The 135293-nt window shown below is 39.5% G+C and overlaps 1 protein-coding gene and 1 long non-coding RNA gene across 2 annotated transcripts; one reads left to right on the top strand and one right to left on the bottom strand.

Moving 5' to 3' along the window:
• Nucleotides 1-23094: 23094 nt before the first annotated feature.
• Nucleotides 23095-120717, bottom strand: slx4ip (SLX4 interacting protein). The gene is made up of 8 exons (XM_062957719.1): nt 120557-120717; nt 117728-117781; nt 73748-73837; nt 71614-71737; nt 55002-55079; nt 53490-53557; nt 29135-29244; nt 23095-24887 (listed from the first exon to the last, which is right to left on the bottom strand). Exons 2-8 carry the CDS (start codon nt 117752-117754, stop codon nt 24785-24787), a joined length of 600 nt encoding a protein of 199 aa, XP_062813789.1. The 5' UTR covers nt 117755-117781; nt 120557-120717; the 3' UTR covers nt 23095-24784.
• On the top strand, nt 79889-96744 carry LOC134292518 (uncharacterized). The gene is made up of 2 exons (XR_009999761.1): nt 79889-79986; nt 95422-96744. It is a non-coding gene; the product is annotated as an uncharacterized LOC134292518 (long non-coding RNA).
• Nucleotides 120718-135293: the final 14576 nt, after the last annotated feature.

The following is a 135293-nucleotide window of genomic DNA, read 5'->3' as shown; positions in this document are numbered from 1 at the left end:
GAACACTATATTACCCACGACCACAGGGAACCGCCAAAAGGCTAAACGGAGGGCTGCACAAACACAGCAAGGACCAAGTACAGAGAGCACAATAATCCCAAATAAACAGCTCAAGGAGAGGTCACAGGGGCTTACATGTCTTTACACTAATGCTCAGAGCATGGGAAATAAGCAAGACGAACTCCAACTCCTAGCGCAGCACCACACATACGATGTCATAGGCATCACTGAAACCTGGTGGGATGACTCCCATCACTGGAATTTAACCATTGAGGGCTATAACCTCTTTCATAGAAATAGAACAAAGGGGAGAGGAGGGGGAGTAGCTTTATATGTCAAAAACAGTTACGTTGCAGAAGAAATGCAAGACTATAATCCAGGAAACCAGCTTGAAAGCATCTGGATAAGAATCAAGGGAACCGGGACTCAAAAAGATCTTGTCGTGGGTGTCTACTACAGACCTCCGAGTCAGGATGAAGGACTTGATGAAGCCTTCTGTCAACAGCTGACCAAACAGGCACAAAGAAGAGATATAGTAGTCATGGGCGATTTCAATTATCCCGATATCTGCTGGAAAACAAACTCAGCCAAGAGTACAAAGTCCAACAAATTCCTCACTTGCCTTGCAGATAATTTTATGGTCCAGAAGGTAGAAGAGGCAACAAGAGGATCAGCAACTCTTGATCTAATCTTAACAAATGTGGAAGACCTGATCAATACAGTTGAAGTGGTTGGATCCTTAGGGGCAAGTGACCATGTGCTCCTGCAGTTTGCAATACAAAGGAATGCTGAAACTAAGACAAGTCAAACACGCATTCTGGACTTTAAGAGAGCTGACTTCCAAAAAATGAAGGAATTACTGAGTGGCATTCCATGGATGCCGATATTAAAAAACAAGGGCGTTAAGGATGGATGGGAGTTTTTCAAAAGTGAAATACTCAAGGCGCAAATGCAAACAGTGCCAACAAAGAAGAAAAATAAGACAAGTGCAAAGAAGCCAGAATGGATGTCCAAAGAACTTCTAACTGAGCTAAAGCTCAAATGTGACATGCACAAGAAGTGGAAAAGGGGAGAAATCACCAAAGAAGAATTCAAACGTATAGCCAACACCTGTAGGGAAAAGGTTCGCAAGGCTAAAGCGCAAAATGAGCTCAGGCTTGCCAGGGACATAAAAAACAACAAAAAGGGCTTTTTTGCTTACGTTGGTAGAAAAAGGAAGAAAAAGGAGGCGATAGGGCCATTGCAAGGAGAAGATGGGGTGATGGCGACAGGGGACAGGGAAAAGGCAGAACTACTTAATGCCTTCTTTGCCTCGGTCTTCTCACAAAAAGAAAGCCATCTTCAACCTCAGCAACATGGAATGGACGAAGGATTGGGGGAAATCCAACCCCAAATAGGGAAACAAGTTGTCCAGGAACACCTGGCCACTCTAAACGAATTCAAGTCCCCAGGGCCAGATCAGCTACATCCAAGAGTACTGAAGGAACTAGCGGAAGTTATTTCAGAACCACTGGCAATTATCTTCGAGAGTTCTTGGAGAACGGGAGAAGTCCCAGCAGATTGGAGGAGGGCGAATGTGGTCCCTATCTTCAAGAAGGGAAAAAAGAACGACCCAAACAATTACCGTCCGGTCAGCCTCACATCAATACCAGGCAAAATTCTGGAAAAGATCATTAAGGAAGTGGTCTGCGAACACTTAGAAACAAATGTGGTCATTGCTAATAGTCAACACGGATTTACCAAAGGCAAGTCAGGCCAGACTAATCTGATCTCTTTTTTCGATAGAGTTACGAGTTGGGTCGATACAGGGAATGCTGTGGATGTAGCGTACCTGGATTTCAGTAAGGCCTTCGACAAAGTCCCCCACGACCTTCTGGCAAACAAACTAGTAAAATGTGGGCTACACAAAACTACGGTTAGGTGGATCTGTAATTGGCTAAGTGAATGAACCCAAAGGGTGCTCACCAATGCGTCGTCTTCATCATGGAAAGAAGTGACAAGTGGAGTGCCGCAGGGCTCTGTCCTGGGCCCGGTTCTGTTCAACATCTTTATTAACGACTTAGACGAAGGGTTAGAAGGCACAATCATCAAGTTTGCAGACGACACAAAACTGGGAGGGATAGCTGACACTCCAGAAGACAGGAGCAGAATTCAAAACAATCTTGACAGACTAGAGAGATGGGCCGAAACTAACAAAATGAAGTTCAACAGGGACAAATGCAAGATGCTTCACTTCGGCAGAAAAAATGGAAATCAAAGATACAGAATGGGGGACGCCTGGCTTGACAGCAGTGTGTGCGAAAAAGACCTTGGAGTCCTCGTGGACAACAAGTTAAACATGAGCCAACAATGTGATGCGGCTGCTAAAAAAGCCAATGGGATTCTGGCCTGCATCAATAGGGGAATAGCGTCTAGATCCAGGGAAGTCATGCTACCCCTCTATTCTGCCTTGGTCAGACCACACCTGGAATACTGTGTCCAATTCTGGGCACCACAGTTGAAGGGAGATGTTGACAAGCTGGAAAGCGTCCAGAGGAGGGCGACTAAAATGATTAAGGGTCTGGAGAACAAGCCCTATGAGGAGCGGCTTAAAGAGCTGGGCATGTTTAGCCTGCAGAAGAGAAGGCTGAGAGGAGACATGATAGCCATGTACAAATACGTGAAGGGAAGTCATAGGGAGGAGGGAGGGAGCTTGTTTTCTGCTGCCCTGCAGACTAGGACACGGAACAATGGCTTCAAACTACAGGAAAGGAGATTCCACCTGAACATCAGGAAGAACTTCCTCACAGTGAGAGCTGTTCGACAGTGGAACTCTCTCCCCCGGGCCGTGGTGGAGGCTCCTTCTTTGGAGGCTTTTAAGCAGAGGCTGGATGGCCATCTGTCGGGGGTGCTTTGAATGCGATTTCCTGCTTCTTGGCAGGGGGTTGGACTGGATGGCCCATGTGGTCTCTTCCAACTCTACTATTCTATGATTCTATGATTCTAAGATTCTATGATAGCAATCCAATATTGCTAGTAATTTACTCCAACAAATTACGCTTTCTTGATTACAGTATCTGTTCACTTGCATCATTTTGATACCTGTAAACTGAGTTGGAACACCAAACCAATATTCACCAAAGGCTGTGGTCTTTGTTAGGGAACTGGTGCAACAGAAAGTTCCATCTGTGTGCTTACATTAATGGAAGATGGATGCATCTTTTTCTGGGAATCATAGCCCCCCCCCCCCCCCCAAATAGTCAATGTATTCCTAGGGAAGCAGTGCAGGACTACGCTCAGTTGTTGTTATGTTGGGTGTAAGTATTTTAACTAAATAATTCAACTACACACTGCGTTGGAGAACTGTGTTTGGTTCTGATAAGTAGCACAATTGTATTTTTTTAAAATACTCTACCAATATAGTTGGTCCTATGTAGGCATGGCTTAAAAATACCCCCTCCCCAATTAAAAAAAACCCAAAGCAATGATTTTACTACAGTAGAGTCTCGCTTATCCAACCTTGGCTTATCCAACATTCTGGATTATCCAACGCAGTCTGCCTCCCGCCTGGATCCACAGCTGTTTCTCTAGGCAGCAAGGACTAAACTTTTTATGGAGTTAACTTCTGACAATGTTGTTACCTTAAGTTCATTTTATGCAATTTTATTGTTATTTGAAGTCAATTTTTAGTAGTCAATGTTTTTGTAGTCAATATTTTCAATACATTGTGATGTTTTGGTGCTAAATTAGTAAATACAATAATTACTACATAACGTTACCGTGCGTTGAACTGTTTTTTCTGTCAATTTGTTGTAAAACATGATGTTTGGGTGCTTTATTTGTAAAATTAAAATACAATTTGACATTTAATAGGTTTTTCCTTAATCCCTTCTTATTATCCAACATTTTTGATTATCCAACGTTCTGCCGGCCCATTTATGTTGGATAAGCGACCATGATACTAAACCATTGTATTTAATGGGACTTGAAAATCCATGGGTTTTGGTATTAAAAAGAGTGGTGATGGTTCCCAGAACCAAACCCCAGGGCATACAGAGGACTAACTGTATCTACTTATGTAATTGTTTGTCTCAGCACTATATGGTGCCCCTAGTACATGGCCACTTCAAATAGAAACTAGGAATTAACTACCTGTGACAGATTTCCTGTCTCTCTCTCATGGAGGTTCAACTATATTACAGTTCAGCGAAGATATAATGTGGGGGAGCAAAACCACTGTGGGTAACATTTCCTTCTCACTTTCAAAGAGCATTGTTCAAGCTGCATTGAATGTTATTTTCAAATTTCATTTCATTTTTTTCCCAGCTATCTCAGTTGTTCCCCCTGAAAATGAAGGATAGCATCCTGTTAGTGAATTATGATAGCATGCATCCAATGTATGCTGCTAAAACTCACTTTGATTAGTTTATGGAGGTTGAAGTTCTGTATTGACTATGCAACAACAATTTCCTTCCAAGACATGTTCCGCCCTATTGTGCCCCCCTCCCCTAATGCAGGAATTTCCTGGCCCGCAGAAGAAGATAAAGCATCCAGCTATTTTTTCTGTTGCTGGGTGTAAAGCAACCAATATCCTCCTGAGCATCTAAGGGGTCTTCTGAACTTCCCTGTGGATGATGTGTATTGTAGTTATATATGTATAAACTCCCAATCCAGGATCCTGTCCAAAGTAACAAAAATTAAAGTGAAAGTGACAAGCAGTGGAGTTAATTGCTTTGAAAACACTACAATGAGAAACAACAAATTATTTTTGACTTTTCAGTTAGCCATAGGAACAGTGCTTCCAACCTTGACCACGAGCTCCTGAAATGAAACAAGATTGCTGCTATCCCCCACTTTCAGATGTGACTTGTTTCTGCCAGAAAGTATTTTAACTTGTATTTAAACTGGTGGTCAGTGATTGCCTCCAGATTTTCCTTAGCCGAGGCCTAAGACTTTCCTAAGGAAATACACCTGGCATTAATGATCACAGTCTTGGCTTCAGTCAGAGAGGGCAACATTAAGGAATTTATTTCCCGAATGAGAAATCTTCCTTGCCAAATGAATTTTTTCTAGCTTTCACATTTCTAGCATTGCATCTATGTATAACTTATAAATTGATCATTTACTAATAGAGTTCAACAGTTAAAGAAAAGGAGTAAGCAAAGTGACCATGGGAATGCAAAAAGAACAGATATTTATTTACTTATTATTTATTTACAGTATTTATACCCCACTCTTCTCACCCCAAAGGGGATTCAGAGCAGCTTACTGAACACACATACGGCAAACATTTAATGTTGATTGTACAATTAAGAAGGACAGACAACACAAACAGAGGTAAAGGCAGTTTTTCCCATCTTATTTCCGGCATTTTGGAGGCTGTGCTCGACTCTGGCCACAGGGGGTGCTGTCACTCCATCTTCCATGCTGAGGAGCTTTCCTCCAATTGATGTCCTTAAGGCACCTTTATCACCTTCCTGCTAAAAGCGGAATCTATTTATCTACTCGCATTTTTGCTTTCGACCTGCTTGGTGGGCAGGTGAGCTGGGGCTAATGGCGGGTGCCCACCTGACCAAGCTCAAACTGGCAACTTTTTGATCAGAACAATTTTTCTGCAGCACAGTGATTTAGCCTGCTGTGCTAAGCCCAGAAAATTATAACTGTGAAACATTTTCAGAAATTTGCAATGCCTGAAAATTTTGGCTTAAAGTTCCCATGTGTTCCATCCAATGTAGCCAGTGACGAGAGATGATAGGAGTTGTGATCTAAAAAAAACCTGAAAAACCACAATTGCCTACCCTGGGTTTCTAGCAACAAACAGCAACTTGTTTGCAGAGGAAAACACCTTGCTAACCTGGGTAATGCCAGTAAGGTTTCACATCAGTAGGAGACACACTTGTCTCATTCTCAGCTTGCTCTTCAACCAAGTTCACACTGTGTGAGCATGATATGTCGGCCAATTAGAACTCATGATCTCTCGATGCCAGCTGATAAAACGAATCAGGCTGGAGTTTGATTTAGCTGCTGGAACAGGTGAAGTGAAGGCAGAGGTTTAGCTGCTGCAGGTGGAAGTGGAGGGTGATTAAAATGAGGCCCTTGCTAACAATGCTCAGTCTGATATCTCTTGTCTGAAATAGCAAAAGCTAAACCTGCTTGTTTACCATCTTCATGCCTCGGAATGGGTGTGGGAATCACGCAACCCCCCCCCCCCCCCAAATGTTGGATTGTAACTCTCAGAAGCCACAGTAGAATGTGTGTGGTAGATATCTGACAATATCTGGGGGGTGATACAATCGCTACCCAGTCTTATGGGTGGGAAGTGTGATTTCTCCACTATTTGATTGGGTTCAAGAGCAAGGCTGCTTTGATGTTGAGCCTATTGGAGTTTGGTGTTAACAATTCTCAGATGGGGAGCTCATCTAGTGCCTCTGAGCAAACTACAACTCCCAGGTTACCACAGGATGTATTCATAGAAATTAAAATGGAACAATCTATATATATAAAAGAGTGATGGCATCAGGGCAGTGGACAAAACAACAAAAGTACAGGCCCTGCAACCTCGAAATTTGACAACACAACCCATCATCCATGCCTCAGGGTTGATACAACAAAAAGAAAAGAAAAATAAAGTCCTAATTAGAGGGAGAGCAATAATTTTTTTTATCCAATTGCTGCCAGTTTAGAGGGCTAATCTCTGCCCACTTGGTTGCCTAGCAACCAGCCAAGGGACAGCCAGGCTTCAGTTGGGGGACAGGCTGATTTAGGCCTCACTTAGGCTTCTTCCACAGATTATCTGATTTTAACTGGATTATATGGCAGTGTAGACTCAAGGCCCTTCTACACAGCTCTATAACCCATTTATAATCTTACATTATCTGCTTTGCACTGGATTATCTTGACTCCACACTGCCATATAATCCACTTCAGTGTGCATTTTATCCAGCTGTGAAGAAGGGGCCTCATATAATCCAGTTCTAAGCAGATAATAGAAGATTATCAATATACAGTAGAGTCTCACTTATCCAACATAAACAGGCCGGCAGGATAAGTGAATATGTTGGATAATAAGAAGGGATTCAGGAAAAGCCGATTAAACATCAAATTAGGTAATCGTTTTACAAATTAAGCACCAAAACATCATGTTATACAACAAATTTGACAGAAAAAGTAGTTCCATGCGCAGTAATGCTATGTAGTAATTACAGTAGAGTCTCACTTATCCAACACTCGCTTATCCAATGTTCTGGATTATCCAATGCATTTTTGTAGTCAATGTTTTCAATATATTGTGATATTTTGGTGCTAAATTCATAAATACAGTAATTACTACATAGCATTACTGTGTATTGAACTACTTTTTCTGCCAAATTTGTTGTCTAAGATGATATTTTGGTGCTTCATTTGTAAAATCATAACCTAATTTGATGTTTAATAGGCTTATCCTTAATGCCTCCTTATTATCCAACATATTCGCTTATCCAATATTCTGCCAGCCTGTTTATGTTGGATAAGTGAGACTCTACTGTACTGTATTTACAAATTTACCACTACAATATCACAATGAATTTAAAACAATGACTACAAAAACATTGATTATGAAAAGGCAGACTGCGTTGGATAATCCAGAACATTATATAAGTGAATGTTGGATAAGTGAGATTCTACTTTAATATGAAATAATTACTGGGATAGAATAATGCAGAACAATATAATCTCTAAAACCAGGACAGTAAATAAACAGGGGAATTCCACACAGGAAACAATCAGGGCCAGCTAACACCTCCCAACAAAGTATTCCCATCATCAAAGTCTGGCAAATCCTCTGTTTTCTCAGGGCCACAGACAATAGACGCACATAAAATATGGCAAACAACACCACTCTGAAAACAAGGGAATTCCAGACAGGAAAGAATCAGGGCCAGCTAACACCTCCCAACAAAAAATTCACTCAGGGAGGAAGCAGCCAGGCTTTAAAGCTGCAAGGCCATTACATCCTAATCATTTTTCCTAATTGCAGCATTCATACTTGCCTCCAACAGACAAAAAAAACCAATCAGAAATATTGTATATTCACAACCTTTAGGAAATAATATCCCCTGATGGCGCAGCGTGTTAAAGCGCTGAGCTGCTGAACTTCTGGACCGAAAAGCTGCAGGTTTGAATTGGGGGAGCGGAGAGAGCCCCCACTGTTAGCCCCAGCATCTGCCAACCCAGAAGTTCAAAAACATGCAAATGTGAGTGCATCAATAGGTACTGCTCTGGCGGGAAGGTAACGCCGCTCTATGCAGTCATCCCACATGACCTTGGAGGAGTCTATGGACAACGCTGGCTCTTTGGCTTAGAAATGGAGATGAGCACCAACACTCTGAGTCAGACATAACTGGACTTAATGTCAGGGGAAAACGTTTACCCTTTACCTTAACTACCACCAGTTCCTCAATACTTTATTTCCCATACCACCATATTTTGCCACAGCAACGCGTGGCCGGGCACAGCTAGTAATACTATAAATACATAGTATGAAAGGGTCCTTGGTAAGACAGAATTCTAAATACCCCACCCTAAAGTAAAAAATGCTAGGATTCTATGGCAACTAAAGTAGAACTATAGCACTATGTGAGTGTGGTGTGAAAGGGCCCAGGAATATAGACTTCTGCAGAGACATACTGAGCAGAATGCTTTGCCATTGCCTTATGATTAATGCATCAAGTCATCCAGCTTTAGTTCTTTCCTCTGCAAGATCACTGAAAAGCTCTAGACTTATATAGCATCCTTTTGAAGAAAAATAGGATAAGGAATCAAACTCCTTAAAATACTGGAGCACCCCCTTTGTAAAGTAAAAAAGAGCCCTTCCATACAGCCATATAACCCAGAATATCAAGGCAGATAATCCACAATATTTGCTTTGAACTGGATTATCTGAGTCCACACTGCCATACAATCCAGTTCAATGTGGATTTTATACAGCTGTATAGAAGGGGCCATAGACTACTCAGCAGCTTTACAGTTGCCAAAGGAGTGAATTCAAAACAAACAGGATTTTGAAATGCAAAACTACTATTGTGGTTTGTCATTCCCACTGCTGTAGAAACAACTGTGGAAAGGACAGGAATGTTTCGAATTAAGAAACACGATGAATAAATGTGTTTATTTGAATGGAAATTGCATATTGCCATTTCACAGTATAGTAGTCTGGAAGACACCCAGGGATCATGATGATGACTATATGGGCACATACAAACACACACATCTCTGGAGGCTTCATTCAAAAAGATGAATGTTTGTGCTTCAGATAATAATAGGAAAAGGATATAGAGTTACTTCATCAACAAATTTGTTTTCTGTCAACTTTGTTCTCATGAAATGCAGTCCATCCACTTCAATCAAATATCATCTACACAAATAAGAATAATGCATAATGGAGATAGATAGTACATCTTTCTTCCATGTTTGATTTTGGTTTCTTGCCAATCCAAGTGCTCTTGATTTTGTAATGGTAGAACAAACAGAAAATGATGAACTAATATGACATACAATAGACCATCCACATTCATGAGGAATTGGCCATAGATTCATGCTGGAGGACCTAGAGATACCTAGAAAGAACATATTAATTAAATCCACAAAATGTAAAGCCATAGATATGGAAGGCTGACTATGATACATAGATTGACTCACTATCGATATTTGGTGCTCTCCTATCTACAACTCTCACTATTCCCAGATGGTAGGGCTGTTGGCTATCTGTTTCAGGACAAAGGAGATTCAATGCAGCACATTTGGTATTAATTTCAGTTCTTACTCCCAACTAGGGTACACTCAATGAAACAATTAGAATCTGGCAAGTCAAAAGTTACAGAAGTTTCATTTATTCAGTGGTTCCATTTTATTTGGAACTGGCAATTGGATTTAGGCCCTGAAGGGCAGGGATTCTGCTGTACACTGCCATCCTCATGATTGTATGGGTCAGGCATGATGAAAATGTGTGTGTGTGTGTTCCTGGAATACACATGGTGATTATCTTTTATAAAAAGAGGGATCAATTCTTGCTAAAAGTGCCTGAGGCTTAAAGAACTTGGGACCTAATAAGAGGCCCAAGGTGTCTTCTAACAAAACTAAGAATATGCTTATACAGTTAAAAAACAAGGAGATAATTTATATGAAAATGGCATCAAGTTTAAAAAGTAAAAAACATAATACACACACACACATATATATCTCCATAAAAAAAGATTCCCCATAACCAAATAATAATCAAATGTCTGTATTGTCGAAGGCTTTTATTGCCAGAATCATTGTTGTGTGGTTACTGGGCTGTATGACCGTGTTCTAGAAGCATTTTACCTGACTTTTACCTGCATCTGTGGCTGGCATCTTCAGAGGATCCTCTGAAGATGCCAGCCACAGATGCAGGTTAAACATCAGCAAAAAATGCTGCTAGAACACAGATATGCAGCCCGGAAACCACACAACAATCCAATCAAATATCTGTTTAAATAGAAAGGTTCTACTTGCTGGCTAAAGGAGAACTGGGTCAGGGGGACACAGTCAAGCCTTCTGGGGGAATGGGAAATTTCACCTTGGGGCCAACTACTAAAAAAAAAACACCTTCTATATCCATATTCTGTTGGCCCTGTGAAGATGGTGTGACTTTGAAAAAGTCCTTTCCTGAGGACTTAAAACTTAGGCAACTTCATATAGAGGAATACAGTATTTCAGATAGTTCATTCCAAATTCTGAGTGATTTCAGCTAACAGCTAAATACAGATTCACAATCTGACACACTTTGCTAATCAAAAGGTGAGATCAAGACATGAATCAGGTTTGAAGGCAACAAACAGAAGTTCATTCTTTCTGGCCAGAAAAGATGTCAGCACAGAGTCTGCACTCAAAAAGAACCAATATAAACCATACAGAGAAGCATTTTATTCACTCTGATAGCCTTCAAAAAACCCATGCCCTCCTTGATTGGTGGGAAAACCAGCCCAGGTTAGATCTGGGCTCCTGTTGGTTGGGTATTCCTCCTGACATCACTGGCTGGAGGAGTTTCCTCCATGGTGGAAAAATGAAACGACTGCAGTTGGTTAGTTTAAAGGGCTGCTCCCATGAGGGTATGAATCCAGGAATGTTTTAACATCAAATACAAATAGTCCCATGATTAACTTAATGTTCAGTTCTGGTAAACACAGAGATAGTCCAGAAAACATAAAAGGGTGATTGAGATTACTTGATGAGACAATTGGGCTGGTCTTGCCTGCAGCAGGTCTACTGTTACGTATCAGCCGATGACTCTGATGCCATCAATGGAAGCCAAGAAATTTCCCAGTGCACATAAGTGGATTTATCAATGGCAAAGAGGTTTTTCAATGGAAGGGAGTTGGAGTTGTGGTTGACATAAACACAATAGATATCTCATCAGTGAAACTTGGGCACCTCGAGGCTCACATACATTAGCCATCTTAGCCCATTTCCTGTCACAAGGCATGAGATTAAGCAAGGCAATTTTATAGATTTGCAGTTCCAGTTACTTTTTAAGGGTTGATTTCATCTGATATAATTTATAGAATTTCATAAAAGTGGATTTCATATACATGGAGAGAAATTACTGGCCAGACTTTCCTGTAGTTGAAGAGGAGCAATATTTCAACATTGCAAAATTGTTTAAAAAATAAAAATAAAAGAATTCATGTTTAATTCACCTCTGTTTGTGTTTAATTATGAAGTGGTGAGTGTCAATTTATTGATAACACTAAACCATATAAGACTTTATGAGTTCTAATCACCATTTTGAATTGTGACCAAAAACAAACCACTAGTCAATAAAGCTGTTTCTATAAAGGAGTTATATGTTTCATGTAACTGACCTCAGTAGACTCTCTGGTGGTGGCATACTGAACCCTCTGAAAATTCCAACAGTTTCTGATTCAAAGCTCAGTTCTGGCAGATCTTTTTTACTGCTTCCTGTCCCCTTCCCACATCAGAAGTTATTGCAACGCTATCTAGCATACAGGTGCACCTGCTGGAGCTCAGTGAGCAGCCAAAATCTCTTTTACAAAACTGGAGCAAAAATAGAGGATATTTATCCTCTATCCAGCATATATCCCTTGGATTAACCATGATCCCTGCATGCAAAGCTAGGATTAAAAACATTGAGTCCTGTTAGACAATTGTGAATAGATAACTTACAGTTGCACATTAACAACTGCTATATATTAACAATCTCTATACAGTCCCTAATTTAATGGCCATGCAGGGAACATGAAAATCCTGAAAACTTCACTTAGGGCCCATTCAGACAGGGTCCAAAATGTGCAAGCTCTTGCGCTTTTACCGGAAGTGTCCCAACCATGTTGTTGTTGTTTATTCGTTCAGTTGCTTCTGACTCTTCGTGACCTCATGGATCAGCTCACGCCAGAGCTTCCTGTCGGCAGTTGCCACCCCCAGCTCCTTCAAGGTCAAGCCAGTCACTTCAAGGATACCATCCATCCATCTTGCCCTTGGCCAAAGTACTTCATCTTTGCCTCTAATATCCTTCCCTCCAGTGAGCAGTCCCAACTATGCCTTTGATAAAAGAGGATTAATCACTCACAGGAGGAGTGTATAAAATTCAGTATATAATATTGTTACTGGTCTATGTAATACACAATGGTCAGATGATCTGAAATCAGATTGTGTGACCAGCAAATTAGCATGATTTAAAAGAGGAATTTCTCTTTCAAACATGCTGGTAGCTCTGCTAAATGCGAATAAACTGGAGTGAAACTCATTTAAATCTTTGTGGGGGTTTTGCGAGGGCAAAGAGAGGGACCTATTTGGCTTACACTATTCCAAAAGTCACTATTAATGCAAGATGTTCTTGTTTACTGGGAGCAGGCAAAGTTCACGGTTGGTCCTTCTTTCAGTAAGTCTTTATTTCCACACATTTATTGCAAGCAAAGGCCGTGGCCGTAACAGTTTTTTTGAAGCAAATTTATTATTGAGGCTGAAGATGTTTTCTATATACAGTAAAACCCCGCTCGTTCGAGCCCCGCTCGTTCGAGCCCCGCTCGTTCGAGCCCCGCTCGTCCAAGTCTCCGTGAAATCCGAGCAAGTGAACGGGGAGGGCCGCAAAGGCCCTCCCCGTTCACCTGCTCACTGGCATGCGTGTTGCTAGGTAGATAGCAAGCTACCTAGCAACACGCACAGGGCGCTCGCCCCTTGGGAGGTGCCCCCTGCGTGTTGCTAGGTAGATAGCAAGCTACCTAGCAACACGCAGGGGGCACCTCCCAAGGGGCGAGCACCCCGTGCGTGTTGCTAGGTAGCTTGCTATCTACCTAACAACATGCACAGCTGGCTCCTTCGCCATGCCAGGCGCCGGTGTTGCCGGCCCCCAGTGTGACGAAGGAGCCGAGGCACGGGCGGGCAGGTGGGTGAACGGGGAGGGCTTTTGTGGCCCTCCCCCTTCACCCGCTGAATGGCTGGCCCAAACGGCCACTGAACTGAGAGGTTTCCTCTCCGTTCAGTGGGCGCTTGGACCCAGGGAAGCGGGAAGTGTGCCACTTCCCTGGCTCCAAGCGGCCGCCAAAGGGAGAGCAAGCTTCTTCGTTTGGCGGGTGCTTGGAAGGAAGTGCCCGCCGAATGAAGAGGCTTCCTCCCTTTGGTGGCCACTTGGAGCCAGGGAAGCGGGTGCCACTTCCCTGGCTCCAAGCGGCCGCCAAAGGGAGAGCAAGCCTCTTCATTTGGCGGGTGCTTGGAAGGAAGCACCCACCGAACGAAGAGGCTTCTTCCCTTTGGTGGCCACTTGGAGCCACCAAAGGGAGAGCAAGCCTCTTCATTTGGCGGGTGCTGTGTGGGCTCCCACTAGGAGGTGCTCTGGGCAGCAGGTCTATAGAGTTTTTTTTTTTGCCCCACAAGAAGCCAAGAAAAGAAAAGAAGACATTTTTCACCGACCTCTTTACTTCATGCAGAGCCAGAAACATCTTTCCTATTTAGCTCAAAGCTCTCTCTCTCTCTCTCTCCAACAAAGAGATTCTTAGGGCACTTCCAGGCAGCACAAAAATACGGGTTTTAAATGGAGGACAAAAAAATTGGGACCTCAGAACATATCCCCATACAGATCTGTGGGTCCTGGGATTTCTTTCCCCGCCATCCTCACAGACTTCCTCTGTATTGGAACATGATCGAGGGCGGATGGGGGACATCCCTTGGAAGGTTTTTAAAAAATCACTCCATTATGTGCTAGACTGTATATGCACACATGCAAATTTCGTAATATAAAAAAAAGCAGATTTGCATGTGTACATATAAGGTTTTGCACATAATGGAGTGAATTCAAAAATTTTTTTTGCCGGATGTCTCTTCCTGAAAATTGTTTATTCAAGCTCTGTTTAATATTATAAAGTTTAAAATAAAGTTCTAATTGCTCTCTGTTCGTGCTTCCTTTAAATCAGCTGTTTGTCCATTTCACAGCCCAATCAGCCGATCAAAAGTTTTGGGCTTTTCAAAAACGAACACGGGCTGAAGCAGTCTCCAAAGAGACAAGAAGGAAATCACGTGTTTTCATGAGAGATATACAGTGATACGAAAATGCAGTTTCTGGCTGAAATCGGGATAAATGGGATCTTTTTATCCAGTGTTTTTCATCTGTTGCAGCAAATCAGCTGCAGCAAATTTACTGTTAGCATCAAGTAGCCCCCCCCCCCTTTAACTCAGGAAATCCTGTGTTTTAGGTGCTGTGTAGATGAGCCCTCAGTCAGCTGGTCAACTAGTTAAATGGCCCACCAATGACACAGATGTGCTGCTGGTGAACAGCCAATGGAGTCCAAATCTATTCTTGAGTGCGCTGATATTTCATCAGCTACCTCATTCTACATGCTGACTGAACTATATTCTGATGCAGTAGTCTGTAAATAGGCCTGGGGTACAGAATATATGTGAAATGGTTTCCATATGTCAAAGCCACAGATATTTTTCTGAATAAAATAGGTAGAGGATGTATATGACCTGTGTTGATAATAACCATTAGAAAGTGTACCACCACAGGCTCACACTATTTTTTTTTGCATGAAAACCTATTCAAAACCTCACTCTCCTCAACTGGACACAGATACTTTAAAATCTCTTTCTATGTTGAATATTTAAATGGGATCTCCCAATGCACCCCATGAATGTGGCTGAGGACTAGTTTACCATCCTCAGCATAGCCATAACTTTTCTCCATGGTGCACTATACAGCAAGCTGTTCAAACTAGCCAAGATGGTAAAGGGTTTTTTCAAATGCTATTTAAATAACAAAGAGGAGATTCTAATCAACTTTATTGACTGTTTGAATGGAACTAGAGTTTAGTCATTACCTCTAATATGCATATAAGACAAGACTGTCACATTAACTCCTCTGATGGCTATGCAAAGTGGCATTTGGTTATGGATCAAAATTAATCTTTTCCTAACTGCCATTCCCATTCAAAGTATAAACAGATATAAACAGTTTTATTGTAGACTAAGCCAATATTAAACTTTAATTGCTTTGATGTTACACAGCAGAATGGCTAGATAACCTAGAAAGGTCTTCTCAGTAACCCACCAATAAATTGAACAGGAATTATACAGCAACATAGGCAAAAGAGTTTGGAAACAAGTGAACAAGGAGTGGATAAAGTGATATTGCCAAGAATGCCATCACACATCTCCCTACTTTGTTCTATGAGAAGGGTTGTGCCAGCACTGCAACTCATGAGCCCTGGTAACACTTGACTAACAGAGAGCCTTCTGATGCTATCACTTGGTGAGATTTGTCAGAGTTCTCTGCATATCAGAAATTAATGCAATCATTTTGCATTAGGCTAGGAGAACAAAGACAGACCTTTTTCTGATTCCCATGTTCTACAAGTCATTAATCAGTTATATGTTGTTGCTGCTGCTACTGCTGCTACTAGGGCTCTAGTTGTTGAAATAGAAGAAAGCGTTCTTTCATAATGACAAAAAAAGATATGTGAATGTGAGTTATATTGGACTTACAGTTGCTCTTGTCCCTAACAGGATGCTGGCACATGTGTGCTGTAGGTAGGTCCCATAGGATGCAAATGGGGATGGCAGCAAAAGTAGAACTCCTGGATACATTTTGCCATTGGCCTAGTGGCCTAAAACATATCTCTTCTCTCCACCTCCCCAAGCCCTGGGCTGCCATATTATTTACTCAGATGGAGTTCTATCTGGATTTTGGCCCTATATGTTCCTATTGGGAAAATAATAATTGATTTCCTTTGTGCTCAATTCTACAGTCAGCTGTGTCTGAAGCTGGTCTACCTCCTGTCAACCCCTGACCATTCTGCTTCTGTGATATCACAGAGTCCCACCCCATGACATCACATTGACCAGACATCACTCCTGGGATGACATATTGACTCAATTCTTGGTGAGAGGCTTTGGCTCTAAAATCTCAAGAAATGGGATGTTGATGAAACAACACAAATTATGATTGCCATTGACTCCTCCTCATCCTCTACTAACCCTTTCTCCTTTTTAATTTCTTGAAAGGAACCCTGCACCTGAATTACTTCCCCTAAGATGAAGGGAACATAAAGTCCTCAGATTGTCTCTGAGGACTTTATCACACCAAGCCAGTGTTTCACTACAATTACATTACCATAGATACTGTGTGTATATATATATATATATATATATATATATATATATATATATATTGTGTTGACCACCTTCAAACTTTTTTGAATTGCACAGTAGCGTTGATCTGCCAACTTATGGTGCTGAGCATTCTATCACATACCTTCAGAAGCCTGCTTTCCTGCACTATTATGGAACATCGTGATCACCATCAGAACAATTATACGATTTCAGCATGAAAACAGAGTAAAGAAATATAAAATAAAAGGAAAACAGCCAGGATGAGAATAGTGAGGGAGAGGGAGAGGGAAGGAAAATTCCATCATCTGATGTCACAATACTGTCTGAATGCCAACACAGAAGCCAAAGGGACCTATTGCATTGGTAGGTGATGGAAATGTTGCAGAATTGGGAGCTATTGATGTGAGAATCATAAAAAGGGAGGCAAACTGGTAGCAAAATGCACATGGCAATATAAGACAGCAGTACTGGTTTGCTGGCCTCATGCAATAATAAAAGTCATTGCTACCTTTTCTAAATTCAATTGTTTTCCTTATATTATCTCCAGACACATGGACTCTCATGTTCATGTTGCTGCTACTACTGTCTAGGATATTCTAAGACGAGATGCCTTTTGCTACAGCAAAAGTGTAGCAGCCATCCTGGATGCTTCTTCCTCAGTCTGTGCATCTTTTGATTCAAAATATATTTATATTGTCTTTTAGCCCAATTCTTACAAAATAAAATTTTAGAACAATGAAAGTCAATTAAAGTTTAATCTGTCTCCCCATTTCCTTTGCAACTTGCCTAACATGGCCAGCCATTCTATTCATCTATCATCCATTCTTTTTTTCATCCTTTCTTTCCTTTACTTCTTTCCAATTTTGCATGCTACAACTTTTGCCTCTAAGCAGCTCCCATTCTCACATACGCATAGGCATTGTTCTCTCAGGGAGTGGCTGTTACACCTGTTAGGCCAACTAACTTTTAATTACAACTAAATTATGACTTACTAAAAGTCTTCAAGGGACTCAATACCCAAAAGGCACTAGATCCTGTCTGATCTTGGAAGCTAAGCAGAATCAGCGCTAGTTAGTATTTGAATGGGAGAACATCAACAAATACCAGATTCTGGTAAGCTGTATCTCAGAGGAAGGAACTAGCAAAATTATCCTGAAGGATGTATACACAAATCTTCAGTGCAGCTGAACAAGTAACTCATTGGTCAGCCCTTCCTTCAAGTGAGCACATTGATGGGCCTTGACCTCACAGTCTGATTAAGGGAAGCTGTTAAACACCAACCATCTCCTCAAATGTGATTTCCAAGGTGTGAAAGTTCATACCCTCCATTTCACAGATAAAAATTAGTATATATGTGACCCAGCAAGATCAGAAAGTGTTCAAGATGACAAAACGTACTGATTGGTAGTTTTGGAGAAAGCTCTATAGCACACAATATCATTTAAAACTAGGAAATCTCCACATACATTCCAGCACTTCACTTCTGCAAATGTCTGTTGTTGAGTTGACTCATTTAAGACTTTAGCACTTAAAAGCAATGTTAAAAATGAGGCTGCCATTAAACACTTCTTGAAAGCCTGAGATAATATTTAGCAGACATGTAGCATGGCAGTCCGCCCCTTGGCAAGGGCAGATTGACCCAGGACTTTTTTTCCAGAATTGATGTTAAGGTAAACAACAGCTGCCTCCAGAATCTCTTGTGTGTGAACAGCAAAACAGAGAGAAAGGGGAAAAGCAGACGAGCTTTGTTGCTATTTAAAATTAGGGATACTCTGCCCAATCAATATGCAAGTGGAGATTGACACTACACAACCTTGGCCAATCTAATGTAATTTAGTGAAAACTAATCTATGTTTTTAAATTTTCCATAGCCAGATTGTTGAGGAGGGAGACAGAAGGCTAGGGAAATAAATATAATATGAAACGGGTACATCCAGTATGATACAGTGGTTTGAGGATTAGACTAAGAATCTAGAAAAACAGCATTTGAATCCCCCTCGGCCATCACTATCCACTGAGTGACTTGGGCAAGCCTTAGAACAATTCTGGGCAAGACAAAACATGACAGGGTTTGCCATAAATTGGACTTGACTTGAAGGCGTACAACAAACACAAGCAGGGTTAGGACTCCAAATGTTGTTTGATTGGAAGCCCAAGCATTTCTCACTCTTGGCTAAGCTAGTGCTGCTGGGAGCTGTACTGAACATCTGGAAGGCCACGATTTCTATTCTAGTGGACCACATGATTAGCTGTGCTACATTATTTAAATGATATAAACCTACAGTTAACATGTGTGGTGGGAATAGGAGGAAAAGAATCCTCTATGACAGCTAGACATTCTCCAAACTAACCAGATTTTGGCAAATTCCAAGCTCAGAACTCTGAATCTGAAGGTGGGTTTTGATAGAGGCAATGACAAGGAAAGCGAGCTGGCTAAAAGAATCAAGTTGGTGAAACATTTCTATGGTGGAAATAGTTCTGCCATCATTAAGCTACAAAACATTACATGGCTTGGGTCCAGCACAGCTTTAATAATACCTGCTTACCTGTGTCCCATCACTTTCTTACAGACTGGCTACATTGCTTTTTAGATGAGCCTATTAATGTAACAACTCTCGACAGAAAGGTGTTCAAAAGCATATTGTTGATGCTTAAAGGGCACTTGAAACTTCCTTGAATCATGGAAACATGTTTAAAGAGTCTGGTTTAAATCTCCAGAATGTTAGTTGTTTAGCTCACATAAAACAGTTTCATAATTATACAGGAAAAATAGTATAGCGCTAATATCAATATTTCTAGACCAGTTGTTCTTAATATTTGAGCTTCCAGTTGTTTTGGACTTCAACTCCCAGAAATCCCAGCCAGCTTACCAGCTGTTAGGAACTGTGGGAGCGTAAGTCCAAAACACCTGGAGGCCCAAAGTTTGGGAACCACTGTTCTAGACAAAACCAGTGATCAAGGCAGCAATCCTTTACCAGCTTACTTGAGATTAACTCCACTAAAGACATGGGACTTACTTCTGACTAGACTTGTCAAGGCTTGACTTGTTAATTTTTGATGCCCCCACTTTCTTAAATTTATGATGGAAAATATTTGGAAAACATACATTTATTTCACCCTATTCAGTTAAGAAGAACCCCAATTAAAAGCAGGTTTTTTCTCCCCTCAGGAAAAAAAATCATTTACGGTATAGTTTTGGGCCAGATATTCAGTTACATATGATGCACCTATATGTGGGGAGACACTTCCATTCTATAATTGTTTACATGGCATGTGATGCTTTCCCTTCTTCCCATGCAAGGGAAAGATTTAAAGTACTTAAGAAACTGATGCCTGGGTGCTTGAGCCCGGCTTGCTGAGACATGCTAAAGCTCATAAAATAAAATAGTCAATGAGCTTTGACAAACGGGGCAAAGGAGCTCTTCTGAGACAATTTTTTTTTTGTAAAAAGCATGTGTGTGGGATTAGAGTGATTTTCCATATTCAAGTTATCGCATGCCCATTTTACTTTTGAATAAAGAAAATTCTCAGTTATAATTTAGTGCCAAATGAGGCAAGATGTTGGCCAATCCATGATCTGATTTCTGTTGCTTGTTAAAAAGGGAGATGGCAGTCAAAAGGTACTCTCACCACTCCTCAATTCCTACCAATTCTGTGGTTGTAGAGCTTTTCAAATCAGCTATTTATCACTAGGGGCAAAGCATACTGGTACACATACAGAAAAGAGGATAATTTTGTGAATTCAAAGTAGAGAAAGGACTGACCGCCAGCAGTTTTCTATATCTGCACTTTGAAGGTTAAATAAAATGGAATCTGAACAGCTGAAAGATAACTTTCAATTTATAAATATAACTTAGTGACTTATGATCTGAAGATCATGATCAGCAGTTTTGCATATCTAAGAATGCTAACCTTGGCAAAATAAGCACATCAATATTCACCAAGGAATTGCCACTTGCCTTGAACAGATCCTGCCAAGAAAACTCCATGACAGATCCATCTCAGGTTTGCCTTAAGTCAGAAATGGCTTGAAGACACACAAGCTGGTTAATATAAGGACTGTATGAAATTAAGTACTTCATGCTGGAATGTTCTTGCTTTGCTTTAGCTTCTCATTCTTTTCCTATCTTTTTCCCCTTCTTTTCAGATACGAAGTTGAAGGGCCAAGGCTGCCTTGTAGTTATTAATCTGTAAGACACCCCGGGGGTCTTCTAAATGCTTAAAATAAATGCAGAACAACTGACACAATTTCTAGTCAGTAGGATTCATGGACACAAGAGTCTTGATGAAAGTAGTCTTTTCATGCCTCTGAAGAGTTCTTTTGAGAAGGCACCCACTCTATCACAAATACATATTTCAGAAGCTGACAACACCTTTCTGAGAAATAAGATAGACAGAAAATTCATACAACTAAAAAAATAACAACAAAGAGAAGCACTCTAGTCAATGGGGCAAATCTACATAAATTACACAAACTATGCAAATACATCTTCAAATTCGGAAAGATTCGTTTTTAAAAAAATGCATGAATTGCCATCTCAGACAAAAACCTTGCAACCCTATATGAAACAAGATGAATAGAAAACTGGCCAGGATTCAGGATTTTTTAAAAAAACACTGATGCTGATTTTCACATTCCTAATTCAGGCTGCAAGCCTACTCATACTTAAACTGGAAAGCAGCTTCGGTGATCACAGGAGACTATCCCGACTAAACCCTTAGATGAAGGGCTAGAAGGCATGATCATCAAGTTTGCAGATGCCACCAAATTGGGAGGGATAGCTAATACTTCAGAAGACAGGAGTAGGATTCAAAACGATCTTAACAGATTAGAGAGATGGGTCAAAACTAACAAAATTAAGTTAAACAGGGACAAATACACGATACTCCACTTTGGCAGAAAAAAATGAAATGCAAAGATACCGAATGGGAGACACCTGGCTCAACAGCAGTACATGTGAAAAAGATCTTGGAGTCCTCGTGGACAGGAATGTGAACATGAGCTAACAATGTGATGCGGCAGCTAAAAAGGCCAACGGGATTTTGGCCTGCAAAAATAGGAGTCTAGTGTCTAGATCCAGGGAAGTCATGCTACCCCTCTATTCTGCCCTGGTCAGACCACACCTGGAATACTGTGTTCAATTCTGGGTACTGCAGTTGAAGGGAGATATTGACAAGCTGGAATGTGTCCAGAGGAGGGTAACTAAAATGATCAAGGGTCTGGAGAATGAGCCCTATGAGGAGCAGCTTAAAGAGCTGGGCATGTTTAGCCTGCAGAAGAAAAGGCTGAGAGGAGACATGATGAGGGCCATTTATAAATATGTGAGCAAGCTTGTTTTCTGCTGCCCTGGAGACTAGAATGTGGAATAACGGCTTCCAATTATAGGAAAGGAGATTCCATCTGAACATTAGGAAGAACTTCCTCACTGTGAGAGCTGTTCAGCACTGGAACTCTCTGCCCTGGACTGTGGTGAGGGCTCCTTCCTTAGAGGCTTTTAAGCAGAGGCTGGATGGCTATCTGTAGGGGTGCTTTGAATGCGATTGTCCTGCTTCTTGGCAGGGGGTTGGACTGGATGGCCCATGAGGTCTCTTCCAACTCTATGATTCTAAACCTGATTGGGAATCAACCTACCAGACTGATTTTTCATGGACTTTGAGAGCCAAGCCATACTATCAGGAAAAAATTAAATGTAACATCCACACCAAAGATTTACATCTTTGAAGAAAAACCATGAGCTCTAGGTGACTCAAGGCAGATTTACAAATGCCTGTGTCATTTTAGGTATGGCATTTCTGAAATATGGTTAAAGCCAGTGCGAGATTGTGGTTTGAGTTTTCTACTAGGACTCTGAAGACCAAGTCTGAATGCCTTGAGTCATTGTGTGACCTTGAGCAAACCAAACTCTAACAGGAGTAGAGGAAGGCAATGTCAAATCCCTCCTGAATTGGGGATGGTAAAATGTTTGAAAATATCCACCCCAAAATGATCAAAATACTAGTTTATTGAACACAAAGAAACCCTGTTTAGGAGACTCCTGAGCTGACAATAATCTTTGCCATTCTAAATCTATTCTGTGCATCATGTGTGAGTTTTGCATAGATTGAGTCCTTAACTGCAGGAAATGTACACTTTCTATGTAGAAAACTGCATTTTTGCACAGGAGACAACATTTTCAATGCAGAAAAGAATGTTTCTCTGCAGAAATTACTTTTTGTGTTATTTCATGCACAGTAAATGCATTTAACAAAAAAGTTTGAACATTATATGCAGAATAAGCCCTCAACTGAGAATGCCCTTTGAAAATTGTATTTTCCAAATATTTTTTCACAATGGGAAGAAACTTGCAAAAAATTGGTTGTTTCCTTTGAGAATAAAATTGATGAAGAATGCCACCCCTACTCTGAATACATTTTGACTGTAGAATTCTATGACAGGCTTGCCTTAAGTCAGAGTCAAATTGAAGGCACATGACAACAATTCAGAAGCATGTATCTCTGGAAGTGTCTGCTGATTTTTATTATGTACTGTATATGTTTATTACATTTATTTTGCAGAAAACACCAAAGGCAGATTAAACAAAATCAAATTTAGAATAATACTGCAAAATCAGATCAAAACAAATTAAGATCTCTCAATAACTGCAGCAACAATATCAAAGCCCAGTATTGTCAGACAAATGAAAGCAAAACACAACCATGAAGGCATAATGAAACCTGATATTGAAATTCTGGCCATACATTTTTACTTTTCTTTGTCCTTTGGACAACCTTGGAGCAGTCACCCTTGATCTAACTGTCCAATTTCATAGGGATTTTCTTGGAATACAATAGGTGCACACATGTACACACTCTGGTGAAATGAGCTCTTTCTAGAAAGAACAAGGAAGAATTGGCACAAGAAAACAAAACAAGTATATTCTTCTCATGATCAATTGCAATGACAACTTTTGCGGCCATTTGGGTTCTTAGCCTCATTAAAGTAATTCTTATGTAGTTTTATTTCCTCATAAACATTTATTGCTGCAGAGGAAGGAGGGGGAAATGAGTCAAGTAAATGACAACACTCATAACAAACCAATAATGGATATGTAGCTCAAAGCCAATTTAAACTGAATTAAGACACAAATATTATTTGATTTCATATTCTCTGTCACACTTTTTCTTCCCAACCTAGTTGCGCACAAATATTCTACTAAACTTACTCTATTTCTTCTGAATGTGTTTCACCTCCCAAAAGTTAAGACAACAAAACAGGGATAAAACCTGAAGAAAATTATGGGCAAAGTGACATAAATCCCTTTTTGTTCTCTGTTACAATAAACAATAAAAAGTGGGTTGGGATAACTAAGCAGACCAAAGTCTGTGGTGAATTCGTATAAACATAATTAAAAATAATATATACTTGAACCAGACATTTTCCAAGAAAAAGTAACAGATAGTGACCTTCATATCTCTAGAACCAAAGATTTCAGCAGCCCTCTGTACAATTATACAAAACAGTACAAGTTTATTCTTATAGCTTTGAGTTTAGGGATCTGTTTTCCTGCTTTTGGAGTTTTGCCTCATCTTTTCAAATGTCTCCCTCTGCAAGCTTGGCATATGGGGGGAAGCAGCATTAAGGGTTATTCTTTGGTGACTGCGGCTAGCTTGGTTTGTCTGCACGACAGCTCTAGTATTTCTCATAAAAACAAGTCTCTGGGGAAGCTTTTTAACTCAAGTAAGCAACTCTCCCATCAGACATGGATCCTGCCAAGCCTCACTTAGAAAACAAATGTGGGATTTGGTGGGGATTTCTCCAAAAGATGGCTCCAGAGAACCAGCCCTGCTGCATGTCTGGGAAGTGACTGATTGGCTTGAGAGACACGAGCTGACTCCTCCTGCCTGCTCCAAAAAGCATTTCTGCTGTTTCAGTCACCCCTTGACTCTGGTTTGGAAGGGGCTGTGCTGACTCACAACCACCACTGAGGGCTCCGGCATAGAAGCTGTGTCTAACCACGCCGCAAGATGAAGTTTTTGCTGGCTGCTAGCGTTGCTCGGCTGTCTCCAGTTCACATCAGTGTCCCATTCTGAAACAGGAAGCCCCAAGCTGCTCTCAGCTGTATTTATGCAATCCTTTGGCTGTGCCATACGCCCACATTTTGCTTCGGGCCTGGGATCGGAAGGGGCTTGAAATGCAGTCTTCCTACTTTCTGTCTGAGCACAGCGAGCCAAGATACACTTTCATGGTGTCCTTGCTGGGCTGAGGTTGGCTCTCATTAGTTTTCGTTGCTTTTGTCCTCTTCACTCTAATAAAAATACAGACACACACACTTTTTAAAAAAAGTTTTACTTTCACAGCACAGATTTCATGATGATTATGGTTTACCCTTTCTACGAATTTAATTTACTCTTTCTGCAAATAACCCCAGAGGCTATTTGGAGGTCTCATTTTCTAGAAAGGCTAAGACTTTTCCACAAATAAGTAATGGCTATCTCTATTGATTCTGAATATGAATGATTTAGAACCTGGAAAATTTGCTTTCTTAGGATATAATTTGATTTAATGTTCTCTCTAGGAATCTCTAGGTCAGTGGTTCTCAACCTGGGGTCCCCAGACTTTTTGGGCTACATCTCCCAGAAGTCCAAGCCAGTGTACCAGCTGTTAGGAGTTATGGGAGTTGAAGGTCAAAAACCCCAGGTTGAGAACCACTGCTCTAGGTCCTCCAGCACAACTCTATGGCTAACTTTCACTTGGCTGTGAAGTAGGGAGGATGGCAGTTTGACTTCTTTGGGAAAGGAATTCCAGAGCCTGGGGGAAGCTACTGAGAAGATCCTCCCCATGTTCCTACCGATGTGCCTATGAGGGTGTTGGGCACAGAAGGGCCTCCTCCCCAGCATATCTCAAAGCACAATATAGCTTGCAAGGGAAAATATGGCCCTTCATAATCCCCATCCAGAATGCAGTTGCAGTCCTTGACACAAAGTGGTAGTCCAACACACATATGGGGCAAAACGCTGTGCAATATTACAACAGGTGAATATGTCATACTTGCTTCCCAACTCAATGGTTTAATGTTGGAGAAATATTCATTTATGAATATTTACATGTGCGTGACTCAACTTATTGGGATTTAAAACATACACAATATAATCACTAAATTGGATTACTGCTTCTTCCTGACTGTCTAATCTGACCGATAGCAGGGCTCCAAGGACTGAAGCAGAGACCTGTCTATTCCTGCTGTTTATTTATTGTGCTTATTCAAACTATTTCTTTCCTGGATTTTTTCCTGATGACAGGCCCTTGAGGCAGCTAACCTAAACACAGTACCAGCAGATTATAACACAGAATAATATTCCTTTAAAAGAAAGAAAATAGATGGTGGTTTATCAAGTCTAGGTATAATGGGGACTACATTGCACATGGGTCCAGAGGCATTGTTGCAACAGTGCCTTCAACTCTTTCACATGTTGACCAACATTTGAGGATGGAAAGAGATTGCAGAGTTGGTTCAGGCAGCCCCGGGAAAGAGATCCCCTGTCTCATTAAATATATTTCATATCTCTGATTTTCAGAAGGAGAAAGTCTGATATACATAGATTGCAAAAGGCAGTCTTGGTTGAGCTTGGCCTAACGCTCCCAGGATCTACAGTTAGCACAAATAGAAACATATTTGTTGTGGCTCAGTTTTGCCCTTGCCTCTCAAACAGCCTTCCCCAATGTGGTGCCCTTCAGAAAACCCATTATTCTCAGATAGTCTAACTCAGGGGTCCTCAAACTTTTTAAGCCGAGGGCCGGTCCACAATCCTTCAGACTGTTGAGGGGCCGGATTGTCATTTGAAAAAAAATACAAACAAATTCCGATGCACACTGCATATGTCTTATCTGTAGTGCAAAAACAACAACAAGAACAAGAACAAGAACAATGAAAGAACAATACAATATTTAAAAATAAAAACAATTTTAACCAACATACATTTATCAGGATTTCAATGGGAAGTGTGGTCCTGCTTCTGGCCAATGAGATAGTCAAGTTAATTAGGGTTGTTGTTGTTGTTGTTGTTGTTGTTGTTGTTGTTGTTGTGTGCCTTCAAGTCATTTCAGACTTTGGGCGAGCCTAAGTCTAACATTTATTTATTATTTATTTATTGCATTTATTTACTACATTTGTATCACACCCTTCTCACCCCGAAGGGGACTCAGAGCAGCTGTATGTACATACAATATATTATATTATTAGCATAGCACAATATTAGCATTATATATTACTATGTTGAACTATACCACTATACTGTAATATTATTAGTAATATTATATGTAATATACAATATATAATTAATATTATTATATGGTATTATTATTAGTGTTATATTGTATTACATTATAATATTATTATCAATATTATATGTATATACAATATATTATAAAACTGAGGGCGGGGGCCAGGTAAATGACCTCGGAGGGCCGCATCTGGCCCCCGGGCCTTAGTTTGGGGACCCCTGGTCTAACTAATGGCCAGGATGATAAGAGTTGAAATCACACAGCTCTGGAGGGTATCAAGTTAGGGAAGGTTGATCTAGAATAAAATGTACTTTAACCTTTGCATAGTGGCAACTGGTGGCCCATTTTGGGGGGATGATCAATCAGTATTTAAATAAACCGATCAAGGTGCTAAACTTTTTTTCTAGTCAGAGCTCATCACCTTGGATAGTTCATTTGAAGTTCAAAGGAAAACCCAAAATAGATTCATCTCTCCACTGACATGGAAACCACAGTGCCATTACACTTCACACTTACTTAACCACTTTCACTCAACATTACTTAGTGTTAGAGAAATACGCCAATCAGCTAGGGAAACACATAGAGTTGAATGATTTTCTGGGATCATCAGCATCATTTATTTATTTAACACTATCACTGTACATACTGCTTTACAAGAGATCTATGTAACCGTTCCCAGGTTTGGAATCTAATTAAGACAGGACATACAAGAAAAGGGGATGGCAGTATGGGAGAGGATCAAGTCCAGCAGATACTGCATCTTCTTGTCTCCCACCATGGTGAGAACAGAAGGAGCTGAGATGGAGAGAGGGACTTTCATCTGCTTCTGGGCCTAGGCATGGCAGAACTATGCCTGATTCTCTCCTTCTGAGGCACAGGCTGTGGCAGCTGAGATGGAGAGAGCCTTTCATCTATTTCTGGGCCTAGGCATGATGGAACTGTGCTTGCCTCTTTTTATTCTCCCTCCATAGTTAGGATAGAAGCATGAATAAGTGGAGGAAAATCCTCAAACAATCTGCTGTCAGAGCACATTTGAACAACTGAACTTAGTTTAACCTGCTCAATACCTGGAAAACATCTTGGATCTTGTTGGAATAGTGAAGATGTCAGCTTTAAACACAACATTAAGGATGTCAAGTCCTTTGTGAAAAGTGCACAGTATGAAACTGAAGTTCAAGGTAGACTAACAACAAAATATACTGCAAAAATAACAGAAAGCCTTGAAGCACTTTCATGGCCAATAAATTCCCCATGGCACAAACTCTCTGAGTTTAGAGAGGTTTATGCTGTAATAAATGCATGAGTCTTCAGGGTGCCACCGAGCATTCTCCTGATTTTGCTGCAACAAATTAATATGGCCACCACTCTGGAAATGCAATTTCTCTGCATTTAGCATACAATACTATGCATACATCGGAAGGAAGGTAATATGGCATTGTTTTCTTCAGTCTAAAGCAGGGATGTAGGCAGCCCCCAGGGTCATTTCTGTGGCCTTGTGAAATCAAAATCTTGAGAACAATGCTCCCTAGTGGCTGTGGGAAGAGATTTACCCTTTTCCATTGGAAATGACCAGTACTTCCAGGTGAATTTCTGTTGAAAAAAGGCCTGCCCCAGGTCTAAAATAGCACACACACACCCATGGAGAAATAGTATCCAAATTCCCTAAGCAGCATTGTGGAGCGGAGGGCAAATATTTGAAATTTGTTTAGAGGGTGCAGACGTCCATGATCATCTAAAGCAGTGGTTCTCAACTTGGGGTCCCCAGATGTTTTTGGCCTACAACTCCTGGAAATCCCAGCCAGTTTGCCACGGTTAGGATTTCCGGGAGCTGAAGGCCAAAAATATCTGGGGACCCCAGGTTGAGAACCACTGCTCTAAAGGACAAAGTGACTACCCGAGGACCACAAAAATGGGTTTTTGGCACCACATGTGGCCCACAAGTCATACTTTGCCTACCCTTGCTCTATATCCTTCATTTTAAACCAATTTTTTTTTTGCTAGGACAATACTGTTTATTTTTGTTCACAGAAAACATCCCTTTTTCTTAACCTTGACATTTCTAACTGGTCTGTGTTACTTAGTTCTAGAGAGCTGATTTAAGTAAATGTTAATTTCATCCCAAACATTCAAGTGTATCTTTCGTTTGAAAGCAAGGAAGCAACACTGCACCTTCAGTACCTTGTTCAAGCTTTGACATTTATTATGATGTTTTGTACTTGCATCTTAAATACATAAACATGATCTGTATAGCAGTGGTGGGACAGCACTTACATCTCTTTCAGAATATTTTGTTTTTCTTGTTGAGTCAGGGAAATCTTGTACAATCCTTCTCCAGCTGATTCTCCAAAATATTCAGATGTCCCAGAGGAAAGGGTCTCCTTCTAACCCAAGAGACATCACAGGTTTAAAATGTATGACCTATAAGCAATGCAGTTATCTGAATAATATCAAATGCAAGTTAATTTCTCTGCTTTCCTAAATGAATAGAAGCAAACTGGAAGAGAACTGTGTTTAATTCTGTTAAAAAAAACTCAGGGATGATTCTTGTGAAACAATCTTTTGCTGTACATTTTTCAGCCATTAAACTGAGCCACAAACAAACAAGGCCAAAAATCTAGACTCCATGCCATATAAAGGAACTGTTGGCAAATGTTTAATGTCTCTGTGGCTCAGACTGTGACAAAAGCCAGGAGTCTGTGTAGTAGACAGCAGGAGGTTTGGCAGTTACTATTAGAGACTTAATGAGGCAATGGTTTCCACCACGATTCTCTGAAGGATCCCCATGACTTCCTATACGGCTACAACATCCAGACTTACTACATGGTTACAATGAGACATTAGCATATATCTGTATCTTTCAACAAGAAACAAACTCACATATCTACATGATTGTTCAATTCATCATTCAAAAAGATATAAAATTGGGTTACAATCTAATTCAGATAATGTTACTCCTTCTAAGCAACATTATTGTAAATATTACATTGCTATAACCATATAATGGGAGCAAAAGTATTATTCTACCACAGTCAAGGATAGTTTCAGTATATCATTATATTCATTTGTCTAAAAATTATCTTTCCAAGTGTAAAGAATCTTATGAAACTTAGAACTAAACAACTGAAAGTTCACTATATTATTTCACTGCTTCCACAATTGATGAGCAAGTTAAGAGTCCTAATGGGCTCCCATTGTGTTTTTGGACCTTTAAAACAAATAGAACACTTCACTGGCCAAACAGTGTATCAATAGATGAAAAATTCAGTTTCCAAGATCCAAATTACTACAAAACAGGATTTGTAAACCTGATAGGGGAAGCGTGAAAAGAGTGGACACATGTTTTTTTCCAGCTGCAGCCTTGCCACATGACGACTGGATTTGGAGATTTATGGGGCATCAGCATTATTTCTATTGAGCAGGTTCAGATGGTGTCTGATGCAGTTAAATGATTATCTATCTAATTTTCTCCCTGCCAACTTGTACTGTGATTGCTAAATTAAACATGGCATCAGAAGAGAAACTTCAGTTTAGTTCAGCTATGGAGAAGGAACTCAATATGATCATAATTAGGACTTTATAATCTGCTATCCTGTTTTGCTGACCAAAACTGCTCCATTTTCCAACCCAGCTTTCCACCTAAGCAGGGAAAATATGCTGCATTCATTTGTGTTTTCCATTCTATGGGGGAAAACATGTCGGGAGCTATTTTGATTGGGAAAATAGCCTGCATGAAAGGGGTTAAGCATTTCCCCATCACCTCTGCTCTGGTCAAAATATGGAGAAAGTTCCACTGGCTGCTGGGTTAAAGTAAAAACAAACAAACATAAAATTTCTGGAGACATTCCAAGGGTTTCCCATGTCAGCCTAGTTGCTCCTTTGCAACTTGAGTAAAAGATCAACCTTCTCAATCTGTCTGACTAGAAGGCCCAGAACCAACAGCCACCAAAATCTGTGTGACGGTAGAAGCCATTTAGCTGGGGAAGCCTGGATTGCATTTCACAAATTATTTCAGTTGTACCTAAATCTGCTTTAAAGCTAATCCTTTCACTGTTGAAAGTATGGCCAAGTTTAAACTACTGCACACTTGGACTTTAGTTAAGTTTTAAAATATTAGACTCCTAAAGAAGTGATGGAAAATGGTTAAAGCTGGGGTGGGGGGATTAAAAAGGAGAAAATGATGCATATGTGAAACACTTCTCAACTTGTCCTTTAAGTACAGTAGATTTTCCCTTTGCAGCCACACCCTCTAAGTGCTATATTTTGAGAACTGAACAATTAACCTAAGGAATATGAGTCATTCTTTGAACTGCTCTGTGGGAACCAGAGAGGCTCTTGCTTTTAGGAGGGATGTAAATGGCCGGAGGCTGGAATAACTCCACAACAGAGGAGGGAAAAAACTTTAACAAAAAGGAGACACTTCATATAATGTAAGGTCAATGTAGCATTAATGGCAACACTCAATTTAACAATTGGTTAATTGGGAGATGGCAGAGTGGGGGGAGAAAGAGAGAAAAGGGGAGCTTGTTTTGAGAGCACTGCTGTTTATTTCCTGTGGGAATGCCAAGTCTTGTGGAAGAGAAAGGAAAGATTAAATCTTTTCTCATCCTGTTCAGTAATCCCAAATTCTTCTCAGTCAGTAAAATAAAGAAAAGTATTACAGACATAAAAGGATTCCAGAGATAGACATTGTAAGAACAATGGTACCACGGCAGAGAAAGATACAGAAAAGGGCAACTCACAGGGCTGAACCAGATTTTATTAAAAGGACAAGCTATGGAGGGGAGGGGGTGTAAAAAAATTGTTGGGGATGACGGGAGGAAGGATACATTAGAAGATGTTTTTTAAAATATGCACAGAATGACTTTTTAACCTTTTGCTCTCATAAAAACAGAACTTGGGCCATGTCTACACCTACTGGATAAATTCAAGTTAAGAGGCCGCAGATCTGCCCTGATGCAACACTAAGTGTTCCCAACCCCTTTGGTCATCCATACAGTTCGCATTGGGGCTGCCACCACATTGCTGCCAGTAAGCAGATCCCTCCCAGAGGCTGGCTGGCAATGTTGCATTTCTCATAGCATGGTTCAGCGCTACATGATATCACTAGATATGTGACATCACCAACAAGCCTCTAGGAGGGCACTACTTGCTGTGACAGTTGATCAGATCGGATCCTGTCAGATCCAGCTATCCATATCTCCAAAACTATGGGATCACTCCAGAACATCTTGTGAGATCACTCCAGAGTTTCTGTTGTGAATTCAACTGTGCATTGTGTGGACTCCCCACAGAAGCCAAACAAAGAGGCCACTTGATTTCTGATCATGTAGTGATCATGTAATGTATGACTTTGAGGTCATCCAATGATTGGCAAGTTGTTTGGGACATACAAAAATGCTTCTACACAAAGCACACAGCACGTTATTAATTCATGAAACTCACTGACACAAAATGTAGTGATGGCCATTTGTTTAAATGGCTTTATGAACTCCATGGACAAGGTCTACAAGCAACAACATGCCATATACTTAGATAGAAATTTCTGGTGTAAAGGCAATCTTTCTCATACCAATAGCTGGAGTCAAACAGTGGAGAATGGTTATAGCTTCCCTGCCCTTCTTGTGGATTTCCTAGAAATGTCAGGCTGGCCATTCTTGGAAGCAGTATGCTAGGCAAATAAATGTTCACTTAGATTTGGCAGGCTTTCCTTGTAACTGAATGTCAAAATGTGCCAGAAAACAGTGGGTTGACTCTTTGGAAAAGAAAAGAGGAAAGGACAGAGAGGTAATAGCAACAAATAGAAAACATCATGTGCAAAACTGTTAAGCATAGGTAAATGTATCTGTCTTAAGAATTGCATGATTACAAAAACTGAGGTGTTTCCCTATCCCTTCGAGCGCCATACTCCATTATATGATATGTTATTCTGAAGATATATATATATATATATATATATATATATATATATATATATAAATTTCATTGACACAGGGATCATGAAAAGAAAATGTATCCTTTACTACCAATTTATTGTGAAAAAAACGTAGTTTGTTCCATAAGTGAAACTTCTCTTTCAAATATATTAAACTTGTCTAGTACTACAAAATTTCACATTCACAAGATTGCTAAAAATAATGCTATTCTTTTCTCAACACAATATTTTCCTGAAAGTGAACTGTTACATTCAAGATTATTTTCTGCTGCCCCAGAGAGTGGGACCTGGAGCAATGGAGTCTAACTACATGAAAAGGGATTCTATTTAAATATTAGGAAAAAATTCATTAGAGCTATTTATTCAACAATGGAATACACTGCATGGCAGTGTCGCTGAGCCTCTTTCTCTGGAGGTTCTTAAAACAGATGGACAGCTATCTGTCAAGATTGCTTTGCTTGTGTGTTCCGACACAGCAAGGGGTTGGACTGAATAGCCCTTGTGGTCTTCTCTGTGATTCTATGGTGCTGCTCAAAAAGAAATTGCATACAAGTGTAACTATCTAAAAATATCCATCACATCACTGTCAGGGAGTAATAATTTCCCTTATATGCACCATGGGTGTGTTTTTAACATGAACAACTTGGTCTTCAAGGAAGAGATCCATACAAGAACTGAATATTACGAGTCTCAATAAGAGAAGCTTCTCATTGTTTTCGGTGAACTAGCCATGTATAAATATGGAAGGGGAAGTCATAGGGAGGAGGGAGCAAGCCTGTTTTCTGCTGCCCTGGAGACTAGGATGTAAAACAATGGCTTTGAACTACAGAAAAGGAGATTCTACCTGAACATAAGGAAGAACTTCCTAACTGTGAGAGCTGTTCAGCACTGGAACTTTCTACCTCAGTGTGATGGAGGCTCCTTCTTTGGAAGCCTTTAAGCATGGATGGCCATTTGTCGGGGGTGCTTTGAATGTGATTTCCTGCTTCTTGGCAGGGGGTTGGACTGGATGGCCCTGAGGTCTCTTCCAACTCTATGAGTTTATGAACTACACTTAAAGATTCCCTGAAATTTCAGCTGGACAGGTGTTAATAGCAAATGTAGTAACAGAATACATCTCCAGAATTTGAAATTAATTTCCTAAAATATAGAGGTATTATTCCTTTTTGAAAGAAGAGGTGCTTCCTGTGTTTACCCAGATCTTTTCTAGTTATGTTGACTATGCATCTGCCATTCTTGAAGTCCTAAATAGCCTAAAGGTACCACATCCCATCTGATCCTGGAAGTTAAGGAGAATCAGCCCAGATTTGTCCTTTGTGTGAGAGACTGCCACTATATTGCAGAGGAAGGAACTGACAAAACTGTGTATCCCTTGCATAAGAAAACTTTCTGATATCTATGGGCACACCATAAGGTCAACAGGTAACATGAAGACACACACTCACAAAGTCCTTCCAAATTACCTTACAGCAACCTTTTCCAATGTGGTGTTTTTCATATGTGTCCAACTATAGAACTTCCATCATCCTTAACCTATACAACCAGAGTAAGGAAGTTACCCTTACAATTCTAATACTGAAATCCTAATGCTAGTTTTTCCATGGAAAGCTGAATTTAAACTTGATTAACCTATACATTTTGGGGAAAATAATACATAAATTATCCCTTTTGAGGTATCATTGTCTTAAGATACTAACTGTAAGGAAAATGCAATGAATGGGTAAGTTTTGGCATGGTTTCTACATCAGAGAGACCTTTCCCTATACTACTTTTTGGTTGTTTTAGTAAATTCCAGTAAAAGATGATACTTGAAATGTTTAAATTTGGACATCCAAATACTATCGAATATCTAGACAAGGATATGATAAAGTTAGCCACTGGAATAGAACTGGGATATAGTGAAGAGTATAAAATGATGATACGGCATTACTTAAATACTGGGATACCAGGATTATTACTTCACCACCAACTTTTGGGTATTGATCAAATCTTTCAAAGAGGACAGATGTACACTGAAGCAAACAACCAAAAAGTTTTTAATGTTTTCCAAAATATGACAACAATGTATTTTCTGACTTTACTAAGGCATAAATTGAATCTCTGGTACATCAACCACCCCCATCACCCCACCTCCCAAAAGAAAAAAAGAAATTAAGAAAGAAAGGAACAGGTGGCTAAAAGCAAATACATGCTGAGAATTATGTGTAATATGCAATATACTCTTTAGATTATTACTTCAAGGCCAAGATGTTAATTGAGGCATGAATTGCTTTTGATTGCATGACTATAGATAGTGAATTAAGAGGAAAGATTTCTTGATAATGAATCTGTAGTTCTCTGACAACAAAGAAGAGGGTAAAGGTCTATTACTTTTAAAAAATCAGTACAACATGAAGAGGAAATTCAAGACACAGTCATCTCTGGAGGATTTCATTTTTGTGAGAGTGATTTATTTCTTGAACTGTTATTTAAGACAGAGGTTTTCTTAGTGTACAGAAAGAAGATTAATATGACTAACCCATGCTATTTCTTGGTTCAAAATTCTGAAAGCTTTCTATTACTTTTAAAGAGACACTGTGGAAGACCAAAATAGACTTCCAATTATGAATTATTTTTGTTCACACAAAAAGCAAAATATAGCACTCAAATAAATATTAGCATGTTATGGAAGAACTATATACCAGGCTAGTGCATTTCAGCTGAACCTCAATCTGTTTCTGCTGGTGGGATATCTGTTTTCGCATGTATCCTGAATACGGGTGGGTAGCTGGATAGCCATTTTCAGTCTGTAGCCGAAAAATGTGGGTAGATCCGTCCCATTGGCTGCAATGGGAAACTTAAGAGGCTCCTCTGTCTGTTCCTGGGACCCTTTCCTTTTTTCCTTCAAAGGAGCCTAGGTGTTAGCAAAGGCATTAAGAAAGCATCCTATCTGGCCCATTATTGGGGGGGGGGGCACTTCTCACAGACTTGTCTTCCATATCCTTCATTAAGACCTGGATTAAAAGCATCAGAATTCAGATGCTACTCTTTTTGCAATCCTTTCCCTTCTTTTTGTAGAGGAGACCAGGTTTAATGTTTCATTAAAGCTGTTTCTATTCTAGAGGAGAGGTGTTGCAGGCAGGTGTGCGCTTTCCTTTCCTGCAGGACCTCACACTGCTTTCCAAGTCATTTTAAGGAGGCCCAAGAAAGGAAGGGCGATGACCTGGAGGTATCCTCCCTGGGCTTCCTTAAAAAAAAAAAAAACAACCCTCTTTTTTCTCAACTGCAGGCCTTGTCTGAAGTGGGCACACTTAAATCTCCTTTCTGCTTCGTGTTTAATGCTTCCTTAAAGCTATTTCCACTTCCTACTTTAGAGGACAGGTAACTAAGTGGTAGTAGTTTTCAGAGAACGGGGGCTTTCTTTTTGTTGCTGGATGATGATGATGATCATGATCATGATGATGATTATCTTTTAGAAGTATTTGAAGGAAAAGAAGGGAAGGAGAAAACAAAGCTAAAAAGGTGACTCTCCCAAGCCCCCAAACGCCTTCCTGCACGTTCCCAACTTCCAGGTAATACCACTAAATAAAAATAATCAAGGAAATAAAGGAAAATAAAAAATATTAAACTGTGATGCCAAATAGGGGAGGAGGAGCCGAGATTGGCTGCCACGTGGTCCCATTTTGGGCAGAAATTCGTAATGGCTGGGCCCCTGCCATTATGGGCACCCAAACAAACTGCCGAAGCTGGATTGGCTGAAGGAAAAAGCTAAAAACGTCTCTGCACGCAAGCCTACTATATACAAGAATGATATAAAACTCCAACTGAGTCATGTGATTGTAAAGAAGCGACGGCCAGGAAAAAGATGTTGGATTTTTGCTTGACATGCTAAGTCTTTCCTTGGAAGGACTTGGCATTTTCTCCATTTTTTCTTTTGTAAATTCCAAAACTCTTTAATAAATCCATAATTGGGCTGCAAGCGATTTGTGAAGTGTTTGAATAGCAATTACGTCCATCTCTTTCTGAGCTCTCTCTTGCAAATGCTTCCTGCAGAAATGTCTGTACTGAAGTAAATGTGGAATAAGGGTCACCAAAAGAAGCCACACCTTTTCTATGATAAAAATTGCAACTTGCAAGTTCTATATGCAAATTTTTACTGGATTGATCTACACAACAATTGTAAGACATCCCTTATATATGCATATATGTATCTCACTAGACTCATTGCTGGAGGGGGGGGGGGAAGTTAAATTTCTGAAACCTGCATATGTAGCCAAAAAACTGTTGCTAGAAATAAACATTGTTATTTTACAAGGGCAAATTCTAAAATAGCAATAGAAGTGGCTGTTTGTTGATCTAATTATGGTAGCAAGAACAATAACTGCTGATGACTTCAAAGGTCAACAGTGCTTATCCTTGATCTTGCCATTTATACTTAGATTACTTACACTCAGAAGTCAATACCAGTTGGTCCCAGATAAGCATGGTGGTTAAATGAAGGGGCTATCTCAAAAAATAAATTCCACCTTTTGGGAATGACTCAAGAGGCAGGCAATCACATTACAAATAAGATGGCAATAATTACAAGTTAGCATAATGAAACTATTTCTCAAGACTGTTTTTATGATAAATGTGCTTCCAATTTTGATACAAGATAATGGAAGACAAAGGTCATCTTATACATAGTGTTTGTTTAGCTGGGAACATTTACTATAAAGTGTACCTTGCTTTAAGGTGCTTCAGTTTTGAGCGCTTAGCTAATATGGAGATATATAATTACCGTATATACTCATGTACAAGTAAAAAAATTGTCAAAAAACCAATCCTTCAAACCTGGATGAATTTATATATATGTCAGTACTACAACAGGGACCCAATTCAGACATTATAGGTGAGAAGGTCCCATCCTACTATCCCACCTTTGTACAAACTGGAGAAAGGAAGAAGCCCATTGCCCTTACTATTTTCTCCATCCAAGCAGTGTTTGGAAGCCTAAAGAATGTGCTGTGCCTGCTGTTTTGGATGCTTGAGGTGCAGTGGAATATGAGTGCCATTTTTAGTAAGTGCTAAAAAGCATATGCCTTTTTGCAAAGAGACAGTGGTGGTCATTTTCAAGAAGGGCTTACTACAAATGTAATCCTGGGGATTTTCTTTGATCCTCCTCTTCTCCATGGTTTCAAGAACTAGTTGAATTAGCCACCATAAGACCAAATGTGTGCCTTCCTATTCCAGATATCATGCACAGGAGGTTGATCTAATTTTTGTTACGAAAAAAGGGAAAATTGGTGCTGTCATGTAAGAAATTGAATGGGAGAGTGTCAGTAGTGCTCAATCTCAGTACAGCCAGTTTAAAAATTCTTGTTATTGCTATCAATCTGTGGTCTCATCTACTGTCCCTTTTTTCCATCATGTCACCTGAAGCAGGGCTATTCCTATGTAAAGGATGAAGAAACTAAATGGATTATGTAAACTACAATTAGGATAGCAGCAGAACAGCAACACAGGATTATACAGTATGAGCTCTGTAACTGCAGGGGAGAAAGGAAACCATGGATAAAAATGGACTCTACTGAAATAAAATCCTTCCTTGGGAAGTTATCACAGAGTTGCCCTGGGGGACTGAAAAATTGCCACAGATATATATTTCCTAGCAATTTGAATTGCATAGAGTTGCAGTTGCATAGAATGGTTATTTTTGTAAATGGTTGGCTGCTTTTCAGAAGGGAGAGTGCAAACAGTGAAGTCCTCTAGGGATCTGTACTGGGACCAGTGTTTCATAAATTGCTCATGAATGGCCTTGAGTTAGAAGTCAGTAGCATAGCAAGCAAGTTTGCTGAAGAGACCAAACTGTCTGTGGTGATTAGAAAGCAAAAATGGGTTGCAAACAGCACCAGAAGGAATTCTTCAAACTTTGACATTAAAATGGCAAATGAGATTCAATGTAAGCAACTGTGAAGTGAAACATATTGGACAGGGAGAATCTAACTTCGGCTATTACACTGATGGGATCTGACATGGCAATGACAGATCAAGAAAGAGATTTAGCAGTGTAGTGGATAGTTTGATGAACATGAACTTAGTATGCAGGTGCTGTAAAAAGGCAAATTCTACAGGAGGTACATTTAGAAAGGAAACTGAAATTACAACTGCCTATATAATATTGCTATTATATAAATGTATGATACATTTATACAGGGGAAGCTCTCCTGTCCCCACTCCCGATATCCCAGACCCGCCTTGTGGGAACAAGGGAGAGGGCCTTTTCTGCTGTGGCCCCCCGATTGTGGAATTCTCTGCCCGCGAAGATTAGGCAAGCCCCCACACTAACAGCCTTCAAGAAAGACTTGAAAACATGGCTCTTTCGCTATGCTTTTGGAGAGTAACCATTTTATATTTCTTTTCCGTTGCTCCCCCTAATATCTATCCTCCAGAATACCCCACTCCCTTATGACCCTGTTCGCTGTGGTTTTTATTTTTATGTCTTTCTCACCCCGAGTTTTAACTTAATGTTCATGTGGTCTGCCCTTGTTTTTATTGTCTCCTTGTTTTATTTTGTAATGGATATTATTTACTGTATTGCTTATTGTATTGTGTTGTGCTGTTCTTTTATATGCGGTTTACATTGTATTGTTTTGGGCATGGCCCCATGTAAGCCGCCCCGAGTCCCCGTTGGGGAGATGGTGGCGGGGTATAAATAAAGTTTTATTATTATTATTATTATTATTATTATTATTATTATTATTATTATTACATCCACATCTTGTTTTCATGGCAGGCTAAAATCCGGAACCTGAAGCTATGGCTGATGCCGAAGGATAGACTCCCTTCTGTGCATACAGAAGACTGGGTGACTTGAAAGGCGCTGAACAGACCGCACTCTGCACCACGAGATGCAGAGTCAACCTTAAGAAATGGTGCTACAAAGTGGAGTCCACAACATGCGAGTGTGGAGAAGAGCAAACCACAGACTACCTATTACAATGCAGTCTGAGCCCCGCTACATGCACAATTGGAGGACCTTCTTATAGCAACACCAGAGGCACTCCAAGTGGCCAGCATCTGGTTAAAGAACATTTAGTATAATGCCAAGTTTTTAACTTTGTGTTTTTAAATACATTACAACTGAACCTTCGGTTCGCTTCTGACCCAATAAATAAATCTTGTTTTCAAATTTAAAAGATACAGTAATGATCAAGAGAGTAAAACTGTGCCAAATGAGAGGCTTGCCATATGAACGGATCAATGTGAATATTGTACTTTAATTCCTCTTTAAAAAGGAGCCATCCCCTTCCCTTAGTTAAAAGCGGCAAATGTGAGAACTTAGCTCATCCTAGGAGAATCTGAAAGAAGCACTGACCCCCCTCTGCTTTCTCCACAATGGTGCCACTTACAATATTTTGAATGTCTGCATGGGAAAATGGTAATGGTAGCTATCGGCACCTGACATTTTGAGGCAATGCTGGTGCTTTCTCCTCACCATGGAATGGCCCCCGACTCATCTATGGGTTGTATCAAAATCCATAATATTTTGTTTCAAAACCTGCCTTTGATTTATACATGAGGTTAATATATACACATGTAAATTGTAGATTTTTTACCATAACGTATAATGATGACTGACAATTTAGAACATTTTGGACAGGTTCCTTCAAGATGGGTTTATAATTAACTATCAACCACAATGAATCGATACTCACTGTAGTGTCAATGGCAGTAAACTTCTCTATATCAATTGCTGGAGACCTCAAGAAAAGAAGCATGCATATCTTCCTTGCGGGTGGTTTATATTGAACAGAGTGTTGTTGTTGTTTTGTCGTTGTCATCATCACCATCATCATCATAGTCATCACCTTTATTTACACCCTGCCTTTCTCCTCGTGGGGACTAAAGGCAGTTAACTAGCTAGATTAGCTAAAACCTCTGGTGTGACCAACATGGCTCTTCTCATGTTCTAATGTTTTTCCAAGTGTGAATTCATCTTGCTAAGTAGTGAAAATCATGATACTGACTTCAAGATGAGAGGGGTCTTCAAGGCACATGCATTCATAAAATTGTTTTCACTCAAACATCACACAGCTTCTATCCCCTCCCTTTCAATCTTTTACTTTACTCAGCTACCAAAGGAGAAAGAAATACAATCTGGATTAAGTGTGCAATTTTCACCCATACAGCATTATTTTCAACATACAAGAACAATATAATTAACCTTCAAAAAGTCAAATAAAGATGAGGCACTGATTGTAAAATGAGATAAGGAACAGATTGCAGCAATCTAAACAGCAAATTCTTGTGTCAAACTTCACCAAAGCAGACACTATGAACAAGCAATACAATCTGTTTGCATGGCTTGCTTTGCCCTTCTTACTATCTTGGCATCTTAGAACAACAAACAAGGACTCTGGTGCTAATTTAAAACAATGTTAACTTCATGTGAGATCTACCACTAAGCTGTGTAAACTGATCTATGGCAAAAAGACACAATTTTCTTTCTGGTAGCTCACTCTCCTAGAGCTCTATTAGAACACATCACTGGATAATTATTCCTGCTCCAGGTACCGACAACCATCAGTCATGGTTGCAGACAGCGATATATAGTTCAGATAGAGAATGCCTGGGACAAGGAAAAGTTTGAATTTTTGATTCTCCCAGATTCGGAAATATCTGTATTTCAAAAATCCTTCAAATTGCTTCAATTGCCAGCTTGCACTGTACAGGCCCATTTGCACTCCTTCAGGTCTCTCACAGCTAAAGCCTTGCTCTCTTCGCAATCTCATAACTACCAGAGGACAGAGAAAGGTGGCAAAAGAAAATGTGAGGTCAGAAAGTTGCATGAGGAAAGGCTTCTTTCCTGCCTAAATGCTGCGAGCCTCTGATGACAGCAAGGGCACATACTGTTGCAAGCTCAGTATTACCTATTAGAAGTAGGAATTCTATGTAATGGTCTTAGGCATAGACTTCTCTGAGAAATTACCAGTATTTCCAGTCTTTACTGAGAGCAAAGATGGCATTTTTGCCATTTTGGTAGTTATCTACTACCTTTCAGCATTGACAAATCATTATCATTAAAAAATGCATCTATAGAGAACCATTAAAAGCTATATGTGGAAATAAAAAACTTTGTTACTTAGTAAGGAAGTCCTTACTGCTTTTGTCAGATACTACATTTATTAGTACAGGCAGTCCCTCAGTTACAGACATCCAACTTACATATGACTCATAGTTAAAAACAGGAATGAGATGAAATCTACTCCTAGAAAGGGAAAAGTTATCATGGGAAAAAGGTGTCTCCACCAAAGCTATTTTCACCAACCCTTGTTTCCACAACAAGCCAAATTTTTCAAAATCTAGTTATTACAGGGAAAGAAATTGAGGTGAAATCTTCTGAACAGGGGCACAAAGTTCTAGTGGTGTTAACCTTTCCCTATGCTATCCCAAAGTAATAAGTATATATATTTGTGACTTGATCTGACTTACATACAAATTCAACCTAAGAACAAACCTATCTTGTTCATAACCTGGGGACTGCTTGTAGTGTAGACATATATTTATCTTGGTATTAAAATTACCAAGATGAGGGGTGAAAAGGACAGAAGACACAACTGACTTTTAAGGAGAGAAGAAACAACTGATTTGGTTATAAATTATGCTGGATTGCTTCATAACTGCACTTTCCTGTATTCAATTGTGGGTTATCAGAGAGAAAATTCTGCTGTAGTGAGACTTTATGGCTTACCTAAGGCTTAATCATTAATGGCATATATATATATATATATATATATATATATATATATATATATATATATATATACATACACACACACACATACAGTAGAGTCTCGCTTATCCAACACTCGCTTATCCAGCATTCTGGACTATCCAACACATTTTTGTAGTCAATGTTTTCAATACATCGTGATATTTTGGTGCTAAATTCGTAAATACAGTAATTACTATATAGCATTACTGTGTATTAAACTACTTTTTGTGTCAAATTTGTTGTATAACGTAATGTTTTGGTGCTTAATTTGTAAAATCATAGCCTAATTTGATGTTTAATAGGATTTTCCCTAATCTCTCCTTATTATCCAACATATTTGCTTATCCAACATTCTGCCAGCTCGTTTACGTTGAATAAGCGAGACTCTACTGTGTATATATATATATATATATATATGTGTGTGTGTGTGTGTGTATCCAAGAAGGTAAAAGTGAAATAGTCTTCTCATTTCTCTCAATTGCCTACGAGTTTCATTCTACAGCTAACACTGCTCAACCAAGTATGCTATATTATTATACCTAGTAAGACCACAGTTTCTACAAGATCCTTCAGAATTGTCACTTTCCATTTGTAGCCCTTTTACCTCCTCCTTGCATTCTCTCTGTTAAACCTTCTTTAAAACTACTTTAATCAATAGGATTATTGATTTTTTAGGAACACTAAGAACTACAGAAATTAAAAAAGAAAATAGAAACTAAAATACACCAAATTTAAAATTACAGTTCAAAAATAAAATAAAAAGTGACTGATCTTCCCTTCCACAATTATACATACACTAGCTGTGCCCGGCCACGCGTTGCTGTGGTGTTGTTGGTGAGAACTTGTTGAGGTAGTGGTGGTATTGAATGTCTGTTGTATGGTTGTCTTTATGTTTAGTATGCATTTGGTTGTTTGTGTACTGTGAAAGTGGTGAGGGTAGAGGGGGGTCTATGTCCCTGTGTAGTATTGTATACTATTTATACGTTGTCCATGTGTTGTGAATGCTTGGATTGTGTCCTGCTGCATAGTAGAAAGGGTTGAGCTGGATGGCCCTTAGGGGTCTCTCCAAACTCTTGGATTCTATGCTTCTATTATTATTATTATCATCATCATCATCATCATCATCATCATCATCATCATCATTATGTAGAGGCTGGATGGCCATCTGTCAGGAGTGCTTGGATTGTGTTCTCCTGCATGGTAGAAGGAAGTTGATCTGGCTGATCCTCAGGGATCACTCCAAACCTTAGGACTGTATGTTGTTGTTGTTGTTATTATTATTATTATTGAGAGGCTGGGTGGCCGACTGTATGTTGTTGTTGTTGTTATTATTATTATTATTGAGAGGCTGGGTGGCCATCTGTTGGGAGTGCTTGGATTGTGTCCTGCATGGCAGAATTGGGTTGGACTGGATGGCCTTTAGGGGTGTCTCCTAACTGTCTGATGCTATGATTCGATGTGTATTATTATTGTGCAGATATTAGATGGCCATCTGTCAGGAGTGCTTGGTTTGTGTCGCCCTGCATGGTAGAAGGAAGTTTAACTGGATGATCCTTAAGGGTGTCTCCTAACCTTATGATTGTATGATCTTCTTCTTCTTCTTCTTCTTCTTCTTCTTCTTCTTCTTCTTCTTATTATTATTATTATTATTATTATTATTGAGAGGCTGGGTGGCCATCTGTTGGGCGTGCTTGGATTGTGTCCTCTATGGCAGAATTGGGTTGGACTGGATTACCACAGTAATTATTTCATATTACAGTAGAATCCAACTTATCCAACATTCACTTATCCAGTGTTCTGGATTATCCAACGCAGTCTGCCTTTTAATAGTCAATGTTTTTGTAGTCAATGTTTTAAATTCATTGTGATATTTTGGTGCTAAATTTGTAAATACAGTAGAGTCTCACTTATCCAAGCTAAACGGGCCGGCAGAAGCTTGGATAAGCGAATATCTTGGATAATAAGGAGGGATTAAGGAAAAGCCTATTAAACATCAAATTAGGTTATGATTTTACAAATTAAGCACCAAAACATCACGTGATACAACAAATTTGACAGAAAAAGTAGTTCAATACGCAGTAATGTTATGTTGTAATTACTGTATTTACGAATATAGCACCAAAATATCACGATATATTAAAAACATTGACTACAAAAATGGCTTGGATTATCCAGAGGCTTGGATAAGCGAGGCTTGGATTAGTGAGACTCTACTGTACTGTAATTACAACATAGCATTACTGAGCACTGAACTACTTTTTCTGTCAAATTTGTTGTATAACATGGTGTTTGGTGCTTAATTTGTATAACCATTACCTAATTTGATGTTTAATCGGCTTTTCCTGAATCCCTTCTTATTATCCAACATATTCACTTATCCAACGTTCTGCCGGCCTGTTTATGTTGGATAAGTGAGACTCTACTATATATTTATAATCTTTATTATCTTCTTAGAACTGAATTATATGAGGCCCCTTCCACACAGCTGTAGAAAATGCACACTGAAGTGAATTATGTGGACTCAAGATAATTCAGTTCAAAGCAGATAATATAAGATTATAAATGGGTAATATAGTTGTGTGGAAGGGCCCTGAGTCTACACTGTCATATAATCCAGTTCAAATCAGATAATTTGTATTTTATAGGCAGTGTGGAAGAGGCCTGAGGCCTAACTGTGCCTGTCCCCTGGGCTGAGTAGGTTGCTAGGAGACCAAGTGGGCAGAGTTTAGCCTTCTAAGTGGCAGCAGTTGGATAAAAAACAATTATTCCTCTCCCTCTAATTAGGACTTTATTTTTCTTTTCTTTTTGTTGTATGAACATAGAGGCATGGATGAGGGGTTGTGTTGCCAAGTTTAGTGTTTCTGGGATGTGTAGTTTTGTTGTTTTGTCCTAGGCTGAATTTTTTTTATCCTTTTATATATATAAGACTACCTGTGCCCGGCCACGCGTTGCTGTGGCGAAGAATGGTGGTATGGGAAATAAAGTATTGAGGAATTGGTGGTAGTTAAGGTAAAGGGTAAACGTTTTCCCCTGACGTTAAGTCCAGTCATGTCTGATTCTGGGGGTTGGTGCTCATCTCCATTTCTAAGCCGAAGAGCCAGCGTTGTCCGTAGACTCCTCCAAGGTCATGTGGGATGACTACATGGAACGGCGTTACCTTCCCGCCAGAGCAGTACCTATTGATGCACTCACATTTACATGTTTTTGAACTTCTGGGTTGGCAGAAGCTGGGGCTAACAGTGGGGGCTCTGTCAGTACCCCCAATTCAAGCCTGCGGCCTTTCGGTCCAGAAGTTCAGCAGCTCAGCACTTTAACATGCTGTGCCATCAGGGGATATTATTTCCTAAAGGTTGTGAATATACAATATTTCTGATTGTTTTGTTTTTTTTTGTCTGTTGGAGGCAAGTATGAATGCTGCAATTAGGAAAAATGATTAGGATGTAATGGCCTTGCAGATTTAAAGCCTAGCTGTTTCCTCCCTGAGTGATTTTTTTGTTGGGAGGTGTTAGCTGGCCCTGATTGTTTCCTGTCTGGAATTCCCTTGTTTTCAGAGTGGTGTTGTTTGCGATATTTTATGTGCTTCTACTGTCTGTGGCCCTGAGAAAACAGAGGATTGGCCAGACTTTGATGATGGGAATCCTTTGTTGGGAGGTGTTAGCTGGCCCTGATTGTTTTCTGTGTGGAATTCCCCTATTTTCAGAGTGTTGTTCTTTATTTAGTGTTCTGATTTTAGAGATTGTATTGTTCTGTTTTATTAAACCACATTAATTTTTATATATTCTGATTTTAGTGTTTTTGAATACTTGGAGCCAGATTGTATTCATTTTCACGGTTGACCGCAACACAACAACAACAACAACAACAACAACAACAACAATAGTAATGATAGTAATAATAATGACTTTGGTAATACATAGTGCTTCACTGCCTTCTCAGCTTCCTTTCTGGAAGAATCCTTTCTTGGGAGGTGTTAGCTGGCCCTGATTGTTTCCTTTGTGGAATTTCCAATTTCCTTGCTTTATTTACTTTCTTTATTTCTTTATTACTGTCCTGGTTTTAGAGATTATATTGTTCTGCATTATTCTATCCCAGTAATTATTTCATATTAAAGAAGAATCTCACTTATCCAACATTCGCTTATACAATGTTCTGGATTATCCAACACAGTCTGCATTTTCATAATCAATGTTTTTGTAGTCAGTGTTTTAAATTCATTGTGATATTTTACTGGTAAATTTGTAAATACAGTACAGTAGAGCCTCACTTATCCAACATAAGTGGGCTGGCAAAATGTTGGATAACCGAATATGTTGGATAATAAGGAGGCGTTAAGGAAAAGCCTATTAAACATCAAATTAGGTTATGATTTTACAAATGAAACACCAAAACATCATGTTAGACAACAAATTTGGCAGAAAAAGTAGTTCAATACGCAGTAATGCTATGTAGTAATTACTGTATTTATGAATTTAGCACCAAAATATCACGATATATTGAAAACATTGACTACAAAAATGCGTTGGATAATCCAGAACGTTGGATAAGTGAGACTCTACTGTAATTACTACATAGCATTACTGCGCATGGAACTACCTTTTCTGTCAAATTTGTTGTATAATATGATGTTTTGGTGCTTAATTTGTATAATGATTAACTAATTTGATGTTTAATCAGCTTTTCCTGAATCCCTTCTTATTATCCAATATATTTACTTATCCTGCCGGCCTGTTTATGTTGGATAAGTGAGAGTCTACTGTATATTGATAATCTTATATTATCTGCTTAGAACTGGATTATATGAGGCTCCTTCTTCACAGCTGTATAAAATGCACACTGAAGTGGATTATATGGCAGTGTGGAGTCAAGATAATCCAGTGCAAAGCAGATAATATAAGATTCTAAATGGGTTATATAGTTGTGTGGAAGGGCCTTGAGTCTACACTGCCATATAATCCAGTGCAAATTAGATAATCTGTGGAAGAAGCCTAAGTGAGGCCTAAATTTGCCTGTCCCCTAACTGAAACCTGGCTGTCCCTTGGTTGCTAGGCAACGAAGTGGGCAGAGATTAGCCCTCTAAACTGGCAGCAATTGGATAAAAACAATTATTGCTCTCCCTCTAATTAGGACTTTATTTTTCTTTTCTTTTTGTTGTATCAACCCTGAGGCATGGGTGATGGGTTGTGTTGTCAAATTTCGAGGTTGGGGGGCCTGTACTTTTGTTGTTTTGTGGGTTGCCGTGATGCCATCACTCTTTTATATATATAGATTTATATACTCTCACCTCTTTCTACTAAATGTTTCCTTCTTTCTATGGTCTTTCTAATGCTCAAAACCAGATCATTTTTTTCCACAAAATGTCTATAAGGAGTTTTCAATCTTTCAGAAATATTACCAATTACCTTTCTCTAATCAAGCCAGACAATTTGTCCACTTCCACCAAATGTGTCAATTTCAACAACCATTTCTGCATAGTAGATAGTGCTGAATTCTTCTGCACATACAACAATCTTGTTGATGATCATGCATTGCAATAATCTTCAATGACTCTGAAAACTGTATCCTTCTTTTACCAACTGCTCATAAAATATAATTTTTTATTCTCCTTGATAAATCTCAAGGAGGTCTTAATAAATCAACTGCCTTTCTTTACTCATAGTTTCTCTTCTATAAAAGGCTTTTTGTTTTGATACCCACTGAGGCAGTTTTCGGGCACAACTTGGGTTTATATCTAGTCTATAGGCTCAATAAGATATATCCCAAAACGATTTTTAAAATCTACAATAACTTTGACTTTATAAATATCCATGCCATCTAAACCTCAGGTCATGCCCTTCCAATTCATAATCTTTTATTTGTCAGTATTATGCATTCTTTTATCCAAACCAAACAGCAGGCTGTAAAATACAAATTCTGCTACTGTGTAAATAATGCAGAGCAACTATTTAACATAATAATAATAATAATCATCATCATCATCATCATCATCATCATCATCATCATCATTATTTACTTTATTCTTACTCCACCTTTTTCTCCATGGGGACCCAAGGCAGCTAACTTTCACACATTTTGGTCACAATTTAAAACCAAGCCAATACAAAAAATAAAAAACCAATGAAATAATACAATGTGGATTTAGGTTAAAATACAGATTCAAATATAATAAATACACTTAAAATAGCATTTAAAATTCACGATTCCCTCCAGAATCCCACCTTCACCTTCCCAACTTGCATGTGAAAGCTATGGAGGGGCAGGGAAATATTGGCCATTTCTGTTGTTTAGGACATCTTACTGACCCAATAATGTCTTCAAATTGTACTATGCTCTTAGGGTGTGTGTGTGTCCCCCTCTCATTCTCTCTGTATGTGTGTGTACTACACTTAATACATCTATTTGGATTTGTGAAATTATGAAGTACTCTGCCTGATTAGTGTTTGGATGGGAGACCACAAGAATCTCTATAGACAGAAATAAGAAATAGGTGATGGTAGTTAGAACTGACTGGATGGACCAATAGATTGACTCAACGGAAGACAGTTTCCTATGTTTCTCTTTCTCTGTCTTTGCCTGCACTCAAAATTACCAAGATAAATTAATATGCAGTTATCTCCTAGGCAAGAGGCTGCACATAGGATTTCTGAGCCCAATTTAAGGAGCAGGAAATAGTTCTACGTAAAAGAGATGGGGCAATTGCTGCTGTACTCTGCAGCCACCAGATCAGGGATAAGTAGCATGAACAATGGACACATGGGACTCAGGCCTCAGCCACAAGATTAAGACAGAATTTACATTAATACTGCTTGGAAAATACCCCAGGGAGTTACATTTACCCCACAGTCTGGCTTCATATGCATTGCCTAAAAGGGGGATCTGCTTTTTATATAACACTTTCTTCAGAAAAACAAGCACAGGAGGTAACAAAAGTTAGCTCAAGTTTTCCTCTACATCTGTCCACTTCAGTCTCAAGGACAGAACTCAGTCATGGAGTGTTAATCTTTTTTTGGCTTTATCTAAGGAGCCATTTTGTGGCACATACAAAACCAATGAATAACCCTTGCACTACTAGTGTATGTGATGTTTCAATTGCATTAAGCTTCCTGGCCAGTTCATGTTGACAGCTCACCTTGCTGACCACATGGAAGCGCGGGCGGGGGGGGGGGGGGGGAGGACAAATGTGATGAGTGCTGGAAAAATATCATATATTTGTATATTAGTAAAAGAAAGGGGAAAAATCACCTTAAGAAAACTGGGTCAAGTTAAATATGGGTTAATTCTGAAACAGTGGTAAAAGAGTGACAAGAGGCAGAAGCAAAAAGTGTCCATCTCAACAATGCAATCTTCTATCTGCATCCCCCCATAACGCCTCAAATAAACATATCCTCTCCTATGTAGTTCTTCCTAAGCATGTTTCCTTGATGTACTTTTTAAAAGAGAGGAAAAGATGCGTTTCTCATATGCTCCTACATTTTACCCTTGACTTATTCATAAGTCAAAGCAAAGTCACTAATTTTGGCCCCAAAACATGGCCTTGACTTATACATGAGGTCGATTTATAGTCGAGTACATACAATATATGTACATGTTTGTGTGTCTGGAAGTAATGCCTCCTAAAGTAATAAAAATGTGTATTCCCACAATTATGGATAAGGTGACCTAACAACAGATAGAAACTCCCCATCAGCTGCCTTGGATCCCATCCTGGGAGAAAGGAAGGATATAAATCCAATAAATAAATACATTTTGATTTGGAAATCAGCTGCTAATTATGACTACTTTTGAAAGAAATGTCAGGGGGGATAGATTTTCACTCCAACAGTTCTAAACTGGCTTGTTAACAAGGTTTCAACTACTCTAAAAAATAAAACTATTCCAGGAGTATTTTTAGTTCCTGTTTTATCTGAATTAGTCTTGTCAGCAAAATAAAGAGTGCCAAGGACTAGCTAAGTTAATATTTTCATTGCCTAATTAGTTAAATTTAGAATGTTGCAATGTAACATACAAATATATCCCATCCGAACAAATTAAGAACACAAAAATGTTATGTATGTTTAACAGAAAAATGAAATTTCCTTTACCAATGCTTGATAATACTTAAGAATCAAATAGTTAAATTCAAGATTAATTTACCTGCTACATGACAAATACTTCATACTAGCTTGGGGACCCAGCTGTGCACGAGTTATTAGAAGAAAGAATTGGTTGTTTTTTTTGGGGGGGGGGGGGTTGTGATGTTAGGTAATATCACTAAAGTTTGTTCCAGGCTGGATTCAGTGTTTTCTGGATAATGGTGAACTACAACCCCCAGATTCCCAGGGTTATCACCTCCAAACCCTGACAGTATCCGCAGTTAACCAAGTTGGGTCTGTGTGCCAACTGTGGTCTTGTTCTGCTGTCGGCTGGGTTCAGGGCTCTCCGGATAAGAGTGAACTACAACTACCAAAATCAAGGTCCAGTCCTACAAACTTCTGTAGTATGTTCAGTTGGTCATGGGGCTTCTCTGTGCCAAGTTTGGTCCCAAGTCCATTGTCACTGGGGGTCACAGCATCGCTGGATACAGGAGAACTACAACTCCCAAAATCAAGGTCCATTCCCACTAACCCCTACAGTATGTTCAGTTGGTCATGGGGCTTCTCTGTGCCACGTGTGATCCCAGTTCATTGTTGGTGGGGTTCACTGATTCCATGGATGGAGGTGAACTACAACTTCGAAAATCAAGGTCCATTTCCACATGCCCCTGCAGTTTGTTCAGTTGGTCATGGGGCTTCTCTGTGCCAAGTGTGGTCCCAGTCCATTGTTGGTGGGGTTCACTGATTCTATGGATGGAGGTGAACTACAACTTCCAAAATCAAGGTCCATTGCCACATGCCCCTGCAGTTCAGTTGGTCATGGGGCTTCTCTGTGCCAAGTGTGGTCCCAGTCCATTGTTGGTGGGGTTCACTGATTCTATGGATGGAGGTGAACTACAACTTCCAAAATCAAGGTCCATTTCCACATGCCCCTGCAGTTTGTTCAGTTGGTCATGGGGCTTCTCTGTGCCAAGTGTGGTCCCAGTCCATTGTTGGTGGGGTTCACTGATTCTATGGATGGAGGTGAACTACAACTTCCAAAATCAAGGTCCATTGCCACATGCCCCTGCAGTTCAGTTGGTCATGGGGCTTCTCTGTGCCAAGTGTGGTCCCAGTCCATTGTTGGTGGGGTTCACTGATTCTATGGATGGAGGTGAACTACAACTTCCAAAATCAAGGTCCATTTCCACATGCCCCTGCAGTTTGTTCAGTTGGTCATGGGGCTTCTCTGTGCCAAGTGTGGTCCCAGTCCATTGTTGGTGGGGTTCACTGATTCTATGGATGGAGGTGAACTACAACTTCCAAAATCAAGGTCCATTGCCACATGCCCCTGCAGTTCAGTTGGTCATGGGGCTTCTCTGTGCCAAGTGTGGTCCCAGTCCATTGTTGGTGGGGTTCACTGATTCTATGGATGGAGGTGAACTACAACTTCCAAAATCAAGGTCCATTGCCACATGCCCCTGCAGTTTGTTCAGTTGGTCATGGGGCTTCTCTGTGCCAAGTGTGGTCCCAGTCCATTGTGGGTGGGGGTCTCAGTTTCTCTGGATATGGATGAACTATAACTCCCCATATCAAGGTCCATTCCCACTTACCATGGCATGGGCAAACTTCGGCCCTCCAGGTGTTTTGGACTTCAGCTCCCACAATTCCTAACACCCGATAGACTGTTAGGAATTGTGGGGATTGAAGTCCAAAACACCTGGAGGGCTGAAGTTTGCCCATACCTGCACTACCCCCTGCAGTATGTTCAGTTGGTCATGGGGCTTCTCTGTGCCACGTTTGGCCCCAGTCCATTGTCAGTGGGGGGTCACAGTTTCTCTGGATGTAGGTAAACTATAACTCTCATCAAGGTCATTTTCCCCAAATGTCTCCAGTATGTTCTGTTGGTCATGGGGAGGGGGGGTCTGTGTGCCAAATTTGGTCCAGGTCTGTCATTCATGGAATCTCTGGAAGTGAGTGAAGGTACTGCAAGTCTCATAATCCGTTGCAAGTTTGGTCAAGATCCATCATTGGTTTGGTTCATAGTGCTCTCTGGATGTAGGTCAACTACAACTCCTATAAATCGTGGTGAATTCTCCCCAAACCCCTTGTTCAGTTGCTGATCAGTTCCTCTGTTTGCTGTGTGCCATAGGAAAGGGTAGGAAAGGGTTAAGGGAGAGGCAGTGGGTGGGGTCATACTAATGGAGAGAAAAAGGAACCCTGGGATGTCCATTCTGGAGGAAAAAAGGAAAAACAGAACGTCTAGGATGAAATTGTCCCTGCATAAATGCCTTCACTTGGATTGTGTGTGTGTGGGGGGGGGGGGGCAGAATGATATTTGTGGAAGACACTGTCAGGGTTTGGGCTACATGTTCATGGCAATCACTATAACCTGCAATGTTAGTGGAGAGAATGCCTTTGGAGGCTTCTGAGCACTTGGCACTATAGCTATTTGTGGAGGCGGGAGGCTGTGTGTAAGTGAACACATCTGCACATACACACATACACATTTTCACTTTTATTACGTGTATAGATAGTTGAAGTATCAGAAGCAACAGCACTTAAAACTGGCTTTTTTATTTTCAAATCAAAAATATGGTTGCAAGTTTCTCTTATTCTAAAACCTTAAGAAATAGTTGGATAGTCACAAGTGGTAGTTTCTCTGAAATGTTCTTCATCAGAAGCTCTGCATGGGTGTGTAGCTTGTGAATTAGAGAACAATTTTTGACTCCAAGTTTTCAACATCTTGGCCCAAGTATTTATGTAACATTTTCCACCCCAGAGCATGTGCCAAGAATCTATGAATGGCAAAGACCTATATAAAGCCACCCACGTTCCTAACCAGTACACATTGAAATGAGGTATTTGTTAATACTCTTTCATACATAATGGTGCCATACTTTCACTGACCCAAGGAAGTGGACTGGATTCGAGCCTTGTGACACAAATCACGAATCGGTCCGGAAATACACGCAACTCTGTAAAAGAAGAATGTGCAAAGTTATCATGTGCATGCTCAGACATTTTCCCTCTTTGGCAGTGAAACTTTTTGGTCTCCAAAGTAACTGATCTCAGTTATGTTTTAACAAACATTACATTTTGCTTTTTTTTCATCCAAAGCCAGGCTTCCTCCCCTATTTACTCTTATTTGGATAGACAAGAGCACTCCAGCAGAATAACCCTAAGGAGGACTTTTTAACAAATCTAGTAGATGGAGCAAATGTTTTATAAGATTACAAGAAGGACATGATTCTGTTCACTGGTTGTTTTTTTAAGCTTAACCCTTAAAAATTCTGAGTGGTTTGTTATGTCTGGCAATGTAAAGACTTGATGTCACATCTTCGCAGAACTCTTAGGCTTAGGAAAGCATGAAACACAATAAGGTCCAATGACATCAATTTGAAAGTAGCTTTATAGAAGCAGCCTGAACAAAAGCAGGTTCTTGCATCCACTTGCAGCACCTTTTAACAATAAGCCTGACTCACATGACAACCTCCATTGAATCACAGGCCAGAGACTCAATAAAATGCTGAGTCTTCCCACTTTGCCAATGTGATGTGCATAACCCATTACTCTGACTGCATTTAGAAAAAAAAACATTGGAAAATTCATGAGTTAGCAAATATGGAGCACTATTATAGCACAACTATTTGTCCTGATTTGGTAAACAGACTTCCCTACATATGTAACCAAATACATTTCTGGGTGTGGGTTACCCTTCAGGACTAGACTGTTGGCACATAAGGAGATGCCCCACATATGGAACAAACTCTGCTTCTAGTGCCAAGAAACATTGTCTCTCTGATCTATAGATACCTGCAGAAAAGACATCCCTGCACACTTGGTGCTGCTTATTGGCATCTTCCCACCCCACTCCCTAATAAATAAATTCACTCATTTATTTAAAAGATTCATATCCTATCTTTTGATGAGCCTCAAGGCAGTTTACAAGAGATTTAATCTCATCCAAACCCACACAGCAGCTCTTCATCTTCCCTTCAGCAAATGCAGCCAAGTGTTTTCTGGCAGGGAGCAATGGGGAAGTGAGCTCCCTCAGCTGCTCCTGGCTGATGGGTGGGACCAGTCTCCTCTCACCGTGATAATCTTTGTGGAAGGCTGTAGGGAGGAGGGCACAGAAGGGCCCCCTTTACACTACAAGGTTGTAGCACTATGGTTCCTTTTCAACTATGATCGGAATTTGGAATCCTCAGGTTAATTTTCCATTTTATGAAGTACAGCTGAAGCATCTTCTGCAGAGTCCTCTGTAAACACTGCCCATTGTTCCTAACAGAATTGTGTAAATGAGTGACATCCAGAAATCTTCTTCTATTGTGACCCCAACATTGAACTAAGAAAACCTCATTTGGGGCTGGGTCCCAGAGCTTAAAAAGCAGGGCCCCAAACAACAAAAGGATATCTTACCACTATTTTGTTGTCCCCAAATGCATCGTAGATTAACCCATCTTTTGACAAAGTAGGCTTCAATGTAAAAGTCATCAGCTACAAGAGAAAAAAGAAGACAGGTTTATTTGGTCTTCTTGCTTTTGCATGAATAGTATATATTTATGCGAAATTAAAGCACATATAGGAAATTAAAATACACCAAGAACACAATACATGGGAGGATGGAAAAGAACATTTGTACTGACCATTTTAAGATAAATCACCCAAACCAGCAAAAATTAAAACAAAAATACGTAACAGTTAAAAGAGAAGATGGTTAGGTAAAGGTAAAGGTTTTCCCCTGACATTAAGTCTAGTCGTGTCCGACTCTCGGGGTTGGTGCTCATCTCCATTTTTAAGCTGAAGAGGTGGCATCGTCCGTAGACACCTCCAAGGTCATGTGGGTGGCATGATTGCATGGAGCGCCATTACCTTCTCGCCGGAGCGGTATCTATTGATCTACTCACATTTGCGTGTTTTTGGCAGAAACTGGGGCTAACAGCGGGAGCTTACGCCGCCCCCAGATTGGAACCGCCCTTTCAGTCAGCAAGTTCAGCAGCTCAGCGGTTTAAACCCGCTGTGCCACTGGGGGCTCCTAATTTCCTAAGAAACTTAGTACCCTGTTTCCCCGAAAATAAGACAGGGTCTTATATTAATTTTTGCTCCCAAAGATGCACTAGGTCTTATTTTCAGGGGATGTCTTATTTTTCCATGAAGAAGAGCTCACATTTATTGTTGAACAACAAAATGAACATTTATTATATACTGTAAAGTAGTTGTCATCACAAACCAGCATAACCAGACAAACTATGAATCCTATCAAGAATTTCTTGTTACTACCATTATTTACATGTACAACAATCTATGGTACCTCTTGCAATTTAGGTTTCACAAGGTTTCCACGCTGATTTCTCTCTATTCTAGTTTCAATGTAGTCATGAATGATGAATAATATAATATACTATAATAATAATATAATATAATAATAATATAATGATATACAATATATTAATGAGATAATATAATATAGGATATAATAATAACAGAAAATGATAATAATATGGTATTAATAGGATAATATAATAATGGGATATAATAACAGAATAGCATAATAATATAATAATAATAGGATAATATAATAGAATAATAGAATGGAATAGAATGATATAAAATATATTAATAGGATAATATAAAATGGAATATAATAATAATAACAGAATATGCTAATAATAATAAAATAATAATATGATAATATAATAAAATAATATTATAGAATATAATGATATAAAATATATTGATAGGGTAATATAAAATGGAATTTAATAATAACAGAATAATAATATAATAATATGAAAATATAATAGAATAATAATAGAATAATAATATAATGATATAATAATAATAATAGAAAAATATAATATAATGATTTAAAATATATTAATAGGATAATATAATAATGGGATATAATAATAGTAACAGAATATGATGATAATAATATGGCAATAGAATAATAGTATAAAATAATCAGTTTCATGGCATAGGATAGGAAGATGAGAGGAGAATCCCAATGCGTCCTGTACCTTTAAGGAGCGAAGCCTTGGGGAGGAGTGGAAAGCCCTCTTCCTTCCCTCCCTCCCACCCTCCCTTGCCCTGGCTCCAGGAGCCAATCAGAAGCCTCTGGGAAGCAAGGCAGCATGGCCAGGAGGGAGACGGAAGGAAGGAAGAAACGGCAGCAGCCACGGAAGGTTCTTCAAGCCTCGGCTGGGGGACAGGCAAGGAAAGGCAGGCAGGGAGGGAGGCACAGAAAGCAAGCACTTTCCCTCCCTCCCTCCGGTGTGTGTATGAGTGCTGTTTTAGCCCTGCAGCCATGCTTCCCAATGGAACTCTGCTGCAGCTTCTGTTGCTAGGTCTTACTTTCAGGGGAGGCCTTATATTTGGCAATCCCCCCAAACCCCTGCTAGGTCTTATTCTTTGGGGAGGTCTTATTTTCGGGGAAACACGGTATGTAAAGGGAATTAAGCACAACCTTGCAGAAACTAAGTCTACCACCTCAGATGGAGGTTTCCTAAATTGATTTAGTGTATGAAAGCTTATGCTACTGATTTAATTATCTCACTTAGTCTCTATCTATATATATAAAAGAGTGATGGCATCACGGCAATTCACAAAACAACAAAAGTACAAGCCCCCCAACCTCAAAATTTGACAACACAACCCATCATCCACGCCTCAAGGTTGATACAACAAAAAGAAAAGAAAAATAAAGTCCTAATTAGAGGGAGAGGAATAATTTTTTTATCCAATTGCTGCCAGTTTAGAGGGCTAATCTCTGCCCACTTGGTTGCCTAGCAACCAAGGGACAGCCAGGTTTCAGTTAGGGGACAGGCAGCTTTAGGCCTCACTTAGGCTTCTTCCACAGATTATCAGATTTGCACTGGATTATATGGCAGTGTAGACTCAAGGCCCTTCCACACAGCTATATAACCCATTTAGAATCTTATATTATCTGCTTTGCACTGGATTATCTTGACTCCACACTGCCATATAATCCACTTCAGTGTGCATTTTATACAGCTGTGAAGAAGGAGCCTCATATAATCCAGTTCTGAGCAGATACTATAAGATTACAAATATACAGTAGAGTCTCACTTATCCAACATAAACAGGCCGGCAGGATAAGTGAATATGTTGGATAATAAGAAGGGATTCAGGAAAAGCCAATTAAACATCAAATTAGGTAATCGTTATACAAATTAAGCACCAAAACATCATATTATACAACAAATTTGACAGAAAAAGTAGTTCCATGCGCAGTAATGCTATGTAGTATTTACAGTAGAGTCTCACTTATCCAACACTCGCTTATCCAACGTTCTGGATTATCCAACGCATTTTTGTAGTCAATGCTTTCAATATATCGTGATATTTTGGTGCTAAATTCATAAATACAGTAATTACTACATAGCATTACTGTGTACTGAACTACTTTTTCTGACAAATTTGTTGTCTAACATGATGTTTTGGTGCTTAATTTGTAAAATCATAACTTAATTTGATGTTTAATAGGGTTATCCTTAATTCCTCATTATCCAACATATTCGCTTATCCAACGTTCTGCCGGCCCGTTTATGTTGGATAAGTGAGACTCTACTGTACTGTATTTACAAATTTACCACTAAAATATCACAATGAATTTAAAACACTGACTACAAAAGCATTGATTATGAAAAGGCAGACTGCGTTGGATAATCCAGAACATTGTATAAGCGAATGTTGGATAAGTGAGATTCTTCTTTAATATGAAATAATTACTGGGATAGAATAATGCAGAACAATATAATCTCTAAAACCAGGACAGTAAATAAACAGGGGAATTCCACACAGGAAACAATCAGGGCCAGCTAACACTCCCAACAAAGTATTCCCATCATCAAAGTCTGGCAAATCCTGTTTTCTCAGGGCCACAGACAGTAGAAGCACATAAAATATCGCAAACAACACCACTCTGAAAACAAGGGAATTCCAGACAGGAAACAATCAGGGCCAGCTAACACCTCCCAACAAAGTATTCCCATAATCAAAGTCTGGAAAATCCTCTGTTTTCTCAGGGCCACAGACAGTAGAAACACATAAAATATCGCAACAACACCACTCTGAAAACAAGGGAATTCCAGACAGGAAACAATCAGGGCCAGCTAACAACTCCCAACAAAAAATTCACTCAGGGAGGAAACAGCCAGGCTTTAAAGCTGCAAGGCCATTACATCCTAATCATTTTTCCTAATTGCAGCATTCATACTTGCCTCCAACAAACAAACAAAACCAATCAGAAATATTGTATATTCACAACCTTTAGGAAATAATATCCCCTGATGGCGCAGCGTGTTAAAGCACTGAGCTGCTGAACTTCTGGACTGAAAGGCCACAGGTTTGAATTGGAGGAGCGGAGAGAGCCCCCACTGTTAGCTCCAGCTTCTGCCAACCCAGAAGTTCGAAAACATGCAAATGTGAGTGCATCAATAGGTACTGCTCCGGCGGGAAGGTAACGCCGCTCCATGTAGTCATCCCACATGACCTTGGAGGAGTCTACGGACAACGCCGGCTCTTCGGCTTAGAAATGGAGATGAGCACCAACCTCCAGAGTAAGACACGACTGGACTTAATGTCTGGGGAAAACCTTTACCCTTGACCTTAACTACCACCAATTTCTCAATACTTTATTTCCCATACCACCAGACTTCGCCACAGCAACGCATGGCCGGGCACAGCTAGTTGGGCTATAAAATCCCTTTGCATACTATAATCTAGACAAACATGGCTATTGCTTTGAATGTTGTATCTTAGTCGGGTAGCGAATGATCACTCTAACATAAGTCACAATATGAAGAGTTAAGACAAACCCTAGGAGCAGATTAAAGAATATGGAAATCATTTCTGAAAACAAAAATAAAATTACAGGAAAATATGGTTAGCTGTTTTCATCATAGCACTTGCTGTTGCCACCTGATGAACTAGCTGTTTTGAGGATTTACTTCAGGCAAACAAAATTATTGCAAAATAGAATGGTTTTCCATGACCATTTCTTTATTCATAAAATGTTCTATTTTGTGAGCAACTCCATCAGTAAAAAATTGAGTGACAAATAGTTCATGCTTCTTGAGTGGAATTTCGCATGAAAGCACTCATATATTTCATATGTATTTAAAGGAACTAATTTGCACGTCACTTACTTTACCCCACTACAACATCAAATTAAATGTCATTAAGAAACTTCTAGCTTATCTCAGATAAGTATAGTGATAAGTAACGCCCACTGTGTTTACTGAAACACTTGTTTGAATCAGAGATGACAGACTGAATGAAACTTCAATCTGCCCTACTTTAAAAGAACAGAAGTTCTACTATTGACATTTTCCCTGATGTTCCAATGATCTCCATAGAGCCATCTTCATTCACACTTTGTCTCCCATTAGGACCAAATTGTGATTAAAGATATATAATAGATATCTAGCCTTTAATCTCATTTTAAAGGTTCTCAAATTATCTTTCACCAGAAAGCATTTTTCCATCCCTCTTCCTCTACTTCATGTGTTCCCTCACAAACACCTTGACACAGGAGGTCAGTTTTAGTCTGGAAAGCTCACATCAAGTTTGGACAAATGGATTTAAACATTTCTTTCAAAACTTCTGTACTGAAATGGATTAATCTGAATACTTGCAATGACAGGGTGAGTATCATTTTTTCAAAATGGCTGGGACCATGATTTTAGAAAATGTTTATTGGCATATAAATAATAATAACAATAACAACAACCATAACAACAACAACTTTATTTTGTATCCTGCCTCCATCTCCCCAAAGGGACTCGGGATGGTTCACATGGGGACAAGCCCGATCAACACAGTTAAAATAAAGCATAAAATTCATAAAACAACATCATAATAACAGACAGACAACACACGATTAGCATAATAAAAACATCATCGAACCAACACTGGTCTAGATAAAACAGTTCTAAGAGACAATTGTAGGACTAGTGCAATTCAATGTTGAGGGTAGTGCTGATAGATAAAGTGCAAAAGCCATATGAGGAAAACTTGAGGTGGGGGGCAATGTGGGATAGAGCCCTATGTCTCTATCAAGGTGCAAGGGCTAGACTTAGGACTTGAACAGGCCAGACTTAATTGGGAGACTGCTAATTAAAAGCACAGTGGAACATCCAGGTTTTTAGATTAATGAGATATCTTGGAGATGGCACCCAAATATAAATAATGACATTAATATAAACCTTATACATATACCCTGAAGATCATTGTGCACATAATAATAAAGGCTGTGTACATTAAATTATCTGAAAACAAAGGTGTCACTACCTTACCCACCTATGTGGACAATTTCTGATTTTGAAATATTTTAGATTTTGGAATTTGAGATAAGGGATGTGCAACCTGTATTCATTCCCACTAGGAGCACAGTCAGAAAAATCTAATTGGAAATACAACAGAGGAATTTTGCACATTAGGTGTGTATTTGAGAGGGAGAGGTAGAGAGAACAGTTTTCTATGAAGAATATTCTTCAAAAAAGATATTTTTCTTCACAGAAAAATTCCTATGCAACACTTTGGGACAGTCAAATACAGGAAGAACACTACAGGGGAATACTCATTTTCTCCCACTGAACATGAAAAACTAATTTGTTTGTCATCACATGCAAAGATAAAATATTCAAGTTACATCTTAGACTGCAGAATCATCCTAAATCATTAACCATTGTAAAGGAGCAGTTGCAAACCCTTCTTTCAGGGTCTTCTTCTTTTTTTAACATCCTTCTAATCAATGCCTATAAATGCTTTAGAATGTCTAAATTTAGTAAGTGTTCTGAATCCTTCAGATGTCTCCCTATAACCCTTCAACAATGTTTTTCATTGGTTTCATTGGTTAACACTTTGTCTTATTTTTGGAACTGCTTTCACACTCTTCCCTAACTTCTGAAAAGTCTGGATGAAAGCTTTTTCTGTGAAAAGCATCACCCAACATAGTCTGAAAACCATCTATCTCAATTCACATTCTCTTATCCCATCTGTGCTTTTGAATTTACCCAGATTTACACCAGAACGAAGAATGTACCCACTTCCTATGGTCAGGCAGAGCATTCAGAAAAGCATGGCATTCCCCTATTCTTTTTCTCACCAACAATTCTCCTTCTCAGACTGTATTCTCTCTGGTTGGGGAGCCATTTTACTCCTCCTTTTCTCTCTTCCAGAGACAATACTCATAATGTTAACACAGTTTACCATTACACTGCCATTATATTTATTTTCTCCATAAAACTCAGCTTCTCAAAAACTCTGATCCCATCGCTGCTCTCTTGCGTACCTTGTAAGTGTGCTTTGCTAATGTGACTATAAATAATCAGAGCCCGGGGTTTTTGTGGGTAGTGCTAATTTTGGGGTCAGCTCTACTGACATGACTGCATTTTTGGAAGAATACAGCCAAGATCACAGTGAGAAAACAGTTTCCCCCATTACATCTGATTTAATTTTCAACCTGTCATTCCTGATTTGGAAGGGCTTCTCCCTGGATATAGAAAAACAGTTTGCAGATGTGCACAGAGATGTGTGTCCTGAGGAAGTTGGCTTTCTCTTTTGTCCAAGTCTACTTGTCCTATAACAAACAACTCTTGAGGATGTCAGCGTTGTAATGACAACTATACTTGGAAACTGTTTGTCTCCCTATGTGAATTCCTCGACTCCAGATTCCTCTTCTATGACTGGCTCCTTTAAGAAATTGGCACAAGTTGGCAGATCATAAAAATGCTGGCAGGCATTTTTATGGAAACCCATTTGAACAATCAAGCATTACTTTATTGTTCTAGGGTTAAAAATATCCACAAAAATAGTTATTAAAAGTTTCCATTAAGCAAGGTTTCTCATCGCTGCATAGAGGCTTGAGAGGAAAATACTGGGGGGGGGGGGGGGGGGGAGAGAATTTTAAAAGGTTTCCTCTGGGAGTTGGAGCTCATTCAAATGACATAAATTTCACTTGGAAAAGTGCCTCAGAAGTGACAACCATAGACAAAGGCCTTCATCTCTCTGGTTTACACCCCTGTGGCTGGAGATTAGAAAATTAATACAGTGGTTAATTAACAGCCTCACCCCACTGGGTTAGTGTGCTTAACTGGAATGGCTCTAAATGGCTCAGACATTTTAGTTAAAGGAACACATTCTAGAAGAAACAGCCATTGTGATGTCTAGCAGTATACCTAAGAAACTTAGGCCACCATAAAGGCTAACAATAACCACTAGTTTCAAAGTGCTAGATGGGCATTTCATTAGATCAGGGTTTTAAGAACTTTTTCCACTTGTGGCCTGTTTGGCTAGATAAATGTTTATATGATCCTGGGTACATAGATATATACAATAGATATAAAAATCAAATATTTATTGATAGCAAATCTGCATTAGCAAGGCTTGCAAAACAGGCTGATTTTCCTTTTATGAAGCACAGCTGAAGCATCTTCTGCAGAGTTCACAATAAACACTACACAAGAGATTTGTGTAAATGTCTAGAACACCCACTAGGTAATGTTCAGGAAACGTTTACTGTTGCCCAATTTTTTTGGGACCCCAACATTGAGCTAAGACGATCCATCTGGGGTTGAGACTCGCAGTGAATTAGATTGGGGCTTCTTACATTTTTTCCACTCACAACCCCTTTCCTCCCAAGAAATTTCTACTCTACCTCAGGTATATGTGTTTCTGCAGAGTCCATTGTAAACACTGCATGTTGCTGCTTAGTGTCATTCAGAAATCTTTTACTGTTTCCAAATTTTTCAGAACCCCCAACATAGAGCTAAGGTGACCGCATTAGAGATCAGGACCCACAGTTTAAGAAGCAGTGCATTAGATGAAATTAGTAATCACTTACCCGTGTTGCTCATTACATGTGCCTAAACAGGTAGACCATGTCATGATATAAAAGCTTGAACTACCAAAATTAGTTACTGTTGAAAGCATCACAAATATTTATGCAATGCAAGGTTGTATTTTTACGCTTACACAGGGTAAAATTGCTAAGAGATAAGCAATTTCATTCTTAAGGCAAAAAGAGTCTATATATAATTTCAAACAATATTGTTTTGCTCACAATTCATTTGTTAAAATAGATAGCTATCCAGTAGTACATGATTCAGCCTACTACAGAACCAACACTATGACGGATGAAGTACAGCACTGCAAGTTGTGAAATTTCACCATCAGAAAGGAATTTTGAAAGAAGCAGAAGAGTAATCTAACCTGCTTGGGATGCCTTCAGTGTCCCCAGCCCCAGAGGAAGTATCATCATGTCAGCCTTCTTTGTTAAGCTACCAAGCAACACATGTTTACTGAAGAACTCAACAATCCAGTTGACTTGAGCATCGAAGGCTGCCAGAACGAGTCTGTGGTATGGCGAAGAATGGGGGAAAGCTGTCTCCCACGGCTATTAAAGACCATTCACCTGGGAGCCTGGGAAAATGCCTCTGAGCTGCGGAGTTATCTGGAGTAGCCTGGCAGGTGCTTCCTTCCCAACAAAACCTGGCACCTGAAATAGCTCTGTGACTGAATCCAGCAAAGTTTTCCCCAAAACTACAAGACAGGACTGAGGAGGCCCTGCAGTGTTCTCAAAATGTTGTTTTGTACCTGACACTACCATGCTTCAGATTGTGAGGCTTTTTGTCGTACCCCCCCCCCCCCAAAAGCATCTATTCCCCCTCTCTTTGCAACCTAGCAATTTTAGATTTCAATTAAGCAGTTCTTGTTATAAATTTTGTATTTGAAGTGTTCCTCTCCGGTGTTGGAGGGGCTAAAATACTCGAATATCTAGATCAATGGGTAAAAGAGAAAGCACTTATTTTTTGAAGGCAAACTTGGTGGAAAGGCAAAAATAAGTACTTGTCTGGAGCATACACCAACTATTTATTTATAAAGAAAATTGATTTACCTGCATAGACATACTGATATTGAGCATGACTTGAAGACAATATGTGCTTTCAATTAAATTTAATCCCTTAATTATCCTTTTTCACTCAACATTTCAACAGTGAGCTTGGAGCTACAGAGAAGAGCTTTCATTTGAATTCTATACAAAAGTCAGCTTGAAAAGCTCAAGATGCCCAAAACCAGAGAGGAACACATATAGTATGAGAAGTTTAGGAACATTAAGAAAAACATTACATGTTTCGCATCAAAATTGATTGAAATAATTACTATGGGTGCCACTACACCAGGTATGGACAAGCTTCAGCCCTCCAGGTGTTTTGGACTTCAACTTCCAGAAATCCCAGTCAGCTTAACGGCTGTAAGGAATTGTGGGAGCCAAAGTCCAAAACACCTGGAGGGCCAAAGTTTTCTCATGTCTGCTCTACACTATATAATAAATTCAGTTTGACACCACTTTAACTGCAGAGGGTCCATGCTATGCAGTCATTGGAGCTGTAGAGTAGTACAAGGTCTTTAGCCTTCTCTGCTAAACAGGGCTGGTGCCTCACCAAACTACAAGTCCCATGATTCCACAGCAATGAGCTATAGCAGTTCAAGTGGTATCAAACTGCATTAATTTTACAGTGTAGATGCACCCTATATCTACCATTATATCATCCTCGCGGAATTACATTTCTTCCAATTTCCCTGTTCCTTAATAATAATAATAATAATAATAATAATAATAATAATAATAATAATTATTATTATTATTATTATTATTATTATTATTATTATTTTATTTTTATACCCCGCCTCTGTCTCCCCAAAGGGGACTTGGGGCGGCTTACATGGGGCCAAGCCCGAAATAAAAACAATAGCAATATAAAACACAAAAATAGATAAGAAACATCCACAATTATAAAAATTTAAACATTACCCAATAAAAATAAATGACAAAAACTAATAAAAACATGGATTAAAACGGAGAGGTAATAAAAGCAGACTGGGTAAAGTGCACCATATAAATATTGTAAACACAAGGTGACTGATAAAGCGCTGAAAATTCTTGGAAGAGCAAATTGGGATGTGAGTAGACCCTGTGTCTATATCAAGTTGACAAAGGTAAAAAGGTAAAAAGATTTTAATTTTAATTTTAAGTTGACAAAGGTAAAAAGGTAAAAAGATTTTTTAATAATCACATTTCAGTACTTTTCACACAGCAGGATATGAAACCTGGAAGTTAGAACCAAAAAAAAAATTGAAAAAGTTCGTGGGATTCATGAGTAAAATGCAAATATCTTGGACAAGCCACTGTCTGATCAACTGGGGTGGTCCATGCAAATAATAGTTATCTGAAATGGAACCACAGATCCCTGATATTCCTTTATGTTTGAAACGACTGTCCTGATAACATGAAATAATGTGGTTAGATTTTTTTTAAAAAAAAAAATCTGTGTGCCCTGAAGGAAGGCAACAGAAAAGAAATCCAGGCTAGGTAGCTCCTTCAGGGATCACTAGAAGCCTTTTGGAAGTGTTGGGTTTATCTTTCATTCTCCTCCATTAGAGGAGAAAAGACAGATGAAACGAGGTGTAGTGTGAATAAAGGCAGGAGAAAAGAAAACCCATGCCAAGGAATGAATGCCACATGCTTCTGAAGAATTCACCAACAGCCTAGGACAATTTCAGGGATGGTTTTGCATTTTCTGTTTTCTGATAATGCTGTTTCCCCGTAAAATGACATTGGTAAGAGTTGTTCATCAATGGAATACCACTTCCTTGGAGCATGGTAGATATTTTAAGCAGAGGCTGGATGGCCATTTGACAGCAGTGCTTTAGGTTGTGTGCTCAGCCACGGCAACAGGCTGGGTTAGTTGGACTTTGTGACCTCTTCCAATTCTATGATTCTATGGCATGCTACCTTGAAGCTCTTGATGAAAATGCTATATTAAAACACATTTTGAGATAAATAAGTCAAATTCTCACAAAACAGAAGGTGGTAAATTTCTGTCCAAACTGAACCTCTCCAGACTGAAAGTGGGACTTTACATGATTAAGACAGAATGTCCTTTTCAAGCATACTGTCATCACTAACAGCTATTTCAGCAGGCTGTAGCACAGAATTTTTCAGCTATCCTTGTAACCTGGCTTCAAGTATGCAATCTTCTCACTGACTTCACATGGCTGGAGGTATGAGGTGCTGAACAGCCAGTCTGGTTGATTTAGTTCAGCATGTTGGTCATCGCTGGTAAAGGTTTACTCAACCAGCTCTCTCATACCTAGTGAGAAAAAAAAAGAATGTGGGAGAAGAGCTCTTCAGAGTCTTTGGCATCTTCTTACACCACCTAAGGCTGTCTAGCTGTGTTGAGAAGACATAAGGTGGCTCTTGTTTCTGCCTCTAAGGTGAATAGGCAGTTAAAAGCAGTTTCTGTTATTGCAGAAGTTAATTAAGATAGTTGTTTAGAGGAAGTAGATACATTTGATAATAACTATAATCACCAGTTGAGAAGTTGGAAGTCAGTAGTGTTAAGGTTTTTTTTAAAAAAATTATCATTATTTTATTATTTTTGTAGTTTAATTACTTTTTTCCTAAGCATTGTTCACATATAAAATATTTTTATGTTAATAAAGACATTTTTAAAAAGACCTGGCAGTTAAAAACAGCATGATCTCTTCCATATTCAGAATTTAGAAAAATCCCAATTTTGGGATATAAGGAACAGAATCTCACAGCCAATGAAGACTTGTCAGCAATGTTCTTAAAATGTAAGGAAGTGGGAAGGTGTCCTCAGCACTCGAGAACCATACATCATTGAGTTTTAGAGTTCAATACATATGAAAGAAATATTCACTTTAAGTCTCTTACTACTTTTCAGTAACATTGAGGGCCTTTCTTGACTACATATACAGCAGGCATAGGCAAACTTCAGCCCTCCGGATGTTTTGGACTTCAACTCCCACAATTCCTAACAGCCGGTAAATTGGCTTGGATTTCTGGGAGATGAAGTTCAAAACACCCAGGGGGTCTAAATTTGCCCATGCCTGATATATGATATTCAGTTCAGCATGGTGAGGAACAGTGTACATAACTTACGTTTTCCTAGCTCTGAGCAAAACTTGCTTCTTGGTTATTTTTTTAAAGCATACAGCTTTATATTGGAACTACACTTGATAAGAATTAAAGGTCCTAAACACTCAAACCACTAAAAAACAAAACAGTTCTTTCGGTGATCAGACTGTTAATGAATACGCTGCCATCTAAAGCTATTCTAAAGGCCAGATTCTGCAAGATATGCTTAGACAATACATTTCTTTGTGTAGGCACAAGGACCGGGTTTCAGCCCCTCCCCCCTTTCCTCCCTAGCTGTCTGGCAGAGCTGTGTCATGCAATGAGTCTAAGAGGCGACAGAGAAGCAAGCTGCCTGTTGTACTCCTGGTATCAGGAGGGCCAGCACTCTGTGTGGACAACTTCTGAAACAGGATTTTAAAAAAATCTTCTAACTGCAAGTCACAAAGATCCACATGGGTGATGCTTTGGCTGTGCCAGTCGGAGAAACTTCTGATGTATTATAATTACTATGAAAATAGGAGTAAACGGGGTTGGGGATCTTGAGAACCAAGATCAGGTTTCAATCAAATCAAATGTCTATCTAAATCTGAAAATGCAGGATGTTTCAAAATGATGGACCCAACTTGATGGTGGTAACATGTTACAATTACACAAAAAGTTATGAACGGCTTAATGAGGAATCAAGTTATGTTTTATTAGACATTTTATAAATGCTCTTTGTGCCCTCCACCTGTTGTACAACCTCATATTCAAATAGGGCCCATCGTTTTGAAACACCTTGTAATTTCCAGTATTATCATCTTTAGCTTTCTACTCAGGCTACAGATCCCCAAATGTGGGGTCTTTTTAATATAACATACTAGTAAAATATGGGCTAAAAATACTACTGTTAGGTGGATTTGTAATTGATTAAGCGATCAAACCCAAAGAGTGCTCACTAATGGTTCCTCTTCATCCTGAAAAGAATTGACTAGTGGAGTGCCGCAGGATTTGGTCCTGGGCCCAGTACTGTTCAACATCTTTATTAATGACTTGGATGAAGGTTTAGAGGGCATGCTTATCAAGTTTGCAGATGACACCCAATTAGGAGGGATAGCTAATACTCCAGAGGACAGGATCAGAATTCAAAGTGACCTCAACAGATTAAGAGCTGGGCCAAATCTAACAAAATTAATTTCAAGGAGAAATGTAAAATACTCCACTTAGGCAGAAAAAATTAAATGCACAAAGCCAGGATGGGTGACGATTGGCTCAACAACAGTACATATGAAAAAGATCTTGGTAGTTTTAGTAGACAAGTTGAACATGAACCAACAATGTGATACAGCAACTAAAAAAGCCAATGGGATTTTGGGCTGCATCAGGAAGCATACAGTGTCTAGATCAACGTAAGGCATTGTGCCTCTGTATTCTGCTTTGGTTAGACCTCACCTGGAATACTATTTTCAGTTCTGAACACTATAGTTTAAAAGAGATATTGGCAACCTGGAAGGTGTCCATAGGAGGACAACTAAAATGATCAAAGGTCTGGAGACCATGCTGTATGAGGTGTCGCTTAAAGAGCTGGGTATGTTCAACCTGCAGAAGAGAAGATTAGAGACATGATAGCTATGTATAAATATGTGAAAGGATGTCATAAGGAAGAGGGAGCAGGCTTGTTTTCTGCTGCCCTGGAAACCAGGACTCGGAGGAATGGGTTCAAATTACAGGAAAGCAGATTCTACCTGAACATTAGAGGAAGACCTTTCTGGCTTTCAGAGCTATTCAGCAGTTGGATTCTCTGCCTCAGAGTGTGGTGGAATTCCTTCTATGGAGGCTTTTAAACAGAGGCTGGATGACCATCTGTCGGGGATACTTTGTGTTTTTCCTGCATGGCAGGGGGTTGGACTAGATGGCCCATATGGTCTCTTCCAACTCTATGATTCTAAATCTTTATTGTATTACAACACACATACAACAAATAACAAAAAACAAAATAAAAGATCAGCAACAAAGAAAACAATTTTCACCACCACCCATATACACACACCAAGTTCAAAATTTGACTTCCCACTTTCCTAGCCAAAGAAAGAAATTCAGAAGTGTTTTTTTCCAGATTTTATCTAACCACAGTATGTGAGAAAATGTGAAGCACCAACACACATATCTAAAATTTAACTGCAGCAAACAGTCCTGAAAACATGTTCTCAGCCAGGTTGGATGATGTAATATGGAAGGCAAGCATCTGCAATTAAGCATGTTTTCAGAAGTTGAGACTCATTTTATACCCCTAAATGAGATTTAGGATCTGATCCTGATTGAACATACCTAAAAGTAAACACCACTGAATGCATAGGGTTACCTATGAATGGACCTGCATAGGATCGTACTCTCGGTGTAATAGCCTTCAAGCACTTCCTATTCCATATTTTCTTTGAGATACAAGGTCTATATTTTTTGCATTTTTGTTGGCCAATGGAGATAGCACTCTGTTGTGGACTTTGTTACATTTTGCTGCATGGCCAACAAATCTATCCCAAATACGTTATACAGATCCTTCCATGGTTCTTTATTTTCCACGCAGGAACATAAGCAACAGACTATTTCCCCTGAGTGTTAGAAAGACATTCATGTCATTTCTTTCATGCAAGAGAAGTGGTACAAAGTAACAGAAAGCAGCAAGATGCCTGGAATTCTGCCAGCTTGAGCACATTTTCCATGTCTATCCACACTAAAGACATTCCATGGGATTTTTCTGTTCTATCTACTGAAGAGTTTCTCCATGTGATGATACCAAAAATTCTGTAATCCCATTTTATTATTTGGAGAATACATTTGTAAACCCATAACACACTTCATTTATTTACTTATGGAATTTATGCAATTCAGAATAGAATATTCTTTCAAGGCAGCATAAAATAACATCAATTTAAAAAGCTGTCTGTATTTGAAAAAATAAACAATAAGAAGGGGGAAACGAATGAAACAATGTCATTTAATAAAACCGCACCATTCCATTCCAACTCAGCCAGCTATTCAGTCATGAGACGGCTGACCAAGGAGGAAGAAGTGCAAACTGGTTCTCAGTTTTAAAAAATCTGGAATTTTAAAAATGAAGACAAATAATGGAATATAGTTTAGAGCTTGCCAAAAGGCAAAAGGGAGAAACCTAGGCACATTTCACAGGCCAGTAAGGTCCACTAAAAAGATCCTCTCTCTTCTGGCTGCCTAACCTCCCTTCTTCTTCTAGAGGGGAAACACATAGGGTTTGTGGAACCAATCTCAATGATCGGAGAGGTCCACACGGATAGAAGACTCAGCTCCTTCAGAAGGAACAACCTTGTGTTATGAGGAAGAAGAGCAGAGACACAAAATGCAGCTAGCCTTCTATGACAACATAGTCTTTAAGAGTAGCAAAGGAAGTAATAGTACTACTTCTAAAAAGTAAGGTTGGCTGGACAATATGAAACCCAGAACAGGAGACAAGAGCATTCTAAATACAGACAGGTGCAACTGCTTGCTTTGGTCACAGGAATAACTGAAAACTTTCAGAAGAACAAGAAAACAAGCAACTATTTCTTTCAGAAACACCCCCTTTGTCACAGTTGTTTTCATTTTTCCTAGAGAGATTCTTATCCTATGGAAGTTATGTGGTTAATGGAAAACAATACAGAGGCATGCAAGGAGGAAGGAAGAGCTTCGATCTTTCTCTTTTTCAAATCAGCCCTACATATGCCCATTAGCTAATTTACTGCTAGAAATAGATTCTACCATAATCTATCACCCCACTGATTACACTTTTCAGGAGGGTAATAGTAGCAGTAGTAGTTTTCTTGTGGGATAAATACCTAATAGCAAAACCCAAGTTAACAGGACATCTAATGCTGGCCTAATTCATCTCTATACATACTAACATAATATATTAAAAATTAATAACCATTTTACAGCTTTGGTTATTTCAAAGAGGAGTGTACTGCCACTGTGACAGCCAACTATTGTGATAAGACAATTAAATATTCAAAAAGCTAATTAAAAACCATTGAAGATGAAATCAGCATGTTCATTTTTACAAGCAGTGACTACCTTGCAAAAACAAAGGAGTTTCTTTGGTGGATTCCACTTGCTTTGACTGACCAGGTCGTTTATGAGTGCTCAGGTATTGTGCTACTCTTGAATCTAGAGTTTCTTTGAGAAGCATGAAGATTTCCTGAAAGATAATATATTTCCAGGTAGGTTACAAAATATTCTATAAAGTTTCAGTAATCATGTATTTTCAAATATAGTTATTCTGTGGAGAAATGTGTTATTTGCAAACACAGACACACACACAAAAAAAACAATATTCCAATGGCAATCTTGATTTGGAATTTAATTCAACTTCATTAGGATTTATTTTAAGATTATCACTGTATTCTAATATAGTAGAGTTCTGGTTATCCGTCTTCCGCTTATCCGACACTCCGTATTATCTGAGGCGCCTCCAGGGGCTTGGCGGCGTATCTTATTCTCCCCACCGCTGCAGTGTTCATGGCTGCCTCTACCGGTGCGTCTGCCTCTTCCTCCTCCCCTTCCTCCGTGACTCCTCCTGGGGCAGCCTGAGGAAGGGAGCATTGCTGAGCCAGAGAGAGCTCGGGAGAGAGAGGAGGACTTTTTTCTTCCTTGGGCTGCCCCACGAGGATGCGAAGGAGGAGGTGGCAGAGTAGGGGGAGGCAGACACAGCGGCAGCCATGGAAGGTAACACGCGCCAGGTTTCCCTCAGCCAGGTCCTCGGCCACGCCATTGCTGGAGGGAGGAAATCCTTTCCTCCAGCAAGGGCCTGGCTGAGGGAAACCCAGGGCATGCTCCATGTTTCTCTGAAGGCCAGGTCCTTGCCGGAGGAAAGACTTTCCTCCCTCCAGCAAGGGCCTGGCCCTCGGAGAAACCTGGAGTGTGTTGCTAGGCAGCAACACGCACCAGGCTTCCCTAAACCGGGCCTCCCTATTATCCAACAAATCCAGTTATCCGGCATTCGGCCCGCCTGTTTAAGTCGGATAACCGGAACTCTACTGTACTTAGATTGTACTGTACTGTACTATGTTCTCATGACTGAAGTGTCTGAGAAAAAGTGGAGAGTGGGACAGGAGACAGAGAAGATAAAGATACAGGAGAAAGAATTATACATTTGTTTGTCTCAAAGTAATCTTATATCTCTGGCTAGAAAACTATGCAACAAATTATTTTCAAATTATTTTCTAGACATAAATAAGCATCAAGAAACTAGATTGGCAACAGAAAGGAAAAAGTGAAAGAAAGTAGGATAATAGTGGTGGTAATGATCACTGGTCAACACACATTCTAGTGCCTCAAATGTTAGACTTGTTTCTAAGTATATTTGACCCACTGATTCCAAAACTGGCACCAGTTTTCTCATATTAGCTCCAGTGTCTAAAATACAGGACACATGCCATATACAGTACTAGTCTTCACCTCCACGCCCACAGCATGATAACCGTATTTAAGAGACTGGAACTGATGTGTTCTATCCAATGCAGTTTTTGGAACCGGTTCCCCAAATAACCCCATGAATAGGCCTAAAAACCAAGGCATCAAGGAATTTTCTTTTTGGGAGTGGGGAGATGTGTAATTGCAGTACTGAAGCTTCAAGTCAGTATTTAGAGCTTTAATTCAGTATTTAGAAATATGGTTATACCTCCAAAGACAAGAGGGAGGTAAAGTTACCAAGGGAATGTAAACAGAAAATGTCAGAGTACTTGGCTGTGAGTGATTTCTAGTGTCTTACTGTCTATAATGCTAGAAATGTGAGATCTGAGGAAAATTTCATGGCAGGGTAGTGACTTATTATTTCTTGAGGCAATGTTCTTATTTTTGCATATACAGTCAGCTATACTCCTAGGAGACTGGTGAGCAGAGGCAAGTTATGCTAAACAGTATTTCTTCGTAGCAGTTGCAGTTGATACAAATCTGTAAGAGTGCGAACCAAAGGAGACATGTCGACAGGTATTAACTCAGTATTGGACAAACCTCTTCAACTGCCACATTAATGAGAACTTTTAATGGCATAAAGACAGATAAGACAATAGGGACAACAACTGCATGAAAGAATCAATGCTGATTAGGTAAAATGTGCAATATCTTCACAAACCGAATAAACAAAGGCAGCCTATGCTTTCTCCTATCCCTTAAAAAAGTTTTTAAAATACAGGTCATTGAAACTCACCTCTTTCTTATGATCAGAAAACCAAACATTGTCTTTATTGGAGTCTTGAGGCATAATGTGGACATCTACCAGCACCGCATAGTTCCCACACTAAAAGATTGGTGGGGGAAGTAGGGGACAAGATTAAGAACAGAAAAGGTTTTTATACATCAATGAGCTTTGATATGATATGATCCCTGAGTGTCCTAGCTGAATCATAAATACAGTTAAAGATTTACCCTGGGATGCAATACAGTGGCCCTACACAACTTGTGGCCATCCAGGTGTTTTGGACTTCACCTCCCAGAATTCCTGGCCATTAAACAAGCTGGCTAGGGCTTCTTAGAGTTGGAGGTCCAAACATCTGGAGGGATACAGGTTGTGCAGGCCTACAATACAGCCTTATAGTGCCACATCTAAAGCCATATATAATGCCAAAAGAATCTTAATATTTAAGTATGGACTCACATGCACAAGCAGTAGTAGCAGTAGTACCAATAATAGTAATTATTATAAGAATACCAGTATATGACAAATGCTGACAACTGCTGGACAGACCACCGACTAATTCAATCCACAATGGCTATCAAAATCGTTCCCAAAAGTGACGCCAAGGAAGAAAGATAAGGCATACAATAAACACCCAAGCCCTTCAAAAGCCCTCTAAACGAACCCTTCCTCAAACAACACTCAAGGAGCATCTATTTATGGAACACCCTGAAAATGTTGAGGAACACTGGAATAAACTGGAGACCTGGATATCAAACTAAAAAACATGAAGACTGGTTTGATGAGAGTGATAAGGAAAGCCAACATTTAATTGAAAAGAAAAGGAAAGCTTTAACCTTCGCTGGAAAAATCCTTGCAAACCACCTTCAACCTATTTCAGAAGACATCCTCCCTGAATCCCAGAATGGCTTCCACTCTTCCAGAGAAACAGTGGATATGCTTTTCATTGCATGACAGCTCCACGTAAAATGCAGGGAACAAATTTGATCTTTGTACATGACATTTGTTGATCTTGCAAAGACCTTTGACACCATGAAACATAATGCTCTCTGGATCATCCTCTTGGAAGACAATCATACATGGCCACGAGTGATCATCTATATATGTATGTACAGTAGAGTCTCGATTATCCGACTTAAACTGGAGGGCAGACTGATAATCGAAACTGTTGGATAATAGGGAGGGTGGCAGAAGAAGGAGCCTCTTCCCCTGTTGCTGGAGAAGAGGCTCCTCCTCCTCTTCTTCTGAGGGAAAAGAGGAGGGAGATGGCGAGGAAAGTGGTGGGCCACCTTCCAAGCCTCGCTAATCCTCCTCTCTCTCTAGAGCTAGCCTCCCAGAGGAAGAGGACAAGCGAGGCTTGGAAGGTGCCCCACCACTTTCCTCGCAATCCCTCTCCTCTTCTCTCTCGACAGGCTGGCTCTGGAGGGAGAGGAGGAGTAGGAAGAGGACAAGTGAGGCTTGGAAGGTGCCCCGCCACTGCTCCTTTGCTTCCCGCTCACCCTCCCTCGCTCGTTGGCTCACTCACCGGGCCGGCTCCTGGCAGCAAGGGTAGAACCAGGACCCAGCCCGGTGAGTGAGTGAATGAGCGAGAGTAAGGGCGGGCGGCAAAGGCCCTCCCTCCCTCCCTCGCTCACTTGCCAGGCCGGTCCCGGCAGCAACAGCGGCAGTGGCAGCAGATCCAGGACCCGGCCTGGTGAGTGAGTGAGCAAGAGGGCAGGGGAAAATGGCTGCCGCCACCTTTGCTGCGCTGGCCCGGGAGGGGGTGAGCAAGGGCTCCCCAGGTGTTGGATAATACGGAGTGTCAGATAAGCGGAGCTCTACTGTACTAGCATATATTCCTGGTAGTGCCCGGGTGACACTGGGACCACTGTCCACCTCCTTTCTCCTTTCTCCAGCTCTGAGAAAACCTACCTCACAATGTCTCCATTGCAACACTCTGGCAACTGTCTTTGGGTAGGGTCTATTTGTGGCTTTTTCTTGTCTTCTTCAATTTCTCTCATGCACCTTCTCCCTCTCTCTTTTCTTTCATTTTTCCTCTTCTTCCCTTGCTTTTCCTCATACACTTTCCCCACTCTACAGTATTTCTTTCCTTTCTCTTCCTGCCTTTCTCTCCCCTTCTTTTTCTCACTTTCCTCCTTTCCTTTTTCTTCTTTCTTCCCTGCATGTCTCTTTCTTTCTTCTTTCCTTTCCTTCCCTCCCCTCATATCTTTTCCCCTTTCCTTTAAGTTTCTTTTTCCTTTTTCTTTTTCCTCCTCCTTCCCTTCCTTCTTCTTCTTTTCTTTCCTTTCTTTTTCTCATTCTTTTTTCTTTCACTCCTTTCTCTCTTCTTCCCTTCCCCTCACACTTTTTCCCCAGCAACATCCCAGAGGACTACCTAGCAAAAGCCAATCCTTCCCTTAGCAACAGCCAATCCAACACAGAGCACCATTTTCAACATTTGTGGTACAAACAGACAGACAAACATACATACATACATACACTTTGACTTTTGTATATATAGGTAAGTTGAGTATGTCTTCTCTAACATGCTTGGGAACAGAGGTGGTTGGGATATTTGATTTTTTGGGGGGGAAGAGAGAGAGGGAGGGAGGGAGAGAGGGAGGGAGGGAGGGGTCTTCGAAATGAGACCACAATTCGCAAGCCTCATGCCTTCAACTGCCTTGTGATGCCCACTAAGAAGATCATTGGGTTCCCCCTCAGTCATCTCTCAAAGACAGTGGTCTCATATGTAACAGTGAATCCCTTTACTGGCTGCCATTGCTCTTATAATTTTTCCACATTGGAAGCAGAAAAACAAAAATTGCAGTTACTCAGTTATTAACCATCAATTCATATTCAGATGCACAGGAAACATACAATTTAAAGTCCAAAAAATATGCAAATCATGATGTAGTGGATGCTTTAAAAACCAAGTTCTGTATAGCCTGCTTCTCAGTAGAGAGAATGAACTATCTGCTCTAACTCACTATGCAAAGTGGTCTAGCAGTACTATAAACCTACACTTTTGTAGGTCTGAGGGAGGGCTACAGGGAAACATCAGCAAGACATGCCTTTCTGATTTAAATTACAGACCACTGATGCATCCCCAACAGTTTGGGGTGAGGATCAGGATGTTGGCAACCCATTTGACTCCAGTAGTTGGGAGAGATACCTACAGGAAGATTTTATGCTGATTAGAGAATCCAACTACACCGGTTCAAAAGTTCACCGGGAAAGTGATAATAGCCAAAGATGACACAAGTAGGAAATCTCCTGAAGACAGGTGTCAAAACACATCGGGCTGATTTCACAATGGCATGGGATTTATTTTCCTTTTCTTTTGCAAAGGAGAGCATTGAAGATTTATGTATGATCCATAAATTCAGTTGTGAAGAGAGAATAGAATGTTTGTCTAACAAGCCTATCATAAATATTATTTATAGAGAGCTTGCCATGGATACTTTCTATTAAGTTCAGAAGTTAAATATTTTTTTAAAAAATAATACTCCACAGTAAGCAAATGTAAGTACATATGCTAAATTTGAATAATTCATTCCTGTTCTACCATGTTCATTGAGGTTTGATCCTTACCAAGTTTATTGGCTTATCTAAAACAGGGGTGGAAACTGATAAAAGTGGACATTTTCCATATGGTCCTCCATGGCATCTTGGAGAGCTGTACCCTATCTATGTCCTATCATAACTCCATCTGACATCTTTTAAAAATTCTTTTAATCCTTTGTAAAAATGGCCCACCATGGCTCTCCTTGCCTTAATTGGGGTATGGGCAAGGAGAGGGAGTTATGCTCCCTTTTGGGGTGGCCGTCAGCTAAGAGTTGGAACAGATAGCTTCCTATTTCATAAAAAGACTTCATTTTAATGTTATTATGTTCCTTCAAGCTTCCCGTGGAGTCATGTGGGTTTTTGTTCCATTACAGTTGTTTTTAAAAAAATTAAGTCCCATGTGGACAAGGGATTTTGAGGGCTTCAAAAAGCCCTTCAATGGTCACACATACCCTACAAGCTGTAACTTTCCAATTCTGATCTAAACATGATTCTTAAGATGTTTCTAACATTGCACCATCATATATATTGATAGTAAACCCAACTCTCTGAAAGATGAACAATGGCATAACTGACACACAAGAATAAGATACAAGCAAGGTTGGACATTATTAAAAAATAAGTAAGTAAGGAAGGAAGGAAGGAAGGAAGGCAGGAAATCTAGGAAAGGAAACCCAAAACAAACTAGAGAGGACTGGGAATACGCAGTTGGAGCTGAATACTGATTAAACATTGGGGAGGGTCTTTTTTAACCTTATTCCATGCTTTTTCATAATTATTTTGATATAAATTGCTATTTTATTAGTAGTCCATAGTACTAGATATTTTGCTTTCCTTGCAGCCTTACAAGTTGGTACATTCTCCAGTTTATCAATATTCCTTGTTGATAGGTTTTTCGTTAAGAACATGGGGCCCTCGGTGGCACAAGGGGTTAAATCCTTGTGCTAGTAAAAGGTTTGAATCCGGGGAGGGCAGGTGAGCTCCCTGTCAGCTCCACCTCCCCGTGCGGGGACATGAGAGAAGCCCCCTACAAGGATGGTAAAACACCAAACATGCAGGCGTCCCCTGGGTAATATCCTTGCAGGTGGCCAATTCTTTCACACCGGAAGCAACTTGCAATTCTCAAGTCGTTCTTAACACAAAAAAGTTAAGAACATGGATTTCTCTTTATTTTTAAAAAATCCTGCCAAAGTTCTGCACTTATCAATAGTTTCCATGAAGCTTTGAATACTCCTTCTATAATACATACCATGCAATTGGGGTAAGACTTAACTAAAGTTCTTGTCCTTTTATTTTCACCCCTTTAATACTACTGTCTTCCCTAATCGTAATGTTTAATGCTTCCAACAACCATATGAACAATAGAGTTGACAGCGGATAACCTTCTCTCGTTCCTTTTTTGTATCTCCATATAATTTGACTAGGCCATTTATCCTTATTTTAGCTTTTTGTTTTGAACAGACAGCACCATTGGGGAGGGCAGGAAACTAGTAGGGAGTGCAGTGGAACACTAATGTTAGAGGTATAACTTGTTAAACATACAGGTTGAGCATCCCTTACCTGGAATTCCAAAATTGTAAATATTCCAAAATCCAAAACTGTCTACATGGATAACTAAGATAGAGAGGGTTCAAGGAACACAAACTCTGTTTTACACACAAAATTACTAAAAATATTGTATGAAATTACCATGAGGCTGTGTTTAAAAGATGCATATGAAACATAAATGAATTTCATGTTCAAATTTGAGTCCCATCTTCAAGAGATCTCATTCTGTACAAATATTCAAACAACAGATATTCCATACCACTACTACTTATAATAATTTTTAAATCCAAAACACTTCTAGTACTAAGAATTATAGGTAAAGGATACTCAACTTGTCTTATGATACAAGCACATGATATAAATGGCAGAACAAAAACATTGTCAGACAGTATTTAATTACAGTAGTTCAATGCAAACTAAGATTCAATAGAGATTTATCATGACTTCTTTATCTCATCAAATTTAAAAAGAATTTAAGTTTTGGTTCAGCAGCCCTCTGTTAATTTTTTATTCTCTGGAAGAAAACAAAACGAAGGCTTTGGATAAACAGATCAAAGCATTCTGTTCTTTCATTGAGTGAAACCTTTACTGTGGAAGCTTAGCAAACTGAGTTCACAATGACTCGGTTGTAGAGACACATTCCAGCTGTTGATACAATATTTCTAGTATTCAAAAAAACTTTTACATATTTTTAAATTGCCTTAAATAATTCTGCACAATGATGAACAATGAGTAATGGAGCTTAGGCTGACTCAGACTAAATCCTTTTAAGAGTACTATCTGGAACATCAAAGTGTTCATCCCCTACAGAAAATACAATGACGGCTGTACCTCAATTCCTTTTCTAAAAGGCAGCCCTGTGAGGAAGAGGATACCTGTTAATGCTTGACTTGTCATCTTCAGTGCCTCTCCTCCAGCCAAATCTGCTCTTTCTCCTCCTTTTTTGCCATTACTATTTAATAGCCTACATGTATCTAATGATACTTTCAAATAGTCATGGCATGTCACAATGGTTGAATCAGTCATGACATCTCACAATGGTCATCCAAGATACAAAGCTTGCCAAGCTTTGGGACCCATCAACCCATGTTGGATAGTCAGCATGTGTTACCATTTGATTTAGGAATAAGATGGGGAGCCACCAATGAATCACAGCTGTTGTAAGTTATATTTTGGAGGAAGGAACTGCCAAAACCATATATATCTCAGTATTCCTTGCCAAGAAAACCCTAAGGCAGGGGTTCTCAACCTGTGGGTCCCCAGATGATTTGGCCTTCGACTCCCAGAAATCCTAACAGCTGGCAAACTGGCTGGGATTTCTGGAAGTTCTAGGCCAAAACACCTGGGGACCCTCAGGTTGAGAACCACTGCCCTAAGGAATCCATGGCGACACAGTAAGTGGACAGGTACATGAACACACACACACACACACACATATTCAAATATATGTGTTCTTGCATATCTAGATTGTTTGCAATAGGATTGGGGATGTTAAGGGTCTTTTAAAAATAAGACAATTATCAGCCTTGTTATTTTTATGCACATATTGATCAACTACATTGCAGTAACAGGAAAACAGGTCATTAACCTCATGTTATCTCTTAAGATCAAGGAAAAATACTTTTAAGGCTGCAGGCCTGAAAACACTTAGCAAAGTGTAAGTTTCATTGAGCACAGCAGAATTTACTTCTAAGAAACACGCACATCTTTGTGGTTTACATGACAAGCTGTATATGGGTGTGTGTGTTTTAAAAAAAGTCCTATGTATTGTGTTTTATATGGGGGGTATTGTTTGACGTAATATAATGTAACCAATCTGTGGATGAGACTTCTGTGGAAGTCAAAGGACAAGTTCCCTTCACTATTGCTTTGAATTCTCCCTATGGAAGATATCACTTTACTCTTACTGTTTGGATTTCCCCCCCTAAATGGCTCCAGTATGGCTCCATGCTTCTTTTGGGGTTTTTTTTGGGTCTGCTTTGGAGAATTTCCAATAAGAAATCAATCAGCCACATTCAGCTTTTCCTCCTAAGGTTCTGCTCTGATGAACTGTGAAATCATTGATGACTGGCCACAAATTAGAGCATAAGTGAAGCAGTAGTTTCCTTAGCAACCTACTGTTTTCCTCTCCTCAGGCTGGTTAGTTATTAAACAGAGGGAAAAGACAAGTAAGAGGTGTGTGCAAAAATCAAGTTCTGTCAATTGGTTTCCAAAACAATCTAGAAATGAAATTACAAAAAATGGCCATCACTTATCATGTCTCATTCTTGCATACAATTAAGCAAGACAGTGATACCTTTGCACCTCTGCTAACACCACACACAAACATTATTTCCCCCCATATTCACATGTGAGGTACATGTGGATGTATATCCCACTGCAAGAGCGCTGAAGCAGCTGCCAAAAAGGAAAAATGAGAATTTATAAAATAAGGCCCCCAAAGTAGTAAATTTTTGAAATCCAAGAGCTCATCCTGGCACCCCCACCTCACTCACTGAAATGCATAGGCTGGGGTTGAAATAGAAGCAGCTGTTTCCATATAAACACACATATTCAAATCTGGAGCAGCTTGGGTCTTGGATTCAGATCTCTCTGTCCCCATTTTACAAGGTTGAAATGCTTCTCCTCAAGGCCTAATTACTAATGGTGTATTTGTGCAACACTGCATGGCCTCTGTTGCAGTTGGAGGATGAGGTACAAGGGCCTGTTAATGGTTCTTTGGATTATAATACAATTTTGCTACTGTTATTGCTCCACATGCCATTAGTGAAACGTGATAAGATACTTTATGTAGAATCATTTATGTTAGAAATGCAGATATATAGACTTCTTTGGTTTCACTGTTATGGTAATAGTAGTAGTAGTAGTAGTAATAATAATAATAATAATAATAATAATAATAATAATAATAATAATAATTTATTTATAACACACCCTACCTCCCTGAGGAGACTCAGGGCGGTTTCCAGCGGAAATAACAAAATGGCAAACATTCACTGCCCCAAACAACCAAATAACAAATCAAAACAGTGGATAAAACAATCTGTCTGGTAGTATTTGGGGCGAGTGAGGAACAATGTAAGGTGATTCAGGACTTAGAAAAGGATGTTTGGAGACCTCTCATATTGTTAAGACGACAAGAGGAGGTTTTCTCCACAGACAAAACAGAAGTGGGCAAGGCTGGTCCCCCCCCCCCCTCACCCCGCTGCACCAGCAGAGCAGGTGATGGTAAAATTGGTCTTGACTCCACATAAATCTGTATATCCCCTTTGATACCTACATATGACCAGGTGTCAACATCTGGGAGCTTAATCTTCTATATCAGGGGTTCCCAAACCTTTTCAGCCACTGAGCCCTTTTTGAAGCAAAGGTTTCTTGTGCAGCCCTAAGAAATCTTTAGTGTTTGGTTCTATTTCTCTATGTGGCATATTACACACAATGCATATATGGAAGTATGAATGATAAGTTCTATATAATGCAGGTATGTCCAGAGTCTGGGCTTGGGGACAATTGCGGCCCCTGTTCAAATTTCCACTGGCCCTCTCTCTCCAGGCCTCCCTCCCTCCCTTAATAAAGAAAACAATAGTAAAAAAGAACGGGAGACAATATTATTCATCATTTAAATTTACAAAATGATGTAACAACTAATTAAGATATTTGAAAAAATATTACAATGTTACATGTACACCCAAAGTTAATTTGAACCATGTGCCTGCTCCTTGTGGCAAAGTTTGTCAGAGTTTAACCGAGATTCCCTGAAATCTCCCTCCTCACCATGTCTTCTTTTAATGTCCAGAGCACCCTCATTATTATTGTTCCCCTGGCTATCAAAGGTCCAGCTCAAGTTTTCTTCCAACCCTCCTCTTTTTCCTTCTCTCTCTCTTCTGCCTTCTCTTCTCCAAACACATTGACTGCCTGACTGAGTCGCTAGGCTTGCCAGCTCCTCATCGCAGCGCTGCTCCTGTAATCTCTGCTGATAATTTCTGAGCTCAGAACACTCAGTTTTTCTGTTTTTGTGCAGCGACCCACACCTGCCAACCAATCTGCTCCAAATGACAGCCCCAGGGGGGGCTGCCCATTGGATGTACCACACGTCCGGCAGCCTGCATCACGGAGATGGGGAAAGGGGAGGGAGAAATGGGGGGGGGGCTCACGGAGCACATTTTGGGAATTCCTGCTCTATAGCATGATTATATATAGCTGCCTTTCAAGGGAGCTGGGATGAATCAGGTGTATACAGAAAAAGGGGAGAGAAAGAAGATGAATGGGGGAAGAATAGAAAAGACACAGAAAGAGATAAGAGTCCTGGGTTCACATCTCTTTTCAGCTATTAACTTCACAAGGTAACCCTAGGGCAGCTACTGTTTGATCCATATTAACTCAACAAAATGACCACAAACCAGGTTCCAACTTCCACTTTACAGCCTTGGTACATATGCAGCATATGCTTTTTCTATGAAAACAATGCCAAAGATTTGTTTCTCCCATGTTTTGACTCCATTACATCACTACCCCTCCTACAGGGTTTAAATCCAGTGCTATTGACAGCCAAGTCTCTAAATTGAGTGTTGTCATGTTTCATAACCAAAGAATCATCTTGTTATTTTAATTGTCGGGAATTGTCAGCCTCTCTGATGCTGCCAGAGAACAACTCCTTAATGACAAAAGATGATGAAATGCAAGCACTATCTGGGCATGAGTAAGGTACAGAGCTACTGATAGCATCTGGAACTGGAAACTCATTACATGCCTGACAGCTTCCTAGCTGCTGAAGTTCATGGAGACTCAAGACTGGTTGACCATGGCAAATAAAATAACTCCTGGCATCCCGGGAGGAATAGCTGGGTCCCAGTCAAATGCTGCTTCATTAAGCTGAATCACCAAATCTGTTCACCCACAGAAGTAGCCTAAATTTACTTTGTAATAAAATACACACATACAAAGTAGAGGATTGTGTTACAATTCTAATTAAGCAATGGAAGACTATCACGTTCCTGAAGAAGAAAACTTCTGATTAAATGAGGGATGAGTAGAAAATGTTCAGGTCTACATTGATTTGAAGTGCATTGCCAAGTGCCTCCAACTCCCAAATGCTTAATAATGGCAACAATAAAATTACATCAGATAAACATGGCAGCTGTCAGAACCCTGGCTGCTGGGCACCAATAACCTTACACAGAGGCCAGTCTCTATCTAATATCTTTATTAAAGAAATATATAAAATCAATAAAAACAAGTGAAGAATATAGTTCAGAAACAGACCTTTCAAAAGAGGTCAAATATAGTCCAAAAATGTATTGTCCAATAAATGATATTAGAGTTCAAAGTTTTAATCCACTTGACCGAAACACACACTCTTGCCAAGCAATAGTGTGGGGAAATGTCAGAGTCTTAAAGTCCAATGAAGCTTGACAACAAGGCTGGAAATAAACTTGATTCTTGGCTAGGTCCGTGACTGGAGACAAGGCAAAACGTGAAGCATGGAGCAGGATCCGTGGTTAACAGCAAGGCAAGGCAAGGCTTGAAACTCGATCCGGGAAGCAAGGAACTGGGGTTACGAAGTCCACACACGAACTCTCTCCTGAAGCTGATCAATTGACTCCGCAAGGAATCTCTCGCGCCAAACCCCTATATTGGGTCTCGTTTTCCCACCAAGAATCTCTTTCCCTAGAGAACAAGAAGCGAAACCCAACTCTGTCCAGATGCAAGACTCCTTAGATTTTCCCAAGGGAAGCAGGCCTAATCAGCCTGTTTGTTTGGCAGCGATTCTTAGACTTCTCCGATTAGCTTCTCTGACTCCTCTGTCTTTAGAATAAGATTCCTTCCTGGGAAACGGAGGGGAGTACTGCCCAAGGCCTGGTTTACTGAATTCTTGAGGGCAAACGTCAACATCCGGCAGGTGAAGAGACTCCAGCTCTTGTTGAACCGGCAAAAACCCCATGTTTTCATCTTCATCTGCCACAATAGTACTAGGAACAGGACTACAAGGCCCATGAGGCATCACAGCAGCTGACATAAATAAAACATTCTGTGTGTGTGTGTGAAAGAGAGAGGGGAATGGAGAAAGAATGTGCGACTGAGCAAAGAACTGGATCTTTGTATGAAAAGATTGTGAGCTCTATTCAGTTTAGGTACTCAAATTAAATTTCTAGACACAGGGACCCTGATCTTTAATTGTGCCTGTGTATGTCTTTCAGATCATTTCCATTACTTAAACAGCCACCTCTCCAAAAACGTTTATAAAGCTATTGTTCTTCCAACTCTGTTGTACGCCTGCAAAACATGGACAGTCTACAAATGTCACTGTCGGCTTCTGGAAATACTCCATCAATGTTGCCTTCAAAAAATCCTGCAAATCTCTTGGAAAGACAGGTCAACAAATGTCTGGAAGAAGCAAAGACCACAAACATTTAAGTGATGATTGCCATCAATTTTGATGGACTGGGCACGTTGTCCAATTACCCAGTCTCTGTCTCAAGAACAGAAAATGGAATGTCGGTAGACAGTAAAAGAGATTTAAAGACGAGCCTAAAGTTAACCTAAAATGTGGCATAAATACTGAGAACTGGGAGTCCTTGGCCCTAGCCAGCTGTCATCAACAGTGCTATGGATTTTGTAGAAGCTCAAATAGAGGGCAAATAATGGCTAATAGAGACTGGCCATGAGAAGAAAAACCTTCTGTCTGAATATGCTTTATAGACTCACAAGGGCATTAAGGTCATCTGGGAAGATCTTGCTCACCATACCACAGCCCTTTGGCTGTGACCAAGAAGCAAACTTTTCTGCTGGAGGATCCATACTTTGCAATACCTTGCCAGCTGTTATATAGAACAGAAGGCATCATCTGTTATGTGTTTGAAATGCCTTTAGAAAAAACTGATTTACTCAGATTTCCCCAAGCTATTAACTGTGGATTTCATTCTAAAATATGTTGTATATTGTTTAATGTTTTGAATGTACTGTTGGTTTACTGCTGTACACTGATTTGATGTGGTTTCATGATTAACAATTATGCTAAATCAAAACAAACAAACAAAGGCCTGCTTCCAGGCGCCTAGAAGGCTGCAGGTCAGCCTAATGCTGTATGCCAAGATTTGTTGGTAAGCAAACCCTTTTCACCAAAGCGATGAAAAATCTGCTTAATGCTTTTTCAATCCATGTGAAACCCAATGGTATAATGACTGAGTTGGTCCTATTGTTAGAACATTAATGAGAACAAGCCAGGGGTGTTATGTCATGTTTTAATTATTTTAACAGTTTTTAATTGTTTTGTGTGATTTCAATGGATTTGTTTCTAACAATTCTAATTTAATATTTGTATGTTACAATATTTGAACTGTATTGTTTTTAATATTGTTAAGAGGGGAAAGTGGGGTATAAACCACTATCATAATCCCTAAACAAGTATAATTGTTAACTGGAACTGGAGATGAATTTCCAAGTGCTTCAGGAGATAAACATAATTCAATCTGTAATTGTAGAAGACTTGAAACAAAAGGAGAAAAAATGACAAGGGTCATGGGGAAGGAGAGACTGAGTTTGTGTACAGAACCAGTAAACCAGTTTTGCCAAACCAGACTCTCTCCCAATGTGTTGATTGTACTAATTGGAAGTAAAGACAGACAGTGGACCTCCTAAGATGGGAAATACAATTATTCTGGATTTTGCTGCCACTATTCTTGCAGTGGCTCTGATCTGAAAGGAAGTTCTGTCAGTGAGATAACCTAGTTGAGCTCCTCCAGAGCTCACATTCAACCCACAGCATCTGTGAGAAGAATCATAGAAGCACAGAGTTGGAAGAGACCTCATGAGCCATCCAATTCAACCACCTGTCAAGAAGCAGGAAATCGCATTCAAAGCACCCCCGACAGAGATAAAATTCACTGCAAATGTACCATACCTCCAATGGCAGATTCCCAGACCACTCAGGCTGGAGGACTGTTGAAACTGTTGTTCAATCCATCTGGAAATCACCAAGCTGAGGAACCTTAAACATTAATTTCAGTACATATTCTCTGGGGCACTCAGATGTTTTTTTGTAACAACATTGCATACTGGTAGGTTTACAATTGCCACACTGAATTGTCATGTACCTCCATAATCAAGCAATGAAGAAATAGCCCAAACTTAAAAAAAGAAGTTAGGAGGAGGAGGAGGAGGAGGAAGAAGACGGAGGAGGGGGAGGAAGAGGAGGAAGGGGAGGGGGGGCTTTTCACAGTTGTGCAATGTTCTACCAAAATCATTTTCGCATGCTGTATCTTCCTGGCAAATATACAGCAGATCAATTAAATAAAGCCTCACAGTCAAGAGAAAATGCCATACATCCCAGTTAGCTGGATTTTTTGAGGCCTGCTGTGAACCATAAGGAACAGACAGATAGATATAATATGCAATAGCTGCCTTTAGGGCTATTTTAGGGCAAGATGTATTATTTTGAAAAAACTGTAAATAAATAAACAACGAGGGTTGTTAAGATTTTCTCTTTTAATAAATATGCAAACCACTCAATTATTAAATTATAATAAAATGCACAAATTTCATGATATATTATAATTTTTGCAGCTTTTGATTGCTATTATTGCAATACGAAAAAATGCACTGAAGTTAGACAGTCTGAAGTTTTCAAAGCTAGGTTCACGTCAGGTGATACTAAATGGAAGTGTTGCAGGCCACAGCCCACAGATAAATCTGGAAAGAGTCAATGTCTCAAGGCACATTTATGTTTACTGTCTGGTAAATAAATAAAACAGTGAAGCAAAGGAAATTCATTGCTTAGTCTTGCCACTGCAGGATCATCAGACTGGGAATTATCTTAATTATTCCAACATAAAGTCAGCTTCCCAAATGGAGTGATATGAGGAGGGGAACATCCCATGTGACTTAGTTGTCTTCATTTTCCCATTATTTAAAAAGTTACCTACCGCAGCAATCAACTCATTAAGTGATCATGTGCACACCATATTCTAGCATAAAGCATCTGCAGATGTTAAATTCCTATGCCAATATTTTAGTGCATTAAAAGATGTGTTGATTACACAGGCATGAACTTGTAACATTACACAGTTTCCACTTGTGTCTTTGATGCATATTATTCCTTGAAGAATAGTCATGTTTTTTGTCTTTATCATACTTGATTCCCACCCTTCTAGTAAGGCATTCACAGAGCCATACATAATAATTTTACATTTTTATTTGAGAGAGAAGGATATGACACTGTAAGCCAATTTAAGTTTTTGTCTGTAAAATTTAATACCCCACCCTTCATTTTCATTAGAGCTGCCAGAACTGCGTCATCTACAGTTACAAGATGTTGCGTAAAATAAAAAAAAATCAATTTAAAAAAAACAAAAACACATTTTTAACAGAAAGCTAAACATGACAATAGACTGAAAATAAGGAGAGGATAACAAGAATTGTCAGCAATACTAAAAACATATGAAAGATGAAAAGGCTTAACTTAATACCCAAGCAGCAGATGTGATCCTTTTGAAGGAAACACAATTCTTTCTTATAATAGATTGGCCAACATTTCCTGTATCAAATGAATGACCTACCATAAGTTGTGTAAAATTGTGCTTCAGTTTATCACATGTGATAATTGAACAGATCTACTGTCTCATGCAACTCTGACTCCAAACAGCACATGGCCTTACGTGGACATTTCATGGACATAACTATTAAACACCGTGAAGGCAAAACGGAGCTAACAAAACACTACAGTCCAAGAGCCAGGGCATGAACAGTAGTCTTCCAGTATCATCCAGGAATTATAGCTAACCAAGCATCACAGCTACTAGGGAATACAATGATCCATTCAAGACAACTGCTCCAGAAATATACTATAGGCAATTCCCTCAAAAGCCTCTATGACATCTAGGAAAAGTAATGGGTTCATTTCTCTATGCCCTTCCTTCAGTGGTTTCCACTCCAAAGACAGGCAGAATGAAATTGATATAAACAGATAACTTCATTCAATAATATCTAATTTTACTTGGCTTTTACTACCCTAACTGCCACCATCTGGCAAAGCACTCTACCAAACAAAGATGAGTGACTGGTCAATTTTTAGGATTGCCTTCAAGTTCCAGAGACAGCGTCTTTGAGAGCCTTTATGTGAGATGCTCCTTTAAGGCAACATAATTACCTCCTCTTCAAAGGGAGAATTATTCATCTTCTGGATCCAATGGCCAATCTTGAGTGGTAGGTGGGAGGGCTGGGATTATGCAAACAGGAAGTAAACTGTATGCTTCGAAGAATCTTGTTCACACAATCAGGGATCACCAATGGAATTCTATCCAATGGAACAAAACAAGAAAGTCCTCCAATATGAAGCATTCAAGCCAAAAAGGAAGAAGCTAGTGATACAGTGATACCTTGACTTAAGACTTTAATTCATTCCATGACCTAGCTCTTAACTCAAAATGCTCTTATCTCAAAGTGAATTTTCGCACCGAAATGCATTCAAATGTTATTAATCCATTCAGGTCCCTCAAACTCTCCCTCCCATTTCTGTTCCATGCTTTATATATATATAACGTACTTTATATATAACGAATAATGTACTTTAGATATAACGAATAATGTATGAATGCACAGTCACATGGAACAATAAAAAAGAAAGATCAACTTTAAAATGGTGGCAGCACAAAGCTGTGGCAAGGAAGTACAAAGCAAAAAGGGAAAAGGCAGAAGCATTATTTTCTTAATACTGCACTCATTCCAGCCTCCCTCTCTTGCTCTTTCTCCCTCTCTCTTCATGAAGCCAAACATACCAGGAGTAAAAAACCACACAAAATCAACTAACCCAAAATTCTCCAAAGTGGACAGCAATCTCCCACTTTGAGCATGAGGCACAAGGCTGCTCCTTGAAGCCCTAAAGCTCTGTACTCTCACACTAGCACTTACTCTGGCATCAGCTTTTATTTGAAACACTGGTTTTATGTCAAAGTGAAACCAGGGGCAAGTGATGGCTCTTAAAACAGTTCTACATTTGGTATCACTGAAATTAGAGTAGAAGGGAATAAAGTTAAGATTGCTCCCTACAAATCAACAGATGGGAAACACAATCCTTACTTTAATATCTGCATTTTTCTCTAGTTTTAAAACTGGATGTTTCTAGTATTCTGAACACTCTTGTGTCTATTTAGAAAGAAATTATATACTTTATCTAATTTTATCAATATAATACTGATGCTTCCCTGAATCATATGGTAAGGACATGTTCAGTAGTTACCTCTTTATAACTGGGTATATTACAGTGTACCAGTTTTATATTGGAAACACTTTGGAAATCTATAGACATACATGATCTTTTAAATAATATGCATGAAACATGGAATTCAATTAACAGCCAACATCGCTGGATCCTGTATGCTGTTACTGTTGATAAAAAGGTTGTATGCCAAGTTGAGCGAGAGAAATATTTTTTATTTTTCAATTGTCAAATCTCAGTGCTTTAGCAGTGAACACATATTTTAGAGACACCAGTTTCAAGAAAATACCGTTTTGAAAATACGTTCCGTTAATACTAATGCATATGCCTAACCCATACGCATCTTCTAATGTACTATCCCTTTCCCTTTATTTCTTTGTATTCATACATTAAAAATCCAGTTACAATTATTTGTTTGTTTAAAAAACTGCCTGCTCATTTGTTTAGTTCTGAAAGATTTGTTTCAGTTTCTACCTCACTAAAATATTAAGAAGAATTTTTGGTTTTTACATGGTTTTCTCTGTAGTGAACTGCAGATCTCTGGTCTTGTGCAGGTTTTTAGGTTTAGGTTTTGTTTTTTGTAGCTTAACACGATGTATAATGTATTAAGTACCATTTCTCATGCTTATATTGCCAGTTTATTATCTCATTGCATATGTAATTTGCAGTTAGCTGTTCTGGTACTATTTGCTAAGGAATGGCTTGTAAATGTCACAGGAAGACAACTCTGTTTCAAGACACATTCTCAGTACACAAAACTACCTCTAATAAACCTCCAAATACAAAATTTGTGTTCACCATACTACAGACATTAAGGAACCATTGCCTATTCTTTCAAAATACACAATAAAAGCAGATAAGGAGAAGTATGCCCCTTCATCTCAAAGATCCTGTCTAAATCTTGGATAGCACGTTGCTAGTCAAAGTGTTGACAATATTGAGCTAGATAAACCAAGTATATGACAAGACTTGATGAATGACAACTGCCAACATTTGCAGAGGAAATGAGGTGCATCCTCTACAACTGATCAAACACATAAGCACTTTACATTAGAAATTTTAAAAAGACCATGTGCTAAGATGAAGACATCTCAGGACTTAGCTGTAACCCTGCTGAGAACCTAAGGTGCTGGAGCTCAGTCCTGGCTCTCCTCTCTTCAGAGAATTTTCACAGGCTTCCAATTTATGAAATGTTCTCAAGCATCTACATGTTCCATTTATAGAAATACTGTTGACCAAGGGCTACTATTTCCACATATACTGCCAGAGCAAGATACAAACTGTCTTGAGAAGTGCATTTTCAAACCTGCCCTTACAAGCTTAATACTTCAAAGTCTCATTTTTCATTTCCATTGGATTGTATTACTAGGTGGAAGATATTTCCCACAGTGAATGATTGTAATGTCAGGAAGCTATGGTTAAGGGCAGCAATTAGAAAAAACAAAAAGACACACAAACAAATGATGAACATCGGTTTCCAATGTTTTTAGTTTTTAGGAAGGAGACATATCATGAAATCTTAACGTACTATACTTTCTGCAGTGTCGTACATGTGCCCAATCAAAATAACAGCTTCAGAAAATGGATGAACTTCAAATTCATAAATCAGAAAGTGCCATCGAAATCAGAAATTGAAAGGTCTCTTCCCCTCCCAAACATCTTTGTTTAAATCAGGATTGCAAACATGTGGTCCTTCAGATATCATTGGACTCCAACTCCCATCCATATTTGAGAATTGCAATTCAAGAACACCATCTAGAGAGCTACACATTTCCCATTAAAGTGTCAGACTTATGTTTAGTCCATGCCCTAGATATATAGCTGTGCTCCTCACCTGGTTTGTCATTTAATAAAATGAATATGAGTCACAAATACACCAAATGGAAATAAATCTGCAGTGTGATTTTCCTAGATCCTCCTCCAAATGCTTCTTCAAATTTGTTCTTGAGCTAAAAAGTGTCACTGATGAAATATTTCCATTATATTATTTGTATTAAACTTTTAGTTGAATATATTTAAAATATTGTTTTAATTAAATCATATCCATGGTAGAGAAACGATTTTATTAAATCATGTTATACATTAAAATTCTAAAGAGAAGATATATATTACAGAAATACAGTATTTCTCCAATTCAGAGACACCCTTTTTTTCAAATTAGTCATCTCAAAAACTGAAGTGCATCTTAGAATCATGGGTGCCACACACACACACACTTTTAGGTGTCTTTCAATTTATAGCCACACAGCTAAAGTTCATTTTCTTAAATACAGAATTTTCTCTTTACTCCTTTCATCAATTCTTTGTTTTGGACTGCATACATACGTTCACAGTTTTATTAGGAAGATAAGATCAGATAGTATAGGTTATCAGCCAGTGAAGATAAATCTGCTGTTTTCCCTCCTTGTGTAATTGCAATCTTTGTTGCTTTCAATAGATGAGCAAACGCTTGGAAATCTTCCAACATTGCCAAAGCGAGTTCTTCTTCAGCAGTTCTTGGCTTTGTCCCACAGACCTCTTGCAGAAATGGAAAGTCAATGTCAACTTGCACAAGGCAATTCTATTGAATTCTCTTGATTTTCCCCAGCTCATATGAGCGCCCAGTGTGTCATCGCATGCCTGGGATTTTGAATTCCCCCAAATCATGGCTTTCCCTGAACCACAAATAGAAGCCTTTGCTGGATCACTGAAGTTTCTCTCAATAGGAGAACCATGAGAGATATAACTCTTTCCATCAATACCTTCTGGAGTAAGCAACAGATAGACATTAGAGAAGGTAAAGACAATTTCCCATGGGTCATTTTTCCAAAGTATTTCCAAATTTCCTTCCACAGTTCCATGTGTTTTTGTGCCAACAAAAGCAATAATGTTTGACGCCCCCCCCCCCTTTAAAAAGCTCTATAATCACAGCAAGATTCTATTATTATTATTTTTTAAATCTGATGTATACAATCAAGCTTTTGTGTTCCATTTTAAAGATTTGTTTTCTCCCTCCTACTTGCTGAAATACAGATCTGGCCTACATCAGCCTTGATTCCCTAGTGTCCTTCAGCTTTTACAAATCCATTTCAGAGGTTCCCACTGTCAAAAGTCTATTACCCTGCTTGTAAACATCAGTGTTATTGCTCAACAATCAGTTGCCATTAATACAATTATGAGATGCTTGAACCTGCTTTTTCCTTAGGACCAAAGCAGGTCTGCCTTCCTCTCCCCTACAGACATAATACCCTCTGCAGGGATTGGTTATTTTGAAACTGAAACTTTATTAAATGTTTACTTTTGTGCTTAATGCATAATCATATATTATACAATTTAAATGCAAGTTCGGCTTCCCTGAATGTTTCAGCATGGTTAATGCTGTTCATCCAACTCTGAAATTAGCAAAACATCTTTCTAAAATTTAACACATAAAACAAAGAGCTCTAATTAAATCCAAGCCCTTATTCAAATTCTCAGTCACAGAATGATCAAATTATAGCCCTTCAAGACAAATCTTATCCAGAAACAAGCTTTGGATTTTGTTGCTAAATGGGGAGAATAACCTTTGAGACTCTCACTCACTTTAGTGAGTATTATTTACTTTTAAAAGAGTAGTTTGATACAAAAAAAAAGCTCAACACCATGTTTTTCATTTTTAAGGTTCAAAATGACTGAATAAAGAATTGATGGGCAACAACTGGCCCAAAGGTCACATTATAACTGAGATTAATTTTAAGTTTCATCTACAGTTATCTATTCACATTCTATATAATGTGATCCAATTTGGATCTTTTTATGGTGAAGATTCATTAAAAGTATTGATTATTGCAATCCTAAGTGCACCAGTGTAGAATTCATTTATATGTGTGCTGAATCATCACAACAAAAGACTGACATTTAATGGAACTATAGAGAATAACAGAAAATATCCTAAAAGAAATCCATCTTTGTTAACGGAACCTATTCACAAATAAATTTGGGTGAAACTGTGTCAGCCAACTATAGCAAGACTAGGTTATATGTGTACCTTCACATGTTGCAAGACCTCAATTCCACTCACTCGACACTATTGGCTATGCTTGGCTTGAGACTGTTGGGAGCTGGAGTCCAACATCTGGAAGACCACAACTTTGCAGTCTTGCTTTACAACCATAGTTCAGTTACATCCTTTGGTGCATCAGTACAACCTTTCTTTCTATCAAATAATAGCTAACAGCCTACTTCTGACAAACCCAAGACATAGGTAAGAGTGACTGTAAGAGGATGGGCTCATGAGTTTGACCACATTCTACGAGAGCAATGTGACACCTACTAGAATATTTGCACCAGCTATCAGCCAAAAGAAAATGTCTCATAGGTTTTCAGTTCCTGAGCTGTTGCAGTTGCTTCTGCAATTCTACAAAAGAAATATCAGAAGAAGTATGATTGTTGGGCTATGCAGTTTCTGAATCCAATAAATGCTGGATAGAAGCACACCAATAAGAAAATGAACAGAACACTCAATAAGTAAAGAAATATTTGGGTCAACAAAAGGAAAAGACCATGAAATGAAACAATGTGTTATCATAACTCCTTACTCCAGAAATAGTGTGTGTGATGGGTTGGTTTTATACCACACAGTTTTGCATTGTTGCTAGAAACAAGCAAAAATGACGAGCAGCATCTAATGCTGTAGACAGGATTGCAGAAAAAATCTCTCCCAAACTTGCCCTATAAACATTGGGATGTAAAGGTAAACCACAGAAAATACGTGATCTCCCCCATCTCTTGGATTCGAGACCAACCCAAAAGAGGATTCAAGTCACATTTAAAGTTGTATTATAGTAGTAAGACTACTGCATGAAAACTACATACATGAAAACAGGATGCCATAGAATGGTTAACTTTCTCAAAGCCCCTTCAGATTTTTGCTCTATCATTCCTCTCAGCCCTGGTCACAGCCTACGGCAACTATAGTGATGGGATTTATAAGGTGAAATAACTGGACAGGCCTGAGTTGGACATTAGGGGCTGCAGATATGCAACTATCATTGAGTTGCAAGGACTACCTAGTCCAACTCTTGCCAAGTAGAAATGCACAATTAAAACACTCTTGAAATATGGACATCACATGTTGAAAGACCTCCAAAGAAGGAGAGTCCACTATCATCTGAGGCAGTCTGTTCCACTATTGGAAAGTTTGTATTAAAAGGACATTCTGATCTTAATGTTTAGATAGAATCTTTTTTTCTTGAAATTTAAATCTACTGGGTTGTGTCCTAGTTGCTGGAGCAGAAGAAAGCAAGCTTGCTTCATCATATATCAGCAGAACTGTAGTGAATCAGAACAAAATAGATTTGTAGTAAACCCTACAGCTAGGCATGAAGATAACAAGTCTTTTCTATTGTTCCCCTTTCACGAATAGTATCCTGAAAAATAACTACATCTGAACCTAGATGACATTCACATCTTTATTTCTACAGTGGCATGACCTTCATCACTGAAAGAAGAACTAGGACCATGTTTCCATTCATACTATAGAGCTTATTATAGTGAGATACTAAATATATCAAAGCTAACAAAGCACCATCTCAGCTTGTAAAAAAGATGAATGAGAAATGAAAATGTTATCATCAACCTATCAGACTTGATAGGAGAACAGTCCATGGTGGGTCTGCACTGATGTTCTTCCAGCAAAACAAGATAGTCATTTCTGAGTTCTGAGCAGCGAGTCCTAAATCAAACAACACAAAGAGAAGTATGCCAGAAATAGAAGATAACAAATGGCAGTTGATGGTTTCCATGTCAATAGTGGCAAATTGATTCCAGGTTTAAAGTTTGAACTTGAATGGGCTTTTGGCATGCTGAGTACTATCTCCAACATAGGTTCAATCACTTCAATAATCTCAATCAAAACCCTGAACAGATCCGTCACCCCTGTGATATGGTAGCTACCAGCCACCACTGGAGAAAGCTAAACTATCAAAAAATAAGTGAGGCGTGCCAATCATGTTGTCATTACAGTTGTATGATGAGCTCAACTGTTCTTCAATGCATTTTTAGAACACATGATTTTGGTCACATCAACTTCAAATGTCTGGAGCATCCCTTTTGTTTTAAAGGCAAAACTATGGATGTCTTTTGAAAATCCTTAATTCACTCCAGACGCTGGTTGTTATGTAAAATCTGCACAAGTAAACAGTTTAGTTCCACATTATCAGGAGCTAGAGAGCTGAAGATTATGCCAAGCAACGCCGACATAGCTGCACACAGGATTTAAACATACTGATCATATTAAGAGCAGTGCAGAAGACAATTTTTCCACATCGCAAGAAGCCAGACTGTTTACATGCTGAAGTGGCTAGAGACTTGGCTGTCTGTGTGTGGTCTATTTTGCAGTATTATAACCTTAAGTCTAAAGAAGAGCAGCATGGAAATCATTTTACTTGCAAGTGAGGCTACAGTTTGATTACTTAAATTCTCAAGATACAACTTAAAACATGTTCTAAACACACACACACACACACACACAGAATAAAAATGATCCAAGAGAAGATAAACGACAGGCAGGAAATCTAACAAGTGATTTCAGGGTTTACTGAAGACAGAAGTCAAACCAAGATGCCCTAACTCTCCACAAAAGGGTGAATAAGAGGCAGAGTTTTCCATCTTAACGTTACCTCCATGAAACAGTTATCACCATTACAGCAGCAGCTGCTGTTGCTAAGATAATAAATCCTGCAGAAGAGTTCTGTCTGACTGAATCACTTAGCTATATATAAACTGTGGGTGGTATAAAACGGTTGAGGGTTTTATACTACTTTTATAAGTGGTGTACATATCAGGTGATGAATGGAGCACAGGAATGTCAACTAACTTCTAGGGAAAAATGGGGCACAAGTACTGTGCTGTCAGAGCTATATAACAGCTATGTTGCCATCAAGAAGAGTTCATGTGCGTTGGTCGAAAAAGCCTAAATCACAGCTTTTAAGTCTGTCACTAGAACAGAAATATGACCTACCTTTTTGCCAGATGCCTTTTTTGCCAGCAGAGAATGTGTTTTATAAATGCTCAAATCAATAAAAGCTATATTTAAAAGAAAATCATTGTGACGATTACCCTGCAGAATTCCACTGCATGTGCGAAGGAAGATAAACGCTTTTGAACTCTGGTGCTGGAGGAAAATCCTGAGAGTGCCTTGGACCGCAAGAAGATCCAACCAGTCCATCCTCCAGGAAATAATGACCGGCTGCTCACTGGAGGGAAGGATATTAGAGGCAAAGCTGAAGTATTTTGGCCACATCATGAGAAGACAGGAAAGCTTGGAAAAGACCACAATGCTGGCGAAAATGGAAGGGAAAAGGAAGAGAGGCCGACCAAGGGCAAGATGGATGGATGGTATTCTTGAAGTGACTGGGTTGACCTTGAAGGAACTGGGGGTGGTGACGGCCGACAGGAAGCTCTGGCGTGGACTGGTCCATGAGGTCACGAAGAGTCGGAGACGACTAAACGACTGAGCAGCAGCAGCAGCAGTGCTGCCCTTTCTTTGCATCCAATTCTGCAATAATTAATTTAATAACATTTGTTTCATTTACATAATAATGAACAAGTCAAGGAGGTTCATCATACTTTGAGTGCGATTTCCCTGCTTCTTGGCAGAGGATTGGACTGGATGACCCACGAGGTCTCTTCCAACTCTATGATTCTAAGAAGTAGCATATGTGAAAGATGGCCATGTGTACTACAAATGAATCACATGGTCATTTTTTTATTTCACCCTTCCAATTGCAGATACTGTTTGAAGTTTGTCAACAATTACCAGAGGAGCACACCAGTTCAAAATGGTTGGGCAGAACAGCATTTGGGTGGGGAAAGTTCTAACCTGTCCAAAACTGAAGCATTCACGTTCCTGTTCTCTTGTGCTTTCCTTCCTTTGAAAAAAAGCAGATCCAGTCAATCAAAAGGAAAAGATAATAAAAATTATATATTGGTATTTATTTACAGCTGGCTGATATGAGAATATTTGTAAGGCCAATGGCATACTTGAATGTACACAAACTTCACATCAAGTATTATACTCATCAGAGATCTGAAAGAAGATTTGACTGGTTATCTCAAATTAGTATTCATTCAATAGGCCTAATAGTTCTATTTTCCCCACCAGTGTACTCATGTCTCAAATGCCCTGCTGAGTGCCAATTTTCTTTCCACAAATAGGTCTTCTGTCTCTTACCTCTATTTGTGCACTTTCTCACCTACAGCCCCCTGGAGCTGCATTCACTCTCCTTCTTTGTGTTTTCCATGTTTTGTTGTGTTCCAGCCTGGAACTGAAATGAATTTAATTGATACTTTGCACCTTCAGAGTTTTGTGTGCCTTATGCATATCATATCACAACACTGCCAGTTAAATCAATTTCAGTACCAGATTACAAGGCAGCAAAATGTGGAAAAGGCAAGGGTAGCTGGGTGACTGCTTCAAGGTATTTCAAAGACTTGTACCCATCAAGCAAAAATAAACGAGAAGAATTTGAGTTCAGCTTCATGTACTTCAGTATACTACTAAGTCTATGTGTGTGTATAAAATTCCTTGTATATGTTTCCCCATTACAATGGCACACAATGACTTCTCAAGGGGTCTTAAATGCATATATGCTTGCATGGGACCACAATGGAGTATCTTTGAAGAGTATTGAGCTCGATGGATGATCCCCAGAAAGAATACGCTTTCTATCTAAGTTAGGAAAGAAAATGTTTGACCCTCTGGGTCTTGCTGGATTTCAGCTGCCATATTCTTCCACCATTGGCTATGCAGTCTGTTGTGGGGATTAAGGGAGTTATTGGAGTCTGAAGGACCACAAAGTGCCCATCCTTGCCATAATTATTCAGATGTGTGTGCATTCATGGAGTAACTTCAAAAATAATCCTGGATGCATTCAGGGCCAGTTTGTAATATCCTTTGTTCACTCTGCAAACAAATAAAATGCAAGAGATGTTTGATATCCAGTTTATTTTTGCATTATGTTTTATCTTCTGCTATTGTCTTTTGTTGTATTTTGTTTTGTATTTTTACTTTTGTGTTTTACGTTGCACTGCTATTTTTATTTTACCTTTTTTTGGGCATCATTTTATATTCCAAGCAATCATTTCAATTTCTCCACTTAGCAAATCTCTCCTATTTCAGCTGTAACTAGCCCATTTGTCAGCGGAAATTCCATTTAAAAAAGCCCCTTCAAATAAGAAGTTTCACATTGCATCGTGAAACAGTATTTCCCCGTGTCACAACCAAGACAAATGGTAATATAACCTTCAATTGATTCACTATAGGGAGGAAAGAAGAATGGTATGTTTCGGCTGCAGACAACCCCGCACCTTTCTCTGGTAAGAAAGGATCCATGTGAATCTGGATAATATTTCAGTTGCTATAACAACAGGAATGGGATTTCCCTAAGCTTATTACAAAACAGTTATGTCGGCTAAGACAAGATATCGCTGTCTTCCAGACCATGTGACTGAAAAATAAAAGGCAAGCTCTTGCTTGCTGAGTGAAAACAAAACTCTTCAGAGGAACAATTGCCAAAGACACAGAAATGTGATATCCTGAACTGACTAAGAAAGTAGTTCAGGCTTTGCCTATAATCAGCTGGAGTAATTTGGGGCAGACTGAGCAAACTTCACATGAAAAGTGCATATCACTGAGATATTATTTTTTAAAAAACCTTCCATAATGCAAAAAATGTTAACTCTTCTGCAAGTGAAATGCATATATTTTAAACGCTGACATAAAACTTTAGAGAAAAATTATTACAGCAATCAATACATATGTCAGTGGTTTGGATGAAGACAATGCCTCCTATTGGCTGAAAGGCTCCTACCGAAGCTAAGGGGGAGATTTCTAACAAAGGAGAGTGTAAAGATGTCATGATCATTGTGTTTTATTCATGATTGCTATGTTTAGGTTGACTGTTTAAGGTTATATATTTCAGCTATTCTTATACAGAAGCTGGGAGCCTCTAAGGCATGGCCAGGAAAAGGGGCGTGGCTTCACCTTGCTGGTGGAAGCCTTAGAATTCAAAATTTAGCAGTTGGAATTGGGCAGTTGGAGTTTGTCGGTTGAGCAGAGCAGTTGGTTCTGTTCAGTGAGAAAGGAGGGTGATCGAAAAAAAGAGATTGTGGGAGGAAGTTGAGCAGCTAGAGAGTTTTAGCGGAGAAGGGCTAAAATTAAAGTTGCTGAGCCTTTAGTAGAGATAACTAAAGAGCTGAGGCTGCATCCCTAAGTCAAGGAAGACTAGGGTTAACCAGTTAAACTCCCCAATCCAAGTTTGATCGGGTACAGGTCAACTAAGTTCAAGAAGGACAGTATTCCTAACTGAAAGAAACAAGTAATATAAAGTTGATACCATACTAAGCTCAGTGAAACTATTGAGAAGTCTTGCAACACTTACTGTACAGAAGTAACATCGTTCAACCTAAGATATAACATTCTTGCAACCATCAAGCTTTGTGCTATAAATAAACAAGTTACTGTTTCTTCAAATGTTGCTTATTATTTGAGCAAAGCATCTTTCAAAGGTGGTGGCAGCGACAACATTGAAAAGTAGGATACATAGAGGTAGAAGTTGAATCCTTCGCAATTTGGTGGCAGAGGTGGGATCCAAAAAGATTCCATCCCTGTCATCACATCAAGTCTTTACAGAGAGTAATCTCTCTGGAAGAATGGAGGAAAAAACAACTATTGTTTATTCCTCCTCCCTCAAAACCAGAAGATTGTAGGGAGGAAGAAATTGGGGGAAACCCTTTCAACTGGTCCTCCTATTCCACTAAGGAACAGGACTGAGTTCAAGGAATGCCCCTGCAGCAGTAAAGAAGCTGGCTTCGAAGTATTGTTTAAAATCAAAATAATGCTACAGTAGACTCTGAGTTAACTGGCACCCATGGGGACTGGCAGATGTAGTGTCTGATTGCTTGGGAGTTACTATTAAAAATAGACCTAACTAATGCTATACTCCATACTATACCATACCATAACTCTAAACTGACTTAATATTGCTATTGAAATACAGTAATTAAAAGCAAATTAAGGAAAAGGCAGACTTAGCTTAATGCAACACAGTTTTACTTTATTATACATGTATTTTACTTTTTAAGTAAAGTATAATTTCTTTGAGTTTTTTGCCAGTCGCTTGAAAGCTCTGGTTGTTTGAGTTCTAGTTACCTGAGTGTCTACTGTATATTGAATTCAGGAAGCGACTTCCAACAATAAAACAATTAAACAGTGTAGGAGAAAAAGGTAACTGTATCCTTTCCCAATACTGTTTATTCTTCATAATAGATTAGAAGAGCTTACAAACTTAGTTTGCAAACAATGTTATGATACTTCATGGTTGTTTCTTAAAACAGGACCAAAACACATCAAATTATTCAGCTTCTATTATCTAATGACAGCCTGGCTCACAGACTCTGATTTCTTCTTTTGAAGAATTATTTATTTTACTTTAAAGCATTTATATTCCACCCTTCTCATCCTGAAGGGGACTCAGGGCAGATCACAGAACATACATATGAGGCAAACATTCAATGCCGTTTATACACTGACAAGACAGACAATTGTACATAGACAGAGTTATATATGGGCTTTTCCCATCTTGGGCATCTTAGAGGCTTGTGTTCAGTTCCGGCCATGGAGGGGTGGGGGTGCTATCGCTCCATCTCCCTGCCAAAGAGTTTTGTTCATAAACTTCCTCCTTTGATCAAATTGCTGGCATTTTCTGGCATTTCCTTATAGGTGCCTTAAAATACCTCCCCGCTTTTAAGCGGTACCTATTTGTCTACTTACATTTTGCTTTTGAACCACTGGGTAGGTGGAAGCTGGGCTAAAGGCCAGGAGCTCACCCTGATCTGGGCTTCAAACTATCAGCCTCTTGATCAACAAGATTTACTGCAGCTGGTGGTTTAACCTGTGGTGCTACAGCCTGGCCCTAAATTTGCCTTTACCCATCCAGCCTCTCTACACACTGACACCGTTCCTCTCCAAATGAAAGAGACCCAATGAAGCTCATACACTACTCACTGTAATCTGCATCTTTACAAGCTTCTGTATCTATGAAGATACTGAAATGCTAATTCTCAGAATCTTACCTGTATTACACTATCTTTGCTACCAGATGGTGCCATAATGCCAATTTAAAATGTGGGGTGGTTCCCTAGATATGGGCTTTCTCAGTCTGATCATTGACAATCAACAGGTGGTTGACTGATATCATTTGACTGATAAATAGCCGTTGCAGTACTATATATACAGTACTAGACTTTTAGCATACTAGAAAAATTCAAGTGTAGACCATTTTATGAATAAACTCTTTGTATCGACTGCTTGAAATTAGAAATTAAAGCCAGAAATGTGATGGAATTGGAGAAAGAAAGCTTGTTTAACAACACGTAGATCTCCTATGAAGAGAAAATGTTCATTGGTGGATTTTCATTAACAGAGAAGACGGAAAGGACTTCCAAACAGATGGCTCCTAAAACTACTAATCAAAAATCATCATGCAACTTTTCTGCTCTAAGGATTTTGTTGTTGTTACTGAAAGAAAAATGATGGAAATAATAGGAAAACAATATGGTTACAAATATAGGGGTTGGAACCTCTGTAAAATACTGTGTCTTGGAGAAGCAACTGCCCAACAAAAAGTTTGTGCGAATAAACCTTTGTACCACAATCCTTTGACAGTATGAATTTAATGGAGTTTTAAAGTAAATGTGCAAAGGGGGGGGGGGGGTAATTTCTCTTTCCTCTTAACATCTGTGATCAGCTGGAAGGTCTCTTTGGAAACAAAATGCTGGACTAGAAGGAACTTTCATCAAACCATAGATCAGGTTAAGTTTCTGATTTGTTCTCACGTGATGCTTTTGATAAGTTTGACTATTACTCCTGCTATTAATACATGTTATTTTATGACAATCCTGTATTTTAAATGGAGAATTAACAGATAGCAAATAAGAAAATTAAATACTGATGAAAAAGGATTAATTAATAACATGATTAAGGTAAAGGTAGCTATCACAGATATGTGTTGGCATATCTGCAAGGCTGGAATTGTTAGGACAATATATAACAACTCATCATGGACCATTTGGGTTACTTTTTATTTTTTTGTAAAACATCAATGAAAATGAAACTTTTATCTCATCAAAGCAACTTCCAGCAGTTGTTCTCAGATACCACTAGTGGGATATTGAAAGTACTTTAGGTAGGATGCAGTTAGGTAGATTCATTCTCCTTCAATTTCCATATCCTCTTGCAAGGTTGACATTCTATTTCCTAATAATTATACTGTCTACAGATCATTATTATTAACCGTATTTCTATACACCTCTTCCCCAAATGAGAGTTTATCCATATGTACCCTTTTGTTAGGCTAGTAATAACTTTGGACATCAATGTTAAGCCTCTTCCCCTGTTTCCTCTGCCCACCAGCTTCTTGTAAATTATAAATGTATTTCAATTTGGATTGCATTTCCAGAATATCTCATTTGCACATATATAGAAATACAGGTATTCCAAAATCTGGGGAAAAAATCTTCAAAATACTTCTCATCCTATGCATTTCATATAACAGACACCTATATGTACTATAAGTGTCTCTTGTACTATTACTAAACAACCCACTGGCAAAGTGTGCCCAAGTGGGTTGATTAAATCATTTGCTAGGGGAACCAAGTAAGAACAATTGAGCACAATGCACTAGTATGCTTGCTTCTTTGCAAGAAGTCAGAATTCGTAGAAATGTTGGCTTATTGTGATGTGCAGAGGCCCTTCAGCAGCACTCATCAAAACAGCATTACGCAGAACACATTCCCATGGCAGTTTCACACCACAAACACTATTACTGTAGCTAACCTTCAGAAAAGATGTTCAGATCCTTAATCTAAATAACAAACATTTACAGCTGTAGTCTATCCTATCACAATAAACTTGCACAATTATTGTTGCATATTACAAATTATGCACACATGCTCTTTGGCTAGACCAACAGTAACAAATTAAAATATGAATGCACAGTTATTAACATCAGCTGACCATTAATTAGCATTGCAAGGGAGCTTCTCCAAAAGTGATGAGTCAGATTGCTTACTACTTATAATGAAGAGGGAAACAACTATACGAGGCTGTTGAAATGCTGTCTGGAAATATTTTGCAAAGTCATGGTATGGTGTTAAAATTAGTTTGTGTGTGATGTTCAGGAACATCATGGTTGTTAGAGAAGTGAAACTAAACCCATATCCTGATCCACGCAATGAAGAAATGTAGCTTATTTGTAGATGGTGCAGTGACATGGAGAAAGATTAATCAGCAAAACATGGAAATAGCAAAAAAGAAAGCCCATGTGAAGAAGTTGTAAGTTTAGGTTCCGTACTGAGTTTGGTTTCTATCCAGTACTCCAAACACCAGTCCATTCTTTTCTTTACAACCTTTCGATGAGAAATCAGCAAAATGAGTATGTATTCTGGTTCAAAAATAATGCTGTGCCGTTGTTTTGTGTTTAATGTGCAAGCCTCATGTTTTTATCCTCTCTACTCTTCTGCCCTAGCATAGCCATGACATTTAGAAACATTCATTTCCATTTTCAATTAAGTCATGATGGTGGAACCAGGCAAATCTGGTAAACATAATCTATTGAAACAAAACAAGAGTTAGCTTGTATAAATTTACCACTATTTGCACAGGGCTGAGCATAACAACAATTTACAGTTACTTCAAAATCAAAGTGAATGCTTCCTTTCTTTTTTACCCAACTACACCAGAAGAAGAGAAAGCAAGAAATCAAAAGCTAAGCCATAACGGCGTTCCATGCAGTCATGCCGGCCACATGACCTTGGAGGTGTCTACGGACAACGCCGGCTCTTCGCTTAGAAATGGAGATTAGTACCAACATCCCAGAGTTGGACACGACTGGACTTAACATCAAGGAAAACCTTTACCTTTACCTTAAGCCATATTTGACTGTTACACACAAACTAGCCAGTGTGACTCCATACACATAATCAGTACATGTATGACTGAACAAAATTTTCTGTATAATTCATATACAAACTGAGTATCCTGTATCTAGAATTCAAAAATCCAAAATTGTACACATGAGTAACTGAGACATACATGAAATACAGTCCTAGGATTAAACCATTTGGGGCTCTATTGGAAACCTCTATTGGAAACCTGGACAATGTCACCAAAAGCTACCCCAGAAGTATGTAACACTGAAAGCAAAGGTTCCCGACATTTCATTCTACAAATAATTTTACTCTTTGGAATCCTGGATCCCTTGTCCTCAGGCTGTGTTGCCTTGTGTTTCTGGAAATTGCAGTCTAAAGCAGCTGGAGAACCAAAGGTTAAGACACACTGATATAAAGTGTATATCACTTTCTTCATGCTATGTCATATATATGAGTACAACGTGTACCTAGGCTTCTTTATCTGCATTCTAAAGAAGCAAACTGGGCAAACAGTCAGCATCCAGCTATATATCAAAGTAGTAAAATGCAAGAGGGACTGGCCAGGCTTTTTTCAAAAAAAAATGTTCAGAATGATACAGAGTAATGAGCAGTTCCTAAAACAGTTAAGATTACAATACAACTTCAGTAACTAAAGGGGATACGTTCCAAGACCACCCATAATAGTGAACCCTTCATGTATTGACTACATTCGCACAGCATAGGATCACACTGGAAGTGCTAGAGAAGTCCAGAAACACTGAAGTGTTTGTGGGCCTCTCTAGGTCCTCCGGTGTGGTTCTCTGATATGCTTGGGCCAGAAGTATACACTTTTTGTGTGTGGCTATCAAGAGTGTGGATAATAAAACTGTACAGTATTCCCAAAGAGACTGTAGTGTCTGAGAAACTGATAGGCTAACACATGCAGAAGTAGAATCCCTTAATCCCTCCTTGTCTGTTTATCACTAACAATTGTGCATCTTCTTTCTAATTTCTTTTGGGAGCAGGATAGCGCAACATTTGCCACTTAATGAAGTATAAGTAGTGACTGACAGCAGCCAGAGAAAGGTAGCCAGAGGTTGCTATTTCGCTGTAAGTTGGCCTCCAACTCCCTCCTCCTGCTCCCCTGACCCCAGCTTTCTCTGTTCAACCTTCAGGAACTGTCAGAATTTGAGTGTGACTTCCAAATGACTAGTTTTGACATGCCAAACATTATGTGGAGTCTATGCTCTCAAGACAGCACTGCAAGGTCATTGTGAAAGTAAGAAGGCTAACTTAATGGAACAGACTTTCAAAGCAGCCACGAATCCCTAGGTAAATCAGCTCCATGTGTAGAAGGTTCTATGGTTCAATATGATTACGGCCAAAAAAAAGCATCCAGAGCTTGATTATCCACATGACAGTCCTTGAGGGGCTCCTACATAGCTTAAATAGCAATAATAAATAAATAAATAAATATTTCCTTGTATCCTGCTTTTCTCCCTAAAACAAGACCCAAAGTAGCTCACAGCATTGTGTCAAAGACCATATAAAACAATGTACATATATAAAACACAATCTATAAAACAATTTTACATATACATATTTCAAAACATTCATCTAATACAATTATTGAAAGCTACTCAACAAGACAGATGGTAAGGTTAAGGCGACTTGAGGAAATTTCTATTCCCATAGCAGGAGGAAAGGAACAAATTATTTCAGAAGGACAGTATTCAAGCTATGTGAGAGCTGTATTGTCAAAGGCTTTCATGGCAAGAATCACTAGGATGTTGTGTGGTTTCTGGGCTATATGGTCGTGTTCTAGAACCATTTTCTGCTAGACAATACTGCTAGAATACAGCTATACAGCCCGGAAACCATATTACACCCTTATGTGAGAGCTTTTTATGGAAGAAAAACCACTCAATAGGGTAACATTTAGTTCATACGAGACACATGGATCTCCTGAGAGCCTTGTTGAGAAAAAGAAGAAAGAGCCAGCTATTACAGTCCTTGCCAATGTGAGATCTCATAGGAGTATACTGAACTCTTCACATTTGTGGGTTAGTCTTTTCTGGATTTGATTAATATAATAATACAGTTCCTCTATGAGTCTCCAGGTCCTCCAGTGGTAGTCTAAGGTAAACATCCGTTAGAATTGTTCTGGAGTTCTTAGTGATTGAATTATTCACAAATATTACTGAAATATTCTCTCTAGATCTTCAAGTGCAACTGGACGTTGACCATATTCACAATGGAGGACTGAGGCCAGGCATGGGCAAACTTTGGCCCTCCAGGTGTATTGGACTTCAACTACCAGAATTCTTAACAACCAGTAAGCAGTAAGTCAAAGTTTGCCCATGCCTGGCCTAGAGATTCCTTGAGAGATGTTTTTGTGATAAAAATTCTTTTTGAAAATTTGAATTTTTTCCACATTCACCTAGGTTCTGTGCCTCTAACCCCAACTAATGCAGGGAGCTGACTTTAGTTCTTTTTTCTTCACTATCACAAAAGGATGTGTGTAGGGATCAATGTAGATATTTAGCTTCTCAAAGAACTACTCATTCATAGAAGCTCCAAAGGTTCAAGGTTAGCATGGGTACATGTAGTAAAAATGCAGCAATGTCTGAGAAGGAAGTTTATTTTACTCCCAGTGTCATTCTTCAGAAGCAAATCACTTTGGGTTTTACCTGCTCACCTATTAAGACAATATGCACATTGCTATTACTCAACTGTAACAAATGGCTTTCCATTAACTTAATGCCAATAATTCATTCTCTCATGTTTTACGGAGAAGCCAAATTAAAGTATTGTGACAGAAATATATTTTTGTTATGATTTGAAATATATAATGAACAATGAGTTTGATGCAAGTAAGCCAAGACAAGTCTAAGATATGGGTGTGTTCTTTTGGATATATATTTTAAGCCACATGTGTCAAACACAAGGCACACTTGGCAAATCTGGCCTACCATGTCATTTAATGTGGCCCTCCAGATGCTGGACTACAACTTCTGTTTTCCTTATCATTAAACACCATGGCTAGTGATGGAGTTACAGTAATATCTGGAAGGCTGCAGTTTGTTCTGCTTAGTCAGGAGAATGGGGTCTCAATTTAGATACAAAACTTGTGGGCAGGGCCGGCCCCACTCATGCGGCAGCTGACGCCGCCGCCTCGGGCGCAGGCCCGGGGGGGCGCCGTCAGGCTGGGCGGGAGGCGGGGCACCGCCCTGACGGTGCCCCGCCTCCCGCCCAGTGCGCCCTGGCCCGTCTGGCCTGCTTGAAAAGGCCAGACGGGCGAGCGGGAGTAGCGTGGGAGGCGGGGCCAGCTCTGACGCCGCTCCCCCCCCCCGCCCAGCGTGCCTTGGCCCCGCCTCCCACGCTGCGTGGGAGGCAGGGCCAAGGCACGCTGGGCGGGGGGGGAGCGGCGTCAGAGCTGGCTCCGCCTCCGCTACTCCCGCTCGCCCGTCTGGCCTTTCCTACCAGGCCAGAAAGCAGCGGAGGTCCCTCCAGGCCGCAATCGCGGCCTGGAGGGACCTCCGCTGCTTTCTGGCCTTCTAGGAAGGCCAGACGGGCGAGCGGGAGTAGCGTGGGAGGCGGAGCCAGCTCTGACGCCGCTCCCCCCCCGCCCAGCGTGCCTTGGCCCTGCCTCCCACGCAGCGTGGGAGGCGGGGCCAAGGCACGCTGGGCGGGGGGGGAGCGGCGTCAGAGCTGGCTCCGCCTCCGCTACTCCCGCTCGCCCGTCTGGCCTTTCCTACCAGGCCAGAAAGCAGCGGAGGTCCCTCCAGGCCGCAATCGCGGCCTGGAGGGACCTCCGCTGCTTTCTGGCCTGCTAGGAAGGCCAGACGGGCGAGTGGGAGTAGCGTGGGAGGCGGGGCCAACTCTGGCCCCGCCCCCCCGCCCAGCGTGCCCTGGCCCCGCCTCCCACGCAGCGTGGGAGGCGGGGCCAGGGCACGCTGGGCGGGGGCGGGGCCAACTGTGGCCCCGCCCCCTCACTAATCGCCATGGCCCCGCCTCCCACGCAGCGTGGGAGGCGGGGCCAGGGCGCGGGAGGCGGGGCCGGTGGCGGGGGCGCTTTTCAGCACCCCCGCTTCCCATTAAAAATTATCTCCGGCCGGCCCTGCTTGTGGGTATGACGTCTAACTTTAAAATGTCCTTTAACCTTTCCGCAGCTTCAGAGCCACAAGTGCTCTTGGGGTATAATTCCCATGATCCCCAGTCTGTATGACGGATATAGGAGTTGTTTAATAATATTTGGGGACCCAAATTGGGTAAAAACTGAAGAGTGTGTGTGTGTATAGTTGGACCTCTGTATCTGTAGATTCTCTGTCCATGGATTCAAGGGCCCATTGAAGACAACCATAAAGCTGATATGGTCCTCGATGAAAAAAGGTTTGACATTCTTGTTTTAAACCAGAGATCCGTTCATTTTTTCAAGGAAGATAAACTTGTTAAAATTATTGACTGCAACAAACATTCAGGTTGGTAAAAAGTCATCCCAAAGTTACCGACCAAGACAAAAGATTTTGTCAGATATCAAAATACTTAGTGTAGAAAAGCTAATACAACCAGAAGATAAATTGAAAACAGAAGAGAAATTTAACATCATTACAGCTAAAGGCAGTGTTTAGCCTTGAATACAAAGGAGTCAAAGACTAACTTCAAATGTTCTTGTTTTACAGATTTTCGTATACATCCAGGTCTATTATTTGGCCAGAGATCTACAGCTCACTAATAAGGGCCCAAAAGTTAGAAGCACAAACTATTTGGCAAATCAGGGGAATCGTTAAGGAATTTAGGAAATAAGCAGATAATCTCAGTTTTATTAGGGGTCTACTTTAAAGCCTTCAAGAAAGTGCCCACAGGAAATGAAAGTAACTCAAACCCCATTTTAGTGAGAGCTCATTCAATCAGCCATATTTTAATAATGGCCTATCATTTTCAATAGAGATCACAAGAGCATCTTTATTTGTTAAGCAAGGGCTTCTTTGTTGAAGGGGAGGCAACAGCATTTCCTCAGGTAAAGGAAGACAAATCTATACCAGCAGCATGAAGCTTTAGTTTGAAAACAGCGTTAAGTTCAAAATAGCTAAGTACAGTGTTCCTTCGCTGCTTCGCGGTTCGCTTTTTACAGACTCTGTTTTGCGGTTTTTCAATAAATCATAAAAAAATTACGATTTACAGTAAATAGCGTACTTACTCAGAAAAGTAGGACTTGTACAGCAGCCTCTTGAGACACTACTTGCCAATGTGAGATTGTAAACAACATATGATTGTTTGACTGATGGAAAGCGACCAACCAGAGAATGCTGCTCTGTATCCCAGTTGCTGATTGGCTCAGTAACCGTCGCATCTTGTTTTCTTTTGTTCATGCACTCCTCTCCGGGAATGGGAAATGTAGTGTATACATGTATGAGGAGGGTTTATAGAGACTTAAAATAGTGTATAACTACTAAAATAATGTATAAATATTAAAATAAATAGTGTTCCTACTTTGCGGATTTTCACTTGCGGGGAAGAGTTCAACACACACACACACACCCCAAATGTGCCAGGTTAAAAAAAAACCTGGTTTACTCATGAATTGGTTAACCAGTTAAAATTCAGGGGTAAACCAGTTTTTTTAACCTGACACATTTCGGGGGGGGGGGGGGGTTGAACCCTTAAACCTCATGAAACATAAATCACAGCATAAAACATAAATCACTGGCAGATTATGTGAAAGGCAGTCAAGAACCAACGCTGATGGAAGTCAATAGTAGAAAATTGCTTAAAGTGCAAAAGACAAAGTGTGAATAAAATATTGCAAAAATACAATGCAGAACAGAAGTGAAAGTTGGTAAAAGAAGGCTCTCCCTGGATACTTCCTGGAAAAAATTGAGAGCAAAATTGACAAGGAAAAAATATGGATGTGGCTCACAAATGGAACTTTGAAAAAGGAGACCAAGGGCCTGATTCTTGCAGCCCAAGAACAAGAAATTACAACAATGCAATCAAAGCCAGAATTGCAAAGTTGACTACAGATTCCAAGTGTAGACCCTGTAAGGAAGCAGATGAAATGATGGATCACATACTCAGCTGCTGCAAGAGGATTGTGAAGAGGGACTTCAAGCAGAGGCATAACACCATTGCTTAGATGATCCATAGCAACTTGTGCCACAAAGAACTGGTGGGATCACAAGCCTGAAAAAGTTACAGAAAATGAACACATCAAACTACTCTGGGACTTTCGAATTCAGACTGACAGAGTTTTGGAACATAATACTCCTGATCTCATGATTGTGGGAAAAAAAACAAAGTATGGATTGTCAATGTTGCAATCCCAGGCGACAGCAGAATTGACGCGAAGCAACTGGAAAAGCTGTCAAGGTGGTCTCAGTGGTGATCGGCACACTGAGTGTAGTACCTAAAGACCTTAGCCAGCACTTAAAAACAATCGACGCTGACAAAATTACCATCTGTCAGCTGCAAAAGGCCACCCTATTCAGATCTGCACACATTATTTGCTGATACATCACATAGTCCTAGACACTTGGGAAGTGTCCGACATGTGATCTAATACAACAGCCAGCATAGTGATCTTGTTTGCTGTGTATTAATCTTGTTGTGTATCAAATAATAATAACAACCTCATAAAAAGATTGCTGTATGTTTTCCGGGCTGTATGGCCATGTTCTAGAAGTATTCTCTCCTGACGTTTCGCCCACATCTATGGCAGGCATCCTCAGAAGTTGTGAGATATGGAGAAACTAAGCAAGGAATGTTTATATATATCTGTGGGAAGTTCAGGGTGAGGGAAGAACTCTTGTCAGTTGGGGTCCAGCATAAATGTTGCAGATAATCACCCTAATTTGCATTGAATGGCTACATCTACTAGGTTCACAGATTCTTTGTGCACGGTCTGTCATTAGTGAACCTCACCTCCTCCAAGGTGAACTAAACCACCTAAACTGGGCTCTACAGGCCAATGGATACTCCACCACAGGCATCAGAAGAGCTGTAAGGCCAAGAACAAGCCATGAGAGTCAAGACAAAGATCCACCCAGAGGGAAGGTGTTCTTACCATACATCAAGGGAACCACTGACCGCATAGGCAAACTGATGAAGAAGCACAACCTACAAACTATCTACAGACCCACAAAGAAAATCCAACAAATGCTACGGTCAGCGAAGGACAAGAGGGATCCTCTCACCTCACCAGGAGTCTACCGTATACCATGCAGCTGTGGACAAGTCTACATAGAGACCACCAAACGCAGCGCCCAAACACGAGTCAAAGAACATGAAAGGCACTGCAGACTAACTCAACCAGAGAAATCAGCCATAGCAGAGCACCTGATGAACCAACCTGGACACAGTATATTATTTGAGAACACAGAAATGCTTGACCACTCCAACAACTATCATGTCAGACTACACAGAGAAGCCATTGAAATTCACAAACATGTGGACAACTTCAACAGAAAGGAGGAAACCATGAAAATGAACAAAATCTGGCTACCAGTATTAAAAAACTCAAAAATCAGAACAGTAAATAAGAAGCAATACTCTGAGACATGGGAACTAGGGGCAGTTAACAAAGAATGCCCCCAGGCAGAAAGTAGCTAGTAGATGTAGCCATTCAATGCAAATTAGGGTGATTATCTGCAACATTTAAGCTGGCCTCCAACTGACAAGAGTTCTTCCCTCACCCTGGACTTCTCACAGATATATATAAAAATTCCTTGCTTAGTTTCTCCATACCTCACAACCTCTGAGGATGCCTGCCATAGATGTGGGTGAAATGTCAGGAGAGAATACTTCTAGAACATGGCCATACAGCCCGGAAAACATACAACAACCCTGTGATCCCGGCCATGAAAGCCTTCGACAACACATTGAACCTCATAAAATATAAATCACAGCATCATCCTAAAAAGATGCAGATGGCAGAGCAAAAACTAGAAGCTGACAGTTTTAGTGGCATGCCAGTTTATGATTTTTAAAATAAAATCTAGTTGTCATTGTTAAATTAATTATGTTCCTAAATTGGAGTTGAAGACTATTTTACATTACTCACCACAATTGGTTCAGGTATATGGGACAGCAGCTACCATCTGCACTACTTCTTTTTTAAAAAAAACTCAATTCTTGTATTACACTACTTCACTTTTTGCGGAGTCGCTGTTTCGTGGTTTTTCAATAAGACTAAAAGACTATTATAAATCATAAAAAATTACAATTTACAGCCTAAGGAAGGGAGGAAGGAGAAGCCGAAGGGAGAGAAAAGGAGCCCAAGCAGCAACGGGAGGAGAAGGAGGCGATTTATCAACACACGATTGGTTGATAAAAACTTAAAATAGTGTATAACTACTAAAATAATGTTTAAATATTAAAATAAATATAGCGTCCCTACTTCACGGATTTTCACTTATTGTGGGTGATCCTGGAACCTAACCCAAGTGATAAGTGAGGGAACACTGTATAGCAGAAATGGTAGATGTGGGATGACACAGACTATTTATACTATATCTGCTACTTTAAGCATATCCAGTATCAACTTACTACAAATCCACATTGACATGCTATAATATTTTAGCAGCATGCTCTACATTAAAAGGACCTGACATGAGCAATATTCAGAAATGAAACAGCAGTGCTACCAATGCCACTACCACTGAACTTTCAGCGAGTTAGGCTTCTTTTTCAGATCAACTGGGCTTACATCCAGCTAAGAGAGCTGCTTTGCAACATACTTCTGTTTGCATCACATTTTACTGTACATATTGCAACACATTGTAGCACTCTGTCCAAGAAGCAACTGAAACACACACACATTTAAAATGAAACAGCCCTCCCTAACACATCATAAGATTAGTAAAACAATCCTCATTGAAAGCAGTATTAATTTCCAACCAAACAATTGCAGATTAAAGCTCAAATATAGATCAACTACTCCCTCTACTGAAAATACTACATTATGGCAACAAAAAATATTTTGCAATCCTCTGAGAGACAACTAATAAGATCCATGTGCTTCTATGAAGCAAAGCTATTAAGACTGTAGGTGTTCTTCTCTTCCTAAATTACATTTGAAACCACTGAGACATAAACAGATGAGCCGATGAATTTTCCAGTCTCACAAACAGTTCTTAGTGAAAACATTTCAGACAATATATTACAGAGCAGAAACTCCAATGTGCATAAAAAACGAAAATTTGGACTTGAATATGATGCCAAAAGCACATTACCATAAAAAGCGGCACTGATTTATAATCTGAAATCTATTGCAACAAACAGCCTTATACACCCACGCTCCCTCCACTGTTTTGGCAACTATAAAGTATTCAAAGGGAGATATTCTTGGTAAACAGTTTTTGTAAGTGAAATATAATCACTTCAAAAGGAAAGTAAAAGAAACATTTCTTGGAGGGGGGTAGGGACAAAGAGTTATACATGTGTATACACATAAACATTCCCTTTCTCAACTAGCCAACAGAATAAAGCCTGGCTAGTTGGATTTGTGGTTTCACTAAAAATTAATGGAACAGTGATATATTATGAACCCTTAATCCCCACTATACTCAAGGGGATTGGCTCTCACATAAATAAATGTAGCATTATAATCACAGAAAATGAAGCCCATATCAATCAAACAAACATAATAAAAAGATATCACAGAGCACTTGGGTCAACAGATGATACAGAAAGTATAAATACATTAATGTAACAATGGAATCAGCTCCAATTCGTCTTCTTCCAAAAAAGACAAATAAAATATACCACCCTCAGGATTTGTTTTCATTAAATGAACAGTGAAAATATAATTTTTAAAACAAGACTCTCTTGTTCTGAAGACGCCCTACTGAGAATATACTTATTTACGTGGTAGCTAGCAGAAGTCTAGAAGCTGCTATTTTGTTTTGTAACTCTCCTGATGTCACTGTCAAAATGGACTGCCAAAATAAATGGAGAAGCAGACAACACATGACTCAATTTCCATATGGCACCCGGAGCCCACACAAGATTGCTGATCAACAGTCACAACTACTCTTTCTAGTTTCCCAATACAATATGGAAACTTGATCCATATATATACTGCATGTACTTTGGCAGTTGCACATCTCTGAAAAAAAGCAGAACAGTCATTGTCAGGCTAACAGTTCTTATGTTGTTCCTTTTTTCGCATAAGTTGAGTTTATTGTTTACAAGTCAGCGGTCTCCAGACCACAATGAGTTTGGAAGTCAATAGTAAACTTCACTGTGCTTTGCTGGGGAGAAGGGCAGTGGGAGCCTCTTCCCAATGCATTCTTCATGAAAATCAAATACAGTAGCCCATGAACAATGCTGAATGTCGAGAGAAGATCACCATCTGCTATTCCTTCCCTTTACAGCACTGGCAAAAGCTCACCACTTCTATCCTATGAAAGATCAAGACATTAGTGGGCTCATGTGCATGTTAAAATAACACATACTCAGAAACATCTGTCCTTTTCAAATACAGAGGGTGGATGGCCATCTTTCAGGAGTGCTTTAAATGCAATTTTCCGGCTTCTTGGCAGGGGGTTGGACTGGATAGTCCATGAGGTCTCTTCCAACTCTATGAACTCTCATAAGCTCTAGTCAGTATGTCCACTGATAAGGAAATGTAGCCCTAAACACCTGGAGGGGTGCAGCTGCCTACCTCTGCAGTTCTCTTATCACATTACTTTACTTCTCTCCCAACGATCACCATTACTCTTTGGAATTGCAAAGACCCAAACAAACCAGCAATGAACAACCATGTACAGGAAGTCCCCAAGTTACAAACAAGATAGGTTCTGTAGGTTTGCTCTTTAGTTTTTTTAAGTGTAACTCCAGCCTCTTTCTCTCTATACATACACACACAATCCACAAAGATTGCCAAAAATGCAAAACAAACCCCCAACTTTGGTAATATGGGGGAATATGTTGTTGTTGTTGTTGTTGTTAACAGTGGAGAGGTTCATGCAACTGATTTAAAAGCTGAATTACTGCTCCTATAGGTTTCTAAAAGAGGCACTTCTTTTTATGTGATTGGGACAACCCAGAGGGAGCCACATGCAGCTCAAGGTCTACATTTTCCCAATGCTGAAATGGCATTTGAAAACATGCTGCAATGGCATTTAAAAAAATATAACAAGAACTTTCACAGTTCAGAATTTCTGCTCTATAGCCACAAATTCTATAATTTAACTGTGTTCTATACATGAATCAGTATTTTCTAAACAGAAAATAATATTTCTGTGCAAATATTATTTACTGTGTAGAAAATGTTATGTATACACATATACACATATATGTGTAAAATATAAAAAGATTTTTCTGAGTAAAACACCAATATGTGAATTATCTGCAGAATGAGTCCCAAAGTGCTCAGTTTTCTTGAAAGAAGAAAAAACTGCTAATTTTATTTGACTTCTTTCAAAAAAAAAACTAGTAAAAAATAACACCCCTCCCTGTGGCTTAATAACATTTAAGGTGGACACCTCTAACAAAAGAAGGCACACTAAAATCACTTAACTGAACAGTTTCAAAGCAGCTAGATCTGAAATTCAAAATCCTAAACCTTTCATATTAGATATAAAACTCCAGATGTCAGGGCAAGGAGAAAGAGAAGACAACCAGTGGAGAGGGGAAAGCAATACAGGTAGACAGACAGACAGACAGACAGACAGAGTGAATATAATTCCCTCTACACATGCCCTATCCTCCTCATTAAACTAAGGACAGCTGTTTTAATTCATTCGAGTTTTCCTACTGTGCCCTAGTCTACCTGTTCAGCAACACCCATTATCTGGCATTGTATAAATCTCCGCAGCCACAGAAAATGTTAGTATGCATAGCACTAGCCCGCTTTCTGGGATAGCACAGATAAGAAACGTGTATGGAAAGCATAGTTATGAATCTTAAGTTTCAACTCTGAAAGTCTAACAAATGGGTTAACATAATAATATTTTCTATCTCTATAATAGCTGTAGGAAAAACAAAAATGGAAGACTCCATTCAACCATTAGTAAAACAATAGAGACTGACCACCCAAGATCACAACCACTCCCAAGGCAATGATATGCGTGATCTGATATTATGTGTACACAGTTGATATGCGGAACTGTAATAAGATAAAAAGGCTTTTAATTCAAACTGAAGTTATGATTAATAATTCAAAGCTTTTTAAAAATATAAAATACTAATTGAAATGATTATATGACTTGATGAAATGAAACTGGGCTGGATCAAAAGGTGCTCTACTACATGTAGAAATTATTTCCAGCTCATTAAAGGCTCCACAGATTATGCAAGTGTGTGTTTATGTGTGTGTGCCTTCAAGTTGCCTGCTGATGTATTTCAAACCCATGAATTTCATAGCAAGGAATACTAAGTGGTGATTTAGTCTGTTCCTTCCTCTGAAATACAGCCTATAGCACCTGGGATTCATTGGTAGTCTCCCATCCAAGGGCAGTCAATATGCTGCCTTTCCTCTCTCATCAATCACATAGATATGGTTTGATTTTATAGCAAGTATCAGTGCTTTACAAACCTTTGCCTCAAGGTACACCACAAGAAAGCTACAAAGCTTAAGCAAGCCACAAAATTTGTTCGTGTTGTGCACAAGAATAGTAGCTGGACTGATGCCACTGTCTGCCATGCTAATCTAGTACTGAACTGGAATGAGTTAGGATCTTAAGGCTGTGTACTTCAGTGAAGAAAAAGTTTGCTAAGCCAATAATCAGTTGCTATTCATGTTCTGAAGAGCAGCTTACCTTAATAGCCAATTTGTGTGATGTCATGACAGGTTCTTCAATTTCACAGGGAGTCTGGGAGGTAAACAAAAGAAGAGTTACTTTAGGGAAGAAGCAATGAACATTGACACTAAAGTCTATGTGTCAAAAAGCTCACAATGGATAGGGAAGGAAGACCTTTTTGTTCATATATATAATACCTTGTTTTCCTTTATCTGGCAACTTAGTTGCAGAGGTTGACAACATAACCTGTTGATAACTCCCAGTTTGCATGGTCAACAGTGTGTGCATGTGTGTGTGTAATGACCATGACGGCTGATTGGTTCTAAGAAAGTTTATTTTCCCCAGCTCTACCTGACCACCAAACATTTTACTTTATATTGCTGCCATAGATATTTGTGACTTTAATTAGCATAGCAATGGAAACTAGGACAGTCTTCTTGGTAGTGGTCACATATTTATTGAACTCCCCAGAACTATGCAGTTGGCTTAATGCAGTGATTCTCTACCTGTGGTTCCCCAGGTATTTTGGCCTACAACTCCCAGAAATCCCAGCCAATTTACCAGCTGTTAGGATTCCTGGGAGTTGAAGGCCACAAGCAGAGAAACACTGGCTTAATAAATGATGGCTCTTAAATGGGTTTTGAACCCTCATCTGCTTTAATCTGTTTGTAAGCAAGTATTCAATGGCTTGCTGCTACTGCTGTAAAGTTTTGTTTTAATTGTTTACTGCTGCTTTTTAAGTTCTGTCTTAATTAGTTGTAAATCAATGTTGGGATGGATATGAAAAGTTTTAAATTGCTATTTTAAATTATTGTATTTTATTTGGAATATATTGTGCTGTGCAGCACAATATATTGCTGAGTAGACTCCGATTCTTTGCTGTTACAATGTAACTTCCACTGGAAAAAATGGCTTTATAAAAGTCAACTTCATATATCCTTTCAAAAGTGAGAAACAATTCAAGAAGTATTTTAAGCAGCAGCAGAAAAAACAATTTCATAAATGCTATTTGCTCATTTGCTGCTCTGATGGACTGCACTGTTCTGACAAAAGGACAGAGGTGAGACATATGGATTTACAGCAGAGCTCCAAAATAAATAAACATATTAAAAAAGAAAAATGGATGCTGGGGGAAGAGAACAATTCCCCAAAGAACTACAAAAGCCTATGAAGACTTGGTTCTACTGAATAAAATAGCTGAAGTATCTTTCCTATTTTTTGCAAACTGCCACATTTCATAGCAGAAGAACCTGGGTACAATAGCACTAAACCTGAAAAAATCAAAGTAACCTGCTTACTCTTGAGTGCCACATAGGAACATGAAATAGTTCTAAATCTAACTAGTCAATAAAGTTTTACAGGAAAAAGCCAACAGGTACACATCAGATATATCTTTTGTTAACAAGCAGGGTACATCCATTTATCCGGGTCTCACTGTATTGAACCCTGTTCCCCTTTCCATATTTTGTCTCCAAAACAGAAGCATTCACCACTCAACTCAAAACCATTAGTGTACCCAAAGCTTGCCAAACAATAACCATTCCATTTGCTAGTGCAGTGCCACCCACACCCAATTCATTTCCTTTCCCCATTTATTACATCCTGGTTTTCTGCCAAGAAAAAGCACCTAAGATGACTTAACAGTGGTAGAAATGAAATAAAAACAAATGCAGTCAAAAGATGGCAATTACTCTTACGTGATTACAGTGCAAGGGGATGGAGGATGAGACACATCTGCTGCACACACGCCCAGACTCATTTGTTGGCCAGGGAAACAACTCTGTTTTCGTAGGAGTATTAAAAGATACAGTAGAGTCTCACTTATCCAACGCAAACGGGCCGGCAGAACGTTGGATAAGCGAATATGTTGGATAATAAGGAGAGAATAAAGAAAAGCCTATTAAACATCAAATTAGGTTATGATTTTACAAATTAAGCACCAAAACATCATGTTATACAACAAATTTGACAGAAAAAGTAGTTCAATACACAGTAATGCTATGTAGTAATTACTGTATTTATGAATTTAACACCAAAATATCACGATGTATTGAAAACATTGACTACAAAAATGCGTTGAATAATCCAGAATGTTGGATAAGCGAGTGTTGGATAAGTGAGACTCTACTGTACTCCTTTACCATGGGAGACCAATCACCTCATAAGTTTTGGATTTTCTGGGATCCCTAACTTATGTAGTGTTAGGAGATCAGAATAGGCTTTGAAAATGATTTGTGTCAGAAGGATTCCTAAATGGTCTGGCACAGTTTCCAGGCAGACAATCCCATCAAAGAGTAGGTTGAAGAAATTGCCCTTAGATCTCACAGCTCTCTGGTAATCGTTGACTAGTCTCTTGCGTCATTAAAAAAAATTATATTAAGTAAACATCTACATATAACAAAGTTTCACATAAACCAAACATTAAAGCAACATTAAATTGCAAACATTTAGATCCTACATTTCGTTAAAGGAACAAGAACTCAAGGTGTTTGTAGCTGCCACTCCCACAACTATTCCATGAGGTAGGTTAGGCTAGGGCCGCTTCTACACTGCCATATAGTCCAGAATATTAAAGCAGATAATCCACATTATCTGCTTTCAAATGGATTATAAGAGTCTACACTACCATATACCGTATATACTCGAATATAAGCCGAGTTTTTCAGCCCTTTATTTAGGCTGAAAAAGCCTCCCTCGGCTTATACTAGGGTCAAGCCAGCAGTGGAGCCTGCAGGCAAGGCTCCGAAGTCAGCTGGCCGCTTCTCCTCCTCCTCAGATGGCTGGTCATGGAGGAAGAGGAGGAAGAGCGGTGGCAGTGACAACGTCTCCTCATTCTCCTAGGCATACTGGCCACGGAGGAGGAGGAGGAAGAGGACAAGCACTGCCGTGGCGAGAAGAGGAAGGTGGGAAGGTGTGAGCGTCAGCGGCATCAGCTTCTTCTTCTTCTTTCCCTGGGCAAGGCTCGCACCTCGTGCCTTCTCGCACTGTGAGAGCAGCAATCCAGGGTTGCCAGGGCGACAGCGGCTACTCCTTGGCTTCACCCCAGCAAGAAGAGGACACTTATTGGGTTGCTGTGAGTTTATTGTTGAGGCTGGGTGGCCATCTGTTGGGGGAGCTCTGATTGTGCTTTTGCTGTATCATGACAGAAGGGGGGTGGATTAGTTGGTCTTTAGAGGTCCCTTCCAACTCTATTAATATTAATATTATAAAGGCTGGGTGGCCATCTGTCAGGGTTGTTTTGATTGTGCTTTCCCTGCATGAAGGCAGAATGAAGGGGGTTGGATTAGATGGCTTTTAGAGGTCCCTCCCAACTCTAGGATTCTGTGAAAGAACTCTTAGTCAACCACGAGCTAAACATGAGCCAACAGTGTGATGCTACAGCTGAAAAGGCCAATGCCATTTTAGACTGTGTCAATAGGTGAAGTCTGAGAGAAGACAAAAGGAAACTGATATGACACTTTACTGCGGCTAGTTTTTTAATTGCTTTTAATAATTATTATTTAATGCAACTGTTTATTTTAACTTATTGTACAATGTTTTAATATTTTATATTGTTTATTTTTTTAAAATAAGGCATTGAATGTTTGCCTGTTACTGTGTTGGAAGCTGCCCTGAGTCCCCGTGGAGAGATAAGGTGGGGTACAAATAAGTTGTTGTTGTTGTTGTTGTTATTATTATTATTATTATTATTATTATTAAGTTATTCTTGATACCATATTGCTTTTATTGACCCTCCTTTTCCACTTACAGAGCCAGTTTCCTGTTTTTCTTTGAAATATGGTAAATATTCAAAAACATTTAACCTACTGATGCCTCAATTAATGTAATTTTATTTGTATCTATTTTTATTTTTGAAGTGTACCAGTAGCTGCTGCATTTCCCACCCTCGGCTTATACTTGAGTCAATAAGTTTTCCCAGTTTTTTTGTGGTAAAATTAGGTGCCTCGGTTTATATTCAGGTCGTCTTATACTCAAGTACATACGGTAATCCAGTTCAAAGCAGATAATCTGGATTGTATATGGAAGTGTAGAAAGGGCCAAAGAGACAGTAGCTACTCAAGGTCACACAATAAGCGATGCAGATGTGCAAAGATGTTTTAAGTCAACACTCTTTAACTACTGCACAAAATGGATTGGGTCAGAATATTACTGGTGTGAAAGATATAAAAGAAATCCCAGAAGGGGATTTCTATATTCCTGTAATATGTGGCCTATTTTTTCCTCTGATTGAGAAGACAAGCTTAGACTGAAAGGCTTCCAAATACTTTATTCTATATCATACACTGCATAAGTATTTAGCTTTCCTGTGGGCTCCCCAGCCGCTGCCCTTGATCATGCTTCAGGCGAAAGGAGAAGAAAACGCAGGCCATTCATCAGACAGACCCAAATGCTTTTCTACATTCCTCAAGCCCTGGGAAAAGCAGAGCAGATTCTTTTATTACTTATCTTTGCACTTCAACACTTAAAAGAGTCTGACAGAAGGGCGAATGCTGGGTAATTAAAAGCAAATGTTTTCTGAATTCAAAATAAAAAAGGACAGGATAAAAGCTTGCTGAGCAGAACCCTGGAATAAAGACCAAGGGGGAGAACACTTCAGTGTCAGGAATGGGCTCAGCTGTAACAAACTATTCAGAAAGAATTATGTCTTTAAAAACTATACAGCAAACCCAACAAGCACCCAATAAGAAACCAGCAATAGAGGACCTAACTGCACAATTCTAGATGAATCAGTTACTGAGGCTGAATCTAAACTGCCCTAAAATCCAGTTTCATAATGTGGATTAACAACATTGAACTGGGTTATATCAATCTACACTGTTCTATAATCCAGATCATGGCAATTAATCCACATTATGAAACTGGATTTTAGAGCATCATTGATCCAGCCTGAAATTGCTTTAGCCAAGCAGTTTTGAGCAACCTAGGTGGCATAGGGGAGTAGTCTGCTTGCTCTGCGACCAAGGCTTATGGCCCTTTCACACTACATATTGATAATGCCATGATTCCAGTATAATTCCCATGACAACATCATGTGGGCTGCTGGGATTTGCAGTTTCATGAGACACCAGAGGCTCACTGGCTGCAAATACCAGGTTTTCAGAGGATGGAACTATAGCATTTATAGTGGAATCATAGTGTAATAATTACATAGTGTGATAAGGCCCAAGTTTTCCTTACATGTCTGGTCTCCACTGGGTGTGACTGCAAGGACATTCACAAGATGGAATGTTCCATCAGACTCCAAATTTTAAAAAATATACAAAGAAAATTGCAGTATAATAGGAAATATTTTACTTTTCCCTCATCACAACATGCTCACTTTCAGTGTCTAGGAATGTTACGCAATGCAAGTTAACATACTTAAGATTGTTGATGAACATAGAAATACATTTCAGAATCTGGAAAGATTAAGACACCTCAGATGTGCCTTGGACTTATCTGCAAATTATTTTATTTCATTTTTCAGATATATACGTATGCTCTGTATGCATATAAAATTATTATGGAGGTCTGATCAAGAGTTCAGCAATAGAACGCTGAATAGTTTTCCCAGGCTGGTTTCAACAGAAATTTTCTAGTGGTCTATGCTATTATTAGGAGCCCCCGGTGGCACAGTGTGTTAAAACGCTGAGCTGCTGAACTTGCAAACCGAAAGTTTGCAGGTTTGAATCCAGGGAGCGGAGTGAATGCCTGCTATTAGCTCCAGATTCTGCCAACCTAGCAGTTCGAAAACATGCAAATGTGAGTAGATCAATAGGTACCGCTCCGGCGGGAAGGTAACGGTGCTCCATGTAGTCATGCCGGCCACATGACCTTGGAGGTGTCTACGGACAACGCCGGCTCTTTGGCTTAGAAATGGAGATGAGCACCAACCCCCAGAGTTGGATGCGACTGGACTTAATTAACATCAGGGGAAAGCTTTACCTATGCTATTATTGCAGTAACAGATGCTACCGGTATATGGGTTACAGTGGAAATTTCAGAACCGCTATGATCTATCAATGACGTGCTTTATAAACCACCACTCTGCCCCATATAAGGATAAAGTTGTAACTTATCACCAATTGAGTAAAGCAGGTAGATCAAGCAGCCTTAGAGAAATCCCCTGTGCTTAACATTTGTAGCTGCCAGCTATGAAATTGGAGTCCCTCCCTCTTTTCCAATACTCTGTATGCTTGCCACATAAAAGGATGGCAGAGAGAGGATGGAAAACAATGACATCTTTAAATGTACTGTGGTATCAGAGACTTCAGCAAGATCATATACAAAGCACAATAAATTTCTGAATGTCATACTGACAGCTATCTGAAAAGCTTGATCCTGAAGCAGATAAAGAAGATCTAAGTGCATCCAATATAAGTTCAGGAACCGCAATTTCACATGCAAAACACTTACACTGCAACTTTAAATTAAAGTCCTGCTTTCAGAAAAATGCCAGATCAACTCCATGCCCTTTCAATTAGAAGCTTTATTCCTAAATGTTATTTCAGCCATATCCCAGCTTGCTCAGGGCAAGGATCACCTCCTCCACAAGGCAGAAGAGAAAGTCATGCTGTGCTCTTGAAATCCAGGACTATTTCCTTCATTTGGTGCAGTGGTTCTCAACCTGGGGTCCCCAGATGTTTTTGGCCTACAACTCCCAGATATCCCTGTCAGTTTACTAGCGGTTAGGATTTCTGAGAGTTGAAGGCCAAAAAGATCTGGGGACCCCAGGTTGAGAACCACTGCTTTAGTGGGACTAAATCCCTCATTATGATGTATCATATGTTAAGGATTTTATTGGCACAGTAGCAGCTAAGCCATATTGCTGGAGCTCTTCCGCATGTTTGAAATGAAGTAGAACTCCACAGATTTCTTCCTAATACAGCCTTCAACATCTGAGAATAGGCCAAGCTCCATGGAAATGTAAACCTTTATGTGGGGCACACAGCTCCAGGATAGCTCTTTTCATGTCAGTGGGAGTAGAACCATACCAACACAGCTGATATCTATAAGGAAAGAAATACGCTGTAGAAATCCATTCACGTAATGTTTCCTCCCTGTGGACTCTCATGTCACATACATGGATGCCAGAGAGTAAGTCTGTAGTCAAGGGCGTAGTTTATGGGTTCACCACCACCACCACCACCCTGGGCCGGTGAATTTTAACTGGTTAATCTAGCGGTTCCCAACCTTTGGGCATCTAGGTGTTTTGGACTTCAACTTCCAGAAATCCCAGCCAATTTACTGGCTGTTAGGAACTGTGGGAGATGAAGTCCAAAATACCTGGAGGCCAAATCTTTGAATTAACCAAATCCCCATGCTAAGTCTATGAGAAGCAAAAATTAGCGTTCCTCCAGAACTGTAATCACTATCTCAAACAAATTTTGTTAATTAATTCACACTATAATTACCTATCTTTCCACCAATTTACATTGCAATAGCAGCCATAAGAGAAGCAACTAAGTTTTGATGTCATGGATGTTTAATTAACATTTTTGCCATCAAGATAATGCAATCCACCAAAACTGACATCAAAATTGGACTGCCCAGGTTAAACTCCATAAGAAAAACGTAAAAAATACATTTCACGATGTTTCCAGGTATATAATCACTATGATAATTTGTGCTTGCTTTAAAAGTTTATAATTTAATTTCTCCTAAATAATCAAGTATTTTTGAATAACTAGGTACGAGATTAAAGGTATTTTATGTAGTTTCAAAGAATATAATCATATGTATGGGTCATTTGAATATTCCAATTAAAAGTGAAAATATATGTATAAGAGATCTTTCAAAATGCTTTATCTCTGATTCTACCAAGCGTTTTTCATGAAATTTGAGCACAATTATAGAACTGATTATGTAGTTTCATTATTTTTTATCTCATGTAATTATCTTTAATAGTTTTTGAAATATTATAGGAAAAACACCTGAAAGTAGTCACATCACTGGTCTCTTGCTCTCTCCCCTTTCAGACCGCTCTCTTACATTCACCTTCTTGCTCCTCCCACTGGGGGTAAAAAGGAAGGCATGAAAGCAGCAGCTGTGTGTCATTCCAAACAGCTGTCTTACTGTGCAACTGATTGCTAGCTTGTTGTTGCACAAGCAATGATATTGCAGAAGTATCCAATTGCTATCTACATTCACTAAATCTAGCCTTAGCAAAGATATACCACCTGTCAGAAACTGCCAAGGAACAATATCATCTGTGTGCAATTTCTTCACAGCATCATCAATCGGATTGGAAATGCTGAAGAAAAATATAAAAGACTGTCTCCCTGAATCAAAAGCAAACAACCTGTTGTCGCTTTGTGAAACCTGTTGGCTTGAGCGACATGATGCATTTTTACATTTTGTTGAACTATACAGTGCGTTGGTAAGAACACTTGAAGAACTAAAAGAGTCTTCTATATAACAGTGAAACTTCTTCCCAAGCTGGACACCTTCTTTCAGTTGTTTTGAATGCTAAATTTCTAGTAACCATGCACATCTTAAGAAAGCTTCTGTCATCATCCCTTGAGCTTAGCAAAACATTACAAAGAGTAGATATGGTCATTTTCTGTTGACTACAACAAGTCAAAAGTCTCTTAGAAAAAGCCAGGGAGATGCACACAGAATCTGTTAAATAATTTCAGGAGATCTTTGACACAGCAAGATAAGTGGTAGAGTACATGGGTGGAGAACTTATGATTCCTCACATCTGTTAAAGGCAGACTTGTAAAAGCAACATGCAGGCAACTTGACCAACAGCAAAGGAAAAATATAGGCTAAATGTCTATATCCCATTTCTGAACCTTTTCTGCAGTCAGCTTCAAGAAAAGTTTATAAGGCACAGGGAAATAGTTCAGGAATTGCAAGTGTTCCTTCGTATTAATTGTGGCCATTGAAAATCCAACTTGAACAAGTGCCTAGAACTTTAAAATGAATAATTTCAAGATACTGACAAACTGATGGAAAAATTTTACAGGTGGTGCAGAAAATGGAAAAGACTACAGCTACAGAAAAACCATCAAATGTACTGGAAGGGTATCTTGTCTGGGATATACAGTTTTTTTTTCTGAATATGAAGGAACTTCTCCAGATTTCTGCATTGCCAGTGTCAACAGCAATAAATGAGAAGTCATTTTCAACTTCACAAAATAGCATGTCATAGTCAAGTCAGTTACTACAAAGTCAAATATGAGAATCACTCCAAAGATAAACAGACACCACCACCATCCACAACAAAACTTTATTACAGTCCATGACCAGGACAAAGTGGAAACAGACACCAATAAGAAGAACATCAGAGAAGTAATTTAGAGCCCCTCTCTCTCAAGGACTTTATCTTATGAGGACTTTACCAGGAGAAAGGGGTTGAAGCTGTTATCAGTTTTTAAATCCTTGTTGACTGTTTGGCTAAACTTAAATTTAAATAAATTTCACAATCTGTTCCCTATGCAACCAGTTCACCTTCCAAGCAGTTAGATAGCATGGACGCAGAACAGTCATTTTCAGAGATTTTTGAGACTTGAAACTTTGTAGCTAAAATACAAAGTGCCTTGCGGGACTTGTTGGCCTTCCCCAGGGCATGTAAGACACATCTGTTTCGACAGGCTTTTGAGTTCTGTTGTTGATGTTTTAAAAGGTGCTTTTAGGATGTTTTTAAGATGTTTTTGAAGATGTTTTTAAGATGTTTTTTAAATTGTTGATTTTAGCCGGTTCTTGTAAGCCGCTCCGAGCCCTAGGGGAGTGGTGGCATATAAGTTTGAAAAATAAATAAATAAATAAATAAATAATAGAATGAGTCATAGAATGTAAATTATTTTGTGCTTCATGGTTTGCTAAAAAAAACCCATTTTAATCATCTCCATCCCCCCATTTTGTTTCTAGCTAAAGATATTAGCCACAGATGAATGCAAAATATCAGGAAAAAATGCTGCTATGTCACAGCCATACAGCCCAGAAACTACACAACACCGCATGTTCAGATTGCTTCCAGTTCATTTCAATGCAAAGAAATCATGACTTACAAAGCCCTTGGGAGCAGGATATCTGAAAGACCACTTCCTCCCATATCAGAATGTCTATGTGTCCCTGAACAGAGAAGGGTGGGAAAGGAGGTAAAGTAGATCATGGAAGCAAACACAAGTTTGACTGTATCTTTCCATGATCAGCTCCCTGGGGAAGAGAGGATGCTATGTTGGCATTACATTACAGTTCCACAGTCAACCAAAAAGAAAAATGTAAAAGCCATAACATAAGAAAAAACAGTATTTCCCAGCAGTCCTGACCATAAACATTTTAATTATGAATTTTAAATTATGTATTGGTTGTTTTAATATGTACAGTAGAGTCTCACTTATCCAAGCTAAACGGGTCGGCAGAAGCTTGGATAAGCGAATATCTTGGATTATAAGGACTGATCAAGGAAAAGCCTATTAAACATCAAATTAGGTTATGATTTTACAAATTAAGCACCAAAACTTCATGTTATACAACAAATTTGACAGAAAAAGTAGTTCAATACGCAGTAATGTTATGTTGTAATTACTGTATTTACGAATTTAGCACCAAAATATCACGATATTTTGGAAACATTGACTACAAAAATGGCTTGGATTATCCAGAGGCTTGGATAAGCGAGGCTTGGATTAGTGAGACTCTACTGTATTGATTGTATATGTTCTTTTAAACTGGTGTTTTTTTCTGAGCCCCCAGATGGCGTAGTGGACTAAGTGACTTGAAGGTTGGGTTGCTGACCTGAAAGCTGCCAGGTTCGAATCCCACCCAGGGAGAGTGCAGATGAGCTCCCTCTGTCAGCTCCAGCTCCATGCAGGGACATGAGAGAAGCCTCCCACAAGGATGGTAAAAACATCAAAACATCCGGGCTTCCCCTGGGCAACGTCCTTGCAGACAGCCAATACTCTCACTCCAGAAGTGACTCAAGTTGCTCCTGATATGAAAAAAAACTGGTGTTTTAATTTATTTGTGTGCTATGTGTTTCTAACTGATAGTAAATGTTGCAATTTAATATGTTGTTATCTGTCCCACTCTATGGGGGGGGGGAATCCATATATTATTATTATTATTATTACACCTACATGAATGAAGGCTCACATCTGGAGTAAGTCAGAGGTCTTCTCAATCTTTGTCATTTTCAGTTCAGAATTCTATTTTGTAAGAAAATTTTTTCCTTGTAATGCAACAGCAACATCTAGTGTTCAGTAAAATTATCACTGCAGGGCAAGTTGATAGTTACATAAAACTAGAGCTTTATAACTTCTGCTCTAATTGTTCTTTGATGTAATGTGCCTGGCTATGTCTGGAAGTGCTCCCACCCACCTCTGGTGAAAATATCTGGGTTTTCTCCATACATCGCAGATCACCAATTTTCCTTAAATAGAAAGATTTTGTATTTCTTAGACATGACTACTATGTGTTCTTTTTAAATTTCAGTTTCTACATCCTTCCCCTAATAATCTGTCAATGTGTACAACACCCTATTCATTCTGATGCAATGGGCTCTTAGTCATAAAACCAATTAAAATGTATTATTTTAATATTCTACTTTTGGTAGGCTTACTAATACTGCTGGAATACATAATTCCTAATGACTGTCCATGCTGACTAGGGCTGATGGGAGCTCGAGTCCAATATACAAGCTCCCAACTCCTGATTTACAGATGTAGAGATTTCAAACCATTCTATATACATTACCTGTGCATAGCCACATTATCTTCCTACAGCCACATTAGTTTAGCTATATTATCCCTATATTGCAGGTGTAGGGTTATATGAGCTTGCCTTCCTATCAAATGAGATATCTGAAGCCAGTATAGCAGACAAACAGACATACAGTAGAGTCTCACTTATTCAAGCCCCCCTTATCCAAGCCTCTGGATTATCCAAGCCATTTTTGTAGTCAATATTTTCAATATATCATGATATTTTGGTGCTAAATTCGTAAATACAGTAATTACAACATAACATTACTGCATATTGAACTACTTTTTCTGTCAAATTTGTTGTATAACATGATGTTCTGGTGTTTGATTTGTAAAATCATAACCTAATTTGATGTTTAATAGGCTTTTCCTTAATCCCTCCTTATTATCCAAGATATTCGCTTATCCAAGCTTCTGCCAGCCCGTTTAGCTTGGATAAGTGAGACTCTACTGTATATCTAGACTTATACTTAACAATTCCATTAAAGCGGTGGTTTCCAACCTTTTTTTGACCAGGGACCACTTTCCAACATTAGTATCAAAAGTTTTACAAATCAGTTTTTGATCAACTTTAGATTCAGTTTGGTTATTTGGGGTGCTAAGTCAGAAAATTGCATTGGATAGACCACATCAGCTCTAGTTTCTGATACAGAACATAAGTCATCCAATAGTCGCCATCTGCTCACCCACAGAAAACCATGTTTCATAATCTAGAGCTGATGTTGTATATCTAATACAATTTTCTGAATCAGCACCCAAAACAACCCCAGGAACAAGCCTAAAAACAAAGATACCAAGGAGCCCTCACCTCCAGTTGCTACATGAAATGGCTCCATTCAGGAGGAAGAAGGAGGAGAAGCAGCAGTCAGAAGGTTTGTTGTCGCACCTATTGAGGGTAGTGAGCCTCTCCCCTCCCGACATCCTCACTGCCTTGGCACTATAAGAGGGTTTCGCAAGACCAGTCACTCTGGTTGCAGTGTACACTCTGGTTGCGGTGTAGTAACGGTGAGGCTGCAGACCATATTTTAATTCTTGGGAACCTCTGGTGGTCCATAGAACACAGGCTGGGAACCACTGCATTAAAGAAAGAATACTTCTTCTGAAACTACCGTTCTCACTGGTGAATGCCTCCAACCTAGAAGAATCCATCACGTTCTGAGGCAGTTAGCCCCACTGCCCAATGGCTCTTGCCATTGGGACATTTCTTCATGCTCAATAGTCATTACTGCCAGCTGGGTTTAGTCTTACTCTCCGAAATGCACCTCCCTGATAGTTCTTCAGATATTTGAAGATTCCTATTCATGTCATTCCTTCTCATCTCCATAAAGGCATTTTTCCATTCCATTTTTCGCACCAAGTCTTGTATTTTATTTATTTACAATATTTCTATCCCGCCCTTCTCACCCGAAGGGACTCAGGGCAGCGTACAATTGGCAACAATTCGATGCCAATACATCATTAAAAACAACAACATATAAAAATATATTACAACCAATTAAATACAGTATAAAATATAAAACATATATGCTTAAAATCCGTTCGTCCAAATATCCTCCAACTTTATCCACATAACAGTCTGGGTCATCTTTCCATCTGGGTCATCTGTTCCCAAACTGTGGAGATGCTCCAGAGTTTTGTCCAAACTCCAGAGTATTCCTTGACTTAGTGTGGAGGTAAGGACTTAATCATATTGATGAGGTCCAGCATCGTGATTGTAGTGTAATTGCGCCTAATAGTAATGGAGTTTTCTGGAAAAATTTCCAGTGCTTTACATGATTAAGTACATGGGGTTTAACTATTACAATCAAAGGTATTCAAAGCTTCATGTGGCTATAACCATACTAGAATATTTCTGTCCATATGGAGAGAATAACATCTACTTCCACTTTTTAAAAAGGTAGTACAGTATATGCAAAGAGACATGCCTAATACATCTTACATCAGCAGTTTTTATTTTCGTTGAAGTATAACTGTACTGCACTTGAGTATGAATACTTAGGACCAATGGAGTAACAACTGATTTTGTAAAGGAGAGAAAGCTTAACAATATAGTTATTTGTTAATTTATTCCTTTTTGCATTTGAATTTGCCCCTTCTACGCAGATGAAGAGAATCCCACATATTCTGCTTTGAACTGGAATATATGACAGTATATGACAGTATAACACAGTTCAAAACAGATATTGTGGGATTTTCTGCCTTGATATTCTGGGTTATATGGTGTGTGGAAACACCAGCTACAATGCCATATAAAATACAGTTCAAAGCAAATCTGGATTTTATATGGCAATGTAGATGGAGCCTGAAACACCTGTGGACAGCCATCTCCACTCATAATAGACTCATATAATCCAGTTCAAAGTAGATAATGTGGATTATTTGCTTTGATAATCTGGATTACATAGCAGTTAGAATGACAGACAATCTGACTCGGGCCCCATCTAAACGGTTATATAATGCAATTTCAGAATGTGGTTTAACTTCACTGGACTGTATTATATGGCAGTGTAGTCTTAGGGCCCTCCCACACAGTCATATAACCCAGAATATCAAGGCAGAAAATCCCACATCTGCTTTGAACTTGGATATCTGAGTCCACACTGCTATATATTCCAGTTCAAAGCAGAAAATGTGGGATGTTATTCAGCTGTGTGAATGAGGCTACAGAGACAGATAAGACAGACAGACAAACATACATGTATTTGTATATGCTATCCATACAAATCCATCCTAGACACAACAAACAGGGCTATACAGATCAGAGCCTACACAGGTTGAGCATCCCTTCTCCAAAATGCTTGGGCACCAAATTTCAGATTTTGGAATACGTGCATATTCCGAATTAGATATCTTAGAGATGGAATACCCCAGTCTAAATAAAAAGTTAGGCTTTATATACAACCTTCACTACATAAGTCATTTTACACACGATATTTTAAAACCATGTTGTGTATGAAACAAAGCTGGTGGTCTACTGAACCACCAGAATTCAAAGGTATCTCAAGCCTCTTCCACACAGCTGTATAAAATCCACATTGAACTAGATTATATGGCAGTGTAGACTCAGGGCCCTTCCACACAGCCATATAACCCAGAATATCAAGGCAGAAAATCCCACAGTATCTGCTTTGAACTGGGTTATCTGAGTCCACACTGCAATTTGATCCAATTCAAAGCAGATATTGTGGGCTTTTATTCAGCTGTGTGGAAGGGGCCTCTGGGCCCTTCCACACAGCCCTATATCCTAGAATGTCAAGGCAGAAAATCCCTCAGTATCTGCTTTGAACTGGGATATCTGGCAGTGTGGACTCAGATAACCCAGTTCAAAGCAGATATTGTAGACTATCTGCCTTGACATTCTGGGATATAGGGATGTGTGGAAGGGCCCTTAGTCGTCGCCCAAAAAACGTGAAGTATTTGGGATGAGGGATGCCCAACCTTTTTTGTAAAAAAAAAAAAAAGCGAAAACCTTGGATGGACAGGATCCGTGCTTTCCATGTGAGCCGCTATCTCTTTAATCCAGATGACCAAAAGAGCGCCAAAGCTTCAAAAAAAAAAAAAGACAGGAATAGGAAATTCGGTATGGAGAGCCCTCCTCTGACCCGCCCCACTCAAAGGGGAGGCCGCTCGCTGCGCTGTCTTTCCAAGGGAAGAGTCAGTGTCTTCCGCCCGATTCCAAAATGACGACAAAGGATTTGAATCAAGGACACTTCTCGTACATCTACGTCACGTGACAGACGGCAGCCAATCGCGGTTTACGTTTGCAGCTTCTGGGCAATTATCTTCCAGTTCTAGCAGTAACCTACTTCGAAAGCTAGCTTCAGCATGACTTGAAATCCATTTCCCACCATGCGCCGGGAAACGTGACTCGTTAGTCAAAAGCCTTGGTGCTCCCGATGCACCCTGGGAAGTGGAGTCCCCGCGCCTTTGCTTCTGTTTCCGGGGAAAGCCGAGGCGAGGGAGAGAGGCCGCTGCGCCGGCTTCGGAAGAACAAGAGGTTTGTTGCCTTCCAGCCATTTCTGAGTCATGGCGACCGTCTTAAAGGGGCCTTCTTGGTAATATTGGTTCGGATGAGTGAATCTGCTTTCCTTCTGGGCTGAAAGTATGTGACTTGTCCAAGGTCACCGACTGGGTTTCCATGGCCGTGTGGGGGTTTGAACCAGAGTCATGGGGTGAATACACTGTAGGATTAATACGGCTCGACACGACTTTAACTACTAGGGATGTGCGATCCATTAAAAAAAAAACGGGTTGCTGTGAGTTTTCCGGGCTGTATGGCCATGTTCTAGAAGCATTCTCTCCTGACGTTTCGCCCACATCTATGGCAGACATCCTCAGAGGTTGTGAGGTTTGTTGGATAACTAGGAAAGTGGGGTTAAAATATCTGTGGAAGGTCCTGGGTGGGAGAAAGAACTCTTGTCTGTTGGAGACAAGTATGAATGTTGTAATTAATCACCTTGATTAGCATTTAATGGCCTTGCAGATTCAAAGCCTGGTTGCTTCCTAAATGGGGGAAGAAGCAAGCAACCAACCAGCAATCTCCCCACCACAGGTTCATGTGTACAGTATTGACCATGTTGTGAGTTGACTTTGTGGATTACGGATGGACCCGCTGCACATCTTAATAGTAAAAGCTCTTTGACAAGGGAACAAACTGCTTCCAGAAGCAGTGGCCTCATCTTTGCAGGAAGCATTTAAGCAGAGGGTAGACTGGATAGTTAGCTGCCATGTGAACTGCAAGGTGTGTGTGTGTGTTTTCAAGTGGATTTTAGACTAGTTATTCTCCTATACTCCTTTTGTGGCAGATCTTTATATAACCTCTAGCTAGGCTGTACCTGAATACATATCCCCATCTACATTTTTTGTGCAACTGGCACAGATTTGTTTTTATTGTGTCAGAATCGACTTGAAAACATACTGTAAGTCACTTCTGGTGTGAGAGAGTTGGCCATTTACAGAGATGTTGCCCAGGGGATGCCCGGATGTGTTACCATCCTGCTGGCAGGCTTCTCTCATGTCCCCACAAGCTAGAGCTAACAGACAGGAGCTCAGTCAGTTTCACAGATTTGAACTAGCAACCTTCAGGTCAGCAACCCAACCTTCAGGTCAGCAGTCCAGCTGGCACAAGGGTTTAACCTGTTGTGCCACTGCAAACAGTTGGATTTATACCTTCTCTTTTGTGGACAGAAGGGCCTCTTGGTCTTCTGGAGACTCATATAGCAGGAAGGAGAAGATGCGGCTCATATTTCCTTACATAACTCTAACACAGCTTCCATAACTGACCTGGAAGCTCTCTGCCCTCATTTCCTCAGCCCAGCAATATTTTTATGGCTACACAGAGGATGAGGAATCATGAAGATTTCCCTCCACTTCTGCTAGTGTCCATTTCGTCTACGCAACCAGGATGGATTTATTAAAGTCACTAAGAAAAAAAACCCAGAATTAAGTACTTGAATTATTTGATTTTTTTCTACTGTTGCATAATTCATACGTACACATGAGCGGCAAAGTAATTGTCTTGCTGTAGCAGCTGCAACAGAATGGCTTACAACTAAGTGGAGCCTTTATATAACCAAGGACAGGTGCATGAACCTGACTCCCCCTTTGAACTTAAAATGCCTTCACTGTAGGAAGAGTATTTTACATGCTTGCTTGGCCTGTTTTCTCACAGTGCTCGATCTCTAAAGTCAGATCTCGCTCCTCGCCCCAATTTCTTTCTTGTACACAGAACAGAAAACTACTGCATTGTATTTGGTAGGTTCACAGGTTCATCTTTGCAATTGTAGTCGGGTTAACAAATTGGTTTGCATGGAAAGCAAAGATCATTTAAGGTGAAGTACTTGTCTGCAATGCAGTTCTATATAGCTATCAACGGTACTTGCTACCCTTGAGTA

The sequence above is a fragment of the Anolis carolinensis genome, chromosome 1 (assembly GCF_035594765.1).
Source record: "Anolis carolinensis isolate JA03-04 chromosome 1, rAnoCar3.1.pri, whole genome shotgun sequence".
NCBI classification, from domain to species: Eukaryota; Metazoa; Chordata; class Lepidosauria; order Squamata; family Dactyloidae; genus Anolis; species Anolis carolinensis.
This window is presented reverse-complemented; position numbering and strand designations above follow the sequence as displayed.

What these genes read in the sequence shown, in the direction of transcription:
- slx4ip (XM_062957719.1), bottom strand. Translation starts at nt 117,754, where the DNA reads ATGACATCACACAAATTGGCTATTAAG. An exon ending in AACTCCTTTGTTTTTGCAAG is followed by an intron (nt 55,080 to 71,613) that starts GTAGTCACTGCT and finishes TTTCTCTTGTAG; the next exon opens with CTGATGACTTTTACATTGAA. An exon ending in CAAAATATTCTGAAAGAGAT is followed by an intron (nt 24,888 to 29,134) that starts GTAAGTGCTGTC and finishes TATTTTTATTAG; the next exon opens with AGTGAAGAGGACAAAAGCAA.